Source organism: Neolamprologus multifasciatus, chromosome 7 (assembly GCF_963576455.1).
Source record: "Neolamprologus multifasciatus chromosome 7, fNeoMul1.2, whole genome shotgun sequence".
Lineage (NCBI taxonomy): Eukaryota > Metazoa > Chordata > Actinopteri > Cichliformes > Cichlidae > Neolamprologus > Neolamprologus multifasciatus.
This window is the reverse complement of record NC_140445.1, coordinates 51,876,778-52,020,956: the sequence shown is the minus strand read 5'-3', so window position 1 is coordinate 52,020,956 and position 144,179 is coordinate 51,876,778. Positions and strand designations below refer to the sequence as shown.

Genomic DNA, 144,179 nt, shown 5'->3' with positions numbered 1-144,179 from the left:
AGGCCATGAAAACCAGATAAGGCCCGAGCAGCTTCTTAACAAGAGGAAGAGGGATTGCTGCGGCCTCGTCGATGACAAGCAGTTCAGCCTGGCCCAGCTTCACTGCATCACCTGGGTGGATATACTGTTGGACCACAGTAATGGTGCGATCAGATCAGGTGTAAATTTCACTTTTTATTGTAAAAGAAGACACTTTTTTTTTTTATTAGTCTTGTTTACCTGAATTGTCTGCCGATGCTCTTTGAATATGTTCACCCGCACCACTGCTTTATTGAACTCTGGATTCAAAGACTGAATGATTTCATAGTCGAGATGCTCCTGCGAATTAAAATGGGAGTAAGAAGCAGTACGTGCTCACCATGTGCACATGACATCAGTGGTGCAGAGAAGAGTCAGAGCCTACCTGATACTGCAGGGCATCGAAGCCTTTGAAGATGAATTCAAACATAGTGTGAAGGTTGTCCGGGCTCGGCGAAGTTACAAAGATATTAGAGTAGCTTTAAAAATAAAAAAGTTACAATAACAGGTGACGAGCGAGAAGAATAAAAACAGACAAAACTGATATTTTAAAATGGCATTGATAAAAGTCATATATACCCAAAAGCCACAGCTCCAGCAACAGCCAGCCCCAAAGCTGCAGACTTGCCTCGACCACGGGCAGCAGTCAGAGCCACAGTGCTCCTCAGCGTCTTCTCTGATATTGCTTCAATAAACTTCAACACCGCCTTTGCCTATAGAAAATATTCAAAATAACAACTGGGACACCTGCACATCTGCTACTTACTGTTTAACTATAACATTGCAGTCAACGTAAATTCAGTTATAGGAGGTGAATGTGTCTGTAGCATTTAAAAGGCCCTGACCTGGTCCATAGTCCTGCATGCATCCACCAATACACCGACTGGCTGAGTGTCCTGAAGGGACTCCTTCAGATCCTTTAGCTCCTGTTCTCGAGGAGGCAACCTGTCCTCCTGAAGGGGAACGAGAGAGCCAGTCAGAAGGGAGCATACTGTATGGAGTCTTTTTTTCTCCCTAAATGTGCACTTATTGGCTTTTCAGAGACTTTCAGCACAGTATCCTAAGCAACAGCAGGAAAAACATTATCATTGCTTCTTCTCAGAGCAGCCAGAAATGCCTGTCCTTACAACCCTCCAACTCTTTCTCAAAGAGGCCCAAGTGGTCTTTATAATGTATGAAACATTTTTAAACTTATTTAAAAAGGGACAGAACGCAGTGCAACCTACATATTGTACAGACAATAAATCCTGGGTGCCTGTTTTATGCAAGTTAATAGTCTGAAATCATAAACACACAAAAGCAGAACAACGTCTAAACCATTAATCCTCCCATGTGCAGGATAACCACTATGAAGCTTGCTGTCAGCAAACTATCTGCTGAATAACTAACCGATTAAAAAAACCTTTTATACTATATAATTAAAAAAGGTACCTGAGTCTTTGGTGGGACTGGTTTAATGTTTGCCATGTGGGTGGAAATTGGCAGGATGTTAAGTTGGTCATCAATGACGACACAGTTTTTGCAGGACGCCAAAGATAGAATGAACCTTAAAAAAAAAAACACAAAAATAAAACCACATTTTTAATATGACGGTTCAATTTTCATTCCTCTGAGCAAATACACTTCAAACTCCATGAACTCTTGGCAAAGCGCCTACCTCTCATTAAACCTTCCGACCACATCCTGATGAGCCTCGGTCCTGTATCGAGAGTGCACGTCCTGGAGGAAGAAGAAGGGGTAGAGGGGGGGGGAAAGTCGGTCACAGTGGGTTCCACGTCATCAGAAGAGCAAACCGAATCTAATAATAAATTAAATCCTTACCATAGTCATTGTATACAGCTGTTTCAGAGACTTCATGGTCCTGAGCAGTAGGACCACTATACCGCCGCCTTCTACAGTCTCGATAGTTCTTGCTAAGAGGTTAGGAGTGAGAGCTTCAAAGTCCTGTGTGAAAAGAGAAACAATAGAAATCAAACACCTGATGCACCTTCCCACCCCACCCGTCCTCAAATGTGATCTGATCAAATGCACTTATGTTCTTGTTTGTAAGGAACAGGAACATAAGTTCATCAACAGGAAAAAAAACAAAACAAAAACAAGGTCAAATTTAAAGAGCATTTAGAAAAATGAACAGGGATGTTTAGAAGATGCTCAAAATGATGCTTAATGTCATGCTTGGCCTCTGTTAACCTCTCAGTTCATCCAGTGTGACAAAGAAGGCACCTAGAAGCCCTTCTGTTTAAACCAACCTTTTTCTGATTGGCTGTACTTTCCAAACAGAACGTTCGAACAGCAGGTGGGTGGAGCTTCATTGTCAGAAACGACCATATTAAGCATTTCTAGTCTCACTGACGTTCATTGTACTGATCCATGAGCACACGAAACTGTGTTTAGAGCAGTGTGCAGCTTTTGGCTCAGCTAACTTCATTATTTGAAGCTTTGGCCAAGCTTAGTATGAGCAATATGACAAGTAATAGGTAAGGGCAAATAAAGATTGACTTAAAGTTCATTTCAAACCCTGTAACTATTCATTTGCAGGCAGATGTCACACTATTGTACCAGAAGCCTAGTGGTTTATTTTACTCTAAAATCTTTTTTAAACCAGAGCAGAGACTCACCTGTAAGACGCACATGCCGTAGGTGTTTCCCAGGATCTTGTGTGTCTCGTTGTAGTAACAGTAGCGGATGTTGGTTGCGGCAACAAAGAGTTCAAATGGGTCGTCCTGATTCAGGTTCAACGTGCCCGTTTTAATCTTCTTCTGCAGCTGTTTCATGCGCTTCTTTCTATTGCTGTTTCGCAAATGAGATGATGATGAGAAACACCTTTTTTTAATCCCAGATTTGGGAAACTCTTTAAATATTTGACAGATTACACCCTCTCTCCTGTGAGCTCACACACACCTGCTGAATCCCAGGTCTTTTTTATAGCACCAGAGCACCGAGGGTCGAGCTCTCACAGCAGCTTTAGACAGCATGTGATGTAGGATGACAACCTGGACAACAGAGAGGAGCAACTGTGTTTTAATGCTCAGTTACACACATGTAAATTCACAACCCTGCAGGTAAAATAAGCCCACTGCTCCTAATGCAAGCTAATGTGTCTTGAATGCGCGGGGAGTGATGGGATTACCTGATCTCTGCCACGATCCCCCACCACAACAAACAAGGTCCTGTGCTGCAAAGCGACCCCATTCTCTATCTGGACCCGGATCCGGTTGTCTACCTTCTTACGGACGGTTGCCATCGTCTATTTGCTCCTGAGAGAGAGAATAACTGTCCGATAGCAAAATCACACAGAAGCAGATACTAGTTAAACAGTGTCACAAAAGCGGTGGAACCAGAGCCGCAAAGAGCTGACAACTGAAACAGGAGGAAGAACTCAGTGGAGCAAACTTACAGCTAAAACAAAAATATTTAAGGATCAAACTAGCAAAACACACGAAACACTGTAGGATGGACCCGTTTCCGGTTACCTGATATTACAGATAAACTGTCAGGCCTTTAGCTTTTGTAAAAACACAGCAAGTTGCACGCTAAGCTTACACGCCAGCCATCACGCTGTTGATAAATTCACGTGGAGACTGCGCTTCATGGAGGACCCCTGCGTGACGTCAGAATTGTGCGACTTTGTTGGAAAAGTTTCCTGTGTTGAGCGTACATTTACAACTGGAGCAAGTTCAACAAAGTGTGTGTGTGTGTGTGGGGGGGGGGGGGGGGGGGGGGGGGGGGTAACTCAATATTCATTGCCCCCACACATTTTAGTCTATTCTGAAAGCAATGGTAAAGGCAAGGATATTGGATATTTTCTATTTATTTGTTAATTTTTTTTTTACATTTTTGCTTCTTTTTTTTACCTAGAATAATTTCCGTTACCTTTAACGAAAATTATTTTTTTTTAGCAAAATGCTTTGTGTTATACTTAAAAAGACAAATAAATGTAAATTAAATAAAAACGAAACGATGGCCTCTTATATTTTCTATTGAATAGCCTCGGCTTCTAGTAATAATTTTGGTTAAATCTCTACATGTACTTGCAAGTGAGGCTTTGTTTTTGTTTTTGACATATTTATTGAATACGCAAACAAAAGCATATCATACGGGGGGAGAATCAGTTAAATTAAAAATAAATTAAAAAATTAAAATGAAAGACTTATCTACAACTACTGTTGTAACACGTTAAAGTAAAGTGTTTAGTTTGGGGAGTTTTTCCTTTCAATAGTTTGAGAAAATATTTGACTAACGGCTATCACACAGCGCCTTTTTTCCAAGTCTATTACAAAGTCACCAATTGAATTCAGTGTGGACAAAACGGGTTTTAAAATAGCTTGGAGAGACATTACAGCAGCAATTTATAGTGTAAAATTAGTTTTGCTTTGTCCCGTGTCAGGACGGCACTACAGTGTGTCTACTCTCTGGCCACAGGGTGGTGCTGCATCCCACACTGAGCAACCAGCTAGATGTTTTCAGTTTTTCCTTTTTAGGAGAAACGCTTAGACTGATAACATTACAGTGAAGATATTTTGGTAGCAATAAAAAGTAAAGTTAAGAGTCACGTGAGCCAACGAAACTGAATTTCCCCTACAGTCATCTTTAAAATAAGACGTCTGTACTAAGAAAAAGATGTCTTGACGCATGCTCAATCATCCAGGTAAGTAAATCCCAAAAGGTAGATTCTGTTCATCTCGACGTAGCGTTTTCAATGGGAGAAACGTTTCATCACTCATCCAAGTGACTTATTCAGTTTCAGCGGACTGCAGGTTTCCCCAACCTTATAAACAGTACATGTTTGCACAATAACTGAAATCAGCCCACCGAATGAACAATGGACTGTGAGGTCATTTCTTTGATCATTAATATGCAAATTTTCATGACCATTGATCAACAACCACTGATCAAGGCCCATCGATCAAAGATCATGAGTACCATTCACAGAGAGTTGGGGAATGGCTGCAATCACAGCATTGTAAGATGGCAAAAGATGTAACCTTAGGTCCCCTCCTTGATTCAGAGATGGTCTTTCCCTTTTCACTTAAATGGCCTCCTTGACTCCCCATCCAGGATGTAGACTGCGGAGTCTGGCCCTGACAAGTTAGCTCTTCTGTGTTGTGCCATCCACTTCGACAGAGGTTGTTTGGTTTCCCCAATGTATATATCATTGCAATCCTACACCACAGTTTAATACCAAAAATGTAATCTGAACTTTCAAGCATTGCAATTACTTCAGAGACTGGACAATTTCTTTCTTGTCAGGCAGACCAAGTCATGGGATATCCTCAGTTAAAAACAAAACCCTGTGTGTTGCATACTTGTCACAAGCATTCATACCATCTCAGGGTGGTGCATAAACATTGATGAGACAACCTGTAAGTAGACAAAGCCCGTGTGTGTGTGGAGAAGTAGCCCAGATGTGAAAAAGATTTACTGCTCCCTGAGGAATTTTGCCCCCCCCCCTCACTAATCTGTTATCGTTTCGTTTTCAGATGAGTACAGAGAAACTGTCCCAGTTCAGAACCAGTTGTTAGAAAGTTTAGTTAGCAGGTACCAATGAATGCCAATACACTGAACGGGACTTGCACTTAACAGCATACACTATATTACTCGGTGTTGGGGGACATGTGCAGTGTGTTTTTTGGGTTAAAACAATTTCTACTGAGAAAGATGCCTGCCACTACATTAGTGTTATCTTTGGAGACAACCTCTTTGGAGCAATAACATAAGTAAAATGAGATTTACCCTACAGCAAGAAACTCAAGGCTGAAGCACAGGTATGCAACACAACTTTATTGAAACTCTTGAAGCAACATCCATTTACAAACAAGGAAATGGGAGCTTGTTGAACGTAAATGCCTTTTTTGGAGCCAAAATTACAGAAAAGAACAGGGAAAGAAAACAAAACAAAAAAAACAACAACTCCCAGGGATTGGACCAGTGGCAGGTGTATTTTTAAATACAAAAAAAAAAAAAAAAAAATTTAAAAAAAAACATAACTTATGAAATCGTTCAAGTTTACAGGAAGATTGAGACACAGGGCATATGTAAATCATCGATTTACAGTTTAGCTTGCGTTTGAAACTTTAAATGACTTCCAAATATCAAAGCAGGCATTACTTTGATTTAAGAGATGGACGAGAGGGGAAGAAGAAAAAACAAAAACAATGGGTGTGAGTGAGATGGGGCAAATGCATTCTCGAATTCTGGATTTTCAGTGTGGTGCAAGTTAATCAGTCACAGTCATTATGAAAAGGCCTTTTCAGGATCGCATTGCTTGAGTGCTGCCTCTTGACACTCCTCTGGGTCCCTGACCAGCTCCACGTTTGTAGTTCTGCTGGTAACCGTCCTAACAAAGAAAAAACAAAAAGGAAAGGGATGTTTTAAAAATTGTAACAACAAAACAGCAACAAAGATCACGTACAGTTTGAACACTTCTTTCATACCCTCTGATAATTCCCATTTGAGTAATCCCGAGGTGTGCTGTACTGAGTTTGTCCATATCCCGAGTTTGGAGTGTTGGCGAAAGGAGCACGATAACCATCGTAGCCACCTGGAAACACAAAGACACAAATTAGAATTCATGCATGAGAAACTCATGCTACCAAATACACAAATGTGTAATAAAAGAGAACTAAAAAAAAATTAAATAAAAAAATTAACAAATAAATTACATATTCAGTCTTGTTTCAAAGTGAAACCACTAACTTACAGCTGAGGGTGTTATCATACCTCGGAAACCATTTGATGAGCCTCTGTATCCATTGATCATGCCCCGGGCGTTGCGAGGTCCACCACGAGACATGCCTCTGCTGTTATAGAAGGACTGAGCCTGCCTGCCAAAGCCTGGACCCTGCTGGGAAGGCTGTTGATGGCCTCCTGGTTGGTCTTGGGAATGGAAGGCACCAACTACTAAAAAATAAACCAAGATAGCAAGGGGTCCAAAACACAATAACTCAGTCTGTAGTTGAACAAGAACATGCATTTAAATAAAGTTTAACTGCAGTGAAGCCTCTAGGAAGAACAAAAGACAAACAAAAAGACAGAAAAACTCAAGTTGCAAAAATAAAATTTAAAGTCTGCCCACCAGATTGCAGTTGTTCTGGCTGCATCTCCGTCTGCTCCACTGGATGCTGTGGCTGGCTGCTAAAGGCCTGGTTATTGTAGCTCTGATACTGGCTGGCCTGGTTCAAAGCCTCAGCCTCATTAGCTGGTGGGACTGGAGCATTAAGGTTGAACACCTGAGGGATGAACAAAAGCCCACATTGTTATGAAGCCAAAATCAGAGGAAAGGTCACATGGTTATTAGGAGTAAAGTCCACTGCCACCTATTTCCTGATTCCAACTGTTCTGCTATAAACTTATTTTAAACGCAATGTGATAAGGTCACTTCAGGACTCAAAAAAAAAAAAAAAAAAAAAAAAAAAAAGTCAGTCATTAATGAACTTCTGTTGTGACTCCAGTGGTGAAGAGCACTATGTGCTCCAAACAGCTGGTTTATCCACATGATGCGCTTGATGCTCCAGATTTCAGTAAAATTTTGCTTTAATCACACTCCAAGCATGGAAGGGGAACAGCTGCACGATGCATGAGAACTGTGAATGCTACAACACCACAACTGAGGGTATCCAACCACGTTCCACACATGCATGCTAAAAAGCAGCTTGTTTGTTGTATTTGGCTGAACAGCATAAAACGTTGACAAGTGTGTGAATGTTTAACAAAATTAGAGGACCAAAGATATGGAAAACAGTGCATGTGTGGAATACATGAAACAAAACAGAACCCCGCATGGAGTAAACCCTGAAATTGCCATAAAGAACAACATGGTTTTAACACAGGCTATTTTATGACATGAGAAGCAGTTCATATTTATACCTCCAAAAACAAACAATCAAAAGGAAGCAAAGCCTTACTGTCTGCATGGACTGGAATGGTGCTGCGTTGACATTGATGCCACCGCTGTGAGGAGCTTTGGAAACAGGCTGGAACACCGGCGACTGTGAGGCTGGAGGGAGAACTGTAGAGGGTGGAGGCTGCTCTGACAAAGACATGGAGGGCTGTTGAGGGGGGAAGGCATAATACACATCACATTAAAAACGGTCAGCAAAATTTCACATGACTGCAATGAGCACTTCCCCACCTTTCAATGGAAAAACTACTCCATATATAAAGAGTTTAAAAATTAAAGCTTTACTGAAGTCCCACCACAGTTTACCTGGATGGGGTCAATGGATTCTGCTGAGGGTCGAGGATCTGGTGTGTGTGAGGTCTGATACATAGGTGGTGGTGTTGGAGATATGATTGGAACCTGTAAACAGTAGGAGTAGAAATTACACCCATTCTCCATACAATTTCTTACAGCATGTTTGCTTATATTTAAATACTTACTTGTGTGGGCTCAGGTTGAACAGGAACAGAGTTGGGTTGTGATAGCCGGGTCTCAGGATGAACTAAGACAATTTAAACATTGTCAGACCTGTCATAACTTAAAACAAATAAAATAAAGACTATGTTTCTCTTTGGTACAACATACCTGGAGGACACCCCATCTGTGGCACCTCCATGTTTTGGGCAGGTTTCATGGGCTGCGCCGATACAATGGCTGGGTCAATAGGCTGTCCATCGAACTCCAACATGGAGTCCTGAGAATAGAGGTAATTAGTACCAAGCTACAACATCCAAACACAAACAGCAGTGCTTTTAACTAAATCCACACCTGCATGAAGTTGTACGTCCCCTGCATCTGCGCCATTAAGTCTTGCACCACCTGCTTCCTGGCCATGGGGTCAGTAGGAGGCGCAGGAGACGTCAAGTTCATTGGGTGGGTATCCAGGGCAACAGGGGGCGCTGCAGGCTGCACAGGCTGCTGCTGTGGTTGCTGCTGTTGTAAGGCAGCAACTGCCTGATAGTGGAAGGGGGACAGGACAAGTGAGTGAGAAATGCGCTGAATGAGAACAACTGAAAAGTGGTTTAATGCTCATGAAAAGTTGTATGCATTCATATTCACATCAGGATTAGTAAACCAAGACACCACAGATTAAGACCAAAAATGTAATCTGAGCTTTCCAGCATTGCAATTACTTCACTGACTCGACAACTTCTTTCTTGTCAGGCAGACCGAGTCATGGGATATCCTCAGTTAAAAACAAAACCCTGTGTGATGCACACTTGTCACAAGCATTCATACCATCTCAGGGTGGCGCTCAAACATGGATGTGACAACCTGTAAGTAGACAAAGCCAGAGTATGTATGTATGTATGTATGTATGTATGTACGTACAGTGGGGCAAAAATGTATTTAGTCAGCCACCGATTGTGCAAGTTCCCCCACTTAAAATGATGACAGAGGTCAGTAATTTGCACCAGAGGTACACTTCAACTGTGAGAGACAGAATGTGAAAAAAAAAAATCCATGAATTCACATGGTAGGATTTGTAAAGAATTTATTCGTAAATCAGGGTGGAAAATAAGTATTTGGTCAATAACAAAAATACAACTCAATACTTTGTAACATAACCTTTGTTGGCAATAACAGAGGTCAAACGTTTACTATAGGTCTTTACCAGGTTTGCACACACAGTAGCTGGTATTTTGGCCCATTCCTCCATGCAGATCTTCTCAAGAGCAGTGATGTTTTGGGGCTGTCGCCGAGCAACACGGACTTTCAACTCCCGCCACAGATTTTCTATGGGGTTGAGGTCTGGAGACTGGCTAGGCCACTCCAGGACTTTCAAATGCTTCTTACGGAGCCACTCCTTTGTTGCCTGGGCGGTGTGTTTTGGATCATTGTCATGTTGGAAGACCCAGCCTCGTTTCATCTTCAAAGTTCTCACTGATGGAAGGAGGTTTTGGCTCAAAATCTCACGATACTTGGCCCCATTCATTCTGTCCTTAACACGGATCAGTCGTCCTGTCCCCTTGGCAGAAAAACAGCCCCATAGCATGATGTTTCCACCCCCATGCTTCACAGTAGGTATGGTGTTCTTGGGATGCAACTCAGTATTCTTCTTCCTCCAAACACGACGAGTTGAGTTTATACCAAAAAGTTTTACTTTGGTTTCATCTGACCACATGACATTCTCCCAATCCTCTGCTGTATCATCCATGTGCTCTCTGGCAAACTTCAGACGGGCCTGGACATGCACTGGCTTCAGCAGCGGAACACGTCTGGCACTGCGGGATTTGATTCCCTGCCGTTGTAGTGTGTTACTGATGGTGACCTTTGTTACTTTGGTCCCAGCTCTCTGCAGGTCATTCACCAGGTCCCCCCGTGTGGTTCTGGGATCTTTGCTCACCGTTCTCATGATCATTTTGACCCCACGGGATGAGATCTTGCGTGGAGCCCCAGATCGAGGGAGATTATCAGTGGTCTTGTATGTCTTCCATTTTCTGATGATTGCTCCCACAGTTGATTTTTTCACACCAAGCTGCTTGCCTATTGTAGATTCACTCTTCCCAGTCTGGTGCAGGTCTACAATTCTTTTCCTGGTGTCCTTCGAAAGCTCTTTGGTCTTGGCCATGGCGGAGTTTGGAGTCTGACTGGTTGAGGCTATGGACAGGTGTCTTTTATACAGATGATGAGGTCAAACAGGTGCCATTCATACAGGTAACGAGTGGGGAACAGAAAAGCTTCTTACAGAAGACGTTACAGGTCTGTGAGAGCCAGGGATTTTCCTTGTTTGAGGTGACCAAATACTTATTTTCCACCCTGATTTACGAATAAATTCTTTACAAATCCTACCATGTGAATTCATGGATTTTTTTTTCACATTCTGTCTCTCACAGTTGAAGTGTACCTCTGGTGCAAATTACTGACCTCTGTCATCATTTTAAGTGGGGGAACTTGCACAATCGGTGGCTGACTAAATACTTTTTTGCCCCACTGTATGTATGTATAACCCCGGATGTGAAAAAGATTTACTGCTCCCTGAGGGATTCCCCCCCCACTAATCGTTTCATTTTCAGATGAGTACAGAGAAACTGTCCCAGTTGAGAACCAGTTCTTAGAAAGTTCTGTTAGCAGGTGCCAATGAATGCCAATACACTGAGCAGGACTCACAGGGAAAAAAAGCCTGGAAATGATAACGACTTCTATCCTGAATCATAGTTGGTTAATCAAGTCTTTAATGAAAAATAACTGGCTTCAGGATTAGCACACAAACTCAAATAAGTAAAAAGGAGTTAAACTGTTAGCCATGTACTGCCTAGATCAGAATCAAAAGCTCCACAGAGCTCTATAGGTAACTGCATACTGAACCATTTAGCAAACAGGTTACACCACATTTCTTCAGCTGCACTTAAAGAAAAGTGTGGCTGCTGTCATCACAACCACCACTTCTTGAGTTTAGCAAAACATGTGATAGACTGGATTTTAAAATAATAAAATTAAACTTTAAGTGTTGCCTAAATTTTCTTCAATATTTATCCCCAAATTTTATAGTTTTTGAAATAAATAAAAGTACAGAAAGATTACCCTCTTATGAGAGAATGAAAATGTTAGTTTCTGCAATAGCAGCAGCAGCTAGTTGTTTTTTTCTTCTGTACAAAATTCTGTTTCATGGTCATGTTGCTGATGTTTTGAAACAGCTTCAGAAGCCAGAATTTACAAAAACACTGAATTAATAAAGACTGTACAAAAAAAAAAGTCTAACTCTTGGAGATTTAAGTACAAGCAGAAGATGTATTTTCTTTCGAAACATTTAATTACTACTACTAGCTTTGAGTAAGCTCATTAATTTTCAAATCTACTTCATAATTACATCATACCTCTGTTTCTCGGGTCCACTCGTCTCCCTGTTCCTTCTCACTGCCGCTGTATGTGCCATCTGGAATGAACTGTCTGTTTACAAACTGGAAGTAATAAAGCAAACATCAGCACAAAGATGAAAATATAATAAGCTCCCCAGATTTTGATGGAAGAGAAAAACTTGCTCTCACCTCTGTTGTTTCCACTGCAATGGGCTCTGTGAATTCCTCAATTATTTCAGTGTCTGTAAAGAGGAAAAAATTATTCAGTGAATGCTGTGATGACTTCTTTATTGCTGGATTATGTTAGGACTTTTTAAGTGGCAAGACATCAGAAAGTGGTCAAGACCTGGATCGGCAGTCTGCTCTTCTGCTTCTGACGATTCAGCTGCTGCTGCAGCACCTGCAGCAGCAGCAGCAGCTGGCTCTTCCTCTTCTTCTTCCTCCTCACACACTCCATTTTGGTGAGATGGAATCCGGTCAAAGTACCCACTCAGCAGAACCTGGTCCAAAGTCTCCTTCAATGCCTTGTCTAGCAGAGGGGGGGGGGGGACAAAAAAAATAAATAAAATAAAATTCAGCATTTCAACAGAAACTCAAACCATCAAAGCATGCATTGAGCTGTCACGGGAATAACAAAGTGTCAGTATTAGGACCGTTGGATCAATAGATGACTTAACAGGAAGTGTTTCTGATACACTAAGGAGAGCTTAATAAGCTAAACTCCAAACAGATGTAACAATACTGAGTTTCAATTAAATAAAAACTGAGCAGTGATGCAAGCTTTACATCCCACACTAAACCTGAACTTCCACTTCTTTTTTTTTTTTTCAAGATAAATGTGTAAATTTGAGGAATTTCATCAGTAAAAAGACCACACATTTAGTGACTGTAGCCTCAAAATGTTTTCCCCCTGCATCTTCCACAGGAATCAAAGCCAAAGATCAGTGTTTTTATTATTACTTTAAGAAGTGCCCCTGTATGAGACATTGTTATCTAGCTAAAGGTTAAAATGGCTTTACAAAATAAACAATGTTTTTAATCACGATGTAGATGGTGGTGGATGCATAGTAGGCAAATGCACACATTAACTGAACTGTTCAACAAAGAAAAGAACACAAGCTAATCATTTCTAAATGTGAATCCCTTTAAAAGGTTGATTCATGTAGTAGAAAATGGCATTAGTACTCCAGCTTTCCTCAGTTGGACACAGTAGGGCTCTGGTAATTTTCCAAGTCCAACTTTCAAAACTGTTGAATTCAGTGCTACTCCACCTTTAGTCTCTACAACACCACATACAGACTAAGCCTACAAACATTTGCAATAAAAATAATAATAAAACAAACAAAACAAAAAAAAAAGATGATTCCCTGCAGCTCAGTTTTTAGTACCAAAGCCACATTAATTACCACCACCACGAACCACACTTTGCTGAGCCATATTGTAAACGGGTTTTTATGAAAGTAATAGGTTTTAGACTCCCCCTACCCTACTACTACTACTACTACTACTAATAATAATACACAACCGCATTGGCTTTATACATATATAGTCATATTCTTCAGGTACAACAGCAACAATAGCAGCATAATATTTCCTATAAATATGTATCTATTCATATACATGTTTAACCAATTATCCAATTCTGGGTCATGTGGTGGGCTGGAGCCTCTCCCAGATGTCAGATGAGAAGCAGGGTACACTGTGGCATGGTCACCAGCCCACTGCAGGGCTAACACAGAAAGACAACCATTCATGCTCACAATCACACCTCTGGCCAATTTATAATATACTAATTTATTTAACAGACATGTCTTTGGACTCTGGGAGAATGCCAGAGGACTGAGAACCTAGATAAACTCACAGAGAACAAACAAATACTGCACAGAAAGGCCAATACAAGTATCCCTAGTATTGTAAAACAGCCTCCAAATGGGATTTTTGGCACACATAAACATGAGGGAACTTACAGTCTTAAGTTGCTTTAAATCTATGAACTAAAAAAATATGGCAATGTGAAGACTGATGCAAGTTTTTAAAATAAATAAATAAAACAATCTAAGCCCATACATTGGAAACAATTTTGGTAAGAGCTTACTGATTGGATTATAAATCCAAACATGATTTATAATTTTCTTGAAAATGGTAGAAAACCTTCAAGATGACTCATGCATTTATGCTTTTGGATCTTCAGCCAAAGCAGCCCAGTATCTTTTCTTTCTCTGCCTTATGCTTTAGGTGAAAAAGTCTGCTGTCACTTTGATCAATCTCACCCTGACTCTCTGACTGACAGGAAAGGGTTGAAAGGTGTTACAGTGAACTGGGTCACCAGTATCCTAATGTGGCTCCAAAAATCTGACTAGTGGAACCACAGGCGACAGGGCTGCTGGCACCCTGCCCCACTGCTGAGTCAGGATAAGCCCACAGCTCTCAGCCCCCGAGCTGAATGCAGTAGTGCGAGGCTTCAGGTCAGATCGCTGAGAATGCAGTAATGCCAATAGCCCCAAGCCTTGATTATTCACATTGCTGCATTAACAAAAACGCTACATGCACATGTCATTAATGTATTAAGACTGACTTACAACCGGAGTAACTTTTGACCAGGCGGCATTGATTTGGGATCTCCAGATTCTGACAACTACTCCCAAAGTATGCGACAGATTACTTATAACCAGCTTCAGTGTGATAAAAAGCTTACAGATGACTGTTGTGTCACCATCCATCTGATAAAATGTCCTGCCAACAATTTTCAGTGCCAGCTGGGCATCTAAATAAAGCCAATTTGTCTTGAATAATGACGCCCCTTAATTCTGCAATAAATTTTAGCAAGGCTGCAATTATTTCAAGTATTATTTTACTTGATATTATCTTTGATAAGCTGAACTGCTTGTCTATAAAAAACTAAAAGGAGAAATAAAAAGCTTTAGCTAATTGGCCAAAGCAATAGAGAAACTAAGAAACCGAATAATACACCAGAGTTTATTACTAGGGAAATGAGTTAAAATTTGGCTTACATGTTGTTCCAACCACAGCCTTGTCTTTCCCTTCCAGCAGGTCCCAGAGGTGAACAGATGCATCTTCATACTGATCAGTGAGCCTGCACAGATAAAAATAAGCGCTTAAAATCAGCTTTTTATGGGGAAAAAGAAAACACAAAACCCATAACTAGGCACAAGTTTTCTGTATCATTTCCTTAGACAAACCTGATGTTTTGGTCACGTTCTGGCCCCACTAGCTTGTAGAACTCATCAAAAGCTGCAAGGTCTGCATCTGTCAGCAGTGGTGAGCCACCAACTCCCTGCTTCAGGTCCTGCCGCACAGTTTCATCACCCAGCCGATCAAGGATGAACTGCAGCTCCAGAACCGTCTTCAGCCTCCTTTGCTCAGCTTCCTCCCGCTGCAGCTGCTCCCTCCTTGCAGACTTCTTCACTACTTTCTGGATCTGAGGATAATGCGTATGAGCCACAAAAGATCAAGTTATTACAATCCAGGCTGTACACATCTTTGATGAACATTTCTAGAAAACTAAAACTCAACCTTACATCTTGTCCCAATGTGACAAATGTCTTTTGCAACTCTCGGGCAAATTCCAAGTTATTCATGACTTCCTGGTACTTGGAGAGGGCTTCCTAAACAGATGAAGGAACAGATGTTTCACAAGTTTTACATTCCTTTTAAAAATGATTTTGGTTTCCAAGTACCCACCAGCTGGTCCTGATTAAGACCCTCCCCTTTATTCTTCCTGACTTCATAATCATCCAGTTTGCTCTGTAACAAGATGCAAAAATGCAACAAACAGTTTAAAATTTAACCACAATGTAGACAACTGGTTATTGTCAGAAATTCAGTTTAGTCAAGCAGACCTGGAACAAACCGGTCAATAGTCCTCACCTTTTTCTTCTCCATGTTGCGCACCTTCTTTTCAATAACAACAAGAACTTGCTTCAAAACTTCAGACTGTCCACCAAGTGCAAGATTGCCCATTGACCCTGGAGCGGATCCCACATCTGGGCTGGCAGACTGCACCGTCCTGTTTGCATTCATTGCTGAGGGCATCTAGAAATTGAAAGTATAACAGTTCAGCTTTTGGTGACAAAAATATTTTCATGTACTCAAAAAACAGAAAGAAAAAAAAAAAAAAAAAAAGTATAGTGGAAATTACTCAAAACTATCTGTGGACCACAGGGAACCGTGTCATTGTTTTGCTTCAGCTAAAGATAACTTGTATCAATGATTAACCTGACAATCATCTTAGGTTAAATTATTAATTTCGCTCAAAACCTTCAAAAAGGACACACCAAATAGATCCTCTTAGGCAGGACCACTGCAGATAATTTTCTACATCAATAAGAATTACATAGATTCAGCCACAGCAGGCCCCTGACTCAGCATTTAGTGCCACAGCAGATTTAGGCTTCATGTTACCTTAAAAACAACAACATATAAATGATTCCAATTAATTTCAAGGAGCAAAATGCACAGATTTTAAGTGGTAGATTGTTTTTTACAATATAAACATGATGACTTGACTGGAAGTTGTAATAAGCAGATGTCCAGAGTTAATATATTAATAACTGATAAAACAACAACAACAACAGGGAACAAAGTATCAGAATATGACGAGTAGAGAAGCTGCAGATTTGGATTTATTTTTGCACTGTGCTTCACAATTTCGACTGAATTCTTTGAGAAAACTGTTGCTGTCAGTCCCTATACTACATGAGATACCGTCATGTGCATGCTAAGGTGGGTCTGGATGTACTAATTGCTGGATGGGTATATTTGAGAGGTTAACTGAAAGCTTTATTAAGTTTTCCTTGTGCGTACTCTGGAGAGACAGCGAACTATTCTGCTTAGAATGTAAAGCTCCTGATGTATATTCTTGACACTTAAGTTACGTAAATAAAACAGTCAACTATACTATACACGAAAATAAATATGGTCACTGGTGAATAACATAACTAGAGCAACTGGCCCAAATAACACAGCAGACCTAATATATTTTTTAAACATGATGTATTATAGCTGTAATTTAAGTGACAGTGAAGTTAGCTATAGTTTCGTAACACAGTAAGTGTTCAAGACAAAAACCCTAGGCCTTAAAACTATTCTCTAATAGCACCTGGCTAACTTTAATCCAAACTGCGCAGCCTTGAGAGATATCATTTTTCTAACCCCGCACTTTCTCCCCGTCAATATAGCTTCCTCAGACCTCGGGCTGTAAATCTATACCACTCGCTAGCAAGTCTGAGCCTCCTCGGCAGTACGGCCAGCTTGCAGATCTCATCTCTTCGATTTGGTAAAATGGCCTTGGCCGCACTACCGTTAGCACACACCACTGACTTAGCAACTGATAGCTACAGCAGCGCGTGCTAGCCAACAGCCGGCCGCCGGGAGACCCGTTGCCTCGATACAGCGGCTCCCGAATGACCCACCTTGCTGTTTTATATCCACAGGGGAGCTCGGCAGCGAAAAGTACGAAAAGGCCAAGTTGTTATTATTGTTGTGTTGCTTTATTTTCTCTTGCACTCTTGTGTGGGATCCGCCCCGCCGGCCTCACCGACAACTGAGACGGTTCGAAAGAAGAAGAAACTCTTTATAAAGGCGAAGGTCCGTTTTTAGCTATCTTAGATATGCCTGAATATATATATACGCGAAAAAATCACGAAAATTTTTTTTATTTAACGCAAACAATTAAAAAAGTCAGACTTTACCATTAAGAAATCAATAATTGATCACTTAAATAAATGGAAAGTTATAAGCCAATTAAACGTTTGAAGTTTCTATTTGTGATCAGGCATAATTGTCTCCAGCCTCCAGACAGAAAATCTGCACAATCATTAGCTTTGATTAGGCTATCATATCTTTCCCTGTGCCTCGTACAGTTTATCCACTGCTACTCTGAGCACCACCTCACACCTGCCCTACAATCCTTTATAGCAGCAGTTTAAAGTTATATAGATCATGTAAGTGTACATTTAAATATGTAAGATGGCCTGTAAGACCCCTAAGAGTTAAGAAGTTTCACTTGAGTTTATATATATATATATATATATATATATATATATATATATATATATATATATATATATATATATGTATGTATGTATGTATGTATATGTGTGTGTGTTTATACTTTCTCTCTGTACTCAAGCTTTGCATGTAATTAATTTTGCCAAAAAACAAACAAAACAAACACAAAAGGACACAATATGCAAATTTAAAAGTAACATAATACTTTCCTTAATTGCATGTGTTAAGGTCAGTAGTATACAAAAGTCTTGGACCATCCCTAGGAAAGCTTCAACAACCCTGAGAATCAACATTTGTATATATTGACTTTAAACTGACTGGCTGACTTTATACTGACTGGTCCCTTGGAGGCCAATCCATAACTGATACTCTTTACTTGTGTGTTTTTTCTGTCCAGGTATGCTTTTACTGTATTGGCACGTGTTTGGGATTATTGCCATGCTAAAAACTGAAGCCATTATCAATCACTTACCAGATGGTATTGCATGGTGTCTTAAATTTTGTCTGTACTTTTCTGCTTTGCAAATTTCATCAATTTTGACAGTATCTTCAACTCCACTGGCTGAAGAGCCATGTCATCTACACTGTGTTTTGCAGATGACTGTAGACACTCACTGTTGTACCTCTATCCTGACTTTCTTTTTTACAAACTGATAACAATTTGAGATTCATGACTCCATACGACCTGTTACCACTGATTTTCAGTCCAATTCTTGTGTAATTTGGGATACCTTTTCTTCTTGTTCCCCTTCCTTGGGAATAGCTTCTTGACAGCTACCATTCCAGTGAAATCATTTCTAAGCACATAAGTTTTAAATAATGTTCATATGCTGTGGACAGTTCTTTTGGCCTGCCACTTATTTATCCTCCACTTGTTCAGTTTCCTCAGATTTTTTAAGGGCACACCATACCAAGATATACCAGGTCTCTTTGGGAATCACCTTGATAGTGCAAAAATTCTACGTTATGCCTGTGTGTTATTTTTGGTATTTTTCATAGATTCAACTAAACGGGGAAAAATAATGTGCTAGGTGTCTGTCATATGTATACACAACAATGGTCCTTGAATTAGGTGCCTTTTTATGCTTGAATGATTCATGGTTAAGTAACAAATGGCTTAATAAAAAACTAACAAAAAAAGCCCAAATCAAAACATTACAAAAAATCCTCTGAAAATCGTGAGGTACAAGGACTGGAGATAGTTTTTAGTTACTTATCACCAGGTGGCAGTAAAGGTCAGTATATGATCAACAAATATTGATGCTGGACTGAAGTGAAAGTTTCACTCTTCCCTTACATGGAAATATGTTGACCAGATTTTAATAAATGTAATTACTCAGACTTCAAATCTTTAAAAATGTAGTTTTTATTTATAAATGAGGATAAAGGACTCACGCTAACAAACAAATGGACTTGATTAGCAGAATTTAAAAAAAAAACTGCTTCTGGATTTTATTTTTTTTATTTTACTTTACACAATTTCCAGGTCAGTTACTTACCAGCTTGCCAGTCAAGCATACCAGGAGACTATTGAAAAGAATGTGTAGCCAGCTTTCTGTTGTTTTGCCAAATACAGGAAGCAGTTAACATGTCTGCACAGCTTTTTGATTGCAATGTTCCACTAAAAGTGTTTTCTTTTAGGATAATAGTGATTATGGGAGGTTCCCAAGGGTAAATGAAGCTCCCTTTCAGTGACTCATTTCCGCAGCCTGCTATATTTCAATCGAACAACGACTGACCAGCCGTTTTCTAGTAGAATTCTAGGGTGGGTCCTCATCTGACCTCTGACCTTTACAACAAAACTTTTTAGGTTAAAAGCACAACTCAGTTTGGACCTTTGTGGTGCCAGTAAACAATAAAACATTTCTAGACCTTTTGCTATTTAGGAGGGGTGTGCTAAACCAGAGCTAGCTATCATTTCACTTTAGATTGGACAGGAAGTAGTCGTTTTTACTGATGCTGTTCCAGAGTTTGCACAATCGTAGAGTCAACACCATGTCCATAGTCTTTTACTTCAGGAAATTTGCCTGCAAGCACTTTCAATATTTTGTTTCTTGGGAAATAAATTCCCATTCTTTGCTGAATGACTAGCTTCTGTATGATTTTACTGTTTGCTTAGCAGCAATGTCCCCCCCCCCCCCCCCCCCCCCCCGACATTCCACACTGCTTTCAACTCCATAATGCTCTCAGTACAAAACAGGCAAAACAGGAAGTTGGACATGCACTTCCCTAAAGGTTGTCTACACTCTTAACTGTTTGCTCCCCAACTTGTACCCCAGAGAGGAATAAAAGCTGAAAATAGCAAACCACATTTCACATAAAAGGTCACTATTGCCCTTATTTTAAATGCTATAAAGTTCAAAGCATGAAGTGTGAAAATCCCCCGCCTTTCAGTTTTATTACAGAAGTAGGGTGAAACATGGATGTCAGATCTACAGTAAAGTGCACCTCCTTTCTGGTGGCGTTTAAGAAGCGTTAAAACAGAGATATGGGTTTTACCACCCAGTCACAACAGCCTCGAGTTGTGTATGAGAATACTTTCTCCTATCACCCCGAGCCATCTGGAGTCTAGCAGTCTATCTGGGAAACCATGAGAAGGGTGCCATCGTGCATGTAGAGGAGTAGGAAGTGAATGCAATGTGCACCAACCCTTCAGGAAAGCTTCGTCTCTGCATGCCAGTTTGAACATCCTCTGGGCTCTCTCAGTCAACTCCACAGGAAGTAGTAGATGACTCGTGTCATGTCAGTACTGATTTTGTCTTCTCTCTTGTGTTTCTCATCTGTCATGAATTTGTTCATGTGCTTTGTGTTAATGCAACGTGGCATTCTGGAAGGATTCAAATATTATCACTACACATGTATTCATGGGTAGTATTGATTGTGAGCTTCAAAACCTCCTTTGTTTAATTGTCTCAGAGAGGAGAAAGTTAAAATACCAAAAACTAAAAAGACTATTACAAACCTCCCCTCCTAAATGACACAATGCAAGCACTGACTGAAACTGTTGATCTGTGGCACCGTAAATTGGCACTCAGTCAATAAAACTTTAGCTGTTTAATTCATTATTTGATTATTTTACATCATTGAAAGCTCAAGAATAGTTTCTTGGCTGACTGCATGTAAAGATTGTTTATGACAAGAAAGAATGAACTTTAAATTTTAATATTAAACTATATGGATGGGAACTTTTCAAAGTACCAAAGAAATATTAATTAAACCATATGTGCAAATCATTTTATTACAATACCAAGGGAAAGTTGCATTGTGCTGTTGTTGTTCATATGGATTCAGCAGGGGATACTTACTTGATCCCCTGCTGAATTTGTATGTTTGCTCACTTCCAAAGAAATGATCAGTATCTAATTTTTAAGGTAGCTTTATTTTAATGGAGAGAGACAGAATATCGACCAAACACCCAGAAAGAAAGAAAAAACATGACTTAATACTTGGTGGAGAAATTCTTGTTGCAAACATCACTAAGATATTTCTTGTAGTTAGTCAGGTTTGCACACATCTCAAGAGGATTTTTGGCCCACTAGTCTTTACATAAACTTTTGCAACTTTGTTGCTGCTTAGAAACATTAAACTTCAGGTCTTTCCACAGAAGTCTTATAGGATTGAGGCCTGGAGACTAGCTGGAGCACTCGAAGATGTTAACATGCTTCTTCTTTAGCCACTCCTTCGTTACCTTGGCGATATCTTTGGGTCATTGTCATGCTGGAAGACCCATCCACAGCATATCTTCAGCGTTCTGGCTGAAGAAAGGAAGTTCTTGTCCAAGATTTTATAGTACATGCTCCCATACATTTGCTCCTCAATACAGTGAAGTTGTCTTGTACCCTTAGCATAAAAATAAACCCAATGCATAATGTTTCCACCTCCATGCCTGACTGTAACGATGGTGATCTTTGGGTCATACTCACTTCTCTTCCTACAAACATGGCTGGTTGACTTGATCCCAAAGAGCTTGATTTTGGTTTCATTTGACCACAGCTCTTTCTCCCAAGACTTCTCTTGCGGGTGAAAGTTTTCAATCCATTATAGTGTAGTGTGTTGACAATGGTGTTCTGACTGTGGTCCCGACTTGCTTCAGATCATTAACAAGCTCCTCACATGTAGTTTTTGGCTGATCCACAACCTTTATCATGATCATCCTTACCCCTTGAGGCAAGATCTTGCATGGAGCTCCAGATCGATGCTCATTTTATATTTCTTCCATTTCCGAATAATCACATCAACAGTTGTTATCTACTCACCAAGCTTCTTGCTGATGGTCTTGTGGCTCATTTCAGCCTAATGCAGGTCTAAATGTTTGTCCCTGACATCCTTTGCCAGATTTTTGGTCTTGGAATGGAAAAAAATGATTCAGTGGATAGTTGTGCTTTGTATACATAATAAGTTGAGATCAGGAGTATCTGTAATTGATTGACTGATTGTAGTTTATGTGCCACAAGGCACATGTGGATTTTTGTTCTATATTCTGTCTCTCTATCAAAATGAAACTACCACAAACATTAGAGACTGTTCATTTCTTTGTAAGTGAGCAAACTTACAAAATCTACAGGGGATAAAATAATGATTTCCTGCACTGCATATAAGCAAGAGGGTTTAACTGCATGACATTTTTATTTAGTGAAGATTAAAGTCACTATACTCAAAATGGTCCCTTCATTGTGTTATTGTGTTGTACAAAATCGGAACGTGTTTCTCATCTGAAGGATTTGTAGTTTGAGTTTTATCTCTGTCAAGCTGCTCTGCTTTCTGCGTAGCTGGCACACAACAGCCATGCTCACCTTGCTCCTAGGCTTTCTCAGCTTGGTATCAATCCAGTGAGTCTACTCAGCTCTAAAACTGTGTGGCCCAAGGATGCTTTCAGCCTTCATCTTAGAGTTCGCTTGTGATCTTTTTCTGTTACATTTGGCTGCGGAGCTGATTCTGGGTGCTGGAGTTTAGGTGCTTTATCTTCCCTGTCCAGTCAGACTGCTGTCGGTGTCCCTCCCTCTTACAGGCAGCCCTGAGGCACTGGCAGGAGATAAGAGAAGGGCCCACAGCAGCTCTGGTTTGAAAAGGAAAAGCCATGAGGACACCAACTATGTAGAAATATCAATGCATTCATTCCCCAAAGAGGCAGCTTTCACAAGCTCTTTCTTTTGGATTATTTCTAAGCATAGCTTAATCACATCTTCCTCCAGCTTCACGATTTCTCTGAGCTTTGTGTGAAGAATCAGCAAGTACACATATGAGGGTTTTACCCTCGACATAATCGTTAAAACGTCAGATGGAAATATTAACATTAAAGTAATTACTAGTGAGTTAACTGGTGGATGGACTGCTACTTATATAGTACTTCATACAAGCACTTTTTTGTGCTTTTCCCCACTTTTCGAAAGCAACATTGGGTTCAGGATAATCTGGCACGCAAACCGGAGCAGCCAGGGCTCAAACCAATTAGTAGGTGACCTGCTGTACCTCCTAAACTACAGCCACGCCAATTAACCTTAAAATTATTAGTTTAGAAGACATGTGATGCAAAGTTATTGCTCAAAGTGTCTGAAAATACTCTCGTGCATAATCAGTGATCTAAGATTACATTACAGAGAAGTTATGCAACAAAAATAATAAATAAAAAATAAAATGTAAGGGACTTCCCTGGTTGTCTGAAAAGGCCCTGGCAACTATGTTTACAGCTGTGTGTTTATGTAGGACCTCTAAAATGTAAAATCACAATTTAGGAAGTAAAGTAAGTCCTTGGAATTTGCTTCTAAGTATAATATAATAAATCCACTGAATTCAAGTTCACATTACTTAACGCAGTGATAACCATCATCGTCTGAACCCTTACAGAAAGTGACCGTCAAAACCTTTTAGAACTGGCAACACCTGGGGCATAATTATGAGAGAAAACACAAATACTCCTCCCCAAAGAATTAGAGCGTGCCACTCTTTATCTTTCGTCTTATCTGCACTCTGGCGAAGCAAAGCATAATAATCATTAGCCTCAGTCACGACCCACCCCACGCCTGACAGAGCAAGGCCGTGTTAAGCTGTAGCTTTAAGACCGATTTCCCCCCATTGTCAAACAGTCGTGAGCAGGAAGAGGAAAACGAAAGCACAGCCTGACAAGCGAGAGAGAGGGGGTGTGAGGAGGGGAAGGGCGCGCGGGGGTGTGGGAGGGGGGTGTATTTAAAACACGATGCTGCTGCTACTGCACAATAACGGCGCCCGCTGCTTCATGTGGAGTCGCGCGCCTGTGAAAAGGCACGCACGGACACGGAGAGCCACGCAAGTGACCTTCTGATCGCATCAGACGGCGTGTGCATTTTAATAAAAGAGCGGACAGGCAGCAAAGTCCCTGCGGGGTGAGGAGTCACACTTGGAAAAAAAGACGCGAAGTCTCTCCGCGGGTCACTGCCTCAGGAAAGGATGACAGTGTCCTCCATCACGGCTTAGCCGCTTAAAGCGAACACTTTGCGTCTTGCGGCCATTTCGTCTGGACTCAGCTGCCTTCGATTGAACACGTTTGAAAGCCTGACGCGGGCTGCTGCTGGTGCTGGTGGTGCCTCGGAGGGGGAGCAGGTGCAGCGCCCGCACGCAGCTTCGCTTCGCGGGTCCCCACTGAGCTTGCTGGCCGGAGACTTCAAAATCTAATCTGGTGGACCAGGCTGGACATCATCTTTGAAGAATGACATCCACTATAGAGAGGAAGACGCTGGAGGCCAGCGAGTAAGTAGCAATGAATGATGTTTAAATAATGTCATTTCTGATTCAAGTAAAAGTATTCGTGACGCATCAGCACTCACGGGACAGCCACAACTCTCCGGTGAGACAGCTCCAGAGAGCTGGTAGCATAAGGTCTGAAGTATCCTGTCAAAAATGTCAAAGTTTAAGAACAGAGTGATGTGTTAATGTTAATGTGAATAATAACAAATTGAAGGTCTTGCGAGGAAAATGTGGAGCGCTAAGGCACTCCTAGCGTAAATCGACATATTAAAAAAACAAACAATGTTGTGTGTGACATACTTTTTATTAGTTAGCGGTTTAATATCCAATGGCTCCCTCAGGTGGATGGGAATAAAACACATCTGTGCACACAGCTCCAGCTCAGATATACATGTGGTTGTGTAGCACTTATTAGATACGACACGGTGTGAATATTGATGCAGAACACTAACTGTGACTTTGGATCAGGAAATGTTTGGTTTATTTGCATAATAATAGCAAAATATCAACAGGTTACCAACAAGTATGTGTCAGAGCTAGAACAGTTCTTTTCCAGTATTTGATTCATCAGTTAGCAGAACGTTTGAGAGACCTGCATGTTACATTGACTAACTAACCAATCACACAACTGAGGGAAACCTTTGCAGATTAACTGATGAAGGAAACAAAAATTTGATGCAGCCCTAAATCGTTATTGCTTTCTTTTTTTTTTTTCCAGGGAACCGGTGGATGAGGTCCTCCAGATGCCTCCATCTCTGCTGACATGCGGTGGATGTCAGCAGAGCATTGGTGACAGATTCTTCCTGAAGGCCATCGAGCAGTACTGGCACGAGGACTGCCTGAGCTGCGATCTGTGTGGCTGTCGGTTGGGAGAGGTGGGCCGTCGTCTCTACTACAAGCTGGGAAGAAAACTGTGTCGGAGAGATTACCTCAGGTTGGTTCAGTTGGTAGTGATATCATGAATTAATCAATTAGGTCGTGTAAATGAGGTCTGGTCAACATGTTAAAATGTCCTAGCATGGAGCTTAAAGCCATAAGCATCAACATTAAACCAAAGTAGACTGAGGATATTGAATTCTACATGTAATAGAATATATTGATGTTCACCCTTTTAGTTAGTAGATGCACTTTTTGAGATGCACTAGTATGTATATCTTTTATCACACCTTAAAGGCTCATGGAGAAACACTTTGGGCAAGTATAGAAATTTCTAACCTCTTTCCTGCTGTAACGTTTTTATTGAGGAAAGTGCAGACAAGTTGAAATAGATTCAGGAGAAGAAGGCAGGTCTCTGTTAAAGAACTGATAACATTTGATATCATATGTAGCTGTGTGGTGCACAGCCATATCAGGTAAACACATTTACCTAAGATAAGATCAGGAGGAGATACAAACTCAGGCAGACCCACTGGTGTACTCCTAATACATAATGTGCTGTCAAATATGTAGTATCAATCTCAAATATGTAGTATCAATCTCAAATATGTAGTATCAATCAGTGGCAGAACCTGTATGATTGGACCTGGCTTGTGAATGCTCTGTATCACCACTATAAAGGTATGTGTTGCTTTGATGACGATGCATTTCCACTTTATGGTGAAAAATATGGACCGAAAGTAAAGCAGATCAGTACAACCTATCTGTAAAATAAACAAACAAGAAGCAGGTAATGCAATGCTTCAATACTTCTGCACCATTTCCCAGAAATTCAGCTCTGATCCATTTATTATTGCTAATAATTGCTAAAAATCGTGGGTGTTTGTGTGACATTTTCAGCTTCTGAAGATGAGCAGGATAGAAAAAGTCTGTGAAGCACTGGTGGTTTCTAACAGCTCAATCCCTCAGGCTCAGGGGAAAGATCCAGAGTACCTTAATGGAGATACTGTCAGTCTCTCTTACAGCTTCACATCATTAAGAGCGAGTAAATGTTTTCCATCTTCCTCCCAGTAACATGTTGATGTCCTCTCATCCACTCAGGCTTTTTGGCCAGGACGGTCTCTGCGCCTCCTGTGAAAAGAGGATCCGAGCGTTTGAGATGACGATGCGTGTGCGGGACAAGGTTTACCATCTGGAGTGCTTCAAGTGCGCTGCCTGCCAGAAGCACTTCTGCGTGGGTGATCGTTACCTTCTCATCAACTCAGACATTGTGTGCGAGCAGGACATCTTTGAGTGGACCAAGCTCAACAACAATAATATGGTTTAGGAGGATGTCTTCTTCCCCCTTGATTCAAAGGGAATGGACTACTGATAGACATTTTATATTTAAAATGCAGGCTTTATAATGCATTTGAAATCAATATGGAATCATTAAAAAAAGCAAACGAGGGGCTACGTCTCTGCATGTCTCCCTGATGGGGACTAATGAAGACTGCACCAGCAATAACCGAGAGCTTTTTTATTGAAGGCAAAAAATAAATGCTCCAATACTGACAATGTTTAAAAATGCAATATTGGTCATTTGTTGTACGCTGGAACTTTAGAACAAAAACAAGATGAAAAAAATATTTGTCCAGTTTCTTGTAGTCTTTACACTGAGCAGATCAGCAGCTTGTCTTTTATGGATTTGTAATTTCTTAATACTTTCCCAGCGCTAATTATCTTTGAACTTTGTTAAAAGAATGCGTCTCTCTCTAAATCTAAACATACATTAACTTAATGCTTATTCATTGTAACTGTAATATGTTAAAGCAGTGGTTGTCGGGCTTTATTTTGCATGCCTCCAGTAAGAAGCTGAGAAGAGATCACCCACCGTATCACTTCCACCAACATATATTTCTTCATATTTTTATGAAAAATTAACGAAACAAGCATTGAAGCTGAATTTAAATCAAATTCAAGTCATCATTATAGCGCTCCACTTCATTCATCCAACTTAAGTTGATAATTTTCCACATACAACCAAGGTCCACTTCACAGTTTGTGAAACAATCTCTTAAAGTCATTGTTTGCCTGTGGACAAATTTAAAATGCTCGAACGGCCTGCTGCACTGGCTGATTCACTAGAAATTAGGTGGAATGAATGAAGTGGATGTGTGCCAGGTGAATGCCGTGTCTGTACATCTACGATCGTTTCTGAAGGTTTTCAAGAAAATTTGTGAGAATTTATTAGGAAATTACAGACCTGTAATTAAAGCATTACCTGATTTTCATATTATAAATGAAAAACAACATCCACTTATTTAAAGAAAAGAAAAGAAGTTCTGATCAGAATGATTATGTATTACCGGGTTGAACTGGTGGCGCCCTCTAGTGGTCAAGAAACCCATGCAATTCTTGTTTTACTGACTTTTCAGAGGTTTTGCATGCATCTTTTGCAATTTTACCTATTCTCTGGACATCCATTCAAGACTTTTTGTATATTAACCTTGAATTTATTTAATAAATGACAATTCAGAGCAATACTGATCATCTTTGGGTGTCTTCCTGGCAGTCACAAAGAAAAAGTCAAACAGCTTGTGAGATTGTGATGCAGATACAATTTGTAACACGTTATTTACCAGAATAACAGCAAATAATACGTTAATTATGGTCAAGATAATCTCTTTATGCTCCGAACAGGAATGGCAAATCAGAGTTGGAATATATACTGCACATTGGTCACAGCAACAGTAAAACAAACATGCTAGGAACTTATCTAGAATGTAAACACAAGAAGCAGAGAATTGAAGTACCACTTAGTACCACTTTGACCAACAGAGAACATGAAAACCAGCTTCATCTGTGTTGTTTGCATCCTGATAGGTTAAGCGGAGTCATGACTATAACTTCTTAAAAATAAAACGCAAACATTAAACTATAATCACCTTGAGTAATAGATGTTAAGTTAATGTATTTCTTATTATGATCAATATTTTGTACACAACAGCTCAGAAGCTGAAAGCAGAGTGAAGCTGCAATAAATCTGATTAAAAGCTTGTTTTATCAAATTGTTAGAAGGTGTAAATAGAAGGATTTGGCAACTAAGTAAATAGATACCAATTCTTCAACCCAGTTTTTAGCCACAAGAGGTCACTAAATGATTTATAAATTCAAGCTTAAAATAATGACATTTCAGTTTGTTTAGGGGTTTTTTTTGTTGTTGCCAAGGAGAAGGAGAGCTCCCCAATAAGATCAAACTCTTCTGACATGATCGATGAATCCAAGAGACAGAAACAGAAGAATCTTCTAATGAAGTCATGATGTCTGGGGCTGTAATGCTCAATCCTTTCCTTACTCACACTGTCTGTCTTCAAAGCTGGGACACAGTGTTTTTTCTCTCTCCTCACGACTGCCAGCTGACAACTCACTCTGAACTGGCCACAAAGCATGCTCCTCCAGTGCCATCCAACAACGTCCTGCCATCCCCAGTTATCTTTACTGGCACCCGCCAGTAATTGAATCCACGAACCGCTCTGGAATAAAGGCGCCTGACCACACGATATTAGCTGGTGAGGGAGACCGCTTTAGCTGGCATTAAGAAGTAGTTGAAAGATGTGATTGGGAAACAGTCTGCAACAAAGGAGACATAGGAGAGACTAAAAAGGAGAGAGCTGGGTGAAAAAACCATGTCAGAGCACAGAAGCTAGTGGGAATACACTAGATGGGCACACAGAGGGATATAGGCCCTGTGCTCGGTTGGAGGTCTCCAGAATCATCAGTGTGGCATTAGGCAATGCTTCAGGAATGGTGCCATAGTAAAAAAAAAGAAAAGAAATGAATAACAAAGAAAGCCTAAAAATCTATGCGGTGGTCTCACCAATAAATCAATTCCATACTGAACACCCAGCTTGATATGAGTAGCACACAGCAGAGAATACCATCTACCATCATCATTTTTAAAAATAATAAAAACAATGGGATTGTTTCATTCATTTATTCCTGTTTCGCCATCTGACCACAAATGTTTTGGAAGTATAAAACCTTACCACAAATGGTGCGCAGGTGGCAGGTTACTACAAACTAGCCTTAGCATTTAGCTTAGCATAATGGCACACGGGTCAGTAATTTTTTTGAGCCTCTGTTGTTTGTTGGGCCAAGAAATAATATATCATAACACCTGCAGAGTAATAAATTGTCCTTTTAACTCTCTGGCTTCTGTATGATTTTAACAAATGACACGTAACCAGTTAATACACAGAGCCTGGCCTGTGTTTGTGCTTTCCCATGGTTTTAGATTTGATGAACAGATTGGAGAGAAGCCCAACCTTCTCAACTGCACAGAAACTTCTGACAATTTGAGGGAAACTTTAGTGTAGGGATATTTTCCACAGTTCAAACTACTTGAAATACTCTGTGTGTTTTAGCTGAGGCAGCTGTTCCGATAGAGCGGGCAGGAGACAGTGCACACGATGCCTACTCGCTAGCAATGGATGCACTGGAATATTAGCTGTGCTATGCACACACTGGGCCAATCAGACGAACTTTATACCACAGAACTTGTATGTAAAAGATCAGCTAATGTTTAAGCAGGCTATGTGAAGTGTTAGAAAAAATCAGGATTGAAGTGTAAGTGTGAAAATGCCTTAATTCTCTGAAAAAAAGGAAATGTGGCTCCCTTTCTTCATCTCCTAACTCCCTCATAGTCCCAAGCCTAAGAAACAGAAACTTGTATTTCAGGGTAATTAAACAATGTTTGATTTGTATTTTGAACCATTAAACACCAAACAGAACATTAGGGTTAAATGGAGGTGTTGTACTCTTTAAACTGATGGAGCTGATGGATGGTTATAGCCCATCTCACAACATCCACACACACAACACACTGGCCTACAGAAACTCTCTACATTGGCCAAGCGGCCTGTGTTCCATCCGCTGACTCTCCACTGTTGCCCTGCAGGCTGAGCGTTACCAGAGCACTGCATTGACTGGCACTGCAGCCTCAGCAGGACTCAATAAAGCCCTGTGCCTCTTGTGTCATCCCTACCAGCTGTACACAAGGCCGGGAGTGTAGTGGCGTGTTTGTGTGCCGAGGGAGGCCTGTTTCATCTCCAGTGCCCGTGTCACAGCAGTCCCATATGGGTAAACCTAAAAACATCCAGCTGTGAGTGCATGGAAACCAAGGAAACTTTTTGAGAATTAAACCACAGCGGCTTGCAGCTTGTTTCTATCAAACAGCTGGCCCCACAGAAACAACAACCACTAATAGCGCTCACTCTGGTGCAGTGTGCAGCATGAACATTAGATGGCAGTTCTTCTCCAGGTAGATGCTCTGTGTCTTGGGTGGCGCACGACAGGAAGATTAAGGGAAAGCTGGTTTTCATATGGATGCCAGTTCAGGACCACGATTAGAAGTGAATTGGAAGTGACGACCTACACTCAAAGCGCTGTAGACATGAATGAAAGTTCAGCAACACCTCTAAAGGAAGATGTGGTTGGACAATTATCTTCAGCACCACAGCAATTAATCACAGTGCGGCCTGTCAATGTCAAAGCCATCTAAAAAAAAAAATGAGCAAAGTGCTATTGATCATGCCCGCCTTGGGTTTCACTTGCACTCACACTTTATCAGATGAAGCTAATTGGGAACATATTTAGTCTGAGGTCCTGAGAGATGTGTCTGTCAGGAGTCACATTCCTGCTCCGATTCTCTGATAGCCCGTAGCGCCTGCAGTCTGGCTGCAGGACAGGCTGTGGGAGTTAGGGTTTGGGGGGGTTGGGGTTGTAGGGATTTGGTATGGCAGCAAACTTAGACAGGGATAGGTGAGTAATAAGCGTGCATCCTTTAACTCTCTCTGGGCATGTCCTTCTGAACAGATTAAATATGTGCCGAGGATTTATTAGGTAGGGAATATCTGGGCCCCCAGAAAAACTCCATGACTGAGTTCCATCCACATTGACTTTTCTCCCACTTTATATTTTCTTTCTTTTTTATTACACACAACCTCTTTCACTTATTCTCATCTACCTTCCCATGTGTTGTTACCCCACCATGTCTTTTTGAGTCTTTTAATCTTCCCTCTCTTATTGTCCTTTCAGCCAGACATATGTACAGACGTGTGACATGATGGAGTCTGATTATGATGATGTTTACCACTTTAGCCTGGAGGCCTCATGTCAAGAGGAAGGCTGAAGAAGTACAGCGCAGAAGCATTCAAATCCATTTACTCAATAAAATTCAATAAAGCAACAATATAAAAGCCCTGCACTAAAAATGCTTATCACTAAAAGAATGCTGTAATCAGGCAGCATAACAAATTGAACTATTCAGGCTATAACTAGACTACATAACTCCTTAATTCATAAGCTAATTGTTTTTTGGTTTTCTTAGTTTTTCTCATGTCTTAGGTAGCTTCATTTGTCTCCGTATAATTGAGGTAAGGTGGCACAAAATGAAAATAACAGCATATTCAAGTAATAGTACTAAAATACTAGTTGACATTTTTGCTAATAGTCACATAATAAAAAGTGATAAAAAGAAACTCAAAGCTACATGTTAGCTTAGTTAGCTTAGATCTGGCCCTATGTAACCAAAGTTAGAAAAGAAGTGAAATTCAGTATTTTTCAAGGATTAAACAGGACCTGGAGCATCACTGATTCCCTGCTAGTCCCAGCATGAAAACAAAAATATACAGACTGCTACATCCAAAACCAGGCTAGTTGTTAGCCTTCCTTTTCCTATCCATGTTAAGTAAGCTAGCCAGCTGCCAGCTTTAACTGCAGTTCTACCATATAAGCAGTAAAGTAGTACATATCCTTCAATCTTCTCCTTTATCTCATTGTAAATGAGTGAATTAGGAATTTTCCAAGACATCAGGATATCCAGTTTACATGTCCAAACTCCCTGGGAAATCTGAGAAATCTTCTCTGTGATGCATCAACTTCTGGAAATGTTTGGCATACACTTTGCATCTCAAACACAAACAAATTTGTCTGTTTTATTTTTCAAACTAAATTAGTCTGAGCGGCCTAATATATTTTTATTCGTTTGATATAGATATCCTACAGTTTGTCACGGTCCAAATTCTTTTGATCTATCATGCAGGGATAGTAAATCTGTTTTGAACCAATCTACAGGATGTTTTCTTTTTTCAGCATACAAAATTCTTGGGCCATAAGTCACTTTATGCTCTTAAATGATCCCCATATGTTGAGCAGCGTTAGCTTCTGATAACCCTACTGCACAAGCCCTTCATCAAACATGCTGAGGGGAAAAGTGCCGCCCTACTGGGATGGACAAGCAGCAAAAGTGCAGAACAATAATAAATGCAGCTGCATGCTGTGAGCACATAATACAGATTAGAAACTACAATCGTAGGAATTATGTGCTTTATAACTCCAAAACCACCGACTTATGTTTTCATGGATGAATAGTAGAGAAAATGAGCTAACGTGACACATGAAAAGATTCTTGAGGGTTCAGTATGATCATGAGTAACTGTTAAAGGTCAAAGGTGAACTGTGCCTGTGCTGAAAGCAGAGAGCAGGTCAGTATAAAGAGCAAAGCTGTCAGGCAATATGAAAAATTATGCTTATAATTGAGAGTCTTAATAACCTTTGTGATTTATTCTCTTTTGTTACATGTGAATACTACGGTAATCACACAGTTAGGAACGTTTCAGTGATCGATTGCTGTGGTGTCTTTTCCTTCAGCCAACTACTTCCTGTTTCTTATTAAACACAGCCCGGTCATGCACGTAATATTTTATCGAGGCACTTTATCCCAGCGACATTAGACAACTTCTTGTACCAAACACTGTTGGGATCCCTTACGTGCTCTATTTAGATGAGCATAAAACGGCCTGCCTGGTATAAATCTAAATCTGACACATACCTCCTTCTCATCAGGCATCAGTGAGAAGCCAGACCATTACCAGGAAGCAGACCGTGGCAGTGTATTTCACTTTCAAGCAATCAGCGATGGAAACTCCAATTAAGGTGGTGGAAAAAGGTGGCTACTGCTTTTAAAAAATCGGTACAGATGTGCAGGTAAGTGACCATGCGGCAAACCTTCGCTATACAGCGGCAGCCTCAGTGCAATTTCTGTCTCTAATTGGACTTCCCATGCGATGCCTGCTTCTAATCAGTGCAGGCAGTCACTTTGGCAGGATGGTAGGCCGCATTTGGAGGCATTATGAAGAACGTAAAAACAGAAAACTGGCTGGGCAGAGATTTTAACTTGCATATCTGTATTGGCTTTGAAAGTTTGACTAAAATAAAATATAGACATACTGACAGTAGCATCTCTATGCATAATTTTTATGCTGTACATGACTAAACATGGCAAATTTTCATCTGTAACAATGCATCATAATTCATAAAATGACTCTGAAGTTGATTAATCGATCGCTATTCTTGAAAAGGACTCCCAGTATTTCAGTAATTGACTACTTCATTCATTTTCAAGGAAAAAAAGAAAATATTGGATGCTTTCAGTTCACTTGATTGAAATGTGAGACTAGGTTGCACGCCTTGGTTTTCCATTATGAACTAAGTATTTTGGCGTTGCAGTATATGGTCGGACTTTCACCCTGTTTCTGAAAAAATTGTGGTGCTGTGAAAAATGAAAACAATGCAGGGAATGACAAATAATTTTAGCACAAAGAAAATATATCAATCTTTAAAGTAGGAAACTTAAATGTCTTTTTAAGATGTTCTTACTTTGAATTTGATGCCAATAACAACAACAAAGAAAGCTGGGACAGGGGGTGGATGGGTGTGTTGCCTCTTTTTTTGCAATACTTTGCAAACACTTAGAAAGTTCTAATCTAAAGATCAAATCCTGTAGCTTTGAAAGTGAAATATTTCAGTTTGTTTCTCAGCTCTTCAACAGTTTGTGCTTCCATTTGTCATTTTTTAAATTTCATAATGCAACAAATGTTTTCAGGAGATGAGAGATAGCCGCCTGCATTTCTCCAAAACCTGTGCATACTATTTAGCATTAACGGTGCCTTCACTTACCCATGAGACGTGCACTCCTCCTTACCACCATAGATGCCAGCATTTGAACTGCACTGAGAACAAGCTGAATAGTCCTGCTCATTTTTAGTCGAAAGATTAAACGTAACAGTGTTTCTAGACCTTGTTTATAAATGTTTTTTGTACCTCAAACCCAATGCAATATTTTTCACTATAGAATAGTTTCAGTTATTAACCATCTTTTTAACCCTTTCGGTTTTGGGATTTTTGTCCCTTGCATACAAAGATTTCTATGGCTTTTCTAAATCATTTAATGCTTTTACACTGTATAGATAATGAGTAAGCCCACATATTTACAATCTTATATCTTAAACTGATCCACATATTTGCTTATAAGAGACTTGCTATCTTTTAAATACTTACTTATGTTAGTATTTTACCTAATTAGTTTTGGGATTTTCCACAATTATATGACAATGTATTTAACTAACATTATAATATACCACAAATGTTCCCCTTTGTTTGTTGTGTCTTAAAACATTTGATAGGAATATAGATTTTTAAAAAAAAAAAAAAACCAATATGTATATTTCTTAAGTTTTGGCATAAATATATTGTCTTTGTATGAGTTACAGTTCGGTGAAAATCACTGGACTCTGTTTTTACTGACATACCAACTTTTTGGGAAATGGGGATGTCTGAAAGTTTATTAAATGATTAAGAAAGACACTTTCCACAAACATCTGGAGGGATCCACGCCACCCACTGTAAAAAAAACCCACAGTGTTTGAGCCTCCTCAATTCTCTACACCTGCTGTTCTACATCTTGCCTTTATGTTTAAATCCTGCCAATGCCATCCTTAGTTACGTATTTCTGTCTTCCCTTTGACTTCTTTACTTTCAGAGGAGCCTCACCTGGAACCAATCTGTAACACAATCAAAGTGTCCTAACATGAAAGCTCAGTTCCTTCCTTTGATAGTCCATTTCTCTCCACACTTGGTCTTTTTCTTTTTTTCTCTGGTAGCGCTACAGCATGTCTGGAAAAAATTCAGGTTAAAATGGAGACTCGGTCACTAAGCATTATGCAGATTCTCTTGAAACAATTCACTCATGCTCTGCTTTTTGCTTTTGCAGACAACAGAATGTACCCTTTGTCTAAAAATATGCTGCGCCTAATGACAACTAAGAGCCTCAATTGTTGAGCAATTGAGAACACTGCTGTGAAGGCCTTGGGAAATTTGAGGTAATAAAATCTAACTATGAAAACAAATAACTTGTGCTAGCCATATCATTTACAAGTGTAATCTAGTGGTTTCTAACCCAATTGTTCAAACACCAGGAAAAAGACAATTAAAAAAAAAAAAAGGAAGCGTGAAAAGTGGAAACAAAAGTGTAATGTCATTTCTTTCAAAGCTTTCCCCCCCTTTCCCTCATCACTGGATTGCACTCATCCATCCAAAGCGTTGATTGCAGCTTCTGGATGAGTTGATGCTTATAGTTTGCATGCTGCCTGCTCATCAGTCATCCCTCTCAGCTTCAGAGTGTGTCCAGGATCGCGGGGTGATTAAACTCTAATAACAGTCTTTTGAGAAGTCCGAAGGGATTTACTCCTGAGTCAACATGCCAGACCCCATTTCCTTCACACTCACTGCTGCCTCTCAACACCCGACCTGCTCCAGCCACAGTAGATCTCCACACGGAGCTTGTATAGATTAGGAAAACCTTGGAAGTGACCCCGCATAAGGCCTTAAATACACATGGGTAAATGTGCCAATAAATCTCATGAATAAGTCTCATTTCTTCCTACGATAAAGTAATAAACTTTGCTTTGATTTTAAAATTTAATTAAAAAATGAGACATTAAACACAAGTGATTGGGATTTGATCATGATAATTACCCCCATTAATCTTTTTTTTTTGCTGTTCCCTTTAGGAGCTGGCACAACGGATCATCTACCTCCATCTCACACTGCATTCTCTTCTGTTACACCAACCCACTACATGTCTTCCTTCTCTACATCTGCGAATCTTCTTTTTGTCATTGCCACCATCTCCAAACCATACCTCTTCCCTTTCACTATTGTTGCTATACTTCTGTCATAAACCACCCCTGACACTCATCTCCAGCCACTCCACCCTGGTTGCATGCTCTTCTTTACCTCTCTTGTGCTCTTTCTGATGCTTTGGGTGGTTGACCATAGGTATTTAAACTCTTCTATCTTCAATACCTAGACACCTCGCTTGGTACTGAGGCAGGCTACTGCTGTCTCCTTCTCATTCACACACATACATACCAGTACGTACCTCCCAGTTTTCTTCCACCTGCTCTACTCTCACTGCAGATCACAGTGTCATCTGCAAACATCATAGTCCACAGAGACTCCTGCCTGACCTCACCTGTCAACCTGTTCATCATTATTTCAAACAGGGGGTTTCAGAGGCGATGCCTGATGTAATCCCACCCCCACCTTGGACCAATCTGTACTGTCACACTGTCTTACATGTCCTTCACTATCCTCACATACTTATCTGCCACTCCTGACTTCCTCACACAGTACCGCAGTTCCCCTATTGGCACCCTGGCATATGGTTTCCTCTAGATACACAAGTGGAACTTCTTTTGACCTTCTCTATACTTCTCCATCAACTTTCTCAAAGCAAACATCACATCTTTTTCTGCACAATGCCATAATGCTGCTCATTGATCATCACTTCTCTTCCTAACCTGGCTTCAACAACTTCTACCCAAGGCTTCATGGTACGGCTTATCAACTTTATCCCTTTGTATTTACTACAGCTCTGCACATCAGCCTTGTTCTTGAAATTTGGTACCAGTACACTTGTTCTCCATTTCTCAGACACAGTCTTCCCTCTCTCTGAGACATGGAGGTGCCATCTTTCCAGTCTTCATAGCTGCCCTCCTTTGTCCTCACTAATCCTTTTCACCATCTTTTTTCACTTTATTTTAATTAATCAGATCCTCAAAGATTTTAGACTTTAAAGTGGATTCACATAACATTTTTAAAAAATCCTTAGACCTAATGAAATTGAACTCTTGTGTGGCTAATTTATCACTGAAAAGCCATTATAGCACGGACAGGAATACATTTTTCAGGAATAAACGGAAGAAGCTGAGAATATTAGATTGTGATAATAATAATAATAATAATAATAATAATAATCTACTCTAATAATATTCCTTATGATCTTGATGTTGCAGCAGAAGGAATATTATTTATACATCCACTGGTTACTTGGGGTTGGTATGAATATATGCATTGCTTCATCTGCATCTTGGACGCACATCTTCATCTGCTTTGCTGACAGAACATCTGATCTTCTGCTGCATTAGTCTATTAGACACATCAAAGTGTTACCAAATTGTCTCCTGCACACTTCTGCTGTACAGATGTGGTAATTATTCCATGATCAGAAGAGTTTTTATTCATAGATTAAAAAAAACACTCTAGTCATGTATGTCAGTGTACGCAAGCTTTTGTTTGAATGGGAAAACGGAGGGAAATCGCAGTATTTGATCTAGATTCCCGATGGTGCTTTCCCATGCTGAAGCTGAAGATTGAGACGCCTGTCATAGTGCTAACATTTCAGACATCTTGTTTTGTAACTTCCCACGAAAAACAACACAGTGCCCCTTATCCACCATCCAGTGCCTCGGTTCAGACAATGTATGCTGCTCCTCCATGTGACTTTAATTGAATGATTAGATGTAATTCAATAAGCAATCGAAGGGCAGTGCGCGTGAGTTTGAGGCGTAAAGCAAAAGAGCACTGGTGAGTGGGCTCTTTGTCCGTGACCTTCCATCATTGCTGCTACCTTTCAGGCTAAATCATGCGGCCTGATCAGCCTCTGGCCAGCATCCCTGTGTGGACCACTCCACTCCAATATGCTCGGTCACCAATTTCAGGAACAGTTTACAGGTTTAGGGACTGCCATGTCTTGTGTTTGCCATGTGAGTCACTATCTTTAGACAGGAGTCAACCACACAAAAACATCCAATTATTATTGTCTGAGAGCAGAATTTCCACAAATCCCGTTACTTGGATACATCAAGCTCTGGGAATGTCGGCCTTAGCTAAGTCTGATAGACAGTCCAGAAAGATCCCAAAACACTTGACGGTTTTCAACCAAAGAAAAGCGTAAACATCAGCTAAAGCAAGATTGTGAAATTTTTTTGAATTGTGGCAAAGCTTATCCCAGCTTGAAATATTACCCGTGCATGAAGACCCATTAGCCACACGTTCACACAGCTGTTTACTGTCATTCTGCCCTAGCTCATGCACATTTGGCAGGAAACAGTTGGCATTATAATAAAGAAAAAGAAAAATGTCCCGTTCCAAATCTGTACTATGATGCAGTGAAATAGCTCCATAAATTACCTCAAGTCTGCTAATTCTCAGAGTAAATCAAAGTCCACAGAGGAGCTGCAGTCTGTAAAATATGGCTCATTACTAAACCAAAGAGACGCGAGCCCTCGGCAGGATTAGAAAAGTCAAGGCTGGTTATAAAATATAAAAGACAATGTTAATTTTAAATCCAGGATTGTAGAAATGTCAAAGAATTCTTGCCACCATTTGAGGAGCTGACTTGTGGAAGCAATCTTGGCAAATGTGTGTGGAGACAAGTGTATTATCCCACATGTGTCTTTAATGCTTGATCATTGCACATGCCAACTGTCATATGTTAAAGATAGACAGCACCCTCTTCACTTGTGCCAAGAAGGCCCATAGATTTACAGTAATAACCTGCTGCAATAGTGAGAGCCGAGGTCTGCAGGCCAGCCAGAGGCTCCATTCTCAAGTTAAATGTTGTAAAGCTTTGTTACTAATAATTGTTATAGACTCCTGGATGCTATGATGACTACTGCAGCTGACTGAGATCACATCTGAACCCACAAATCATAGTTGAGTCAGCTTCATCTGCAGCAATGAACAAAAGAAAAATGGGCTTACAGTAACACGCAGATAGAAACATCTATAGGTAAGTAATTTAGTCAACAACCTACAAGGGCACTATGAGAGTGGTCTCCTGACAAGACTATTAGCGAATAGCAAATACTCTGTCTGTCTGCAATCCTGGAAACAGACAGACTGACAAACAGTACCCAAAAATAGCCATGAGTTATAGCAACAGGCAACTGTAATTGTGAAGTATTGACATATGAAATTTTAGTTTTTATATTTTTATCAAAAATCAAAAATCAAAAATGTCTCAAAAACAACTGAAACAACCATATCTCTACCAAAAGTCTGAATACCGGATGAAACGGTGTCTCTTTTATACATCCACAATGACACATGTTAAAAACAAAAGGGCTAAATAGTGTTGAAAATACAATGTAATGCAATTTTATTTTATTTTTTGCCAGCATTTGTTCTTTGTTTTGAAGCAAGGATGCCTTTTATTTGCTTTTTTTTTTTTTTTTGGAAAAGCTATAATTTTTCTTTGAATTTTGCTCAGATCTTCAAACCAAGAGCAAATTGAGTAATCAGAGTAGTACAACAGAAGAAGGTAAGGCTTTGTTAAAAGCAGCAGTGAACGGACATGTGATTAGAGAAAAGGTTAGAGGCTGTGAACTAACATTGTGCTGTGGTGGATGTGCGGAGGGGGGTGAGCGGGACTCCGAGTCGCTTCGGCCGTTTGAAAGAGGACAAGGCAGTTGTTCAACAAGTGTCCTACGAAATTAAGTGCTGGGAGCATGACTCTGATTAGACGCCATGTGAAAGAGCTTCTTTCTCGTCTCAATGAGAACATTCCTGACAATTAGGTGAATGAGTGGAGCTCTGTTTGTCTGTCGGAGGCGACCTTTTCTGTTGGGTCAGAGACTACCTGGGAGTCCATGTGATGCATCTGCATGCAGCTCTTCAGTGCCAGCATTAACACACGGCAGGTGAGGAGCCCCTAATAGTTAGTTAAATTAGGTTACAGCAATTACAGTAAATACTACTACTGTTCACATTAGTTGCAAATAATACATCGCAAAGAAGTAATAAAGAAACAGCAAGATTTTTAGTTTTTTTGTTGTTGCCTCTGATACGACTGGAATCTGAAGCTTTATTCTCAGTTGCAGGGTCGACCAAGAGCATTTATTGGCTGTCACATGGTCAGAATATATTATGACACAGCCACAAAAATTAATCTGGATGTTGCCATCTGGGATGTCGAGCAGTCAGAAACGCCAAACCCTCGCACTAGAGGAGAGACAAAGAATGGGAGTGATTATGTGACAAAGGAAAAAAAGTCAGACATAATAAAAGTGGCAACATTGAAGAAAAGTTTTCTTTTTTGTAACAGATGGTAACAGAAAGGAAAAGAGAAGTCAGATTTGAGCAACAAAGGGAAAATAAAGGAAGTCATGCAACCTTAAAATGCTGTGGGCCAACAAAGGGTTTGCAAAAGGAAACTTCACAAACAATGGAATAATGGAAACTTGGGAAAATTGGACAATTATTTGGGTGGTTCATAATACCAGCCAAAAAGGATCCCAAGTCATTTAATGTTCTCAAGAACTGACTAATGCAACACCACTGAACCAAGAAAATAAATCGTAATCTGACAAGAATGGAAGCTTTTGTCTATCTTTCACTCTTGTCTAAAATGAAATATCTCAACAACTTGGAAGGATTATTTGTACCTATGTTCATCGTCCCCAGAGTAGGAATTGTAAAGGCTATTGTTAGGTAAAAGTCTGACTTCCCCCTTGTACCACAGTGAAGTTCACATTTGTGGTTTGAAGTGAAATGTTTATTGTAGAAGTTCTCAAAGTTTGGTGACTTTCTGCCAGTTTCAGTGGCTGTGACATATCTTCACACCAGCTGTGTTTGGGAATATTAAAAAAGTTTATTAAGCAGTAAAGCCTAAAATAAAACTGCACTGTGGCATGTTAGTGTGAACAAACAGTGCAGTAGTTCCTCTGTTGGATGGATTGCCTTGAAATGCAATAAAATTCTGAGTATGCCTCGTTATGATGAATAATAACAATATTTAAACCTTTTCAAAATAGTGCTATGATCAGAACAAGATATAAATCAATTCTTTAAAAACAAACTGCAAAACCAGACCAAGCGGTACTTTCTGTTAATAACTAAATATGAAATTGCTAACAAGCAAAACAGCAATGATGTTAGCATTTAGCTCACTATTGTGTCTGCACCCTCTGAGAGCTGCTCTAGAGCTGCAGGAATCTGGACTTTGTTGTTGGAACAGATAACAATCGGGTCAAGCTGCACTCGTCTTTGCATCTCCCCTTGAACATATACAAGTTGGTGGGGAAGGAGGAGGAGGAGGCAGCTGGGTTAGTTACCCAGTCACTCACATTGCCTTCCTGTTCAGACTCCTTTAAAGTAAGCCCTCTATTGGATTACCGCTGGCCTGAGGGAGAGAGTGGGTAGAGGTAACCTGAATAGAGAGGAAAGGAGGGTCAGCGAGCTGCTTTAAGTGAAAGTGGAATTTCGAGCATGTGTGTTTGTTTGTAATTGGGTATGTTTGGGACTGAGTTTAACATCCTGAAAAGCCTAAGGGGTAGGGCATAGGTTAGTCATCGTAGCCCCGGCATGCACTCTACATGTGCCACGAAGCTGCCTGGTGACGTTTGCTGTTCCAGAGCATCCTTGGTTTTCAAAGGTATTAGGGTTGAGTTATAAAAAAAAAAAAGAAGGAGGGGGGCACTTTTGAACGTCTGTGAATCTGTATCTCTCCTTCTCTAATCTCTGAATTATGATTCAAAGCTTTTTGGGTGTGAAGATGTCAGCACACCGTCGCTGGCAAAGATGAAAGGAACAGACAGGTTTGTGATGACAGCTCCTCTCCTCAACTCTTCTCTCAGAGATTTAATTTTCTGGAGCTCGCCTCCATTTTGCTGAGACATGCCAGACTGCTTCAGCTACTGGCAAGTAAAATGTGGACATCATGCTGCCTGTGTAATATACTAAAATCACACAACTTTGATTTGAAAGCAGATACATATGATTTACAGACAATATTAAAACCTCAAACCATGAAAGCAGATCCCAAGATTTAGTGAAATATTACTATCCTGCAGACCCTGACATGGGATAGCATAGCACTCCAGGAAGACCCTCTTATGGTCCACCTCTAAAAACTCCTTGGGTGAAAGGTTACTGCTGTGACAGTGCCGGCTCATCTGAGGATCTCTCTTTACCCCAAAAGCAAAACACCCGAGGGCAGAATGGTGGGGTTGTCTGGCCACCCCAACCTGACTCCCCGGGATCCTGGCAGGGAGGCAGAGAGCTCAGGATCAGGGCTCCCCCCTGCACAAATATAGACGGGGTCGTGGGTCATCTGGGGGGCTCACACAAGGCTTTCATCCCATAGAAGCTCATTTCAGGGGAATGTGGCTCTTTCCCTATTGAGATAGGAGTCCTTGCTGAGCTCTGTGTGGCTGCGCTGAACCCAGGATTGACAGACTTGTTCCCGGAGACCCGTTTGTTTTGTTTTGGTCCTGCGTCTCTGTGCACATTGCTTGGCCTGGTCCAGACATTGTTATGGGAAGATCAGGCTGGGTCAGCACACACACGGTGCTCTGTTACAATCCAAACACTTAACTAAAACTGTATCAAACGGGGAGCGAGAGAAGACCTGGGTAAAAAAAATAAAGTTGCAGTATTTTTAGCCGTTACCGCTCACAGTCTTAAGATGCCACCAGTGGCTGATATAGCTATAGTCTCACTCCGAAATTAAAACACGAAGACATTTCTTGAACGATGACTTCCACATAATAAACACTTTTGAGTGAGAGACTAATGCTCAAGTGTAATTCCCTTTGCTTTTATTTTGTTCCTTGCCTCCACAAATTCAAGTCACATGTAAAAAGGAAATGACACTGTACTGACACAATGCAAGCCATTATACATTTAATTGAATGAACTTAGCCATTCTCCTTGCCTAAATGCTGCACTCTTATTAGGCTGCTCTTATCTAAAAGCATGGAACTGAAACTCAGTTTTCCAGCTAATTTGGCGTGTCTTAAAAAACATCACCATGCGTAAGAACATGTATTATAAATCAGAGCAATGGAAACTGTAAAACCTGAGTGCACGGAGCTGCAACAAATGCTATTTTCAGTCTGGAAGCACTTGACTTGCATTAGGCCGGCCTTGAATAGGATCCTCTGTATGAAAGTGCTCAGGAGCAGATATCTTATACTGCTAAATGTGTTTCTAGAAATAGTTTCTAATCATATTTGACTACAATGAAGATAAGGAAAACAATAATTTTAGTGGTAAAGTTATATAATTATGATGTAAGATGCATTCATAGTTTCTTTTCATAAAGAGCTGTTATCAAAGCACATAAGATTTTTGTTATCTATTCAGAATTCTTGGCAGATGGTGCAATTTCTGTCTGCGCTCAAATTGTACAGCGTTATCACAGAGACTCATTATCATTAACATGTGATCTACTGCAAACTCAACTAAAACTAAAGATGCCCGCTAGCTGTTGTCAACTAGTGTTTGATATAATGACATTCAACACAAGCGCAGAGAGGTTTCTTCTTCACCTTTCCCTCAGTGTTTAAGGCAGTTTCTTTAGTGCCGTGGCATCCACAATTATTCACAGTCATGCTCTGAAATCTTCCAAATGTATATACCTGAACTGAAACTGCTTCAGTTTTTCATTAAGGCACCCCTATGAATAAATATATTGCACATTCAAGTTTCCAGATCTGAAGTGTTTGTTCTGTTAGCACAACCCTGTTATAATGGGCATTTCTCCAAGGTCATTATGTTTTACTTAAAATTATTATTTTTTCTTTAAGACTACAAATATTGACAGAATGTCATATTAAAAAAGACCTTATATGTAATAATTTCCATCTCCATATTTTTTTCTTGTACACCACTACAGTAGCTTTGCATTATTCATAATTATAATAGATGTATGCTGATCCTTGGTGCAGCCAATCAGTTATAAGCTATCAATCCCCAGTTCAAGCCACCTTTCTTCTGATTGGCTACTTCTCACAAACAGAAGGTTTGAAAGGTAGTGGTCATTACACTATTAATGATGTGTGCTTTGAGTGACACCATACAGAGCCTGGGGTAACAAAAACAATCTGAAAATCAGGATTGAGAGTGGTCTTAAGTGTGAAAGATTATGTACAGATATACTGAACTTTTAGTCTAACGTGAGCATCCTCTCTGACAGCATGTCTCAAGGAAAGGTTTAATCGGTTTTCTTTAAAGTGCTAAACCTCAGTGAGAGCAATTTAGGCTATCTGTGTGTGTATACAGTCCTTTTAATACAAAGTGCAGTGAAACTGGGGCTAGAAAAAAAATTGACATAATGTTAATAATGTTAGTTTATTAATGCACAAAACAACTTCCTGAAACTTGGAGTTTAAGTTGAAGAGAATTAACAAGAAGCACAGATGTGGCCATGTGAGTGAAGAAAATAATAATGTGGCTTAAAATAAATAAAATCAGAGGTGGTCAAAAAGTTGCAAACCTGGTGGACAAAGAAGCACAAGTCTGTCGGATAACCAGAACAATAATTTCCATGATGAAGAAAAACCTCTTTGTGATCAGTAAGGCTCTCAAGATGCAGATGCACATGAGGCTTAATGAACCTCAGAAGGTTTATCAAATGGTGCACAGCACTGGTAGACCTCAAAGAAAGGAAAAAAGAAAGACAAGATATAGTCTGATAAAGCAGCGGGAGAAACAAAAGTATTCTTTGTGCTCCAATTCAGCCAAATTCACCAGACATTTCATCATTTAGCAAATTGTTTGGCGAAAAACAACAAAACAGCTTTTCATGGTGAAGAGATGGAATATCCTTCATGGGCCAACTCAGTCACCCGATGAAAACCAGACTGATGGCAAAAAAAAGCCTTCATAAGTGAGAGCTGAACTTGGCTGCAAGCTTTTGCTGAAAAAAATATTAAATATTTTGACACTGTTGGACCGAATGTATATGTGTCCAATTACCTTTGAACAATGACAACACTCGGCTCATTATTACAGTACACATATTCTGTTTCAGGTTGAATGGTTGATATTTGCAGTAAGAGTCTAAACACTTGTTTCGTAAGTTTAGACATTTTATCCTTTTAGCTTTTTTGCATCTAAATGCACAAGGACTAATTTGTACATTCATATAATACTGTTAATGGATGCAGATGTAAATGTGGTTATGGAAAAAACAGCAGTGGTAGTCCAGCAAACGATTGATGGATTTATTATTTCCTAAATTCATCCATAGATTATTTTATTTTTTAGAAAATGGAGAAATAAATGCTCATTATAATTTCTCAGACCCCAACATGACACCTTAAAAGTGTTTTGTCTAAAAGGAAGTCCATATCCCCAAAATACTAACATAAATATTATGTTAAAAACAGACAGCAGCATCATTTATGCCACTTGAAAGACTGAATATCTGACATTTTATCTTTTTTTCAATTCTTTTAAATAAAATTATAATTAACCTAAGATATGTGTTAACTTGAGAACAGAATCATGACATTGGAGCTGGTGAATATTTGGGACTTTAATAATGTGATTCATTTGTTGTCAGCAGTTATTCAACATTATTAAAAATGTGCATCATTTGTACAACAATCGAAGTGAAAAACTTTTCAGATCACATTAATTAAACCTAACAGTAAACCTTAAACCTTAGTCCGACACCATTTTTAAAAAAAAATCATTGATTAATAAATTTTGTTTAATAATTGGATCTATAATGCATGATTAAAAACTCATAATAAAATCCTCAAACCTTTGCTTACATTCAGCTAATTGAAGATTTCAAAACTGAGGCAGTAAAAATAAATCCTGACTAATGAATTAACTGTAATGTGACAGATCTGTTAGGATACAGATTGCAAAGAGGATATACATTATTTCCTTAGACGTGTATCTATATTTTCTGTCGACTACGGCAGCGATGGTGAACGGACATTTGCTACTTTGTGTCTCCATTCATGGCTGAAGCAGATATAGAGCTGAGTGATGAAGGCAGCACAGCGTTTACTCTGTCTGCCCCTACTTGGTCCTGTTTATTGAATTACACATCAGTACAACCGCTGCCTCTTTTTTCTTTCCCCTCATCTCTGCTTAATTTGATCAGAGAATCTGCTGATGCAGTGTGTGCCCAGCTCATGTGAAACCAATTTAAAGCTACACATAAAAATCTGCTGTCCCTTTTACTCTCACACACATATACAAAGGGCGTGGTGTGTGCTATTTGTCAGACATGCAGAGACCCATTTCTATTAATACTCTGCCTGTATATATCTAAGCAGGGGACAGCAGGTGAAAGCTGGGCACTACATATAATTATGGGGCAACAACTGTGAGCAGAGTGATGTTTACAGAATGACAGCAGGTTTAGGAGGGCGTTTTCGTGGAAACGTCAGTGAGGTCCATTATCTTGTTGCTTTTGCTACTGTATAAGGTTACTCAAACAACAATGGCAATGCGTTCGGACAGAAGAAATTCAACAATCAGTTACAGTAGTGACACTCTTGTGTGCTGAATTCTTCAAAAGCAGGCCCCTTCTGGACATTATTAAGAAAATTACGCTGCTGTGAATACTGCAGCAATTTGTGTCTGGTATTGTTTTTCCACAGAAAAACAAAGCTTGATTTCCAAGTTTAAAGTTGGAAAAAGTCACACACACACACATGCACACACTGCTTCTCCTTTACTGAAAAACACAGAAAATTTACAGTAACTTCTGGACACAAGATGTTTCCTACTTGAAATGAAATTATATTTAGTCTGTGTGGAGAGTGATTAATTTACACACCAGTTCTCGTGTCAAAAAACAAATCTATCTTTCTCAGTCACAGAAAACAGTGTTCCTGCACTAACTCTGCAAGTTTTTAAGCACCAACATGTGAATGAAGTAACAATAAGCAAAAACATTGAGGGGTAGAGAATTTCAATAAGTACTGTGCTGTAGCAGGGGGTGAATGCTGGTACTCCATACAGCAATGTCATCCCTAAATTAGACTGTGTCACAAAGGCAGAGGGAGATTTGATCTGAAGCTGTGATGTGACAGGCTCGTCTGAGGAGTCTCAGCCGGTTTATGAATTTCCAACATTACTTTCTATAAGGCAACTGGACATCACAGGAAATACTTCAGTTTCAGTAACTTGCTGCTATGACATGTATCTGCTAAATGAACCAGTGATCCATGTGCACGACAACATTAAAATCACAGTCATCATTCCATATATATATATATATATATATATATATATATATATATATATATATATATATATATATATATATATATATATATATATTCCCAGCAAGCATAGAAACTCTCTGCGGGGTGTATATTTCCTGTCCCTCATGTCTATAGCTTTCCCTCTTTCAAACAGAGCATGGCAACGCTGGGACTAAGTAATCTAACCTAAAGCCCTCTCTCTAGCCCATTACCGCTTCGCCACACCTCTCATACAAGAAACTGATAGCCGGAGGATTCTGCTGCTGATGCACACGAGGCCTGTGCCAACACAAACCCCAGAGGCAGAGAGCTGCTGCATCAGTGCAGAGCCCGGCCGCTCAGTGGTGAATACCTGAACATGGTTCCTGCTGGAAATTAAACAGGCAGGTCACCGTTAAGTGGAAACCTTTCACGGAGAATGCCATGCATTGGTGATGTATATCTGTGACAGCTGAGGCTTTAGCCTGTAGCAGTAGAATGGTTTGTATTAACGGAGGCTTGCATATACACTGTAGTGAAGGGAAACTCTGTTATTCCGGTTTGGAGAGCTGTGTGACAACCTTTAACTTCTTGTTCCTTAATTGTGACACGGTTACCTTAAAAGATTTGTATTTTCTTCTTTTTTTTTGTAGGATCTTACTCTGAAAATAATAATAAAAAAATATAGAAATATAAATGCACAGCAAAACATTTCAAATTCATACCACTTATATTGATTTCCTATAAATGAGGTAAAATCATGCATGTAGAAATTCTCTCTTTTTTTAAGTCGTGCACACACACCAGCTAAACACTCTCCAAACAAACCTCTTTATTTGCAAAGAAAAGCCTGGTAAAATTATAAAATGTGCTAACTTTAATACTCAAAAATCCAAATAACAGAAAAAGTTTTTTTTGTCTTAGAACTCAAAGGCAACAGGAACTTTCGGTTTTAGCGCATAAAAAAGATCTAAAAATTATTTATCTCTCTTGTCATTAGAAAACAGTGCGAAATGAATAATTACAGACTGCATTAAAAACCCGTATGTTTGTCTTGTCTTCTGTCTCACATACGATCATAATGTTGATAACGTAAACAAACGCTGATCATTCTGTGGGAGCCAAGCTTTCTGCTGCTCGTTTATATTCGTGTGCTTCGTGCTCTCGTCGAGACACGAAGACATAAAACAGCTGAAATAAACTGCAGGGATCTGAAGTATAAAAGCCGAACAGGTTTAATCGCCCCTCACATTACCAGCCGCAACACAGGCTCAAAATAAAAAAAGAAAAGAAAATGACTAAAGAAAAGTTGGGGTCGGTGTGGTGTGCAGCCAGAGTCATACTCATTATATCTGAAATGTCTCTTTGCGGGAGACTTTTACTAACAATCAGTCAAAAGTCTCGTTAAGGACAGCCGGAGAGAAGCCGGCGGTGGACAGGACATCGCCGACAGACTGCACGTGCACCGGGCCTCGACCGGTCACTTAGCTCTTTTCTTATTTTACAAGTGAACACATTTAAAATGTGAAAAAAAAGGACCTCCTCAGAGAAAGAAACATGATGCATACTAAAAGATTACTGCTTCGGGCAAAAAAGCAACAAAAACAAACCGCTAACAGCTTAAAAATAGAGCTAATTCGCTTATTGGTGTCTCATTTTATCTTATGTTTTAAGAAATTCAATCCTCCTGCTGGCAGAGTACACGGCTGCAGATGTGGACTGCATCATGTTGCTAAACAAGAGCCACAATTAAAGTTATAAAATTAATTAAACCTGAAAGAAAGAAAGAGAAGAGGACTCGAGAATTTAGATTAATAAAAATAAATGCAGAAACAAATAATAATAATAATAATAATAATAATAATAATAATAATAATAATAATAATAATAATAATAATGTTTGGCCAAATATTAAGGGACTATTACCATGTATATTACCATGTCACCATGTGATATTAATGCGAATCAGACACGCTCGGTTGCTCCAGTTTGTAAAAGATTTGGGATTTATTTTTCTCATTTTCGCTGTCTCTCAAACTCTTAGGTAATCTTGACAATATCCTAAAAATTAAGGACGTGATTTGAGCCAGCTTAACCAATTTTACTACTGACAGACATAAAGGCCCATCTTGTTTCCTTAACCGCTTCATTCCAGCGTTTTATAGTCTAGAAAAGGCAAATTGCTTCGTTGTACCAGATCTTTGCGCACGAAGCCAAGTAACCTATTTCAGCGAGCATGATGGGCTTAACGATTCATAATTAGGCCAATTCGATATTTACAAGTGCTCATTTTCAAATGGCAAAGCTGCTTAATGATGCTCTGATTCTCCTCCACTGTGAATGGACGTGTGCGCAGTAACGGACCCCCCTGATAATGCGCTTCGTGCGGGCCTCCACAACATAAACACAAACAAAATATTTATGCAACACTGAAGTCTAACGACGACTGAATTTAGGAGCTGTTGTTGCTCGAATTTCCGGCTTGATACATTTACACTTGTGCTGTTTTCTCTCTTTTTCCCCCACATATTTGGAACACAAATGTTTCCACAAATGTCATTTAATAAGCATCTGGCTTCCTCGGAAAGGAAGGGAAGAGTCAGTTTATTAAAGGTTAATAAAAAGATATAATTTTTTTCTCTAAGTAGGAGGTTAAGGTCCTACGCCATGCAACAACAGGAATCAAAGCGGTCATATTCATCCCCTAATTACATTAATGTCATGTGTTGTATCTCCCGCGTGTTTACAAAAAAAGCTGTCCCCCTTCTGAGCTTGACCTCCCATTTCTACTGGCTGCATAATAGCGGAGGTTGAAGCTCGGTGTGGGCCCTACTTCAGACGTGCGTCGAGCCTGAAGGTCGGAGTGCTGCGTGTGCGTGTGTCTGATCCACTGTAGGCTACTGAGGCGGCATCAGCTTGAGGAAGGCATTTCTCTTTACCCCGACAAACCTTCAGGGGGCTTTTAGCATTTGTTCAGTCTGCAGTCTCTGGAAAACATCTGATTCATTTTTTAACCAGTCCCAGATGCGCCAGTGTGAGAGTGTGTGTGCATGAGCGCGGCAGTGTGAGCCTGTCAGTACCAGAGAAATTTGGGAGAATATCTGCTGTCTGTAGAAGGGGAGGGAAACAAGAACCGTGTGGATTTTTTTAAATATATCTTTTTAGGTATGAACGCAGATACGTGCGTCTCATACTGCGATATGACATCGATGGATTCATATTATAGTACATCTACTGCGCAAAGTAGAGATCACCAAGCGAACCCTTTCAGGACTTTCCCAACCACTGAAACAAAATACAGTCCCACGTTCATTCCGGGTAAAGGGCAGGCTTACGGAGAGAAGTCCAGGAGTCCTTTCCAGCCGGACTGCCAGTCACTGGATGGCGCTGAGGAGGGCACCTTCAACAAATACCAGCTCTTCATGCAACGACCGACCTGCAAAACTCCCCCGGAAGGCAGCAAGCTGCACCCGGACAGCGCACACAACGGGACGCTCATCTCCTGCTATGGTGAGTGCGCACAAGACAAAGTGCGATTTCTACAGGGAATATATGTGTTGGCCAGAAATTTAACGGAAATGCGAGGCAGGACCGGACATTTGCAAGCAATAAGTGCAATTTATAGTACTGTCTAACACACGGTGTGAAAATAAGCTGTCAAAGTAGAGCAGAGAGGAGGAGAAAGTGTTGCGCATTAGTGTGCCATAAGTTCGTTTGTTGAACCATCAGCCTGACTGGAGAAGCCGAGGTATGAAAAGAAAACACATTTTGAAAAACAGACCTATTTTCTTTGAGCAGAACTGGTTCTGACTCAGGAACATAACCTTCACATTAAAGCCCTTAAATCCGGATAATTGCAGAAAAAGTAAATATTAGAAGTAGGCTGATTTTTTTTTTTTTTTTTACAAGTCTAATGAGATTAAAGGATTTTAGGTACTTGTACACCTGCAAGGTGAGTTATAATTAATGCATCAAACCTCTGGGTTTTATTTTGATTTAATGAGGCGCCTTGACCAAAGGCAGTTTGGTATTTTTGTGCCTTTAAATCGACTTTTTGTCCGTTTTTTGCGCACTGGCGCTACAAAATAAAAGCACTAACGCAGACTGCATTAGTGCAGTCTGCAGTTTATTGTTGACGAAAACTGCTGCATGTTATCGTCAACAATAAATTATCTTGATCGCTGACAAATAAACTCAACTCGTGGAATATTGCTGTTATTATTATTATTTGGGACACTTTGAGACCTGTCTGCGTTACGCGGAACCCTCAGCCTTACAGCCTATGAAACATAAGGCCTAATTTTTGGAGAATTTTTTGGATGTGCAGGAAATGGGCCTATAATTTTCTTTCCAGCACGTCCTGCTTATTCTGTGAGAGTAAACACAAAAGGGCAAATTCTTCTTTTTTCAGGTGTCTTTGTTAATATTAATTAATCCATTTGATGGAGATTTATAAGCCAAAACCAATGCTTAGTTTATGTCCCTTAATTGGCCGTGTAGTCAACTTCGTACCAAATGCATTTAAATAGCGTTTATAATGAAAGCTTTACAGTTTTGCGACAATCACGACAATTCTGGAGCCACGCTTAAGGTCGGCAAAAGAAAAGGTTCTGCTTTTATTAAAATCAAAACAGACAACTTTATTAAGCCGATGGATCCGATTCAAATTATTCCGAGTGACAAAAGGTCAAAAGGGCAATAGAGTGAACAAAGTAACAGACAGGAATCTTAAATATTTTTATGTCATATCTCTATAATATTCTACATCAAAAATCTGATTTTGGTGAACACTGAGGCAGACCGGTTGGCGTCAATTCCAGATGTTTACCACAGTGATATAGACGAAAACATCTGTTGGGATCACAGCTAAAACAAAGTGAATCGAGTTCTTTGCAGCAATCCATCCTAAATGCATCTAATGCAGTTGTCACTGAAGTTCAGAAAAGTTCCAAAATTTGAGATCTAAAAACTGCTCATTACACATAATGAATAAAAGTGCTTTGGTCTAATTCTGCTCTGCGTGATCTGTGAAGAGGAGACCGGCAGTATGTACATTTTTGTATAACCACCATCACACAGCCACAGAGTGCAAAGTGTTCTTTTTTGTTCTGAGAAAAAAATGGTGTCACTCTTCACTTTAGTCTGAACTGTCACCTTTTCTGCCTCCAACATTTTCAGCACCCCTGCACTGAACTAAATCGACTTGGCAAGTGCATTGACAGAATCATTTAAACACCATCATTAAATGCAACATTGCCTCCCTTGAGGAGAGCTGTGCAATGTTAATATTGAAAATGTTGCAGCCAGATGAAGGCATCGTGGCTCTGGGGAGGATACTTTGGGGACTTGCCAAAGCCTCAGGCGTCAACAGGGTTGTGCTGTTATGTGTGGTCCTCAATGGGAGATATATTGCTCAATGCTGATGCTTTATCTCCATCATGATGACAAAACGAACTTGTCCCCAAAGGGAATTTTGAATGTGGTAACTTCAGCTACGGCTCTAAAGCTGTTTATGGCAAATCTCTATGTCATTCTGAAGATTTTACATGAAATTGTTTTCATACATCAAAACACCCAAAAGAGAGGCAACCAGCTAGGCCATCTCTTTTAGATATGTATTAGAACTGCCATTTTTAAAATATACATAAAGTGCAAAGAACTGGAATTTTGTATTATCGTGGAATGTATTTAATAACTGCTCCATAATATCCACAGTTCTTCTTTTAAATTTACACCTTTGATTTAGGAGCTCCAAAACCCCTGAAACACCTTTACATTCACATGATTTCAGTGCAGCTCAGTACAATTCATCTGAGAAAATTGTAAAGTTATAGAAATCTAAGAAATATTTTAAAATCTAATTTAAATATTAATCAAAATATTTCAAGCTTTTTTTCTTTTTTTAAATTTTACTTTATTAAAAAAACATCTGGGTTCAGGTGGTGTGGATATACTCTTACATCTTGTTTATTAATAATACAACATTGTCTCATAAACCACGTCTGTAGAAAAAGCAGAAAACAACCCTGACTCAGGAAGCATGAATCAACATGCAGCCGTGCACAGTAGTGGCTCCGATCGGTGGGACTGTTCATTCTAAGCCTACGTTAATCAGGTAGACTGTCCTGCAGTGAAGACAGGGATGGAGCCGCCTACCTGCTCACATGGCGATGAATGAAATAAAAATCCCTGGAGCTGATCGAGAGCTGAGGAATGCAGGTCAGCGCCGCAGGAGAGGGCCGCATTAATGCAAGGCAGATGTGCATTACTGGATCCTATAGTTATTATTCATACTCCCCAAACATCAGATCTCCAAAGCTACAGAGAGTCCCCAAGATGACAAAGTGGGACTGGTTTACATAACCCTGTCTCAACAATACCTTGTACAAATAAGCAAGGAGTCAGAAACGGACATGGAGATTGGGTAATGATTTGAGAGACTCGAGAGAAATGAGAGGGTTTCCAGGAAAGCGGCACATGTGTGGGAACGACTGTTTACGTGCACAGCACTTTATTGAACTCACTGTTTAATTTTAATTAATTTCAGTTTTTTGCCTTTGATAGGGGCTGCTCGCTTCAGAGAGGAGATCATATTGTTTCATGAACATAAACCAATCATTAGATTATTCTCACTCAGTATTTATAAAATAAAAGTAAGGCTTAAAGGTGGCAATCAGAGAGACACTAGTATTGTGGTAATACTAGTACAACTCGGGCTAAACGCTCATATCCTTTTCGCCTCTTCACAAAATAACCAAAGCAAATTATACACTCCGAAAGTACAACAATTGTCAATCTTCTTACTTTCAAACAACCCCTCCTCCTCCTCAGCGGGACATTGAGCATCCTGTGATATGTAAAACATTTTCTCAGCATATGAAAACCAAAACACAAGCTCAAAAAGTCCTGGCAGCTCTTTAAAAGCGTCCTGTCAAAATACAGTATTCTAAGTACGCATTAAAAGGCTTGGGGAAGTGATGTCACAGGATACACATGTGCTGATGACTAACACATTGTGTTGATTTTAGCAAAAACGCGAGCGCCAGAGTGACACCTGTGATCATACCAGCATGCTTCTGCGAACCAGAATAAATTCGAATACGTAATGAGTGAATGCTTGGAAGCAGTGGCTCATATAAATGTGTGACTTGGGACGCAAAGGAGCAGTAACTGGCCCGCCATGAAAAGAAATATACATTCATATAGCTTTGGCAACCCGAGATCTTGTTCTGTGGGGTGTTGTTTTTCTCAATGTCAAGTTCCTGCTTGTATCTGTTCCCGCACTCACTCTTGCTGCTGTGTTTTGCTGCTTTTTTGCTTAAACATTCAGTCATCCCTCTTGCAGGCGAAGGTAACACACATACCAAAAATAAAGCGACTGACTCGGGCCAGCTGGCACACACCGTGGGGCCTGTTGTGCTGAGTCTGGCTCTGTGGCTTCACCTTTACTACTTTCATCAGTTAAATCTGACTCTAATCTAACCTCTGCAGGGTTGTTGAACAATGCGAACATATGGCGGCCGCACAGGACTGTAGTGTGATCAAAAAGAGACATGGGAATGGCAAGAATTTGCTTGCCATTGTGATCTACTAGAAGAGAGGGATTTTGTAAAAACCAACCTAATTGTAATGTTGCAGCATTGCCACATTACATTGCCAATAAATTACATTTGCCAAGAGTGGCAAATGTTATTTATCTTAATGCTTAATATGCAGTTTATATACAGTTCAAACACATGAATGTTTTTCTCAAGATTCTCCACATTTAAGAAAGACACTTGTGTTCTTCGTCCACTAGTTTCCCCTCAAACGACCTTAACCCCACAACTATTTTTTGCGCATTTTGATATGAGACAGTGAGCGACCCAGCCCAAGGTAATATGACAGCAGTGAGGTTTAACAGAAAGACTTTTTCTGTTTCCCAGGGAATCTGCATTCTTGCATGAGCCGCTGGCATCGATCTCTCCTCAGGAACATCTGGGAGCCTCCCTTCCACTGAGGAAACAACAGTCAACATCAGGTCTTAGTGGTGTACAGAAAAAAAATAATCCGGGCCGAAGCGTGTCTGCGAGCCGACATTAACTGTAAATTAATAGTCACTTGTTGACAACCAAACCTGAAGGAATATTTGACTTTATTTGGTGGAGTGCTGCTGTCAGCTCCGAATGCTTTGAGAGAACATTTCAGAGCACTTTGTTTAAAAGCATTCCCTTCCCTATTTAGTGTTTGGTCATTAACCCATCCCCAGGTTACTAATTTATAGTGTTTCTTTTATTTGGCTTCACTTGACCCTCCCTGTCCCGTTCCATAAAAACCGAGAGGGTGCCCTGTTGCTTTACAACCAGTTAAATTACACTTTGATGTTTTCTCTCTGTTTTCAGCAGTGATTAAATTGCTGACCCTAGTAAACATCTGACCTCGGCTAAATGAAGAGGTCTGCAGCTTGTCACAGAGAAACTGGCACATTGCGCAGATGGTGCATTCACATATACGTTGCTGAATGCTCAAACTAGAACAACTGTCAAAAACACATTCCTGTGAATGCCAAAAAAATTCGGAGCCAACGCAGTGGAATCTTGGCTCCCAAAAGAAAGCAGTGTGTGATGGCTGTGTTCTCCGGAGCAGCGTGCAGAAGAGACAGCTCAGCATGCGGGAAAACTGAAAGATGCTTGTGGGAAAGGATTCTGTGTGGTTAGCGTGACAGAGAGAAAAGGGATGAGTTTGGCATACTAGACAGACAAAAGATGTTGATTATTGCAGATTCCAGTGTAAAATATGGCGGTAAAAGACTGGGTTAAGCTCAGAGACTTAAAGGGAGAGTTCAGCGTGGGAAAATCCCTGATTAAGTCTCTTCTTGGATCTGATGGATGAGACAGTTATTAACACTTATAGGGATGTATGCTGTAGCCAGTTAACTAACTGTGTAGACTAGTAACTAGCTAAGCCCAAAATACATCTATAAATAGATTTCAGGAAGAGCAAAATACAGCCAGGTGATCAAATCTGACTCGTAACAGTCTCAATTTCTCCTGCAAAATCGCCAAAGAACAACGAAAGAACAACAAAGTTAAGGAATCTTGAGGCAAATGATTGCAAATAGTCAATACTGCTTTATGGGATTTCCAATGCAATCCAATGTTGTTATACTGCAGTATAACAACATCAAGTCCCAACCTAAATGAATGGAGAGAGACTCATAACCGCAGTTTAAACAGTGTAAGAGGCATAAAAACACACTGGTGGTATAGACTCACCACTCAGATCTGATGAAATCTGTTTAGATGAGTGACTTTGCCTCAAAAAAAGGTTCCCCTTTAACGTTATACCTCCACCACGCTTGAGCAAAGTTTTACCACATTATGAAGTGCTGACACAATCACTGTCACTGGGTTGTCCCATCAGAGTGCTGAAAATGGGATATAAGATACAGCATGCCACCACACAACTGAAAGTGTCACGAAAGTTAAATGTGTGTGTGCATCAGTGCAATAAAACTGGATTGAAATATATGTTTCTGGGTTCAGCTGATATAAAGCACATAGCTCAGAATGGCTCTTTGGATGCAAGGGCAGGACAAAGATGTTAGATGTTAAAGTTCAAGGCAGTACAATTAGAAAAAGACCGAACAAGTATGGCTTGTTTGGAAAGTTACTCTTCTCTCTAAAATAAAATTAAAAAAAGTACGGCTTAGGTTTGCACAGTTGTATCTAAACAAACCACGAGAACTCTGACTTTGAGCAGAGGAGGCCAAAGTGGAGATGTCTGGCCATAACGCACAGTGCCACGTTTGGTGAAAAGAAAATGCAGCAGATCCACACAAACACCTCATACCAATTGTCAAGCATGGTGGTGGGGGGTTGATGATTTGGGCTTGTTTGGCAGCTACAGGACCTGGGCACCTAGGATCACTGAGTCGACCAGTGAACCCCTTTGTATACAAAAGTATTCTAGAATCAAATGTGAGACCATCTGTCCAAAAGCTATAAGTTGGGCAAAACTGGGGTATGCAAACAGACAATGATCCTAAGCACAGCAGCAGATCTACAGCAAAATGAGTAAAAAAGAAAAGAATAAAGGTGTTACAATAACCCAGTATAAGCCCGACCTCAACGTAATTGAAATGCTCCAGAAACCAAAGAGACCTTAAGTTCTTGCTACAAACCTCAAGGCCAGCAAACCTGAAGCAACCGTATAAAGAAGAGTGGGCCAAGATTCCTCCACAATGATGTGAGACATTTGGTAAAGTCATACAGAACACAATTATTTCAGGTTATTGCTGGTGAAGGTGGTTCTACAAGCTACTGAATCATGGGGTGTACTTAGTTTTCCTCTTTTACATGACTATATGTTATATATATGTTACTTCCTGGTGGAATTTTTCAGTGACAGGCAAGCAATTTACCTCATCTTTCCAGTCCTTATGCCTTTAGCAGGCTGCTCACGGTAGCCTCACATTTAGTTACGGTAATGGGATTGGCATTGATCAGCGGATTCAATGTCTGGATAAGAAAAGAAATATGTGTATTTAAAAAAAATGTTAAATCATTTTTTTTAATTGCACTGACAAATTGGAGTACCTCCCACACTCCATCCTACCCTTTTCCCATCTCCTCATCTGTGTGCAGCTGCAGTCTCACAGGATATGTGCCCCTTGCTCAGGGGCATAACTGGATTTTCTCTCACAGATGCAAATGCCAGACAGGAACCTGGAGTTGACCCGTCTTACTTTACTAACACTAGAGCCATGCTCCTGCCCAGAGGCAGAATAAAATGACTGTACGTAGCTCGAGGATACGAGGCCAGCTCAGGGGTTGGTGATGTCAGAATATCTGCCTGCATGGAGACTGTAAAAAGGTCTGACAGGTAGGCCACTGCTGTATGAGGACATGAACTCCAGTTGGGCAACGCTGTGTTGTTCCATTAGTGTTTCAGCCCATGTAGGTCTGAGCCAGAAAGCAGGGAAGGGCTGCAGCAGTTCTGAGGGGATGACTATTGACATCTCATTGTGGGACACACAAGCCCAAAGCGTACTAATCCATGAAAACAAACATGCTTGTTGCAGACAACCACCGCCTAACTCCATCACCCTAAAACTATTCAGTCATCTTGTTAACCACTAAAAAACAAGACTCTGTGACTCACTGTGTGTCAAAAGGTGTCAACTCTTTCAGTGAGGTAACTTTCTAAGAATGACACACAGCAATTACTGACGTTACTCAGGACAAAAGCAAATGCATGCATACAAGCCCATAACTTTCAATCATTTGGCACTTCCTAACTCTGAGAAAAAGTCTGTTGGATTAAAGTAATGGTGGTGTTGCGCAACACTCACAAGTCTGTTTATATGGAGGAGACCATTATGCGCTGGTTTCAGACCAATACAGTTAGGACAGGGCACTCTCCATGCCCATTTGCAGGAAAGGCAAACAGAGGCTGACCGAGCACACTGTTCTCACTGGCCTGCAACCAGAGCCCTTCTGCTTATTTATTCACACGGCTGTTTGTTTATTGAAGGAGAAGGGACAGCTTTCTTCATCTCTTAAAAGGAAACAAAAAGCCAGCATGTGCTGACAGGAACAGAGCAAGGTCTGTAACAAAATGGATGCACTGAAAATTGAAGGTGACAAACACAATGTTGTTTACATCTCAGGGGGAAGGCTGTGGGGTAAGCGTGGTTGCCCCCATACACAAGGCCCGCCATACACACGGCCCGAGACGCACAGGATTTTGTGTGGCTCGGATTTCAGGTGGCGTGATTGAGAGATGTGAGGGGAGAAGGGCTCGAGGGTTGTGTCGCAGGTCACACCAATGCGTCGTGACATATCTTTCAAACTTTCTTTCCTGCTGCACACAGACGAGGCCTTTGAACCTTAAAATAAAACATCACAGAGATTATGTGTGCTTAAAGTAAATGTCATTTGGTGGGGATGCTGTAATATGACGATGAGCAGACACTCTTGGTGGCTTGAATGTGATCATTCAGCCACATTTTAAAGACACGTTGCTCTAATGAATGTTCTAACTGTAAACGTGGGACTATTACTGAGAACACATGGCGCTTTTTATTCATCTGTAAGATGGTCAGAAAGATAACTGTCTGTTTATTATTACACAAATGAACTGATTTCACAGTAAAGCCACACTTTAGTCAATTTTGAGGATGTTTTCTAAGTTGGTAACATAATTTTGTATTATTTAATTGTCCTTCTCTTGTAATTAAAAGGCATGCATTATGCACTACGTAATTCTACTTATAGTATAATTACTTCTTTATTTCATGCAAAAACCTTATTTGTTAGCTCCTTATTCTAGTGTACCTACCTTTAAGTATTTATATATAAATATAATGACACTGTAGTTTAAATAAAAATACATTGAGATTCCATTTAATTACAGGGGAATTACACCTTTAGTTGTGGGTATAGTTATAAAGTATTACCTTCATCTTTTAATGCTTCACCCAAACGCTTGTATTTTCACATTTTAAATTCCACATTAAAGTTTTGAGCAGTAACAGGAAGCCACAGAAGGAGAACTTGAGAGATTTAGTGCTTGAGAGCATTTTGAACTAAAAAAGAACGTATAAAATTTGTGTGGTGCCCCTTTAAAAGACCAAACTGTTAAAAATAAACGTTTTGACCTCTTCTTTACTTTTCTTATCTCCAAAATACAGGAAAGGACAGCAGCAGCCTGACAGAGTCTGAGTTGCCCCAGAGCGTCGACCCTCCTGGGATGGAAAGCAGCTACCTGAACCTAAAGGAAACTGGAGTGAAGGGGCAGAGCGAGCGCCCGGGGTCGGACCTTTCTAGCCCACTGGAAAAAAGCGAGGCCGAGAGCAACAAAGGCAAGAAGAGGCGCAATCGCACTACGTTCACCAGCTACCAGCTGGAGGAGCTGGAGAAGGTTTTCCAGAAGACACACTACCCTGATGTATATGCCCGTGAGCAGCTGGCACTCAGGACAGACCTGACAGAGGCCCGTGTACAGGTGAGGATGAAGTCAAAACAGAGGGTTACGCTTGAAAAGCACCTTTCTGCATTGACATAAGCTAAGAAGTCCGTTATTTATAAGAGAAAATGAATCTAATCAAAATATCACCAGATTTTATTTATGTCATCGAAACAAATTACTGTAATACACAATTAATCTATTTTATGACATATCCCCGTGTTGCTGTTGTTCCTATATCAATCACAAAAATGTTGATCCAGGATCAAGATTGCAACTGACCAAACCTATCACTAGCAACTTGAAAATATATTTATTATATTGTATACATTAATTAATAAAAACAGTTGTAATGCTTGTCCCAGAAGAGACTTTTATATGAACATAATCATTTCTTTTCGTTTTCCTCGACAGTCCAAAGCAACATCACAACAGTGTGATTGGTCAGTTGCACTTGTGGACAAACATAATTATGATAAGAACAACACCAGCATAGAGATATCAAACAGACCAGGTCACATGCTTTCCCCCCACCCACTCAGAGTCATGGTTCAGGGAAAAACAAACAAACAAAAAAACATTAGGTGTTTTGATTCTATTGGCACTGTAATAAAACATATAGCTTAGGAATGAGCATGATCGTGTTAAAGACAATGTTGCATTGTGAGTGGGAAATTAACAACTGTTTGTCCACTGGAGAACTTTGAGACTTTAATACAAACATATGTCATTTTCGTGCACTTGCTGAAGCAGCTGATGGTGTCCTTCTGTCTTGTTAAGATAGTTTCCATGAGTACAGTTGTTTGCACGCTGATAATCATTGGGGGAACCGACAGGGAAGGCTGAGAGTTACAAAGACTGTTCCTAGCATTAGACAGCAAGGCCTATTGTTCTCCATCTGTCTTTGTGCCTGCCAGTTTTAGATCAGAGTGGGATGGAGGAGACTTAGGGAATACGCTGCTCTTAGCACTTACATGGTGTAGACTCTGGAAAGGGTCAGAGGCCAAGGGTTTCTCCCCACACCGCCATGTTTAAACTACTTCGCTGCACAGCTCTGGAGGCAACGAGGGAAAACACATGGAACACCATCAAAGCTATTTTGGCATGGATATAAAAAACACTTTGAGATGCCAGTTTCAATTTCCACACATAGTCCGAGACATAGTCCGGGACAGAGAACCGGGCCTGGTCCTTGTGGTGGTACAGTAAAATAAGTACATTCATGTTGCATTCACACAGACCCATCTATGCCCCAGATGAATATAATTAACGTCTTCATCTGACAGGCACACTGCAGACTCTGTTGAGTCACTGTGAGGTTTGACCCATACGTCTAAAATCAAACCCTAAATATGCACGCAATCAAGACTAAACCCCACAATTTCAACTGAAGGTACATTGAGACAAAGTCCAGGGATATCCAATTGTTGAATACCAAGGGGCACTCGATGCTCGGAAAGCAATCGAGAATCCTTTTCATCTGCAAAACAACAGCAATTGAAATCCAGAATACAGATGTTTTCTGCCAAATTGCTAGTGTCAAGGTCCTACGGTTTCATCCTCAGTTTTGATGTTGAATGTCTTCATAAAATCAGGCTGCAGCTTTCCAATAACACAATCTGTGACTTCTGGTGCCATTACTTTCTTTAGAAGCAATTAGCTCAGAGCCTCGTGACTTGAACTTCACCATACGGCCTACTTTTTATTGAGGAGGAGGAGGCTGTATGTGATTGACTGCTGAGGCAGTCTATCAATTGCAGTGGTCCTAGATGACAGAGATGAGGTGAGACGGCTGGACTTCAAAGCTGCTTTTGGAGTTGTGGACTCTGCCCTCCCTTTCTCCCTCTTCCTTTCTCTCTGCCTGCTGGCTCTGGAGCATAAATAAAGCTCTTTAATGGCTCTGTAAGCTGCATTTTGCTGTCAGCGTCTTTAGCAATTACTGTATCAGCGCCAAGCTATTTGAGCTCCAAGACCACTGAGCCACCTTCCTTGCAGATGTCTGCTAAAATAAAATAAACAGGAGTCGTGAGTGTGCGTAGTTGGTAAATAGCATCATTTTGGGTTTTATATATTATTAACCACCGGTGTTCATCATGACAAACAATTAAAACAATTTATGTTAATTGGAAAACTGCTTGCACAAAGACAGCAGTGACCTTCAGTTTCTCAAGAACTACATGAATTTATAAGTCAGGGACTATGAGAGATGGAGCAGCAAGGGACACATCTGACTCCACAATGTTCCCCGAATTATCTCTCTGCCAAACTATTTGGCAGGGGTCTTGTTCCTACTGCCGTTCAAAGGAAAAGCTACGTAGAGCAAACTCTCTGTGAAACCTTACACACTCAGAAACCAAGACAAGGGAAATATATGTGCTCAGAAACTGTTTATGAAAAAGCTTCCAGTAAGTGCTTGAGAGGGTCCAGGTTAAAATACTGCATTTTTTGGAGAGCAACTTTGAAATGTGAATATAACATGGTATGCAAATGTGTGTGATCCTGTGTGTATGTGTGTGCACGCCTGGTCCACTGCTCTTGTCTGCACGCCTCTCAAAGGTCAGAGGGGTTAGCTGCGGAAAGCCGAGGGCTTAGGCATCAGGAAATTAAACATGAAATGAAAACAAGCTCCAGTTTGAACATTCTCCCATCTCACTTTCCAATATCCCCACTTCCCCTCACTGACTTAAAACGGAGGGAGGAGAGAGACATGGAGAGAGGGGTCGGAGTTGGGGGCGGGGTGGCGAGGGACAGAAGAGCCTGAGCTTCAACACAGGAGTGGGAGTACAATAACGGCGCTGGGTGACTGACAGCAGAGCTTTGAAATATGTGATTTTTTTATATTTTTGATAACAATCTAAGACCAGAATCAAGAAGGTCATTCATCAGGCTCTGTTGCTATTCTGACAGCATTTCCTCAAAGAGTTTTATAAATATTTAAATGAAATGTGACTATTTTCATAATACAGGTAATCAAAAATTAAGACTAGTTTACAAAGACGGAGGGAAGTGCAGTACGACTCTGATGGTTGATCCAGCAGATGCTCTTGTCCTGCATGTATATATATATATTATAAAAACCCAGGAAGTCTAGCTACATATCATGTGGAGCCAGCACAGTATGAAAACTGAATGAGGCATCTCTATTTGTCAAAATCACAATTAAAACGAAAAACTTAGGTTTTCTGAGAAAGAAAAACTTATTTTCCATACAGGGCACTGAAAAATTCTTGAAGAGTCTGAAATGGCTTTAGAATATAAGTAAGTTTACATTGTGATTGACTGTTTACAATGTACCTGGCTTGTACCAATCACTGTTGTATCAATAGACTGTTACATTTACTATAAAACTAAAGGAGGGTACCGTGGACATCATAAAGACCTTGTGGTTTACCTGTGGCGAGTTAGTAAATGGACAAACTTACACGCCATCTTTCAAACTTTTCCAGAATTGCATATATTTGGAGGGAAATTGAGTCCTTGAGCTGGTAATACATTAATCACATTAGTAACATATCTTTGTGGAACTGAAGCTGTAATGAAACTTAATGTTGGTGTTTTCATGTTGGGGCTTATATTTGAAAACTTGTGATATTATGAGCTTGTGTAACCAAAGAGCCACCAAAAGAAAGGCATGACAAATCTTAAACAATAATAGATCCCAAATCCTCAGGAGGAGTATAAAATAGACCCACAAACCTACTTCCAAACATATGAGATAATTCAAAGGGCTCCAACCCCTCACCTTGACACTGGGGTTCAGTCACAACCTCGCATATCAGCTTACCACTCAGTAAGGGTGAGCTGTTCTGTAATCTCACCAGCTGACCCAAAGAATGTCGGAGTCAGACGAGACTTCTTTACGTCAGTTTCTTGCAAAAATACAGACATATGGATATGTTATTCACTTTGACTTTGCTAGGAGGTCAATGCATCTAAAAAAATGAGACGATGAGTTTGCAGGTTAGGGTGCTTATAGGTGGTCTTATCTCATATGTTTAAAGTCAACTACTTACTATAAGAAAATCAGCATTTTGCAAATATGCATTTGTACGATAGTGCTCAATTCTGCCACCAAACTTTATTGTTGACTGAGAGAAATGGCCAGAGACAAGAGTGGGGATTTGAAGGGGATGACTGAAGGGAAATTGCATGTCAGGGACTGTGAAAACCACAAGCTGATTGGGCTGGGAATCAGCCCAACAATCCAAGTCCTAACCCCTGTGTCAAACCGAGGCTGCCCTCTCTTTTCTCTTTGAAGAAGTTTCCCCCTTCTCTCCAGGGAGGATAAGATTCAAACAACCAACAAATAGATACAGATAAACATGTGGAGACTCCCAGCAACCCCCTCTGCTTTTTCTATTCTCTTGCAAGGAGATGTGAGAAAATTCTACAGAAAAAAACGTTTAACGAAAGATGCAGTTGCTGTGATAATCTGTATGGTTTAATCTGTATCTGTTGACTATTTTGAAACATACAGTACTGTATAAAAGTCTTGGTCTACCCTTTATTTCCTTATATTTTGCTTCCAAGGCGCCAGACTTTCTCAGAAGTTTTTAAAATGGTCTAAGGTTTTGTTTGGACATTGGCTCTTTTTTTTTTCTCTCATTTTCAGTCCAATCTTTCTAACTGACCATTTTTAGATGAATGTTTTTTCTTGTTTGTTAACCCAGCTAACATTGACTTATGCATCACTCAAATATAAAAAGCATCTAACTCAAGGGATGGGGACTCAAGGGAACTCAAGGGAACCAGTGATGTACGTAAAACGCATCTTAGTAAAGAATCACTTTTAAATTGTATCTTTAGGCACTTTTTTACTAGCCAACTGTTACAAAAGCGCATCATTTGTTCATATTTATTTTATTGAATCTACAAAAAATGTCAAAGATAACACACCGTGACAGAAGTGACAGGCCTATCAAAAGGTCAGGTCCTTAAAAAAATAGGGGGAAAAATCCAGCAAATACCTGACACAGGACATGTGAGATCCGTCCATCTACTGTTTTACTGGGACCACATCAGAAATTGCCTGAGTGGAGGGGTGGCTGTCAAGAAGTCATTCTGAAGGTAGAGAAACAGGGAGAAAAGGCCACATTACACAAGGACTGGACTGAAAATCAGTGACAACAGCTCTTCTGGAGTGATGAAGGTAGATTTTATATTTCTGGTTGTCGATATGTACGGAGAAAGTGAAGAGAGGAACTGCAGTGAGCGTCTACAGCAGGGGTGGGCAATCTCAGTCCACGAGGGCCGGTGTCCCTGCAGGTTTTAGATGTGTCCTCGAACCAACACAGCTGATTTAAATGGCTAAATTAGCTCCTCAACATGTCTCCTGTAAAATACAATGGAGGCTCTGTCATGGCTTGGAGCTGCATTTCAGTCCATGGCGTCGAGAATCCGGTCAATATCTTCTGCAACATCAGCTGGAAAGCATTTGATTGTCAACAGCTTCAACATCACAATGATCACAAACATACTGACAATGCAGTAAAAGTATACCTGGATAGAAAAACATACACTGTAGAACACTACTGCTTATGTAATGGCTTCCCCAGAGCCCAGACCTCAAAATCTTCACAGAGAATAGAACAAAAGACCGCTAACACCCAAAAAAGACCTTTAAATGTCCTTCAAGAAGCCTGAAGAACTATTCCCACAGTTTGCCTGAGAGAGTTCAGGTTGTGTTGAAGAATAAATGTGTTCATGCCTATGCCAAATAATACCGTACTTTTGCAAAGTACGGTATTATTTGCTGATCATCTTCTTTTCATTTTAGTTCCCAAAACAATAGGACACACAACTGGGCTACATAAAACAGAATAGTACTAAGTTTGCAACTGAATATTATTTTCATTGTTTGTTATTAGAACAAATGAATTCTTCATTTATTAAAACATTAATTATTTTACCAGGTAGTTGTATGTGTGTAATCAATATCTAGTATCTATTTTTCCTTATTTTTATCCACACTCATCAATATCGTGTAACCCTAGATAAGGAAGAAACCTTTGGAAGAGCAAAAGTGATGAGATTTGTCTTCCAGTATGTAGAACATCATGAATTTCTACAGTGTATTAGGCATCATATCAATTAAGACTAAGATTTTAGGGGGGAAAAGTGTTCTTGGGGAGTTCTTTTAGGCTTCAGCCTTTACTTCTTCTAGAAATCGGTCCTTCATAGCCATCTTCTACTTTGCAGTCATGGAGAAGTGGACTAAGCAGCCTGCACTTGGTCTGTCAGCAGGTTCCTGTAAGCTCAACCCTCTGAGAAGTAGCAAGTCTACAAATCTGAAGAGCAGTAGTCATTTCATGTGCTACAAACAATGCTTAGTAAAGCTAAAGATGAATATACACACATACATATACTATATGCTCATATATACAGTATATATGTCCTGGTCAAAAGTTCAACATTTGTTCCATGGATTATACAGAGGGATTCCCCACTGGATCCCACTGTGCTGACATGTGGGAGAGAGCACACCTTTCTCAGAGTGATTTATGAACGGCTACAGGCCCAGATGTGGATCTGTCGACGCGGGCAGCCTGAAGGGAGGCAGACGTCTGTGTATCAAAGGGAGGAGCTGAAACACGCAGCACCAGGGGAGACTCACCATTTTCACATCAATAGCTCAGTGTGGACGGCACTTTAAAGACACGTCAAGTCTTAAAATCGGGGCTCGGACTTTCATGTGCGGCAGAATTTATTTGCTTCACTGTCCTCATTTTATGTGGTCTTTTACTTTGTCTTTCTTAGCAGGAAGATGGCCCAGTTTTCTGTGGGAAAAACTAAAGCACTCGGTGTACTTTTTAGGAGCTTTAATGGCCTTGTTTAAGAAGGATATTCACATTTCTGTTTGATAGTGTTTGGTCTCTATTTGGTTAGAGGTATTGTCCTGATAGTCTGTTTTCTTCGCAGGTGTGGTTCCAGAACCGCAGAGCCAAGTGGAGGAAGAGAGAGCGTTTTGGCCAGATGCAACAGGTCCGCACGCACTTCTCCACAGCTTACGAGCTGCCGTTGCTCACTCGACCTGAGAACTATGCACAGGTAAATGTTCAGTCCTCAGTGGTGTGCACATTACAGATACACCTGATGGCAGATATCAGAATTGCAGTTAGGAAGTGTGAAATTAAACCTGTAATAGCTATTATTATGGGGCAGAGAGAAACCTCTGAACACAGCGTTAACATACCACAGCAGTAAAATTGTAGTTGGAATGATTTAGATCTAATATTTCTCTCTCTTAACGTTTCTTCAGTCTAAGTGTTAAATTTGAGGTGTTCTACTATTAACAGCAGCTGATGTGGCAAAAAAAAAAAAAAATCAAAAACAATTCTGTGCAGGTGACTATTACTACAGCAGGACTAATATTTTTGATGGGTTCATTTGAAAAAACAGTTATTATGAAAATATCTCCTCCTCTTCTTCTCCAGATCCAGAACCCTTCATGGATAGGGAGCAGCAGCGGGGCATCTCCGGTGCCCGGTTGTGTCGTGCCTTGTGACTCTATGCCCTCCTGCATGCCCCCTCACCCTCACGGTCCTGGAGGCGTCTCTGACTTCCTGGGCGTACCAAGTCCAGGAAGCAGCCACATGGGACAGACTCATATGGGCAGTCTGTTTGGGGGCGCTGGGATCGGTGGGGGAATCAATGGCTATGATCTCAATGTTGATCCAGATCGAAAGTCCTCCAGCATAGCTGCGCTGCGTATGAAGGCCAAGGAACACAGTGCAGCCATCTCCTGGGCTACATGATGTTCCAGCCCGATCCCAACCTGCCCCCATAAGGCCCCTGCCCTGGAGCAGCCGTCAGCAAGCACTATGGGGGGAGGAGGCGAGCACTAATGATAACACAGGTCAAATGAACAGGGAGAGACTGTGGAGATAACAGAGGCCACCGCAGCTGATGATGCAACCAAGAGAACTGTGTCTATGATAATCAGCAGATGCTGAAAGTGAGAGAAAAGCAGAGGTGTGACTTAGATGAGAATATCACCTAGATGTTCATTCTTGATTCCTTGATCTCTCAGGTCTCATGCAACTATGGTGTTTACACCCCAAAAAACCGATTAACATGATGCTGTTTTCAGTAAAATTCAGCAAACCCAAACCTGGTTTTATTAATGTTCTCATAGCCTTATAGCCTATAATGCCAAGTATGGTTTAGTCATTTAAAGAGCAGATCTTGATTCACATCATTTGCTTTCTTTATCCTATCTTTTATACCGACCATCCCACCACACACCATTCTGTTCCACTGTATAAACCAGTTCATTTCTGTACATTTCACTAGTATGTTGTTGGGAGTTTATTTCCCTGCAGAGAAGGGCAGAGTAAGTGAACAGAGTCTAACTGAGCGAGAGCAGACATGGCCTGCCAATTGAGTCTGGGTGGAGGGTAGGGCTTGGATTGGCAGCAATTTCAAATGAAATTGTCATTTCCCTCCCAGGGTTCCCTCCACAGGTTCAACTAATAGGCTCAGGCTTCAGGTTGCAGGAAATGGTGTCTCCATTGGCAGACAAGGCACAGGAATGCACAGCAGCAACCTTCAACACCAGCTTACCACGCCAGCTCTAATCAGCAACCAGCAGGAATAGACACAGTTAATTAGCATCAAAGTGAGCCTTTCTGCCCTGTGAAAGCTGCAGTACATCACAGTCTACACGGTGGGGACATACTGCACACACACAGAAGTGATCGCTTCATCGCTAGACGTGGTTTCAGCAGGGATGAAGGTTCAATTCATAGCTTGGTAACAGAATCTTATACATGCCAGAGACTGCAGGCCAAATCAGTGGGCCTAATCGTCCCGAAGAGCATTTGGTAATGTTTGGTCAATGTGATGACATTAGAGCTGGACTACAGGAATGTGGTGAGCATGTCCAGTGATTGTAGGGGTATCTGTGTGTGTGTTACCCCGCCGGAATAAGCTTGTCACCAGAGCTGGGCTCCAGGCCGAGGCTAGAGACAGGCTTCATTAGCCTTTTGGCTGATCTCTCTATGACGCATGCTGGGCTACATATCGGTTTTCTTTTCTCCTGCGTGGATGATGGCAAGAAACCCAGTGTGACGTCTTAAAATGTCTCGCTGCCCAAAACCCAAAGATATTCAGTTTATGGTAACATAAGATAAAGTTAAACATCAATTCAACAGTTTGTTTGGTGCTTTTGCTTGACAAATGACTTCATTGATCAAGTGTATATGATTATAGTTGTTGAGTTACTGTGACCCACTGCTGCAGTCACATCTGAGATTTCAGCAATATATAAAAAACCCTCTTTTAATGGTGATACTTGTCTATTCAACTACTAAATGTTGCGTCAGCATCTCAAACCAAAACAAAAGGGCCCGCTGGCCACTGCTCCCGTCCCTCATTTCATATTTCCGTTACAGTTAGGAAGGTATTTTACATGACAGCCAAAAACACCAAAATCCAGTCATGATAATTGGCTGACGTCTGCATTGTGAAACTTATTGCATGGTAGCCATGTGCTTTAAGTCAGCTGATCATGAGCCCACCGTGGTGATGAAAGTTTGCGTTGCCGTTCTCCTTTTCTGTTCTGCTGCGGCTGAGGTAGTAGAATAATTTGACAATGAAGTGGAGGGTTAGCAGTTTGATTCTCCTTTCTGGGCAAGACAGCAAACCCAGTTTAATCTCAGTGACAGGCCCACACCTTGCATGGCCCTGTCCTCTTAGTGGTTGCTTACTGGTCTTAATCGTCAAGGTTTAGTTTCCTGGACTTGGAATAATTCTAGTCCTGGACTAAAACTTTTTTCAGCGGGGATCCTTGTCAATGTTTTCTTTTAGTCTTGAGCTAGGCTTAATACAAGCCTAGGACTGATACAAGCAAACGTGCTACATAAGAACTGTCCGTTTACTACTCCTCTCCTCTCTGTCTCACTGTGTGCACAGTGCGATGGAAACAAGCACAAGCAAAAGAGAGCAAAACAACAGGATTCAGATAATCTGAAATGATGTGACTGCACAGAAAAAGGTGGATAAAATACTTATTTGCTTCTTGGGACAAATGCTGATTGCTCAGCCTCTACATTGTCTTTTCATTTTTAGTGTCATTCTGGTCTCTTTATGAAGATATCCCAAAGAGAGGGACTCACATGCACTGGCATGTACAACCATGTTTTCTGTTCAGAACATCAAAAATGTTAACGTTTACCTTTGTGTGTGCAAGGAAAGACCATTTAAGGAGGACCAGATGATGTATTCTCTTTATATATTCCCTGCAGAGAGTACTCAAACCTCAGCAAAGTAAAAGACAAGGACCTCTAAGATTAGAAATGTGTGGCTCAATCCTTACTTTGTCAAGTTGACCTTGCGTTGCCGGTACTCCCTCAGTGCTCCACTCCTCTGCAGCTCCGTCCGTGTTGATACTACTGAAATAAAGCAATTGAAATCCATGGTTGTAATGTCATATTGTGTGAATATGAACAATATAAATAATATTGTTCGTTTGCTTGTACATTTGTTTTGCTTATTTGTCAAATAATGGACCACAAGAGATAAGCCAATGAAGTATTACCTTAATATTGCCGAGAAATGTAAAATTATGTTCTTTGTTATTTTGAAAAGTAGCCATGGAAGAAAGGCTGAAATTTTGTTCACATTTTTTTATGGCTTTAAGCGTTTTTTGTATATTAATCAAGTATTTCCATGTATGATTGTGCCAGTGCAATAAGTTATTGCACTTAGATTGTCCGAGTTTTTTTTTTAATCATTATTTTTGCCTATTCCATTGGGACGCTTCCTTTAATAAAGCCGGAGACTACATGGTTTTGGTTTTGTTCCAAGAGAAACTAAGAAAAACTAAGAAAAGAGAAAAAAAAAACAAAGCCCGTCCATATTTAGCGCTGCTCATGTGCTGTATTTTTGTACAGAAGTAACTTGCTGTGTTTGTTAATGATGGTTTCTAAATGATTTTGAAATAAATTGATCTCCAGTGGCAGAATGAGTGAAAATACTTTTGTTTTTCTTTCTTTGAAAGGTTAAGAAATTTAACTCATGTCCACCACAATCATTTTCTGAAAGAGAAGAAGTTTGGTGTATTTGGGCCTTTTCTTTGGGTGAGTGAATGCTGGCAGTAGGATTGTGTTTAATGGATAGATGGACAGCGAGTTGTAAACAATTATTAAACCGACACATTGAAAAACCAAAAGTAGTGGCTCTATTAGTTATAACTTTTGGAGCTACTTGGTGTTTTTGTCCCTTGTGAATTTGGGAGCAGCTGAAAATATTTCTCGAATAAACAATAAAAAATAATGTTGCGCAATGTTTTATGTTTTCAGCAGTAGCACAATAAAGAGAAAAGTGAACATTTCAGACTCTAAAAATACTCAGCAGTGTACGGTATGATCACAACAGTGACCTATGAACTTTTCATACAGTATATGCAAAACAAGCACTGACAGTAGAAACTATTGTTTAACTGTTTATCTATGGTCAGCTAGTCAAGAGTAGATCATATTTCTTCCATACAGAGAGAAATCATCTTTGTTGGTTTCTTGTTAAATTCAGAATCCGTTTAAAATGTGTCTCCTTACATAAAAAGTTCTGAACGATCAGACCTCATAATAGTTACCTCAAATCTCAAAAACATCAGAGCACCAATGGAGCACTTCACTCTCAGACTGCGGACACACTATATGTTTTTAAGATTAGACTTAACACTTTCCTTTTTGATAAAGGTTAACATTGGATCAGGTGACCCTGAACCCCCCTTAGTTGTACTGCTATAGGCTCAGGCTGCTGGAGGATTTCCCATGATGCCCCCTCGCCCATATATTTACATATTTCCATTTGAATGCATAAACATTCTGTCTTCTGTCTCTCTTCTCTTTCTCCTCATTCCCAAACCAGTCACGACACATAGCTGCTCCTCCCTGAGCAGGGTTCTGCCGGAGGTCTCTTCCTGTTAAAAGAGAGTTCTTCCTCCCCACTATTAGTAAATTGTTGTTCACATGGGATCATGTAATTGTTGTGGGTCTCTCACTAAAATTGTAGGGTTGCTTCTTTATCTTGCAACATAAATAGCTCTTATGTTGATACAGGAAAAAAATGTAACTGAACTGAACACAAAATGACACACATTATTGACATAAATAGAAAAATACAATAGGTGTCTCTAAAAATGAAATAATTAACATTTTTAGTGATGTGTGTGTGCGAGTGTGTGGATGTGTATCTTTCTGTCTTTCTGTGTTCTTGGGGTTGATATCCGATCCCATCCTTTTTCTCGCATCAACAGCGTCCAGATGGGATGCTCTGCCTAAGCCATTAGACTGAAAGTTAAGCCTAATAGTTTGAATGTGCTTTAAATACCTACAGGTGGTCAATCCAGCTGTAGCCAGAGCTAGAATAAACTGAGATGTAAGAAAATATAGAACCTCTTTTCACACAGATGTTCTTTGTTTTTGTTTTACAAGTCATGAGACAGGACAGTGTTCAGGAAATCTTTTCTTATAAATGCTCCAAAATATCTTTCCTACACTGCAAAATCTCTGTGTGTAATCAATCCCCCCGTTATTACCCTTTGTTCTGAAAATCCTTCAGAGAAGGAGCAACCGCTTAGAACAACTCTCATGTAAGAGGAAGAGAAAGCATGGCCAGGAAAAAAGAATAAAAACAATTATAGAAAACCTGTGGCAATTTACATCATGCCACTGCTTTGGTCTTTGGCCTGGAAAAAAAGAAAGAAAGAAACATTGCACTGAGGCACATCCATTTCTGCTTGCTCCCAGAAACAAATTCTAACTTTTCCACTGCGCCGCAACAGTTTACTGGAGCACTTCGATCACGTTACAATGGCAGAACTCATGAGACGCCTGCTGTCACCCAATAAAGCTTCCATGTCTAGCAGAGGAAATGGCAATTGTGAATACGAGAAAAACCGCTTCATTGCAGGCTTGCGCATTTCAGACAAAGCACACAGATTTTTCAGAATAACATAATAAGTAAAGTTTACTTAGACTAAAAAGTGCTCTTTAAAATTCTAAATGGTCAACACTTATGAGGCACCTCTTAACCTTAGCAGTTTTACAAAGTGCTTTACAATGTGCTTCTCATTCACCCATTCACTCACACACTATTGGTGGCAGAGCTGCCATCCAAGCCTCTGGCCTGCCATCCGGTGTTTTCCAAAGTCACTTGGTCAAGTTGGAAATGCCTGGGATGGACCCTAAGATTAGAAGACAACCTGATCAAACAACAAACAGCATTAGGAAGCCTCATAGTGTTCTTACAATAGCACTACACAAAAGGACAGCAAACTCTAGTGTTACCATGCTTTTCAGTACCTTTTTACCTTCTTATCTTGTCTTTGACACCCAGCTCCAAAGTAAATCTTAAAGCCAATCACAAACTTTCTCTAATTAACTTGGTAGTTGTGTGATTCTGATGTTTTAATACTTTTTAAACAAAGTAAGTCTGTAGATCAGAGGTAAACAGAACAATTTCAGTGTTTTTCCACTGCAAGAATATGGAAAATACAACACAATTCATCCTTGTTAACTGACCATTAATCACACAGCCCTATTAAAAAGAGAAAGACCCACAGAATAAAATGGACTGTGAGCGTAAGAGACATTGCCGCTGCCTTTGCACTTTGCTTCAGTCCAAAACACAGCTAGACGAGATAAATAAACACTTACAGAGAGGAAGAAGAGCAGCCCACTGTACCCTTAGCAGCACTCATTAAACCTAATAGGTCACGCTGCTCCAGCCAGGCTCCACTGACACCCCTAATAGAAGCCTGCATGGTTAAAGGACCATGAAGACCATTAGGGCACTTCAAAGTTCACCCCACTACATTAGGGCCCCGCTGATGTGGCAAAGAGGGGACAGATCCAATTCCTCATTCAGTATTTTATTTTCCCATCAGTTGACCTGTCAGTCAGTCTGCCCTAATAAACAAGTAGATGCCTGAGCTGCTCATTAAGGGCCGTCGTTAGCCAGGCTAAGGCTGTAAATGAGTGCTTATATCAGCTTTCAGCGAAAATTTCTTATAGGTCATATTTTAGAGCTGGCACTTGCAGTGTTAAATGATCCCTTAGTTTGAAAAGAAAGCTGCTGCTTGCACTGTAAATCAAATTTCTGCACACATTTTTGGGCCAATGAAGAGACCCGCAAACTGTAAAGGACTGTAACCGAAGCAAAGAGACGTGCAAGCTGGCCAGTAAAAGGCCTCACTCCTAACAGGCTTAGACATGCGAATTCACACCAGTCATGTTCACTGCTCTGAAACCAAAGGATACCTCGCTCAAATAAGGAGTTGTCATTGTTAATCAAAAGAAGCTGATTTGTTGATTCTGCCCTATGGGAAGTATAAGCAGCAGCAGTCCCCTGTTGCGGCTGTACATCAGTGCGGGGGAGTAGGCAGCAGAAGATGAATGTCCAGCAAAACATCCCAGTAAATAACTCAGATTTATAATTTTTGACACACATAAGAAACGAATCCTCAAGAGGATAAATAATGAATGATCTAAGAGAACTGACATCTGTTTTTAAGTAGGCTCTACAACTAAAGAAGGAAAACTGACAAAGAGCGTGATCGAGAAATGTGATGATACTGCCTAGAATACATTTTGTGACTTGCTGTAGTATCCAATGAAAATTTTTCCTCACAAAAACAGAAATCACTGGGGCCCAAAATGTGTTGTGTCTGCACAAGAGCATGACATGTCACAGGTTATTGTGTTTGCAGTAGGAGACAAATGTTGCAGGAAGATATGGCTCACAGCTGAGATTAGAGAGGCGCATGAGCGGGTGAAGCATATATACCTGCCTTCCCTGGGCTCCTTCTAATGGGGTCTTTGGCTATGATCCAGCCTTTGCTATTACCTTTAACTGAACTATCATTGAGATCAGTTTCATGTCTTTTCATGCTCATACAGAACATCTGCAGTGTTGTAAATTTGCATTTACAGCAGTTATACCCGACGGGCACATGTGTTTTAGTGTTACTGTCTGCAAGAAAGAAAAAGTGTTGAACTTTTTCAAAGGATCTAAACCAAGTATTATTCTCCTTGTTGACTTAATTAATTTCAATTAAATTATCTATCTATCTATCTCTACATATGTATATGTACAAATCAAAACAACGGTGCCTCAAGGTGCTTTATCCTACAATAATTGAGAGAAAACTCCAACAATCAGACAACTCCCTATGAGCAAGCTCTTGGCAAGAGTGGTAAGGAAAAACATCCTTTTAACAGGAAGAGACCTCTGGCAAATACAGCGTAAGGGAGGCAAAGGTTAGGGGAGGGACACAGGACAAACTCAGCACTTAGTACTCAAGTGGGATTATTGTCAAAAATGGAGATTACCAACTAATGGGCCACAATTAGTCCTGCTAACAGTCACTGCCAGGCTACAAAGAAACAATATAATTTGACAAAAAGACCCTCAGATGATACAGAAAAGGCTCTCCTGTGAACTTAACCTTGGCGGAGTCTCTCTTTGCCAACTTCCATCCATCTTCTTCCGCTTATCCAATTCAGGGTCATGGCTGGAGGCTGTCACAGGTGAGAGGCGGGGTACACCCTGGATAAGTTGCCAGTCTGTCGCAGGGCTACTTTGCCAACTCGAAAAAACAAAACTCCCGATTGAAAGCCTAAACAAAGGCCCAGGTGAGAGCAAGCATACTTTGATGTCAAGGAAAGCACAGTACACATGCGCTGGGTTGTCTTCAGCCATCAGCTGATGGTGGCCACGAAACACGCCACGGTCAGAAGCTGCTTGACAGCCATCTCTGTGGTCTGTAACCATGGAGACGGCCTGGTTGCAGTTCCCATCCTTCACTGGCTCTCACTAATAAAATCTAGTTTACTACAGTGTGGAAATGTCTAGTGTGGCTTTTTGACATGCTAACATAAATATAGAGGCAAAGGATTTAAAGTGGTACTGGCACGTGGGTGTAGGTTTGGGCAGGCTAAAAAAGAGATGAACAGCATCCATGTAAAAAAAACTGGGTTAGTGGGTTAAACCAGCACTCATGTACTGTTATAGGGACTGTTAAGACACAAGAATAAAAGTGCATATTTGCAGAAGCATTACATTGGAAGAACAGCCTGGTTGGGTTTATAACAGCAGCTTTTTGCATTTACTAGACACGTGTGGTAGAACATGAATAATACGACGGATAAAACATGCTTCGACTGTGAGCTGGCATGCTGTAGCCATGAATGACTCACTGTGTTGATTGCTGTAGTTTTTTACTCTGCCTGAGTCAACATACTGAAAGCCTGACTGCAAGTTCCACCCCAACACCCTTCAAGTTTGCTATCAGCCTGTGTTTTTAACCCCTCTATGTCTTCGCTCTGGAGCAGCCTTTTGTCTCTCCGCTCAGCAATATGCTTCCAATTATGAATCCTGTGTATATGGGGATGGTAAAGCGTTCTTCTGATTTATTACGCGCTCAAGCCCAGTTTTGTTCAGTGCATTTGCACATGGATCCCTCCTGCTGCAGGGCTCAAAGGTCAGACATACACAACAATTGACCCCTCGAGGACTCATGTGCGCCGTGTCACTCTGGATGTGATTGACAGGCAGCGATGATGGCTCAGCAGCGAAAGCCAAGGGGCCGACGCAAAAGCTGCCAAGCGCTGCATTAGCCTCACGTTGTGTGGAAACTTTGGAACGCAGAAACACAAGACAAACAGTGAAACAAAAATAAAACACCCCCCCCCCCGACAATGATACGAATCCCAAGGAGTCTCCAGCACTCACTATCACCAGATTCATGGCCGGCCACTAAACTTTATTTTTCTCATTTGTAACCATAGAACACTCCTCTCACATGGGTTTGCTGGGGCCATCTATTTGTAGTCATCTGTCCCGCGGACTGAAAACACATGCTCCACAAGTGAGTCACAGATCTCTCAAGCCAGTGGTGATGCTTGGCCTGAGAAGCAACTCATCCCCGTAGACTAATTTCCCGGCCTTTCTCGCTTACTTCCTGTTTCATGTTGGGCCGTAGGCACCGCATTGTGCGTCACAAGTGCGGCCTGGTCAAGTCCAAAACTGCTGTTTCTGTGGGACAGTTCTGATGTACTATACCACAACACTGCACAGGGACCTTGAGCATTACTGAAGCTATTATGCTATCATATGCATTTCCTAGATCCTTACATTTCTATGAGGGGTTTTGTGGATAGATGTGAATCATCTCCCGTGGTATAGTTTCTGCTAAACTGTCCTCAAGGGCTTCTTGGTGAGCACTTCAGCTCCGCACCGGATGTAACACCTTTCACACTGGATCAGCAAAACACAAAAGAGAAACCCAAGTTTTATGTTAAAGAGTGGGTTATTACATGCAGGAAAACGACTCTCTGATTCCCCTGGGAAGCTAACCACCCATAAATCACCAAGCAATGAAAGTTTCCTCTCCAAACAGAGGGCTAAAACAAACTGAACATGGAACCCCTCGGCCTCACCTCACCCCCATCCTTCACTCCTTCGCTCTCCTTCCTGGTAGGAATTTTTATGAGGAAAGAAGATATGCGGCGGTGCAAACATACACTCGAGCAAAGAGGTAACTGCTACGACATCAATCCTTTGAGTTGGCCCTTTACTATAACAAACCGAATAAATAAATAAACAAATAATAATAAATAACTCTAACAATATTTTAAGACCTTCTAGGTCCTTAATCAGTAGTGAATGGACTTCAAATCCAACCCCAGTAACTCATAACTGGAGAACAAAGGAGTATTCTCAAATAATGCCTTACAGGGTTTTGTTCTTCTATTAGAAAATCCAAAAGTTCTGGCAGCACCAATTAATATGGAAAATAATCACACACTGAAAGCAGTTTTTTTCTTAAAACCACAAACTGTCAATTCATTTCACTAACTCAAAGCAAAAATGTTTCTTTTGGTGTTCTTCCCTTGTATGAAAGAACTGTTAAATGGAGATCGAAGATGCCAGATTTTGAATTTCAGCTGGTTTTAGTTTGATTTCATGGGTCCAAATGTGTGTCGAGCTATGATATCCCAGAGGCAGAACAGCAGAAGGACAACACAATAAATGTCACAGTACACTGTCTCCCGCGACTTTGTGGAGTGCTTTTTGGAGCCTCATTAACATATAACGAGGTGAGCCGAGCGTGCTGCAGAGAGTAAACACCCACGATGGTGAAGCGCTGTGCTGAACACCAGTAAGGCTTCACTGCTGAGATCCTGAGCAGATCCGAACATTTCAAATGACAGCAAAGGGAGTGGAGGGGGCACGAGTACACACAAACTGCTACTGGTGCTTAAGTCATTAACAGAAGGTCAAATGCAAAACGTGCTTAAAGCACCACATTGTTTAAATTTGCTTCACAGTCATGTCATGTTTGCAGGATTAAAACAATCAGGTCTCTTGAGAGGTTTTTCACTGTTTACAGATCTGTTACACTTTAACACATGCACTGGCGATGCTGCGTTTTGTGGCGATCCTTTATGCCATTTTAAAATACAAAACAACCTAATCTATAGACATTAAAGATAACAGATTTACACTCTGGGATCGACGTTAAACACCCGTTACACAAAAGACCCTTCTTGTTCATGCTTAAAGAAGAAAACGTAGCCTCAAGAGAAGTGCATGGAGGAGGAGGAGGAATGCTACTGCCCTCATGTGGTGAATTAAGTCACTGCTGCCTTAAAATAACCACAATTTTAAATAAATTGGCGTTATTCACAACTAATTTAACATCTACAGTGATGTGTAAAAGTGAATTTATTGGAACATGTGCAAAAATAGACGGACATAAGACACAAATGGAGTTGGATCAATTATTAATTAAAAGCTCCTTTTCTCTCAGCACAACCTGCTGACACTTGTGAGGTAATCACCCTTTCAGCTAAATACATTTGGCATTTTTGTAACAAGTGGTAAGTAAAAAAAAGTGCCCCAAAGTGCAAATAAAAATTGGTTTTTTGTTAATTTTTAAAAAAGTATCTATTCCTTGGGTTTTGTTCCCTTTTGCTTGAATAATTCATCAGTCATTTCTCTGATAATGTTCAGTTACAAGAAATGGACTGAAAATGAGTGAAAAAGCAGCCAATGCCCTAAGAAACTTTCAGAAAGCTCAGAGAACTATTGATCAAGAGTACTTTCAAAATGACAAGAAAGTCTGGCTTGAAAGCAACATATTGAGAAATGTGTAGTATAGTAGGGGGATGATTATACTCTGTATTAAAAAACTTTAAATTTTGAAATAAGACAATTAAGACTCTTCTTGTCCTCATAGAACAGATGATACACATTAAATTCCTTAAATACTGCAGAGTGAATAATAATGCTGCGGTTTCCAAAGCCTCCAAAATAACATCCCGGTGAGCTCTAATAATGGAACTTGGACTGATTCAGTTTGGCAACAATTCACTTAACACCGGTGGTTACTGTTTGGGACCATTTTTTAATGCCTTTGGCATTTCTGGAACAAGAAACAAAGCTGTACATTCTTCTTTTATTTGAGGTGGCAATAATGAGCTCCAGTATATGGTAATGAGGCAGCGAAACTAAAAGAAGTCAGCTGGTCATTGTTTGGTACACCTTGAGCTTAACAATTATTCATGCATGTGTAAAAGTGCACTCTTAATAGGGTCGTTAGGAAAATTGTGATCATATGTTGGGTTGGGTTGAGTTTTTGAGAGACTGTGAACAGTGTAAATGGTTTATGAAGAAAGGATGAACACAAATTATAGATACAATTAGAAATGATAGATTGTATAATAAGACCGAATAACAAACCAGGTTAAAAAATTAGAGTGATGTTCAACATGCTCTGATTGGCATGTAAAAATGATACGATGCCTCATTTAGAACTGAAGTAAGTGAGTGCTGCAGTAACCCACTGTGCCATTAACATGACTATAATATTATGAAGTGCTATATATTAATTTTTGCTGTAAAACTAGCCAAATGACAAAGATGAATGACAAACCTAATGTCGGTCATCCATTTTTTCTTAAAACAAAAAAAGCAAAAAAAAAACCCAAAAACCTCACATCATCCAGATAATCATAATCACACTGGATATACAGTCTGTGTGTGGCATTTCCATGTTGCCCTGGGGAATCCCAAGCACAGATTAGTGAGGATGATTTAAAGTATTAAAGTATGGATGAGATAACCTACATCAGTTCATTTTGCTTTAGTTGCTAAATCCAGTTATAAAGTATGCTATATTGTCACATATATACTGTAGGATGCCTGCAGTAGATGACTGTAGGCAGCTGTGTTATGTTGAGGATAATCCAATCGTTTAAAGTGAAGCAAATACTGATTTTATTCATGTTTGGCAAATCTAACCTTTTATTAAGAAAATCAGTCTCAGTTAAACAACAACATATGACATATTATACTGTCATGATTTATTTAGCAAAACCTACACCGACATTCAAAAGCAGCATGTAATAACTACAATCCTGCTGCTTCTATAGGAATTAAGAGGGTGAGTAGCAGCTGGGTTCTGCTAATTGTATGCATCATCACCAGGAAGTGTGAACATCTCTGTAAAAGCTGAAATTTGGGCCATTTGCTGATCTGCAGCATTCAGGTGTGGTGGTAATAAAATCCCAAAAAGGAAATAAATCATATCTTAGTTGTTGCTGACTGTCAATATGAGAAGGTTTGTAAGGCCGTTTACAAGCACAAGTGGAAAATATTCATGACAAATACCAGTATTCACAGGAGTGGATAACCCACTAAATTCAGCCAGATCAGGGTCACCTTGGACAGACGAGACCAAAGTGGAGATGTTTGACCAAGATGCACAGTGCCACGTTTGATAAAAATCAAAAGCAAATCGGCACAAACACTTTGTGCCAACTGTCAAGCACGATGGTGCAGGGTGGTTGATTTGTAGTCTCTGAACTCCTCTGTGAACCAAAGAACGGGATAATGATCCCAACCACATCAGACAATCTACAGCAGAATGGCTTCAAAACACCAGAGTTATGTTTAAATAACTATATGACATGATGTGATGTGTCATGTGTTTCATCTAAAGTTGTATTTACCTAATTTTAAGACCTGCTAAGGACTTTTTCACTATCTACAAACAGAATAGAATAGTTTGCAAAGAAAAGCGTCTGGACTTCTTTAAGTTACTTGAAGACGTTTCACCTCTTATCCGAGAAGCTTCTTCAGTTCTAAGGTCAAACGGTGGAGACTCCCATCACCCTCTGGAACACAAACTTGGAGTAATTAGGACCCTACACCACCGGGCAGAACATGTTCCCTCTAAGCCTGAAGGAAAAAAGAAGGAACACACACATGTAAAGGAAGCACTCAAAACGTGCGGCTATCCTAAATGGGCGTTCTTAAAGTCAGCAAAGAGGCACAGAAAAGAAGATCAGACACCAGCGAGGGAGGATAAGAAGGACAGATGCAACAACATTGTCATCCCCTATGTAGCCGGTGTATCAGAAAAACTCAGGAGGGTTTTCTCCAAGCATAACATCCCGGTGCATTTCAGACCTAGCAACACGCTCAGACAAAAACTGGTTCACCCGAAAGACAAAACGCCAAAACACAGACTTAACAATGTGGTGTATGCCGTACAGTGCAGCGAGGAATGCCCAGACCTCTACATCGGAGAGACCAAACAGTCACTTCACAAGTGCATGGCACAACACAGAAGAGCCACCTCCACAGGACAAGACTCAGCTGTCCATCTGCATCTTAAGGATAAAGGACACTCTTTCGAGGATGCCAATGTTCACATTTTGGACAGAGAGGACAGATGGTTTGAAAGAGGAATGAAAGAAGCCATTTACGTCCACTGTGAGCGACCATCTCTGAACAGAGGTGGTGGTTTACGACACCAACTCTCTGCCATCTATAATCCAGTTTTGAGATCCCTTCCCAGACGCCTTAACGCCCACTCACATCCTGGGCCATCTGACCTCAGGAATTCGCATGATAAGGTGGGGCCAGGTTTCACAATGAACTCACCCGAAACTCTGGCTGATTGGGACCCACACCCAGTTCCACACCTTGGCTCAGGCGATTAGAGGATCATCAGGGGGTCCTTTTGTCCCTCTGTGGGGGGATACTCCCACTAGGTTTATATCTGGGACTCTCCACCATTTGACCTTAGAACTGAAGAAGCTTCGCGGATGAGAGGTGAAACGTCTTCAAGTAACTTAAAGAAGTCCAGACGCTTTTCTTTGCAAGCTCCTTTGACTACGATGACCTGGATGACTGAGAACCTTCACAGACAGAATAGAATAGTCATTTTTTTTAAGTGCAACAAATTTTAGACTGGCATCTCTCCTATGATCATCAGTGTTATCAGTTCAAGTTATTCTAGTGTATGAGTGGGGGGTTAAAGAGGTCTAAAAAGAAAAGCGGTTCCTCCCTGGCCTTCTTCCTAAGATAGTTAGCTCTATTGCTACCACACGTTGTGTACTCTTGTCTCCTGATATGTAAAACCTGAGAATCGACAGAGGGTGTCATTTCTTTGTACCTCCTTATTTTGTTTCTTGGTTTGGTTTCAGTAAACAGTTTTCTGCTGTCATCATGAGAACCGAGGAGCTGAAGCCTGGTTATTTTTTTTATTTTAGATGGAGAAGAATTCTAAGTGACATCAACAGAGCCAAGAACCACAAAAGGTTTGTGCAACTGTTGAGTTGAAGCTTGAAATTCGACTACTTGTTAGACAAAAGACAGATTCAGTGTGGGCATTTAAGAAGACAGACAGATTTAAACATGCAAAGAACTCTTTACCTTTTTTCACAGTGGAGGTAAAGAACAAGGGGTGAATCTGAGAGACACTGTACATTCGTGCTGTAGCAGCTTGTTAGGAGATAAAGGCTGCCTGAAAACAAAACCTGCTTTTTGACCTTTTTAAGTCTAGGGGAGGCGTGGGGGCCAATTCATAAACTAAACATTCTGCTGTAGTCAATAAAACATGAAGCTAACCATAAAGTAATCAGGAACGCGTTTACTGAGATCATCAATCAAAGGAGCCAAAGGGCTGTTTTCCCAGAGATTTCTTGTTGTAACCAGAGGCGTCGCCCTCTGCTGGCTTTAAAAGAGACTGAAGACTTTACAGGCATCACCTCGCCTTTCAAACGATTAAGTTATGTCCACCTCAGAAATATTCTACAATGTGAACCCTATCAAGTTGACTTCAATATTAAATTGCTGTTACAGAATTCTTCCATAAATTCAGGATTCTCTCAGCACCATCTGTCTTCTGCACAAAGTCTGTGGGAACCGGCATTTACATGCCACAAAATACAGCCTATGTACTTTGCACAATCGGTTTGCTTGCATATGCAAATAGAAAGATTAACTGTTAGTAGCACAACCCTCAAACACTATAGCAAGCTAACAAGCAACACACAGCAGGACTGAGGTTGCAAGCACTACTCTAAAAACAATATTTATGTTACAGAATAAGCATTTTTGCTTCTCTTTGGATATCACTTACCAGTTGCTATGATCCTGGCTACATTTTGCTGAAAATGTGGATTTGTTACTGGAACAGGCTGCCTGCTCACTAAATGTCAAACAAAGCCATACTTGGGTTTTTAGTAGGCTTTGTCATGCACGCTGTTTGGAGGAGTATGGAAAAAGATATGCAGGAAAAAAAAAAAAAAAAGGAAAAAAAAAGACATTAAAAAAATTAGGATGGCAAAACAAGTGAAGATTCATGTATGTAGGAACTAACCTTCATTTTTACCCGTGTTAAACAGTTTTGTGTCTTTTCAATTTCCATCGGTTTCTTTGCTCTGAAAGTGATACTAATGCAAATTCCACAAATGATGGGTTTCATTTTCATCCCTACCATGCTTTTTTGTTGCATTGCATGCCTCCCTTTTCCCCCCTTTGATGTATTCTTCTGCCATTTTCTGAGGCTGCTGCAATAGATCAATGTCCACAGGCATTTCTAATCAATACCTTTACTTTTTTTTTTTTGCAAATAAAATCAATGCACTCCAGCAATATGGTTGAGATTGATTTCATTACAAAAGCTACACCAGGAGTCATATAAATATATATAGACACTAAAGGCTAATGGCATTTTCTTATGGGTTGGCTATTCAGCAAATAAAACCCCTTCTTTGTTTCCAGACTTCAGTAGCACAGAAGAATAATTTCATGTGGGAAATGTGTAACAGTCACATGTATCCTATAAATGATCATAAATGTGACATAAGCTCTTAAAAGTTATCTAGACTTGATAAACAATAATCTTTTAACAAACACTTGTTTTTAATTATCCTGTGATGCAATATCATTACTTACCAGTGTCTTTATAAACGGGGTCAACCTTTCATTTAAAAAAAAAGAAAATGAAAATGGTGTGAAACTGTGCAACCAGCTTGAGAAAACACACGGGAAGGGTCAGGTAAAATGCCATTTATGTAACTTACTTTTCAAGAATCTAATACAAAGGCATACACATTTCACCACCAAGAACCACATATAACCACTAATGCAATAAAACATCACCATACAAACAGGAAAAAAAGAATTAGAGTAGTTGGCTTTGAAGCTTGGGAGAGATCACGGAGAGCCACAAGCTCACATGCATACAAATAGGCTCATACACATTCATAAAGAGCATCCAGTATATACACGCACACGCACACACACACACACACACACACACACACACACACACACACACACACACACACAAATAAACAGAGCTTATATAATACAGCATTGAAGAAGTGTGGCTGTAAAAAAGGCATGTGGAGGAAGGGAGGTTATTACATTATACAGTATGAAAGGGGAAAGGATAACAGCCAGAGTTTACAAGAAACACATTTTTCATTTTTACAGTCAAGCCAACTTTACTTAATATAAATATTCTTCATCCAAAAGTCAGTGCAGTGCCTTCTGCTCAGGCTTCACCTGGTCCTCATCCCCGGTCCACTTTACACCCAATCTGCTCAAGACCTGGTCCACAAATTACCATTTCTATTTTGCACACAAATCTTTTTTTTTTTTTTAAACATCAGTTTTCTCTCTAGTCTAGTCTCAATGCAATGTGTGTGGCTCTATGTCTGTGTGTGTTTGTATATTTTTTTAATCACCCAGTACCTCAAAAGTCCAGCTGTGAAGTACAAGAGTTTGTTTTTCTACCAATTAGCCAATAGAAAAAGAGATCCACAAAATTTACAAATGTCCATTTTTTTTTCTTCTTTTCTCCTGAATTCCCTTTTTCTTTTTTAGAGAAAAAAAAAAGAAGTTCGTGGATGGAGCAGCTCTACTGGATTCCCCTGAAGAGACACATTGCAAAAACCATGGCAAAAAGCTGAGGAAAGAGGGAAAGAAAAAGAAATAATGAGCACACATACAGAAAATCCCTCCCTCCCAAATTGTTAATAGAAATAAATACACTGTACTGTCCAATATTCACCTCATTTTAAAAACCAGTATGTTCTGTGATACTGAATTTTAGCACAAGGTGGCGATGTTGCTATTCAAAAAGCATAACACTGGCGTATTCAGGCAAATAGCCTTGGGTTAAAGCAGCCTTGCAAATTTTCTAAAATGAATATTCAGAATACACTGGAGGCAAAAAAAAAAAAAAAGGTTGCATATTTTAAAACTTGCTCGTACCTCAATGGTTAGCACCACAATGGCCAGGGCTCCAGCCACATAGATGTACAATTCGAAGTAGTCAACTACTGCAGAGTAACAACCCTGTGGACACAAAGACGTGACACTCAGCAGAGAATCAATAGGCTATAAACTTGCAGAATTACAGGGACAATTAAAGTAACATCACAGCTTCAACTGAGTGAGAGTCTGAACAAAGGCCTGGCTGAATGAGTGGGAAGAAGGGCCTCCAGCCTCACTGGCTTTTAATGAGAGCTCTTTGTGTGAATGAACAGAGCGAGGCACAAACGGTGGATATCTCTCATTGTTCTAATGGGCTGAAAAACAACAGGTGGAGACTGCAGTAAAAAAGCTCTTCCTATCAGCTTTCACTGTAATTACACTCAAGGCTTCCTTTGTGCACATAGAAGCCATGTGAGCAGGGATGTGGGCATGCACGTGTGTGTGTGTATATATCTCACACAAAACACACGCACACATCCAGACACATACATAGCGCTGTTGTCTCTGTGCTCTACCACACAGTAAGATGGTCTTCTGTGACACCCAAAACACAGAAAAGCACTAATCAGCCATGGAGGAGTCAGCTAGTCCCTGGATGTCACCCCTCAACCGTCTTCAGCTCTAATTAAGCCTTGAGGAGGTAGAAGAAGGAAGTGAAAGTGAGAGAGAGAGAGAGAGAGAGAGAGAGAGAGAGAGAGAGAGAGAGTGAGAGTGAGCGAGAGAGAGAGAGAGAGAGAGAGAGAGAGAGAGAGAGAGAGAGAGAGAGAGAGAGAGAGAGAGGTCTTGACATGGTGGATGTGAAAAGTTACCTTATTATTACGGAACATCATATTGCCCGATAAGCACTGCTCCTGGCTGGTATAGGCTGACTCGGCAGTCTGAGCGGCACGCTGGCAGCAGGCTTCTGGCACCACATGATTTTGGTTCATCATCCTGAACATGCTTTCCTTAAAATCCTCTGGGCTGTTGACCCCACAGCAGTCAAACTGAGAGGAAGGAGAAGAAGAAGAAGCCCTTATTGTTAAGCGCCCATTTGCGCACTGGCCTGTGGTCCACAGTGTGCGTGCGGCAATCCAGCATGAATATTGACCTAAATGTCTCGGATTTATCTATAAAATATAGCCCTGGCTGTTAACCTTAACGTTTCCACAGACTGTTTGGTGGAAAGGGTGAGTCGGTAAAAGCTGCATTACGTCAGCTCTCTGCCATGTGTGTGGTGGTCTTACTGTAGTCATGATGGCGTTCCATGTGGAGGTGAAGACGTCGCTGTTATTGTAGCCCTGATAATGTTTCTTCAGCTCTTTGGTGAAGTACTCTCTGGTCAGCTAAAGCGAAGGCGCACATGTTAGCGTCACACAGATAACATCGGTTACTTCGGATGATTTCACTGAATTCTGGGTTGGGCTGAGTGTCATTTATATTAGGGAACTGCGCTAACTTAACACATTAAAGTCTTCTCAGGGAAATCTGGTGGTGCTACGGCAAAATCTAGTGGTGTGGAGTTACAAAAAAGTGAGCTCACCACCAATCTGCTCCTCATATGTGTTTGGGGCTACAGACTCGAGGCTAGATTAGGCTAAATCTTTGTGGTCACACGCATAATGAGTAAGGTACCAAACAGGTTTTGACATGGGGAGTGCATCTGTGGTTGCTGAATAGAATTTGATCCCAATTTTTAACTGTGCATCACAAGCACAACATTGTTATAGGAATGCAATGGTATAAATACAAACAGTTATGCAATACCTGAACACAGTCAAAAGAAATTTTCAGAATCATGATTTAAATTAGCAGCTGTCAGGTCTGGAAGTACAAAAAGTAAGAATCTGAGCCCTTGCGTTTTGACACTCAGCCCAACTGCAGATTTGTGATCAAAGGGGGGGTGAACTTTTTAAGAAACTTACATGCTCCCGGAATATGAAGGCTAGGATGGCAGCAGCCAGTTCTGCTAAGAAGATCAGGAGGATGAGCATGAAGAACTGCAATAAGACAAAAGGAAAGGGTGAGAAAGAGTATGACAAGGTAGATGAGAGTGAAGACAAAAAAAAGTGCATGTTCATGTGTTTAAAAAAAGAAAAAGAAAGAAAAGGAAAGTGAAAAATCACATTTTGGTGGTGCTCACTTCACTCAGCACAAAGACAACATACAAAGGCATTTTGCTCTTTTGGCTTTTTGTTTCAAGACTGACAAAGAGAATAATCAACACACACACACCCGCACACACACACGAGCGGTAACACAGCTATGTTTCGACTTTGTCAGCCAACTCACAAAGAGGAGCAGACACTTGTTTTCACGGATGGCTCCACAGCAGCCCAGGAAGCCGAGGAGAAAGAGCATGCCTCCCATACCAAGGATGATGTAGACACCGGTGAATAGCAGGGGGTTGGTTGCTACGATTTCCCTGAACCCTGTGGGGTCCACCAGTACCCACACTCCCACTCCGAGGAGGAAAGAGCCCCCCAGCTGATAACGACAAAAGAGAAAGAGTACATTACTTAGACAAAATAGAAATCGACAGTTCAGAAGATATAGTAGCTTTGTATCCCCAGCAACTCAAAAGATTCAACCAGAGGTCATACAGTGACTTTTTTTCTCCACTGTTAGCTATGCAAATACCACGGAGGTTGGAGGTAAAGCTAAAATAAAAGGCTGGGTATCTGCAGAGCCACAGTACCTCAGTGGGGGTAAGGGTGGATAAATCTACCCCCTTGAACTACTCCTCCCAGCCTCCCCACCTGCTAAAGAAATGCAATGAGCTTCCATCCTTTCCCATCCTCCCTTTAATAAAATCCTCTCCGCAGCCACTGTGGGGTGACTCATGTGATTAAGAAAAGAAGATATTGAGTCAGGGGGAATAGATCTGAGCTTTAAACATTTTTACCCCAATCCCCTTCTTCCTGTCACCTGGGGTTTGTGCAAATGATAGCCACTCTGTGGTACGAGGAGAAGAAGCAGCCATTTTCAAGGCACTGGGCTTTAAAAGAAATGCTGCCGAGTTACACGAGTGTGAAACGGCCTTAGACACAGTTAAAAAAAAAAAAAAAAAAAGCTGTGAAAAGTAGTTGTTACAGTGATGCCGACAGTCAAGTTCATTCTTTGCTCTGCTGGTTGCATTATTACCTCAGCCTTGAGCAACCTCATCTAAACAGAGACTCTAAATGGTTTGGTTGTGCTTAATAAAGCAGGAAAAGAGACAAACCTTCTTACTCTGACCCTCCCCCACTTTACGGCTTCAGACTAACAGGATTACCCTTGATTGTCTGATCAAGACCGATAAACTCAGGTGCCAGTCACAAACTCCACATGGCACAATGTCCCTCAGATGTGTGTCAGCACACTAAAATTTAATCAAAAGAGAATTTGATAGAATCAAGATTGCCTCATCTAATGAAATGCAAATGTGGCTCCATTAGTCAGTCAGGCGGGGAGCACGCAGAAGCCCTTCTTAAATCATTAGATTGACACAAACTTCAGAGATGGCCAGATTAAGTGTCTTTGAGAAAGAGATGAAAAAAAAAAAATACTCACAAAGATGAGGAAATTGAAGACAAACATGAGGTACTTGATGCAGCTGAGACAGTCCCCCTCCATGGTTGTCCCCCGTGCTGAAGCCTCTCCCTGCCCCTGAAAGAAAAAACATTAAACACAACATAAAACGTGCCACTTAATGACTCCTGCCAAATGCTCACAGTATTCCCCACTTTCCTGCACCCTGGATAAGCATTACGTTGAAACTGCCAAGAAAAGGATGCTCTGCCAGAACCTGCTCACATTCTTAATGAGTTCTGTCAGTCAAACACACAGCACACACACGCACGGCTGTCAGCTGATTTGGTCCAATTTCAGATGAAAATCCTCATATTATCCCTTTAGGTGCATTGTCCCCAGCTATAGTCCTGGAAATCCCCAAGCAACTACGAGATTAGGCAGCACAATGTCAACCTATCTGACACATCTCATTTTAGCGTGCTCTCAAACTTAGCCGCCTGTCAGCTCCTCCTGTCTCCGGAAAAATGGCAACCCTATGTTAGTGCGACTGGAGGGGACGTCCATCTCTGAAGCATTTTAAGGAAATGAGTCCTGACTGGGGTTCCATGTTCATTAACCGACAAGAGATGGCCTTTGCTATGGAACTTCTTCTTCTTCTTAATGTAATGAGAGGCCTTGTGCTCCCATCAGCCACCCTCCATCTGACACAAACACACTTTGCTTGATGAAGACCCATCCTAGAAGCACTCCTGGTTAATGAAGAACACCTCTCCTGCATTAGCAGACAACACTGGGGCGGCAGTGTGTGTGTGGGGTGGGGTGTCTAAGAATCCATGGCCCAGTACACCTAAAAATGCAGCGTGCCCTCGCTGAAGCAAATGTTTAACCTTTCAAGCTGCAGATGAAAAGATTTCTCCCTCAGCCTTTGTGAGCTGGGGACTAGGGCTGTGCGATATGACCAAAATCTCATATATCGATACAAGACATTTATCATCTGATAACGATATAAATCACAAAACTTTAACATTTTCTGTAAATTCTGTGAATCTCGGGCAGCTCGACTTGCGTGAAGTGTTTCCAGCTGGGCGTCGTGTACCTGGAGGCCAGTGTTTTAACCGATGCATGAAACGATACATTTTTAGACATAAGTTGTAACAGCCGCCGTTTTCTTTGTGAGTATTTATTACACAGGGTGCTACAGGTCAAAGCCTGTTCTAACGTTTGAGTCTAAGGTTTATTTTTTAGCACCTGACGGCGCTTTTTTGCTTCTCAACAGTAAGCACTCCACATAGTCTTTCACGTGGGTAAGTTTATTTAAGTCTCAACAGGATCTTGAGCTTTATTGTGAAAGGTTTATGCGGAAAATAAACAAGCGGACATGCGATGGTTTTACCGTCGTTGTTGCTAACGACAACGCATAAAAACAGGAGCTTGTCCGTCCGTAGTGTGGTTATATTAAATATAAGAGAAAGAAAGAACTTTAAGAAATTAATATAACCACTACAGTGACCATCAAAATGATGAAAAAATATTGCCGTAAACTGTTTATTTTGCGACACCACGAAACAAACGATAGTGTAAAATGAAATGATAGACGTTTTTATATCGTCATCCGATATATATTGTTATATCGAACAGCCCTACTGGGGACTGTGTAAGGATTCATATCTACACATTCTGCACAAACTGAAATGAAAACAATCTGTGGGGCAGCTGTAATTGCAGTCTCAGTGAAGGAAGAAAATTAATTATTTGGCAGAAATGAATAGGCACTCTTTGCTTTGTACTTTCTGATTATTAATTTGCTCTCCCATAGTGATAGCCAGGATTGAGGCTGGCTAACAAGCGGATTAAAAAACGATTTCTCAGAGGAATTGTAAATAGGTTTACACAGCTACACACTGCACCTGCAAATTGAAAAAAAGAAAATGTTTAAATGCCTTCTTCGCACTTCTTTTATCCGTACTTGCAGAACATCTATCAGCTGTAATTTCATAACGTGTAGGCAGGCTTTCCTTTGCTTGATGTGATGTCAAAGGACTCCTCTGGGTGATCTCTCTCTGCTTCTCCGAGGCAGGAGTGAAACCTCTGTTGTGATCAACACCGGGCTTGATTCCCGTCCATCTTTGAAGACCCTCTGCTGTCGCTCAAATCTCATTCCGCCTTGACCCTTTCATCCCTGTGCTGCACACAGCAGACTCACGAATGTTGGCTTTCAGGTATGATAAACCATAGCCCAGCACAAAGCCCTGCCTAGGCACAAGCAGTTTTGAGCTGCTGGAGCAATTATTTCCCACAGAAGAAAAGCATGTGAATAATTAAGGCAGAACTGATATCTTTTTCTAATCTGTTTTTCTATTATTACAGCGCACTAACACTGGTTTGTTTTTCATTCTGCGAGCCTCATGAAAAGCTTTTTTTTTCTTCCCCCGAATTGCATTGTTAACTCGCATAAGTTGCCGTGACAATAAAATTAAACAGTACTAAAGATATGACGGCATTCTTTGTCTGCTGTGAGAAGAAGCTACCCTATAAAGAGAACTTTTCCTCTCCTCACCAGCCAGAGGGCTTATGCTTCTGTTTGTTCCCCTTTACCGCTTTCCTCTTTGGACCCAGGAAATTGATTTAGACCTATGGTTAAACACTTTCTGTAAATCATAATAATATGCTTAGGTATTGATTACCCTTCTAGTGGTACTCTGAGAGCAACCAACAGATTCATTGTCTGAGATGGGTTTTAATTAACCCCTCCCTTTCCTAAGCCCCAGAAAGGTCTAATGAGGGCACAGGAGGTCTTAACTGAGATTTGCATACATTACAGTCTCATAGAAAAGCATCAGAAAAGGTCCATTCCTATCCCTCCAGCTCTAGCCTGTCAATTCTGGGCCCTTATGAAGGGTGCAAACTGTATTTATTGAGGCAGGGGATGAAGAGGTTGAATGAATAGGAGGGGAGGAGGAGGAGGAGGAGGAGGAGGAGGAGGAGGAGGAGGAGGAGGAGGAGGAGGAGGAGGAGGAAAGGGCCGGCTGGAAAACCTCTCAGGGCACAGCTCACTTCTTATTCTCTAAACAAAATGTCCGATTTCTTTTCCAGCTTCACCCTTTTGCTCTTTGCTCCCATTTCAGGGTCAAGCTGACTTTCAGATCTGGAGCCAATTTTCTTCTGTGCATTAAAATGCATTGAATATTTAAGAATAAAATGGGTTATAGTGTAAGGGCCCAGACAGGCTCCAAATAACAAGCCTATGGTTGAAAAGCAGCATGGTATAAATCAAAGTGCCACTGAGACCCCGGAGAAAGTGCAAAGTAAACAAACCGGTCTTTCCCATGACTCCTGTGGGATCGCAGGTCCTCATCGATCACTGGCCAGTCGCAGAGATCAGACCACTAAGGCTTTCTCTGAATATTCTGCAGTGTATATGATGTAGACAAGGAAAAACATGGTTCACACCCCAGGAGCTGCAGGCTTATATCACTTTTGAAAAATTGCTACTAGGTTAAAGGCTGGTCCTCCTCAGGTGGGCCGCTGAGCAATGCTAGCGATGTGTTAAGATAACACGCTGTACTGGCTAAAATCTATTATAAATAAACATGCCACACATGCACACACAAAAACAGTGAGGAGTACTGCACTGCTACAACTACACAATGTGCTGGATTTTTTCTTTAAACATGCAGGAAATACTGTATGTCCTCAATCTGACAAGCTACAGCGACAGTCTTCGCCCCAAGGCATCCAGCAAATGCCAAATCTGTCTCCATCTCCTGTAACTGACATCATAAAATGTCATGCGGCGCTAAGAACCCATTGTTTACTCCTGGTGAAAACTGATCTACAGTCAGCTTAGGCTGTGGAAATTGGCACAGATGAGTTTGATGGTGAATTGATGTGGACTGATCCTAAAAACATCAACCTCACACTACCAAAAGAAGCAAGAGCTCTCTAATGAGGACAAACTGATCCGACCTATATTCGTCTCAATGGAAGCGTGAGGAATAGATCTTTTCTTTTTCTTTTTTTTTTTCCCATTCCTAACTCATAAAACCAGAAGTCTGTTCAGTCGGCACCTACACGATCAACCATTATGGTGGTGTCAACCCGCTGTAATTAAAAGATAAGGAAGACACAGACTAGATTGAAAGTACTCCACATATAAATAGCACACCCGTGGGTGATTCTCCTTGAAGATGTCACTTTCAGCAGGATTAATGAAACCAGTCCATATTCCCTTGCTCCCCCAGCCGCTGCCCTGGACAAAAGGATCAGAATTACAAGGACACTCTGTGTCTGCTCCTCGTCAAACTGTCGCCATCCTCCACCCTCACATAAGCAGCAAGTTCACTTCATCTTGAGCATGATCCTGCATTAAAAACAATCATTAATACTGAAATCCTCTCGAGATTTTATGGGTTGTATCTTGACCCCTTTAAATATCATTGACCCTCTAAGTGATCACCTGTAATTGAACCCTGGGGAGGACACATTCGTTCCCAGGCTCCCCACTGCAGCTGGAGCAGGTGTGTTTTGTCATCAACTGCATGCCAGTCTAAGCTCTCCGTGCATGCGCTAATACCCTCCGACAATGACACTAGGGGACCACACACATGCCACATCAGCCTTTATCTCAATTAAAAACCCATTTTCATATTTCTCCATGACTTCCTAGATCAGCCACAGCAAGTAAACACCCCCAAATCCGAATAAAGACAGGCTCCTCTGGCAATGAAATGGGTTCCCGTGAGGCGCACCAAGTCCTTAATGAACCTCCAATTAGGAGAGAATGAGCCCTGGGCTCTGCTGTCACACGGAGGAGCTTTGAAGTGCACTGAATGCTAAACAGCAATAGCACTGTATACTTTAGAGGGCATACAGTTTTCAGACAACAGCAAACAACCACACGGAGAAAGTGTACAAAAGTAGCTCAAAGGCAGCTCGCAGTGTGTGCGTGTGTGGGTGTAGCTCTAACACAGAGAGGAGTGCAGACACTGAGCCGGGCAAGCTAAAGCAAAGGTCCTAATGCTGGTTAGATGCTCAGGTAGATATTTTAACTTGTCTTTCCTCAGGCAAGTTTAGCTTAATGAGTTTTCAGAGTACACACAAAATATCATCAGCTCCTGCACGTTACAGGGAATGCTAGTTTACTCCCCTCCAAAAGTGGACAGTTTATGATGAATTGGTTCAGTCGTGCAAAACCCTTTATAATTTCATTCAATTCGTGCTGGGACTACAAAAGAGTTATACTCCAGCACTGTAACTGGTGCAGACAGGCTACTTTGGTATTTTTCACGTTTTTTTTGTTCATTTTTTTATTTTTGGTTTTCAGTTCACTTTAATTCCATTATGTTTCCAGAGTAAGGTTCTCTCATGTTGGTTTAGTTTTTATGCAAAACCCCCCAAAAACCTACTCAAAAATCTTTTCACAACATGCCTCATTCACCCATATTTAAACAAGCCCCTATCTAACATTCACGCACACTCAAACTCTGATTAACGCATCAGAGAGCAACTCTGGGTTCAGCATCTTGCCCAAGGATAATTTGGCATGCAGGCTGTAGTAGCCAAGGATTGAACCGCCAATCTTTCAATTAGTAGGTGACCTGCTCTACCTCCTGAGCTACAGCCACTCAGAGGCATAAAAGTTCAGAATAGGTACAAACTCACTATTAAGGCAATGAACTAAAAGACTACATACACACACAATAGGCATTTCAATCAGTTAATTTTCATCTAAAGTCAAATTCTTCTATTTTTCCAGTTCAGATTTCAGTTCCTAGCCTACTCAGTTTGAAATGACACTATGTGAACCCCAGAAGGAAGCAGTCCTCTGACCAGGCAGCTGACACACTCCTGAAAGCCAGGCTGATTAACAAGAGGAAAACTCCCAGAATGAACACTAAGAAACAGACTGACCATGTGTTGTCAACACTGCTGCAGGCTACATTCCTGACATCCCAACTGGGCACACATCCAGCTGTTAGTTCAGTAGTAACAGTTGCTCCGAGTCCTACAGCGAAATCGACTCTCCAGCTCCTTAGATTAGAACTACTGGACGGGGGAGGGGGAAGAGCGCTAATAACTTCTCGATAGTTATCTTAAGCAGAGGACGTGATTGAGTGATGAGCAGATTTTGACTTCTATTGAACCCTGCTGTGTGTGAGATCCTCCTTCGCTCATAGCAGAGGCTTTCACGTAATCGTCTCGGCACCTCTATCTGGCTGAGCGAAGATACAAACTGGCTGCGTGAGGATGGATCGATACCAGGCCCGGGCACATGGTCAATGATGCATTGATCCCCTAGAGCTCCAATGCTTAGTCCACTGGTTGTCTGGTAGTGAGGGCATGTGGTAACAGCACACAATGAACACATAAACACTCCGGCGCTGCCGGCTGTTAGGACTCGGCTAAGGCTTTTCCCACGTTTTTAGAGAATGACACATTGCCTTTGGGGCTTTCCACAAAAATGAGTTATAACTCAATTCAAAACTAAATGGTCTAAAATTACTGAGCGAACAACCGAGGGAATTATATCACTGCACTGTCTACTTCTGTGGGTTATTCCACAAGTTTCTCAGTCTCCTTCTTATATATATCGGAGTCACAGGGAGAAGAATCGATATCAGTTCCGCGCTTTACAAAAACTTGGAAAAATCCAGTCAATAATTTCACCAGCACATCCCTGACCACCATTTGACCCTCAGGCAAGAAACAATTAAACAATTATTTTCTTAACACTGAATATTGTTTTAAACGCCACTGAATACGAGGTTGTTGTCTCTGTCGGATGTCCATATCATCACAGATGGCCTTTGCAGAAGTAAACAATGGACTATTTCAGGAAAGACAACACTTTTAGCCTCAGGGCACTAAACAAGAACAGGACACTGGGGAAAAAAAGACAAAGGAACACAAACTACACGCAAGTCACCAAACATCACTAAATCCAGGCTGAAAACCCCCAAAAAACAAAACTACGAAAAATTAAAAATCTTATTTCTTAAGCAAACGATACACATCTTTCAAAACAGAAGGATTTCCTAAATCACGTGCTGGAATATTTCCAAAAAAAGACTCTGGTCTCTACGGCAACCCGGATATGGGGTGAGAGTGGCCTTTGTCTGCAGAGGACTGTTTGGCATCTCCACTTAGCTCGAGTTCCTGTTCGAAAACAAAGGGGAGCAGAGCAGAGCACTTTACAACAGGGGGGACAGCTTGGCCAGCCATTTGTCTAATGAGCAATCACTCACACCCTGTTGCAAGGCCATATGCTAGTTTGAATACAGCTAGTTCCCCCGTGTGGAAAGCCTAAAAGCTGTTTTATCACTTACTGATGATTCTTGTGTGTGGCGTGCACACACACATATCACGCACTTGGCGAAAGTTCAACAAAATGAAAAAGAAAAATAGCAAAAAAACCAAACCAAAAAACAACAGTGTAACCTACTTTGTGTTACAGGCTGGGGTTTCAGTGCAATGCAAAGATCAAAACAAAGCCTTGAGGATAAAGCATGTGAACGTTTGTGTTTTTGTGGAAGCCGCAGATAAAAGAGATAACGGCATACTGTATATTTGAGGCCCCACTGCAAAACAAGTTGATGTAAGTAAACCAAAAGCGTGTTAGCAATACTTAATGTATCAGAGAAATTAAAAGATTATTCCAGTTTGTTTGGTTCTCGGTGGATGGCGGTTTTTTCTTTAAATACTGAACTGTAAAGGAGGAGCTAAAGCTCGCCTTTCATTCCAGGGTGGATAAGAACTAGATTAATGTTTGTGGTGAGATTGTTGAAAATGAGCTTTTAATTCCACCACATTTCCTTATTTAAAGAAAAAAAAAAAATCCTCAAGTGAAAGCTCAAATCAGACCTCAGATGGCATCACATAATAACTATAAGGACCAAGCAAACATCACAGAGAGATTATTGGAAGCAGAAACTCAACTAGAAAATTAAACTAGCTTTAAACACACCTTACATTTTGATTAAACTAACTGAAAGTTTAAAAAACAGACTTCAGAGAAAGAAACCCCAAAATAATAGAGAAGCAGAAGAAGACTATTTCATTTTAGATCATTGTGCATGTATCCATCATTAAAGGTTTATACATTAAATGTCTTTAGATGTCGTCAGTTTTATCAGATTTGTTAAGACAATTATGAGGTGGTACTAGTTTAGGTCCAGGGTGTCTATATGCCTGTGAGTCAGCAAGTGTTTTTCTGCAGTTATTAAATCTTAAGACTGAGATGAGCAAAACCACTAAGGAAACTAATAGAGTTTAAACTTAGATAAGTCAGCTTAACTGTATGTGCATGGGTTGGTATATTGGTTTATACATGCATACTTTACAGCATACAGGAAGATAGGGATTGTTGTTATTGCTGAAATTATTGTTACCATTAGCATTTATTTTGTCCCATCTTTTATTTGATCACTGGGGGAACATGATTGAACCCACTCAAACAGCAGATCTTCGCACAATTTGCATTACACTCATTTTTATATCCCCACAATCCCCCTTTTCCATTAATTGTTTTCCTATTTGCGCTGTTCTTTTGATTCTTCTATATCCTTGTCCTGGATTTGTCTCATTCAATTGCTGTCCTGTGGTAAAAGTAAAAGTAAAGTAAAAAAAAAAAAAAACAGAAAAGAAAAGAAACTCAAATATAAAGCTGGTTCAAGGTAAAACTGAAAGTGACCCCACCCAACAATGTTGAAATAAAAAAAAAGAAATAAAAGAAACCACTGATTGCACGGGAAGACATGTTTATAAATGAAACCAGGAAGACAGTCTAGACTGGATGTTTAAATCTTATATCCTGGCTTATATTTTTTCCTCCTTTAAGTTTATTTATTAATGTGAATGTTTGTTTCTTAGATCAATCAAACCAGCAGTTCCTCCACTATAAGGGAGTGACTCGAATGAGTGACAAAACGTTACTCCCACTGCAAACAACGCCCAGATGAACAAAATCCACTTTCCTGAATTTCCTTAGCTGAACAACTGAGCATGCATCAAGGTGTGACTCCTCATATATAAAAGCTGAACTCTTCATATATGATTCTAAATCAAATTTAGGTCTTAAAGCTTTGCAAATGAACCTCAGCTGTAACGGTGAATCAAAATTCACATGACTCACCAGAGCAGAGTGCAGCAGAGCATCTCGTGGGCTAAAGCGGTCCTTTATATGCTCAATTTTACATAACATAATTTCCATGAAGCAGATTCACCATCCCACCCCTCTTTGCTGCAACTCCATATCCACATAAAGCTCTGTATACAGGTAGCAGCTACTGTGCCACAAAAAAGCCGATGTTAAGATCCTCTTCCTCACGAAAATCAAATTAGAGAACATATTTTCTGGCACCTACAGCACAGAAGACTTACAAATGAAACCATGACGGCTGGTTTCTATGGTCCTCTTGTTTACATCTATAAAATAACATTTGAATAGTTTTCGCTGCACATACAGGTCAGTTTAGAGTTCACTCTGAAATCTGTTTCTCGTACTTTCCAGATTGGGCTGGAGTCAAACCTAAACTTTTGCTTGTGTTAAGTGAATGCGTTAACCACTACACTACAGAGCCACTATCACTCAAACCATTTTATACTATTAGTTTAAAAAAAAGCACCAGATTTGCTGTAGTCATCTCCTGAATAACACATCCTTGCCACTTACAAAAAACCTCTGCATCAGTGTTGGTATAACAGCAGAAGAAGTCGAAAGAGGAAGCAAAGCGATCAGAGATTTCTTCAACGTTTTCTCCCAAGTGTTTGATCTCTTCAAGCTACTGCATGGCGGTAAAGACCAATACAATCATACCCTTCCATCTTCAACCCAACCATGCCGGCTGCACATCAGCTCACAGAAAAAAAAAATCAAACAGCTATGGTGCCACTTTTGGCACATGCCGCCATCCGCAAGGGCAATAATACAAAAACCATAAAAGGACCGTTAGATTTGCAGTCCTATCATAGCCATAGAGAAGTTCAAAGGTGGTAATGATCTTGCAACCAAAGATAGCTTGGGAAAATTCCAAGATGGTCATAGCATGGAAAGAAAGAAAGAGCAGGGGTTGCAACTGTGCGTGTCATAGCCTCCAGTTCAGCAGCCATTATCACTGCACAGTCTACATCCAACAAACCTGATGTCATTGCCAGGTTTATTAGATTCATGCACAGTGTGGCTTGACCGTAAGGCGCCTGAAGGGCACCCAACAAGTGACTGCTTGAGCATTAACACACACGTTGCATTAAACTAAAATGAAAAGTTTAAAATCAATACTTATGTAACTGAAAACAGCTCGACTTTGCTCATAATCTTACATGTCACTTGCACATCTAGCACATATTATTTGCTTCACTGGATGCTTTTTATGCTTCCATGTATGACTGACTGCAGCTGATGTGTCTGGGTCTAACATCCCCTTTAACCTTTCAATCCATACGTGTCTGCTGCTCTGCTGTGTCTAGAATACTAATGCTACAAATGCCAATGCAAATCAGGGACTAACAAAGACCAGTGCAAGACTGCTATGATAGCAAAGGGACAAAAGCACGTCTGCCTCTTTGCAGGACCGGCTTCACACACACACACACACACACACACACACACACTGGTTCTTGCTCTAGCACTGTGCCTCCTGTCGGCGATAACAATGGTTTTGCGCCCGTGCTGTCAGCATCTTACTGAAAAGAGTCTGTCAACAACCTCTTTATGCAGCGCCTCTCAAACAATTTTAAGTGTGCTGAAGTGGAATTATTGTTGGATTTGCTAGAAATTATTCATGGAAACACCCCCATGTTCCAGACATATACTGAGGAAAATGTAAAGGAAATGTGTTTAACACATAAATATAAGGTGAAAATGAAAAACTGCGCGTGTGCCGCTTTAGCAGATAAAACACTACCGTACCATGTGTATCTGCTTGTTCCTCGTCTTCGTTCAGGTGAAGCTGATGACTTCTCTCGCTTTTCTCTCCTCTCCTGTTTTCATGGGCTGTTGGAGAGAAGCACAGCAGAAGGAGCACAGGTCAAGACTGAGGTAATGAGATGAATGAACAGTGAAGCAGCGGCGAAGAGAAAGAAAAGTGGTACATTTGTCTTGGTGCACGTAAGTCATCTGAGCAGAGTAAGAGCGAGAGCTTGGAAAAAACCCCAGAAAAAAACCAGAAAATAAAATTCTAGGACACTTAAAATGACCGAGTTTGCATTTATTATGTATGAAGCGCTCGCTCCCCGTAGTGCTCCAATCTAGGACTGTAACAGTGTTTTCTCTGTGTGAATTTTTCCACTTCTCTGCTGGAAGGCAAAATTAAACAGGGACAGAACAGGAAAATGCACTGCCTTTAGTCGCAGCAACCCAGACCAAAGTTCTGGGCAGGTAAAATTTTAATATCTGCCTCGAGGTATTAGAAACAGTGTATCTTCTCACTAATTAACTATCCTTTATTAGAAAACCCAACACACCACAATCTCCTCATGCATTTTGCGACTTGACCTTGATGAGCATCTGAACTCATGCATTATTCACTGGAAGTAGAATACCTTACTTTCTTACCGCACGTTACTGGCTTTAACTGTCAGTGTAAGATACGTCTCCAGCCGAGTGTGTCTAATGAGCATAAATGCTTTAAACTTTTTCCTGTTTCTAAACTGCTTTGCCACAACTGTCTCCCAGCTGAAAATAACGATATCGCAATGAGAGGCAATTAAATTGCTGGTATTTCAGCCTCCATGTGCAAAAATAGTCAGCAGCACAGTTTTGACTGACAATACTTTGGAGCCAGTTTCAAAGCACTGGCACTGACAACTACCGCATCAAATATGGAGAGAGCTGCCTACGAAGACATGAACGGCAAGCGGCTGTTGCCACATTAGATGGTGAAATACAGGCAGGGTATTCTCATTCTGACAGAGGCTCGGGGATGGAGAATATCCCAAGAGTATTCTGGCTGATAGAGCCAGCCACATCATCCCGCAGACACACCATATTGCCAGCAGACATCAGATTCACCAGGACACAAAACCCAACTGACGTTGCCAGCCCCATATAGAATAGAAGGCGCTGATTACATCTGGAAAAGGCAATCAAAGGCTGACTGAGGAGAGTGGACAAATCTGAGAAGTGGGGAGATGCACTGGAATGATACACTCCCTTATCTAAGCACCCTGAGCTCAGACAATACAAGGTACACATGCTCGGGAAATCATTAACATCCTTATAGTGGATACGCATGCATGGGCAGCCTTGTTGAGTGAGTCTTATAGAAAATATTCCCCATATGGTTTAGCTCAGATATGCCCAGGTAATGCAACACTGTAATCCTTTTCAGTTTTGCAGCAGTTTATCCCAAACAGCAGCATATATGTAAGTAACTCTCGTCATTATGGTTTGTAATCAGGTACAGAGTGGTCAGATTTTACCATGAAGCCCGTTGCAGTGGCAGTCTCTTTTGAACCCCTGTTTAGAGAGCTATTAGCCGGTGAAGAGCAACAGTGTTGAGGGTCTGCATTATTTTTTGGTTTCCATGGAAACCCTTCCATGGGAAAGTGGAGCACCAATAGGATCGCAGAGCCTCGATGAATCGCTTATGGGGGGGTGCGAAGAGAGATCAGCGCAGGCGGCTGAGAAAGCACAACAATAGGACGAAACCTCGAGGGGAGGACTAGAAAGGCCAGGCCACTGAGGGTCCAACAAAGAGAACGAGTCAACACTAGAGAAAAGGTTTCATCTACATCCGCTCGATGACTTTCCTTTTAAAGGAAATCTCCCTTGCCAATTTGTCACTGACATTTAAGCGCCGAAGCACCGTGGGCAGTTTAAACATCAAGGCAGCCACTAATTGATTAGTCTGTGCTGTTATTTCAGGCTCTGACAATATTATTGCATCATCAACATCTATCTTGTGTGCAAGCCATCAGCACATGATAAATCACGTGCTTCAATACCACTCACAATAGAGATAGCAGAGGAAACTGTAGTATCATAATGCAGTAAGAATATACTCCTTATATAAACACTGCCCTCACCTTTCCAATGCAGGCATTTCTCATTCTTGAATAATACAGTCTAATATCCATGGCCATTCTGAGTGTCAGTGCTTACACAGATAACTGCTGAAAGGGCTGAAAGGGAATTAGAACAAATTCATTTTGGTTGAAGCACCAGTACTTAGTGAGTGCTTATGAACTATGGATGTCAAGCTTCTATTCCCTCCTTTTTTTTTTTTTTTTTTAAACAAAATTGATGATTTTTGTGTGCATAAGAACAAATGCCTTCAGTCTAAGGACCTTGGAAAGAAAAGAAGCTTCTAAGGGTCCCCACCAATTGGACCCTTAGAACTGAAGAAGCTTCTCGGATGAGAGGTGAAACGTCTTCAAGCAGCTCAAGAGGTCCAGACGCTTTTCTTTCCAAGCTCCTTAGACTACGATGACCTGGATGACTGAGAACCTTCACAGACAACAAATGCCTTCAATAAAAATGCTTAAAAGCCTCCGTATGTTACTGCCATTTGTCAGCTTCTCTGTCTCTTGCATCATCTGTGATGCCAGATTGATTTTTTTAAACATGCAGAAACCTCAAGAACTGAGCAATGAACCCACCACAAAGTGCCAAAATCTGCAGTTCCTCTAATCGGCACTTGAGGCCAAGTGAGTCAAACCAGATGGAGTCCGCTGTTAAAATGCATCACTTTATAGAAGAAAAAGACACGTCTATAGCTTTGTACAACGAAGCTTTTGGTCTCTATAACTAATACCCACCTTCATAAGAACTGTAAGGTGAGTTCATTTTTTCAATAACTCATCAAGTTGAAGCACAGCTCCCCCAGAAACTGCTGCTGCTGAATGAAACTCTCTTTGAAAGCATCCTCACAAACAGCATCAAGGTGCGGTGCAGAAGCTCCACAGCTGCTGAGCAGAAGGACCTACACTGTTGGTGAACACTGCCTAGCATGTGGTAGGGTTGGAGCTATGACACCACAGAGATGTCTACACCAACCGTCTGAAGAAGGCCAACAGCCTCAATTCAGACACTTCCCTCTCCGGTCAGCCTCGATTTGAACTTCTGCCATCAGGCAAACAGATAGACAAACAAATTAATACAGTCCCACACAAGCTGAGCTTCCCCCCGAGCTATGGCCTTCATCACCCCCACCCAACCCCCCCATACACTAGAACAACATGCACTGACAATAACTTTCAGGACTATCTTTGCACCCCCTATATAACCACTCCATCTTGAATAATAATCTATTTATGTTCATTTTTCCTGGTGAACATAGGAGAGATGGCAGTCTAAACATCGGTATACTTGTATAACAACAATAAAGTATTTTCGATTCCATTCAAACTTCACTAATGCTAAATGTTTGAATTATTAGGGCCTGTCAGCTTTGAGTGGCACTGACAGCTGTAGCTGCTAGCTGCCTGCGAGGCTTCACCACAGCTGAGTCACTGAACACAATCGACCACATTGATTTTAATAATCTAACATTACACGCATGACTTTCTGTGCTCATCCAAGACACGTTGATTTAATAACATTTTTTTAAGCACAGGCCAATTTGCATGTTAGGCAGGAAACCTTTTGTGACATGTCAGAAGTCAGAGCACAGCACCCAGTTTGAGCTGTGGCACTTCCTCTGAGGAAAGGAAGTGGAAAGGACAACAGTACAGGAATAGACAGTATTTCCATCTACACATTATAATTGGGTTTAACCTCAACTTCTCACTAGTGATGACAAAAAGCAAACCCCTGAACTTTACGAGGAACTCCAAATTTGGAGATAATAACCTAAGGGGCGGTTTACGGCTTAAATCCAACTTTCATGAAGACACTTAATCAAAGGAAAAATCTACAGCTCTGGATGTCATTCCTCCCTGGTGATCTTTCGCCATATACATCAAGCTCTAATATTACAGAAATGAGAAGGAGGCCACTTGCCGGCAGCTATATATCTCCTGAGCGTCCTCTTTAATGAGGGCAATGCTGAGGCAGAATTAATGCCTTACTCCATCTGGATTTATTGATCTAACAGTGCGAGTCAACTACCAGAGACAAAGATAAACCAGCACGATGGAGAAACAATCCCTGCACTGATCAGAGGGCATCCAACACCTAATCACTCACCCTTTCCTCTCTGGCCACAGCAAACCCAATTCTTCTTTGTTCCTCACGCTACAGTAGGTGCTCCGTGGAGGTTACACGCAGGGCAAGAGCGTATTCATGCATTTGGGGTGCACTATTTTTCCAGCTAAAAGATACAGACTGAACTCATTAAGCAAGACTTGTGTTTTCTCAGTGTTAATCGCTTTGAGCTAAATGGGAACCTGATGAGAATGCAGCTCTTGGAAGTGTGTTTGGAGGGTGCTATTTTGATGTGGATGAAAGATGACACTGTGTCCAACCTCTGTGGCAAACATTAGCCAGGGCTCGTCTCTATTCGCCAGGTTTTTTCCAGCAGGAGCTTGTACCTCTCACCTCTGCAAAGAACAGCAAGACGTGTCTTACACAGAGCCTTTCAGGTGTGCGACTTGCTTCTCTAAAAACACAACAGCAATTTCTCTCTTGTGACAAAGTGATGAAAAAAAGCAGTTGAACTACTTGTTATTTTCTTTAACCCATGCCTGTCTAACTTAACCAGCTGCCTTATGCACCACCACACTTTCACCCTACTTCCCAGGCCCCCAAGTCTAGCCCTCTCCTTCTCTCCGAGGAGCCAGGGGCCTGGGGAGGGGGCATCAAAATACCGCTTTGAAGTCAAGCGATTAAAGAGGAAACCTGTCGAATTGGGATGATGGGGCTAAGGTTAGGAGAGGAGGAGGATCAGTAAGAGGGACAGAAAAGGCTGTGAATACTGAGAGCTCGGGACCCATGGGACACAATTAAGAGGAAGGTTTTTTTAGTGAGGGTTACAAAAACACAGAAAGGATAGCAGCAGTGCACCCTTCCAAGCCAAGGTAAGAGTTCATTACTAGATACACAAAGGGGGAGGGGGCTGAGGCTGCTAAATCCAGTTTGTTCGCCGGCTCCTCCACTCGCCGGAGGTGCGAGCTGTCGAACAGCCACAGGATAATCATTTTCCAACCTACAGAAATCCCTCAGTCAGTAAGTCTTGAGAACTGTGCAGGAGTGAGCTCAGGGAGCTTCAAATCTAAGAGGAATTTGGAAGAAAGTCCAAGCTGCATGCGCAGAGAGGAAGTTAGCACAGTTTTCATAAAGTGTTTCGTGTACACAAAAAGAAACAATGCCAGATCTGCGCTCAGTTCAAACTATTAGATCAGACTATTGTAGACATTTTTTTTTCATTAGTAGAGCTGTAACATGGGATGTATACTGACACAACTGATACCAATCCCATTATTGATTGTTTACTTGTTAGTTCTTGATTACTGTCCCCTTTTGATCTGTGTGATCTCCAAGTCTATATACAGCATACAAAAAGTGCTTGTTTGAGGTTTGTAAAAGTTTCATATCATTGTTTTGCTGCATGTAAGTCTTACAACAGCATGCCAGTACTGATGAAAGGAATTGATTAGCTGGAAGGCCAATGATTCTGATAGATTAGATCATTTGGAAACCATTCTCAGCTGGTTCCCATCACTAATTGTTGTTTTATTTATCAATCCTAGTTAAAGGTCCTAAAGCTCAATGCAGTGTCTGCATATTGATATTTTGAATCTTTGTAACAAAATCCAAAGCTTCTGGAAACATAAAATAAACACCATTTACTAACAATTTAAAATATGGAACTTTTGGCAGCGTCTCCTGAATAACTGACAGCCTATTTTTTGTTGGTCACTTACAGCTATAGCAATGACAGCTTGTCAGTCAGCCTGCACATACAGATCAGGCTCGATGCTGCAAACAGAAGACCGTTTTACAAAATGATGCATTATGCATGTAAAGAACAAATACAGATATCTGTTGCACCTCAGAGACTGAAATATATTATGAATCAGCTACATTTTGTACAACAGCATATGATATCCTGACTCCCCCGAAGCACACTGTAGAAATATTGGCCCACTGTTGTCCTATACACCCAACAAGCTGCTTAAACAAACATCTGGTAACCATTTCTAGGCTTCACTTAAATGTTTCTGCAATACCGTGAGGTAATAGTGTTTTTTTGTATAGCTGTGAAGATCTGATTCCCTACATCTCTGAGAAGAGATGTAGAAATGGCAGAGAGAAACATCCTGTACCTGTGAGATTAGCTGTCATGGGATATGATCTTTCTCACCTTGACCTTTCTGTCAACTGAAGCTCATGACTCTATTTAGTGGGTCATGAGCGGTAAACATAATTCAAAAGATACACAAGAAGTGGAAGCAAGAATATGTGCGCAATGGGACCAGATGAAACTTATTTTCATGATTAAAACCAGGAGGAGGAGGAGGAGTGACTTGGACTCCTTCCTCTTCTGAAACGTCCATACGCTTGACAGGCTGTGCCAAGCCGGTGATGTTTTGCTTTTGTTAATCTGAATTTGCTCCATGGCCACTTTGTAACAGTTTGTACATCGCACTGCCGCATGAATGAAAACAAAAACTTTTGGCACAACTAACATATAAATCCCAAAAAGGAGCAATGTCTGGATCACTGCCTGGTACTTACAGCATCAGATCTGGTTCCAACTCTTAATGGTTTTCACTACATACCTTGGTGAACACACCCCAGTGAAGCTTCCTACTTCAGAAACAAGATGATGATGATGATGCACCGACTGACAAAAACTATTTTGTCGGCGTATTTTAAGTTATAAAACCGCTGTTTGTAAGTTGTTGTTGTGTTCAAACAAGGGGAACAATGCTGTAAAGGCTGGGCTATAACAACACATGTTGGGCTTATTAGTGTGCAAACATGTGGGTCGCATTACTAAAGAAAAAGTACAAACACACACAGAGAAAGACTGCAGGACATCCTGATATATATCCAGGATCTGATGTCATTTTGATTTCATACCTCAAAGAGATGCTTAATGTGAACAAAAATAATCCAGATAACATAAATATACATACATTTTTGGCTCTCCTTTAGGTTTGTAAACACAGCAAAAACACCATGTTTACTATATTTATTTAAAAAAAAAAAAAAGAAATATGCTTGAAGTTTATATTTTTTACATTTGCCTGCAATTAAAACTGTGACATGTTGGTTTCATCTTGCAGTAAATTATGTGAATGTCAAAACCTTTTGAGCCCAATTTATTGAGAAATAAAGAAAAACATTAGCCATTTCAGCATAAGCTAGTTAATCACAGCGTGGTTTGGCAGTTTCCTGCGGCTGACAAACATTGAGGCATTTATTTGGGTTGTTCAGCAGCTTTTTCCATCTATCAGACGCATGTTGGGAAAATTAAACATGGCTTTTGTTATAAATGTGAGTTTCAAAATAATCACAACCGGCAAAACCAGTTCAACATTTAATCTGTTAAGAGTTTTCATTTAGGTGAATTCAACAACGACTTTAAATTGAAACTCCTAAACCAGAGACATGCAATACAAGCAACACAAATACTCCACATGCCTGATATGCAGCAGCACGTTATGACTCCTCCTCCTTCCAAGGAAAGATGGTAGCCTTCGTTTTTGTGGACTTTGCAGAGGGCTGCACGGGAGCAGCAAGGCAGGTGTCCCACTGGGTTATGAGAGCCAGAAGCTTTGCATCTGGATCATTTCCTCGGCACACAGGCTCCACACTGGGAACTCCTCATAAAGCTGCACATATGCCAAAGAACCCTGTATCCCTCAGAATTCCTCATCCATGTCGGCCTGTATGTGGCAGCTGCGGTAACAAGCAGCAGGTAACAAGCTGTGACAAACTCACAACTGAGAGCGACACATGCGTTTTGTCTCTCACATTGTCAAATATGCCTGCGCTAATAGCCAAATACCGTGGAAGTGTGTTTCAGCGTGAGCCAGAAAAAAAAATCATTTTATCACCATGGGAGCAGGGTGCGATTCATGGCGGGAGGATTACTGGAGCAGCGGACGAATGATGAAACCTGGATAAAGTATAAGTACAAAGTGTGTGAGTAAGACTCCTGCTCACTGCAAAACCTTTCCACACCGGTTCACTCTACGCTCGATTCTCCTCGGACAAAGCTGAGAGATATCTGAATGAAAGAGGAAGCCAGGAAGGCAATGAAATGTGGAAAAAGAGGGGGAATGGAAGCTGGACTATTGCCATGGTCCAATCTCGTGAAAATGCAGAAGTGCTTTGAGAAACATTCCTTCAATAGGCCGAGGGAGCCTAGTGAGACTCCTGACGGTGAGGAGACGTCAGGAGAAATCATGCTTGGCTCAACACAAAAAGCACTCAGAGAAATGAGATTTAATCTGCTGAGCTTAGAGTAAATTAGCCAGATGTAAACAGCCAGTGCCATTTGTGAGAAAGTTCACTTCCACAGTCCTGCTGCTTGGAAAAACGGAACACCAAATATCACCAATGAAATAAACTCTGCAAACACTGCTTTTTTTTCCTTTTTTTTTTTTTTTTTTATTAAAAGGTCAACATGAAACTTTCACAAGATACGGACATCACAAGTGTGGGAAGCTGAGAGTTAAGGTTAACAGGCCACACTGAAACACTTTCTCTCTGCCTCCAGTCCTGAGATGTGGGAAAGGGAGTTTATGCAATTACATCACATTGATTTATGGGAGAGGGAGGAAAGATAGGGAGAGGATGGAAACTGAGCTGCTTGGAGAGGCTCCAAGATTAAGTCCCAGAAGAAACACAAGTCAATAGATTTACACCACAGAACATGATGGATCTGAGACAATCGTACGGGGAGGACTGCGGTCGTAGAAGCACGGGCAACACGGTGAGGTCAAACCCATCTAAAATTATTGGCTTTGATTTAAAACTTTAAAAAAACAAACAAAAAAACAAACAACCAAAATACTAAACTATGAAAACAGACATAATTGGAATGCAGACTCTTCTCTGCGAACCTGCTCATGGTTGCACACGCCGATAACACGTTCAGAATAGCAATCACACCACTGCTGATATACTTTTAATTCTCTCAACTCAACTGAACTCAAGCAGAGGGACTGATGCAGATGCTGCTGATGCTGTCTTGAGTATTAATTGGGGTGGTGACGAAATTGTGAGTAATGCGCTCAAGCCTGCACTGCAGCTTTTGTGGGGTAGCACAGGCTAACAGTTATAAATAAACAGTCCACTTAGTGCTCCCACAGTCCTGAAACAGGACCACAGGAGTGACCACCGCTGGGATATTTATGGCGAAACACATTACAGATTGTGTGTTTATTTAAACGTCTGATTTTAAAATGGAAAAAAAAAAAAGACGGTGATGCACATTCAGCAATCCTGCGAGCTGAAGCAGAGGAGTACTGCAGATCAAAGGTATCCAAGGGGTCTGTTATATAGTCTTAACAACAACAAAAATAGATCTACAAACAGCTGCAAACAAAATTTAAGCCTAGAGAACAAATATAAGATGCAACTCATTACTTTTCATGGCATGGGACTTGTGTTTATGTGAGCCACCAAATGGTGAAGAGATGAACAAAGCAGAGGGAGATTACAGATGATATCCCGTATAATGAGCTGTGGTGATGCAGGAGGAGATATGGAACGCTTTCTTTTCTTTCCTTTTTTTTTTTTTAAAGTTGCTGTCTGCAAAGTCTTGAGCTTCTTGGAAGCACAACACACACTTGGTTCAAGCCAAAAGCAACGGGATAAATATATAGACACACGGAGCTGGCCAAATATTTGAAGGGGGGTGTTTTGAAAGCTCACAGTGTATAGACTCCACGGCCGCACCCGATATGGCAAATAGCTCACCCTGAGATGTTTTGAGTGAGGAAAGGGTAGACATCTGTTCCTTATTAAAAAAAAAAGGGGGGGCTTGTCCATTTCCAAAGTGCCTGCAAAGATAAGCAAAAGTGGTTTTGATAACTGCTCGCTTTCCTCTGCCTCATTGTTTCTTTTGTGAGACCAAATTTTAAGCATTAAAAGGAATTCATCTAAAAGCTGTTTTATCTTTGTTAAATCCTGTTTTGTCATCTGTCCAATTAAAGCAGCAGTCTGGAGCCAGCAGCAGAACCACCATTTTTTTTTAAGCCAAAAAGAACCTTTACACGTCCAGGGGTTTTCACAGACACCCACAAAATTACTTTGGCTTCATCGTCGGTGCCGAGATATTTCATATGGGATCTGCCTCCTGCCAAGCATTATCGGGAAAGACGATCTGGCAAGCGATCCTCCGGGGTGCAAACTCTTGGAAAATTGCCTGAGCTGTCTGTTTTGTCCTCAAACACTTCACACTTGTGAGCGTCACAACCAGGTGGTCAAGAGTACATTGGACCACTGTGCGAGCAGCCTGTCATCCTGACGTGAGACGAGTGACAAAACGAGCGGGAAGCCAGCCAAGCTCACCTGATGTTCCACTGAGGGGGAAAAAAAAATCTCCAAGTGTGTCTGATCCGGGGGGGGGGGGTTCTCGCTTTTTGAACATTTAAATCGATGAGCACTGCAGCCAATTTGATTTCACATACTGGAGCCACCTGTCCTGTCTGTGCTATCTTTGACAAACACATGTGAAGGTGATCCCTGGATGCTGGTGTCAGAAATGTTGGAATCAAACACATTTTCATAAAAATATCAAATGCTTTAATATTACTTTAAATGATTAAACAGTGGCCAGCTTTTTCAATTCCACAGACTCTCTTCTCAAGCTTCAAAGCAAAGAAGCAACGGAGAGTTACGGATTAAGGAAAAGGGAATTATGCTTCATGGTTTGCCTGTGTTTACCCTAATAACTATTAGTGAATAAAAACTATTTTACCATGAAGAACTACAAAAGAAAAAAAAGAGATCTATTTTCTTCTTAGAAAACGCATGACTTCTTATGAATTCCTCTTGGAAGTTGCAAAGCCACAGAGAATATTAAATGCGGCACATTTCCTTCATACTAATGGCGTGGTTTGCTTGTGGCTGCAACACATCAGCTGGGGTTGACGTACTGTTTGCCCAGAGGACAGAGGCCGGGTTTTAGTGCACTGACCCATGAATGCTGTCTCGAGAACACCGCACTTTTAAAGAGGCAGCAGGTTAAAAATTTCATAAAGCGCCATGAAAAAGTCATGAGGCAGCAGTGCGTACCGTCTTTGCCGTCTAATTGTTTTCGCCTTTGAGGAGTAAAAATAACAGTCTACACCGTGTACATCTGATCTGCTGTTAAAAGGCAATTATTCAGTCAGACATGAAGGGGGCAGACATTCAGCACGCAGGGAGGCTGTCCAAGAACCATCACTACGATCTTCACACAGGCCTACTCTGGATTGCTGGAGGATGCTGGTTCACTTGGACAACCTCAGTTGGCTTTGAGGGATACACTGCGAGCAACAGTTCCGCTTCAGTTTTCACCCACATGTAGTCCAACAGCGCGACTGTGTGCAATAAACAAGGACGACGCCGAAGGGAAGCTAAATCCGGCAATGAGCACACCTGTGTCACACTCGTAAGACGCCCCATAACCTCAGGCGACAAAACATTATTGCACGAGTAAAGCGAATCACAAGCAAGCCTACAAAATGTAAACAGAAAACAGCGGAGGCAGACGCCCGCCACATAAACTGCCACGACTTTTAAAGATTTTCACTTTCCTGTTAACAAGCTCGAGGTAAATGCAGTCGTCTCTCTCAGAGGCTTGTGATCATGGTGGGAGAGAGACCGTTATTTGCCCCCCAGCCCCCCCAACAACTTTCCCCAGGTCCAGCTTCTAACCTGCTGCGAGCTTCTTCTTTTTTTCTTTAATTAGAAGCTTCCAGGCCTTGATGCCCTGGAAGCTAACAGGGAGCCCGTATGTCTAATAGACCTGTGGCAAGTCTGACCCTGTGGGAGGGCCTGTAACATTGCTGTTATTCCACAGGAGCTACAGGGGGGAGCAGCACTGTGGACGAGGTGTGTGGGCTATAAAGACAGCAAAGCCAGCCAGCTGGCAGGAAAAGGGACTTATACATGAATATAAACGCACATAATCAGTTTGCAGTGAAAGAATCACATTAGCCTACTTACGTCTCTTGAAGTTTACAACGTTTTCTTCCAGGTTAAAATAAAGAAATCTCTGCTTAGCTAAGGTTTTTTTTCCCCCCTGTGCAATTCAAAACATTTCACCTACATTCAAGCAGATATGAAAGACATATGCAGTAAATATGAAGCAACCCAATTTTCCACTATAGTTGTAGCAGCAGCACCCAGGCTGCAGGGGTGTGTGTGTGTGTGTTTGTGTGTGGGAGAGCTTCATGTGCACTTGTGGTTTTGTATTTGAGGTTTGTATGGGTATCACTGACTGGAACAGCAAAGTGTTATTAACAGACTGGGATGCAAACCCATATCACGCTGAATATAAATCTCCAAGAAGCACTCTATAATTCAGCCACTTTGGAAAAGCAACAGACAGCAAACAAGACGACGTCACACACCAACCAAGCGTCCGCTCTGTATCATTAAACCTGATGCGACTCCACCCTCGCCGCTTCGTTTCCCCGACTTCCAATCAGAATGTAAATGTTTGAAAAAGTGAGTTAATGAGGTATCATCCAGCACCAACATGCCTTTAATTTGTTTACAGTGATAATGACCTAATTATCTGGGTCATCATTAACAACCTGCTGTCCATCCCTACGATAATTTGTACGCTCTAAATTGCCAAATCAATTTCTGACAAGAGCAAGTGTGTTTGTATTTGCAAGCAACAATTATCATATCACATTATACTGTGTAGCCCGTCGTCAGTGATTAAAAATAAACAGGGATATTTACAGGCGCTCAGATCCCCTGTAGGCAGAGGAAATAAAAAGCACCATGCTGAATATGGAATAAAATAGGGCACATTTTAAAAGCCTGCGATGACTAATAGGGATACTCTTGTAATGCTATGGCCTTTTTATCAAAAAAAAACCTTGGATGCACAGAGTGCGAGCACTCGAGGAAAAGAACCTACAGAAAGAGGAGATTTGGGACGCAGTTGTGGTTGAAGCAACAGAAAAAAAGAGGTGAAAAAAAAAAGACCAGAAGCTGGGAGAGAGTCCCATTTCATCAGAAAAAATGCCTGAGTCAGGAGCAGAGAACCATTAGGCCCAGTGAGTCACAGGGAGAGGCTGTGAAAACAGATCTGGACTGAGTGCAGCTCCCAGTACCATCCTCAAAAAGCAGCCAGAGAAGAGTACAACAGTGGCCTTAAATAAAGTGCGATGGGTTTTCATGTCCAGTGGTGTCTCCTTATCGGTACATCTACTCAGATAATGCGCTCATGCTAGCCACAGACTGCTAATGCGCTTCAAGGATGCTCAATTAAATGCATAAGGGACTGCAATAAGTTTGCAATTAGAAATAAAACAGCTGGTACAGTGGTTGGTAAGAGGTTTTATTTGACTCAAAATAAAACACATATATATTGGCTGGGAAAGTATTGTTTTTTGTTCAATTTTCTGTTGCTACCTACAGATGAGTAAATATAACTTTAGCTGCTCCGTCTGATATCCTTTCTACTCACAGCAGTGATGCTCATTCTTCAGTTTGCCTTGTTGCTTGGATGCAGATGTAGTGACTTTGTATCCGATTTAACGGCTTTAAAAGCCTCACAAAAAATGGATGACCAGGATTGCATTTTGCAAGCAAGTCTTGCTCTCCTGGCACAGCAATGTTTTCCTTGCCTTCTCTCTGGATGGTGAGCATTGGTGCACCGAGTCAGAGAAGAATAAAAAAAAGTATGAAATATATTCTTCTTCTTCTTCTGTGTGTTTGAGTGAAAAATCTACATGCATGTTGAAATTGCAGATGTGATCTTAACTCCTGTACACCAGCAGATACTTATTATTATTTTTCGCTATCGATTACCATTGAAGCTCAAAAGGCCAAAACATGGCATTTAGACAGCGACAGCCCTAAAAAACACAAACAGTTGATCAGAAAAACTTACTGAATAACTGACTGATGACTGGCATTGATGACTCACTTCAGCTCTATAATTGCACAATTTCCAATTCTCACATCACCGCTGAGAGTCAAACACACAGTGAAGAATGCTTGAAACACAACACTGGAGCTGAAGTGGACAATCAGAGTGACGCCTTTGCACATTGTGCAAACAGAGAAACATGGTGGAGTCTTACAATGGAGTCTTTTCACATTGTTGTAGAAAATGGGTTATTCTTCCTGTAACACACTTCTTTCCTTCCTCATTGATTCGTAAGCAGTGTATAATCCCCCCCATTTGAGTTGCCTAATGAATCATGTGAGCACAGGGGCTTTATCACAATGTACAACAGCAAGTGAGTTGTTTCTGCAAGAGAAGACAAGAAGCAGTTTAAAAAGGGAGGCCAAAAGTCATCTATAGTGAGAAAGAGCCAGCGTTAGGCAGTGAGCGTGGAGAACAATCGCATCCGTAAAACGAACTCTTCCTCTCTGGCACTATTTGATTATCAGCCCAGTGAACCGGCACTGAACCCAATGTGAGCGAGCCCAGCCGCAAACACAAAACAAATGCCTCCCTTTTACACACCTAAAGCAAAGAAAACTTGTGAGGCACTCTGCTATACCTTTGCTACAATGCTTTCTGCATCAGCGACGCGCTTAAACGTAAACATCATTCAGTACAACCAAGTTGCTCCACTCGCTGAAGCCAGGCAGATAATCTCACCGTGTCACATACCTAGACTCCCGGTCTGCCTAAGCCCCTCTCTCAGCTTTAACTACATCTGGGGTTGGGGGGAATGAAAAGACCACAAGGTGATGAAGAAACCTCCCGGCTAAAGCACAGGGGATTTAGTAAGTATGCTCGCTCTGTGTAATAACTCGCGGTTCCTCACCAGTAGCCTTTAATGGCCACCTGAGTGAAATGGTTTATTAATTCTGAAAAACATTATGCAGAAGGAAAGATGGCTTGAGGGCGGGGTTGGTGAGGGGAAGCAGGGGGGAGACTTTGAGATATTTGAACAATCTGAAACGTGGCTGAGAGTGCCCTCAACTAAGAGCCATAAGCCTATTGGAGAGCCTGCTATCTGCTGAGGCCAGCTTGCCACATACATACCTTTTACCTCATTACCTGCTCTGCACAGCCATTATTGAGGGAAATAGGGTGAACGCTAGATAAGCACAAAGAATTCTTGGGCTGAGCACAAACAGACGTTCTGCTTCCTCCTGATAAAAACGGAAGAGGCCCCTTCAACTTCCTGCTCTCAGCGAAGTGTGGAGCTGCCAACTGCCCCATGTTTAGGTCACTCTCTGCTTCCTGGTGCACATGGAGACACACCGGGGACACGGGAGTGCGCGATTGTGTGTTCATGCAGAAACACGACTCGACAGCAAGCTAAGACTGAATTTATATTCACTTTGATTGGTACTCATCTCAAATAAACAGTTTATATGCACTATGATGTAGCAAAACCTTTTAGGTGTGTTGTGTTTCCAACACACCTTTGTTCTAACAAGCAACTGCACTCGTGAGGTATCCAGAATTAGCATATAAACACATACAATCATCAAATATAAAATTATAAAGTCCCCTTAGAAGGATATGCAAGCGTTTAAAATACTTGCTTAACCATACTAATGCTTAACAATTTCCATGTCTCTTTTTCACAATTTACTGTGTCTACTTGCTGCTACAGCTTTGACACAACACTTTCTCACTCCTGACCAAAATTTGTTGATACCTGATGCGAACTCTTTCCTAGATCCAGATGGATGTTGTTAATCAAAGAGTTTGAATGCCAAGATGATTATTTTTACACTTTCCTTTTCCATTTTTCCTCTAGTTGTTTGGTCAGGATCACGGTTCAGGTTAAAACACCCAATTATGACACACTTCACCAGACAAAGTTTTCTGATTTGCAACGAGCTTCTCTCCAAGCAACGACAGCAGCACAGCAAATTTGAGCCTCAAAGCATCTACTCCAGAGGTTTAGGGACTGAGTCAATCCCACTGGAGAATCTTGCACATTGAAAAATGATTTAAAAGGGATATGCCTTAGACTGCTTCCCCAGCGACTAATACCCAAGAACAAAACAGAAAATGGAAGCGTGAACGGATGAAGGTTGAAGATGATGGGGAGGGTAGCTAAACCCTAGAAAACCCAAGAATGTGCAATACCGCTGGTCAATACTGCAAAAAAGATTTGGCTTTTTAAAGATGGTACATATTAGCTGTTCACTTCCTTATGAAAGCTAAGTATAGTTCAATCAAGAATGTAAATAACCTGGTAAGAACAAGGTTAAATGTTGCTGTGCCTGGCACATTTAAAGAGAATAACATTTTTCCTATTCTAATTAAGTGCAGCCTCATCTGAGGAGGTTATTGTGTAAATTCATATTGAAGTGTGGATGAAAGTACCATTTATCGTGCATCATCGCCGGACAAGATAAGAGCTGTTGTTTGTGCTTGCTTCTTCACTCTCCACAATGTCTCATCAGACACTTGTGATCTCAACATGCTTGTTTTGGCCTGCCACAGTTTCAGGCGTCCTCGGCGAGAGGAAGTTCGGGCTTCACTGACCTCGTACGCTCATTTTTCTACCGAGCTTTGCTGCGCTTTGCTTTCACGGAGGAGCAAAGTTTTCCACCTCGGCTTTATATTTTAGCAGAGCTGTGTTATGATCAAACTTCCAGCGGAAAAACTGCCCTCAGCAGACAACATCAAAACACGCCGGTTTGGACATTCAGCGCAGACGTGGCCCGTACACCAACACGCACCTTCGCTGCTTTTAAACAGCTGATGAAAAATACACCTTTCAGAAAGTAAATTATTTCTGCCAGCTGAAAAGCAAATTTCATTTTCTCCTGTCTCTCGACAACAAAGATGCCGAACCCATTACAGGCCGGGGCCTCTGCATCACACACATTAAATGAAGGGTCCTCTAGCAATCGAAAAAAAGCAATTTTCTCATTGAGCCAATAGATACTCCATTTAGTTCCGGGATCTCTACGGACCACTGCTGCTGTAGTGAGGCTGATACAGGGGAAAGCGAGTGTAGAGTGATGACCCAGCCTCATTTTCCCTGTGCCTCCGCTGCTCTGAACTCATCAATATACAGACGTGTACTGCAAACTGTATAAGGGCAGAACGAAGAAAGGTAAGATGAGAAAGGATGGGAACGAGATGAAGAAGGAAAAATAGATTAGATGCAACAGACGGAGAGAAAAAGAGAAGATGGAAGGAGGTTATGGTGAGGCATAGTGAATCAGGAATGTAAACTCAGGGTCGGTGATCAGCCTCCCCACCCCGTCATTTGCATGCACATCAGCTGATATTACAGAAAGAGAGAAAGAGTGAAACAGGAGGGGACGGAGAGAAATCAGAGGCACCCAACCATGTGGAACCGCAGACTGATTAATTTCAGGCCTTTAATGAGCGATGCACTGCCAGGCCAGGCGGCATCAAGTCAGTCACCCCGTCTTCACAGCGGGAGCTGCCATACACTACAATTCACACTTCCCCATCTCTGCCAAGGACTGAATGACACAGGAGCAGTGAACTCACCACACTTCCTCTCCCTCTTTCCATCTCGCCTTCTCTCTCCTATTAATGTGTTTTTGCTGTTCACTTCAGCGCCGGCGCATAAACGTGTGATTAAGAGCAACACATTATCAGAGGCACTATTAAAACGAGCGCACTGATCACCGGTGGCAAGTCTCACACCAGGTGTTCTCTGTCTGTAGGTGGAATAAATATCAGCCGGGCACGCCGGAGACTTGAGTCTACTCAAACATGTTCCCATTTAATTGCTGTCCTCCGGAGTCTGCATTGTTGCCGCTAACCTTTATTCCCCGTATAAATTACACTGTAGGTTTACAAAGCCCATTGCTGACATTTGTACTTGTATTGGAAACATCGCTGAGCAAAAAAAACAATTTCTATTTTCCAACACTCATGTGAAGCAAGCTGAGGAGAGAAAGGCTTCAGGCGGAGTTTAGTCATCCGTGTTGGCTGCTGCTCCAAAAGCATCAATACTACTGTTTCTTTTCCCCCCCTTCCTCCTCCTCCTCCTCTTTTTTTCTGTCTTTTTTTTTGACAAGGCAAATGTTCATCCGCAACATGGTGAACAAACACGCCTCTGTTCCCAGTTTCTGTGCTTCTTCTCCAGCCACCAGCTCACATTCATCTGATTTGTAGGGGGGAGAAAATGACAATAAAGAAAATAAATAAGGTGGAACAAAGAGCAGGCAGCAGAAAGAGAGACGGAGAGAGAGAAATCTTCACATGAGGCAGCGGTATAGTGGAGCTCAGCTCATTTATCAAGACAGAAGCTGATTTGTCAGTCTGTCCAAGCTGCTGGGGCGTGATATGATTCTGCTTTCTCCTGACACACTGTACCAGCCTCGGGGAGACGTGGGCCCGGCAGTGACTTTAACTTGAGGCGAGAGAGCCCAGCAGACCACGCTCACCTGGACACACCGGTGAGCGTGTTAATGGGTCCCTTGGAGCCAACCTCCTTGGGCAAAATCTGATTATAACCCGATTCCCAGCTGTTACACTCAGTGACAGATGTTTTGAGTTTCTCACTGGCTTACTGAGTGAGTTAGAACGTCAACTTTTCACTCTACCCAATTTATCAGTTTAAAAACAAAAACAGCCCAAGTTTACTAGGAAAAGCCACAAGCACGGGACTTTCTTAAGAGTGCTGTCTTTGCCCTTTCAGCCTCTGAGTATTTCATGTCTGGTCCAGAGGAGCTCTGACAGACAGAGACATGGAGGAGGTGGTTTTGGATGATGCATCCCTCTGATTAACGCGAACTGACAGTGAACTCCTGCCCTACAACGAAGGTAGCGCCATGAGAGACATCCATTTGGTGGCTCCATACGTCTCTGCAGACAGCCTGCCCGGTTTTTAGCTGGACCCCCGTGGGAAGTAAGCCAGCTTGGAGACTGACAGACGTCGCTCTGGACTGCCCCTGCTGTCAGGTTTCTCACACTCTAACCCACAATTAAATGAAAAGATTAAACTACTTTCAAAGAATGTAGATATGCATCGATGCAATTTTTTTTGCATCTCTAAAAGACGAAAGAGAGATCTGACCCGTGGATAAAGAGGTTTTAACAACCCAATAAACGACTTAAACAATTAACAAGCGCACTCCTGCTCGTGTCACTTCTTGCGAGGCATTTCGTTTCTGCTCCTTGTTTGATGTGAAAATTAAACTCTCCGCAACAAAGTAGCTTCTGCAGAAATCAAACAGTGCGCACACAACAACACCCCTCACACCACCACCCATTAGACAATTAGACACGCTGTTGAAAATAATGACTCGGTTCAACGAGGCAGTCACGAAATTCTCTTTGAAATCTTTTGCCTCGGTGCGTAACATTTGAGTTGGAGACACTTCTGAAGAGCAGTTTCTTACCTCAGTGCCGAAACCTCTGGCTGTGACACGCTGTTTTCGCTGCTACTCACAGCCTATTTCTGAGAGCTGCTACTACTGATTGCAACCTACGTATTCAGGTGAAACAAAACCAAAAAGAAAAGAAAAGAAAAAAAGGAAAGGCGGAATCAGCTGGGATGTCCACTGGAGTGAAACGTGCCCAACGGCGTCCAACTGTGAAAAAAGATCCACCACTACGAGATCGGCGATCCCAATTTAGACCCGCACGCAGTGTTTGGGGGAAGATTGGTATGCAAACAGTTTTCTGAACTCACTGAAAGCTGAGCGGCTCATACAGCTGCCTGCTCTGCTCCGGAGGGCGGAGACTCCGGACCACATACACGCCTCGAGTTTACGCTCACCGTGTTGTTTGTGCGTGTGTGGCAAAACGCAGCAGAAACGTGCGTTTACCAGCTTAATGGAAAGCATCAATCTGTCAAAATTAGATGTAAGAACAGGTGGGTGGTGTAATATATATCGCCAAATATGCCCTCCCCCCAAGTATTTTAATAATAATAATAATAATTAATATTTAATAATAATTAATAATAAGTTCATTAGTCACACATTCATTCAAATACCACCAAACACAAGTGTAATCAACTGTAATAACGGCCCCAGACTCCGACCCCCTGCTTAGATTTTGTCTCCACTAAGTTGTTTCTACCTGGTTTCCAAACTTTGGGAACTCTGGATCTCTTTTAAATCGTATTCAACCTTTATTGAACTCAGAATTGGAGCTGCTGAGTTCAATAACTGATTAGGCCTAGTCAATCTAAAGAAAATCATAATTTTTAATGGGTAATTAATTGTTAAAGTCTTTAAATAGGAGGGGGAAATGCAAGGAATCTTCTCTGTGTCTCATAGTTTAAAAATAAATAAAATATAAATGCAAACTGGGTGTGGGAAAGATAATTTACACACTTATCTGTATTGAAAATAAGTTGCAGCACTAGGCATGATTCAAATGATAATTTCTGCAGCTTCTGGTTAGCAGAGAAATGGCTTATAAAGTTGCCGGGTTGCTGGATAAAATGATCATAATGTTTGCAATAATCTCTTGTAAAGGAAAACCATCCGCTCAGTGTCTTGTTTGCACAGATGAGGGACTCTGTGGTTCCCTATCTAACATTACAGGGTTTTTATCTTTTTTATCTTATACTATATAGCATCTTGAGATTGCTGCTGTTGTGATCTGGTGCTATATAAATAAAACTGAATTGAATGCCATCAACACTTTGGGGGAAACTAACAAAATTCCATAGCACAGAACAATGTACTGCTTCTAGTGAATACCCCAAGGCATACAGAAATATTATCTTTATGAGACTAACGAGTATGGGTTCCTTGGAAGCACTGTTGATGACAGTCACAGATAAGCAACAACTTACAGATAGGCAGCTGATAGTTATTGTTTGTCCCTTGTTAATTATTCATGCTGTGTGACTCTCTCACCAGCCAGAAAACAAGACGAGTGCTTTTGTTCCAGGTTTGGGGGCGTGGGGGGGTGAGCTTGAAGTGTTTTCTATCCCTCTGTGCTCCTCGTGTCACCAAATCTACTACAGATGGAGAGCAAGATAAGCGCTCCGGAGACTGATCTTTTTTGCCCACTCCTCTAAGGTCATGACACTGACATTCCCACTGGCATATGTGATACCTCCAACCCCCAGTCTCCTGACTCTTTGCTCATTGGCTCTCGGGACACGTCTATTATTTTAAGTGTATTTCTAATGTTAAAAACAACAACAGCAACAAAAAAAAAAAGAAAAGAAAAGACATCCAGCGACTTAATGTGAAGTTTGGAGGAGGGCAAAGATTAGCTTATGGAAAGGCTGGATTCAATAGCTCGTCGGGGTTCAGGCATAGGGCGAGTAAAGAGAGGTATATCTGGAATGATTTGGCTGCAGAGAGAACAGCTGTGAGGTATTTTCCTTTTGGCTCCTTGGGTATTTTCAGAGGGCTCAGAGTAAAGAAAAGCTGAAGTGAATCACTGACTAAACAGCCCCACTCCCATCTGAGCGCTCACATGGTTCACTAGCGATGGGAGATGTGCACTCTTTAAGCTCTGACACGGTTCAGTTGAGTGATTATTTGTTCTTTTCTTAGCTAATCAGTGATTGATCAACGAATGTACTGATCTGTTGTCCACATGATGCAGCACGTCAGTCACAGTCAATACACAGCCACAAAATTGGATTACAGTCTCGGGTTTTGACCTTTATTTGATGGCCTAAGTCGTATTGTAATGGCTTAGAGTGACATTTTATCCCCCAATACAAAAGAAAATCCAGGAAGTTATTTGTTCTCGAAACTCCAAGTCATATTTAAGGTGCTTCAGATGGAAACTGGTGCAATTAACCATTTATTTGTTTATCATTGCTGAGAGTTTCCAGCTAAGTCATGTGCATGTTAAACTGTTTAGAATTTGGATTGAAAGCAGACTTCATTACTCTGTTTCTCCTCCATCCATGCAGCTGAAAGTAAAATTTATTTGTGTGTCCATGTTAATCACATAAGATACACATGCTGACACTCGCAGGCAGAACTATCTCAGCCTATAGGCAGCTCCTCACATGCACTTCCTTATCGCACACATACCCGTTTAATTCAATTTACACTGCCGGCACTTCAATTTCACACACATAGCATCATAACACATGCTATCTCATTAAACAGGCCATGTCCATGCTTCACAAGCTCACACAAAGTGGGGCTCATTGTTATGTACACACAGAGACATGCATAAGCACACACGGGGGATGGAGTCTGAAGGAATTTCCCCAGCAACGGCATAGGAGTAATTTAATTTACCGCATTTTGTGTTAATGCAATGCTGTCTTGTTTTCTCTTTAAATGTTTTGCAGCATGCAAATTTCAAGTCCTTATGAGCAAAGGATGAAATATCACCAGTGTGTAGCCACTGGAGGGAGAAAATAATGCTCCTACACTTCAGCAGCACATTTTAAAGCCGGAAAATCTGTGAATGTTTCTGCTTGAACAATCATTTCAGCCATTAATCAATACATAGAGAGTGACAATTTGTTTATATCGATCAGCTAATCAATAGGGTAATTGTTTGTGTTTTAGAGGTTGGCTAAATATGTAGCTAGAGTCAAGGGGCCAATAACTTGGAGGGGTAGGATCACATAGGTTTGTACTTCTTCCTACTCCTTTTAGGAGTTACTTATATGCAGATGCATGGTTAATATATTCCGTATGTTTGAAATAAACAAATCTATCTATCCAACTTATCTTAAAGACTGAAAGCAGATGGAAACAGCTGGCTAAAAACTACTACCAACATCCATGGAGCTTTCATGCTAACACCGTAAGTTTACATTTAAAACACAGAGGAGCCTGGCCACACCTTCTGGAGCAGAACGCATTTAGCCCCATTATATGCATCGGTCAGCTGAAGTGCTACTGGCTAGAGCTCTGTGTCTACTTAGTTGTAAGAAAGCTAATGTCAGTTATGCGTTAGCAAGGCACTATTTAGCCCTGAATTAACAAACATAATTAGCATTACTTATAGCTTTTAGAGTATTTTACATTGCAGTGTAACACTGTTCAGTGAGCTAAAGGTGATATTTGGATTTTTACCTTATTAGTGACATAATGCTTGCTCCAAAGTTAGATATACTGATAACTGTCTGATTCTTTCAGTGTTACCTCATATCTTATATCTGTGTTACTTTGGTCCCTGAAACACACAGGATTGACTTTCTTGCAGTGCAAATTAAATGAAGCAGAATTAAATTGTATAAAAGATGGACACAGCGTGTGGGTCTGAAAACTAAGGGCAACCATAAAGAATCTTTAAACCTGCATTGTTTTTTGGCTAGCACGACATGACGCCTCTAGGTGCAAAAACAGTTAAGATTGTATAAATGTCTATGCCAAAGGTATGCCAAATTATGCAAGAACTGGACTTTCAGTGGCAACAGATCTTATGGGTAGAATGTGAAATTGTATGGAGGTGGTCAGCAGAGAGGTACAACAGTGAGTGTCTAGACCCATCTGTAAAACACGGTCGAGGCTCTGTCATGGTTCGGGACTGCATTTCTAACAGTGATGTTGGGGATCTTGTCAAAATTGATGGAATTATGAACACAGAAAACTATAATGAGATTCTGATCCGTTAGCTAATACCATCTGGAAAGCATCTGACTGCCAACAGCTTCATTTTTCAACATGGCAGTGATGCCAAACACACTGCCAATGCAGTAAAAGCATACCTAGATAGCACACGTTTCAGTAAATCACTGCACCTATTTTTCATTTCCCTTGCAAAATATAATGAAATCAAGGGTGACTCTTGCACATTACTGTAAACAGAGCAGTCCAGCCATAGATTTTTATGACAGATCAATTTTTTTACATGTTATTTACTTGAACAAACAGAGCTTTACTTGTCCCAAACTGCGCAGTTTGTCAATCAATTCTGATTAATGTAAGACCCTTAAGCGCACACAGTACACAAATGTGAACACATCTTTGCAGCCTCAATCTGTCAGGGGGCATCAGCCAATGCCCAGGGGGGACGTGGCATGTGTCCCAGCTTTTCTGCCCCCTCTAAGACTCCAGGACGGGGCTCAAGCTGTGAGGCAGAGAGTAGACTCATCTTTTGGATCAGGGCTGTGTAACACACATTCAAGTTGCAATGCCACTGCACTGAATGAGCTTGCTGTCTTTAATTTTCCATTGTATTGTTTGAGTCATAATTTGGTTTTCCAGATTGAATTTAGGCATGCATTTGCCCAGAGAGGAAAAATGATCATATATATGTGAAATATATGGGATTTAAGCTGAAGCAGTACTTGTGAAGAGAGTGGCAAACAAATTTCCCCTCTATGACTTTGTCTGCGACACCATTTAAAATCAGTGTGCTTTCACATGAAATCATGTGTGAATTCATGCGGCTCCATCTGGCTTAGTGAGCCTGTCTACATCTGTCACGTTCACCAAGCTGATGGAGAAGGGTTAGAGGAAGGTGACAGTAGACGTGTCGGTTTCACTCTTAAGCCAGAAGCTAAGGAATCATCTTTATTTGGAAACACCTTCATCTTAACAACTCTGTGGTGACTGCGTGTGTGTTACCTGGTGGTAACCTAGCAACAAGCCCCCAGCGCTGTTTAGAGGAGTAATTGGACAAATCCGTGGGAAGAGGAATAAAGAAGGAAATCAGAGCATTAGCAGGGTAAATCTGGAATTAGAAAGCTTTGAAAGTATCTTTAAGGCTCACTGTATTGAGACTGCTCTGGATTATGTTTCTCCCTCTGCGTGTGCATTCCTTAGCATTAAAAACACCTGTAGGCAATCTAGCGCGATGCCTTCCTCCACCTTAATAATTATGGATGTCTACCTGCTGTATCCCAGTCTGTGACAGGAGCCCGAGGATATGAGGGGGTGTGAGGGGGAATACCATAGAGTTATATGCCAGTCTAACCAGATACTTTATACACCTCTTCATTCAGGAATGCACACAGCAGAAACATCTGGAGGGCCTGAACTTAACCAAGCGGAAAGGGGAAAAAAAGAAGCCACACACGAGGCTTATAGGGCCACGGGGTGAGTGCAAATGGAGAGTGTAAAGATGGAAAAGAGGAGCGAGCGGTCCATTTTTTACCTTTACCCATCCCCTCTTGCTTGATGAGTGCAGCCATTTCTTTGCTGTCTCGTGGTGGCAGGCCAAGCGTGGCTGAACTCCCTTCATATACCGTACCTCCAGTCTTCCCAGGAGGATGAACTGGCTGATGAATGGAGGAAAGTAGGCCAGGCAAGCCACCGCTGCATCCCCTCCTCCAGAAATCTGATTCACTGGCAGGGAAAGATCCATTTGTCTGTCACACTGAATTTCTCTCCTTCTTCGTTTGACATGGGCTGTTTGTTCTAGCTTAGATACAACATGCACTTTCTACTCTGTAGTCCTGTGCGTGTGCCACACAGTCTGCGTATGTTTTGACATACTTAATTCAAACAGGTTTACAATGAAGCCGCTGAAGCCAGTCAGATCCCCATGATGCTTTGCAGAAGTATGGAGCTCTGTGGTTACTGGTTGAGCCAGACACATTTTCTGGTCTGGGAGTCTTGGAAAATGGAACCATGGGACATAGAAGGGTTTTAAAAATTAATGATGATTTGTGGACTTAGGTGTTGTGGCCTGTACAAAAGTAGAACAGTTAGTCCTAACCTTTACAATCTTATGTTACCCCCCTCCACCCCAAACACATTCACTTTGTGCATAAGACAATCAGACTCAAGCATCACTACATCAGTACCATCACTCATATTCAAATGAGTTCATTTGAACCAACATTAAAGTAGAGACATTACAAGTAAGAGACTAAAAGGATCCTGTAAGAAGTCTCCAAAGATATGCTACCCCTGCCCTCAAAGAGCCAATCATCTGAAAGAGAAATGAGCCAATCAAACTGTTGCACTGATGCGCTATACAACAGTTCAGCTAATATCTGGTGGGAATTATATCCACTTGCTATTGGAGTAAAGATGTAGGTGAACGTTAAGCTGTTAATAAAGCTGTAATAATATAATGTTGGGGGAAAAGCTTCTTAAAACTTACATACTGGGGCAGAGCCAGCAGAAATTTTAATCGTTGGCAGTTCTATAAACAATTATACTGTAAAATTGCTCCAATTTTAATTCCGATTACACCTAATATCACTATAATTAAAAAAAGATAAACAAAATAAAAACTATTATTGTGCTGGATTCTGATTTGTAATAATGCTCTTTCAGCTTTCAGCTTTCATTTTCCTTTTTCCCTTTCTCAAAATGTCCAAATTCACTCCACGGAAAGGGAGGCAAAGGGATACAAGATACCTGCCAGAGAGCCCTCATGCACTTGACAATTTGAAAGCCCTTGGCCCTCATGGACTTAACAGAAAGTCTGTGAGTGTGAATTTGAATGTCTTTGCTGCTTTTATGTCACATATTGGGCCAGGATAGGCATCGAGTTTTTGAGAAAATGCATGACCCTCTTACCGTAGCAGCATTTTGCACCCATGAGTCGCTGTTCTGCTTCTACTGCGCCTCTCAATTCCTTGATTAAATAGTAATTTAATGTCTGGGATACAATCACTTGCTGCAGAAGATCTGTGGATCTGCTGTGATACATTTAGAATGAAGAACTGCTTTAAATTGCTCTCTGATGTTTTACAGTGTACTTTGGTGGCTTGTCAGCTATAGCCTGCTTGACTGGTTTTGAGTGGAGAGCAGCAGTCAGGTGTGGAAACAACATCACGGTGGTCACTGTTTTTTTTTTGCTTTGCGTCTTCTCTCTCTTCGGCCAGTTTGGGACCTCGTTGACCAAGTTTGATGTGAAAACCTGTTTATAACATTTGAATACGGGGCCATAAGTCTAACGACTGTCATATCCAACCACTCTGGTTGTTGTTTTAATGTCCTGTGTGCCAATAATGACGTTCGCAGAGTTTCTTTTGGATCTGATACACTTTACATTGCAGCCTTCCTACAGATGTCCAGGTAATTTTCCTCCTTTGGCTTCAGAGAAGTCGTATACATAAATGAAATATGGATGTAGCTTGAAATCATCTCCAGCGGCATCCAATCTCTTGAATCAACTTTGGGGATGTTTCCCTGCCAACTTCTGCTTGGATACCAGCACTTCCTTAGCAACTGCATGGCCAGAGGCTATATATGTGCATTTAATGCTGACAGGAGCTGCAGGGCTCAGCTGTTGATGGAACACAGTTATCCTTTTTCTCATTACTGTCTGCTCTATGTGAGATTCAGCAGGCCTGAGGGAAACCATCAGAGACTTACGCGTTTGTGTGCACAGTGTGGCCAATAAGGAGAACAGGCCGGCTCCTTGGAAAAAAAAACCACCTGTTCAATACCCCGAACAGAAATCTGAGCACACAAATGAAGGATTTCTTCCTCATCACACTCCAGATGTCATCAGATATGATGTCAGCAGAAGAAAAATTGCTCAGACATGTTCAAAGCGCCAGAACTTGCATGCGTGATTTTCGCTGAGCTCCCGAAACACAAATCACAGGCTTTTCCTGTGACCCTGTTTGTACATGCACTGGAACTGCAGGGTGGGCGGGTACTCTAAATCCACTCTGCAAAACAAAATGTACCATACTGGATGGACCTCTATTTTGGGCCTAATTCTAATGATAGATAAAAACCCCAGGGCAGAGAGACGTAATCTAATTTTTTTTAATGAGACATCTTGACATTTCATGCTTTACAGCTGGCATCGCCAGACAAGTTGCGATGCTTGTTAAACCAAGTAGCTGCAAAAGGAAAAATGTCACAGAAACCTATAATGTCATTGGAGGAGAAAGCAATATAAACACTGTATTCCTCTTTATTGATTCCTCTCCTTCCACCCACAGAACTTATTGTGCGTGGGCAGCTCCTAATGGTCGTGCAAGGTCAACAGCACAGGCTTTCCACTGCCACAACAATGCATTTATAATTAAAGTTCAATATTGTGGAGCCGTATAGTCTTCAAATGAAATCTGCAGAATCTCCAAAGATATACAGTTAACTGAAAAACTGTCTAGATTGTGTAGTTTATTGTTTAAAGCTTATTATTACAATTAGTCTATGCTCACTTTTTGGCTCCAAGCAAGCTTAAGATTTTGAATTGATTCATTTTTTTTTCACCCATTAAATTAGTAAGCACCTCCTAAACTCTGTGATCTTGTTACTTTGCACACTCTCATGAAATCAGTGAGGTCTGCTGACCAGATGCTCCCGGCTGTCACGAGGTCCAGATAAAACCACTGACAAGTAGTTACTTCTAAGTTGTTGAACTGTCTGCTGCTTCACACGAGGATCTCACTGAAATCAGACGTCATTAAAAACCCAACTGAAAACACTTTTTAAAAACTCATCAGCTTTTAAACCAAACTGAGTTAAGCCACGTTGTGTTACTTTAAACTACAATGACTCGATTTGAAAGGTAATAATATGTCTGTGTTGTGCTTACAACCAGACTGCTAGGTTTTCTGCTGCCTCCAAGAGCCCAGAAACTCAGTTAACGCAGGGCTTTGTGAGGGCATACAGTACTAAAGATACATATAAAGTAAAGGGAACTTGTGTCTGATTAGATGATAAAGTTAGCTCAAGTATGACTGTATTAATATGTGTTGAATCCAGTTTTTACTCACAAAAATGTCATATATACAACATGTGTGTATATGACATATATGTGTATATAAAAATAGTATTAATAATAAATAATAACAAAAAAGAAAGATTCTTTGGTTTTCTTTAGTTTTAATTTAAGGTTTAGGGCTACCTCTCATTGTTGATGAGTCAGAGTTAAGGAAATTTGGAGATAAAAAGCTATCTCGACAAATGCACTGCACTTATAAATAGCGTTGTGTTCTTTTTTCATTTTAATTTTTATTAGTAGTAGTATTAGGAATAATTATTTAGACATAACATGTAGACGCAGAGTAACCTTTTAAGCAAAGCTATTAATTTGTACTCCACACCTCCCATCTGTGCTTTTAGTGATTATTGCCTCGCTGCCTTGCTGTCAGATTCACAAGCTACTGTGTTCAATATCAGTATAATTATAGGGACCAGGTGGTAATTATTAAAGGGTACAAGCAATCATAAACATCTATCACAAAAATTGGCATCTACTAATTTTTTTGTTTTGCAGAAAATATAAAGTCCTGAATAGTTCAGGACTAAACCTTGTTAGTCCCAGGTATTCGTTCATCATCGACCTATGATGAGTTTAAATCTGAATATATTTCTTAGTTTGCTCAGACTTGAAAGGAACAAACAAGGGTTTGTAGATACACGGCCCTATTAGTTAAAGAAAGTCTTAATGCTTCATTGCATCGCTGAATTTTTTCAACAATGCTGCAATTCAAGCACTGGAGTAAAATGCACACTTAGACGACATACTGTTTACCTGTAGATCATCTAATTACTTGGCTCGTGGCAGCTGTCATGCTAAGGGCATCCTCTTTTGTACTTTCTCTACAAGGGAGACACGGATATGTAAGTAACAGCAGCAAGCAGGTTCTGGGCTGGTGGAGTCAAGTGTGCATGTGACTATGAGTGCATGGCTTCTAGGTTGGGGTTGGAGGAACTCTTCCTACCCCAGTCCAAAGATATGCTTGTTGGGTTAATTAGTCAAAGTTTGTCTGTCTCTTTGTTTCACAGCCCCTGACTAGCCCTGTTATAGACTGTCCAGGTTGGACCCCACCCTTTGTACTATGACACACCTGCCCTCACTCGCAGTGGTTAAGAAAACACATGGATAGATCTCATTTTCCATCTTAAACACTTTTGTGCTGATATGAATTAAAAAAAAAAAAAACCCTCACACATTCTCAGCTGTTTAATCTCTTAATGAGCAAAAGATTAGAAATTATAGACAGCTATAAACATTGATGGACTGTAATTAAGTAGCTGCCATGAAGACAGCAATTACAGCTTGTCCACTTGTTCTTGCTGGGACAGTCACGACACCATCAAGTCTGTCAAAGAACGTGAAAGGTTGAACAAGAAATAGACATTTATTTGTTCACCGATAAAAGGCAAAGATGATACCCATTTTGTCACAATGATGTGACACTTTCATTTACCGATGAATCCCCATCTCATTATTTGAAGATGTCCTAGGTGTCGCAGAGACAATCCGGGTGATTGATTAGAACAGTCTATCGTGACAAACTGAGAGTCCATGGTACAAATCTTTGTAGAAAGGACGAGGTTGAGGGGCTGGTGGGGGCTGATATAATGTTTAACCTTGAAATCACATCAATGGCAATGAGTCAAAGCTCAGGCTGTGGTTACAGAGTGCAAAGCTGAACTATTGCTTTATCAAAGTCCAGCTTCAAGATCCAATGTAGCAGCTGTTCCAAGAATAAAACATGTATAAAACCGAAAGGTTAACGAAAAAGGAAAATAACAGGAAAGTTGAAAAAGAAAAGAAGGGGAAAACAACAAAGCACAGGTTAGTTCTCATTTTCCTCATCCTGTCAAAACTCAGCAGGTAGTTTCAGGGGAAACACCTGACTGCTGAGTTTCATATAAAATCACATTTTTAAATCAAAAATCCACCCTGGCTCGGGTCTATCAGGGGAGAATTGATGCCTTTGTCAGCTGGCAGTGTACATATTCTTAATAAAAAGGATCTGATTCTTTGATGTGATATTTATATTCCCCCTGGGATGAATGTTCAATTTGCTCAGATTCTGAAACTGACAGTAACATGCAACTATATACACTGCATCAGTTTATCTTGTTTGAGCTTTACAGGAAGACTTGTTATGAATTTGTTCCCGGCAGTCAGAGCGCGCTTCAAACTCGACTGCTTTCTGTTTCTTTATTAAACTGTTGTCCTAAAGGTAGCTGCCTTGTTAATTACTGCTAACAATAGTGACGTTTGATTGCCGCAGGGTCGTGTTTAATAATGAATGCATTTTCCTCTCCTGGAAGTGGGGTGTGATAAACTGCATAATACTGGTAAATTGGAACAAATGACTGAATTCTTTTAAGACAGCGCTGCTTTAAATACACGATCCACGTGTCAAACTCAAGACTGAAGAAAGATTTCCTTTTTTTAATCTCGTATTAATTGATTGTCACATCATATGCCCATGGTTTTAGGTGCTTGTATTGTTCAGTCTGCTGTATAGTGTGTTGATCTTTTAGAGTGTTGTTGTTGTCTTCTCTTGGCATTAGGCACGTCATTGGCCTCATTAATATGCAGACTCCACTGTATCTTTCTTTGTGCCTTTTGTCTGCTATTTACACAGGCTTAGACTGCACATAAAGAGAAAAAAAACAAACTAGGAGCTGCATTGTCTTTGAGCGGAACAATGCTGGCACAGTCATGTGAGAAAAAAATTACACCCTCTGTCAGATCTAAGGTTTTATGTATCAGGATATAATAATAATAAATAATAATTTCCATCCATCCATCCATCTTCCTCCGCTTTATCCGAGGCCGGGTCGCGGGGGCAGCAGCCTAAGCAAAGAGGCCCAGACCTCCCTCTCCCCAGCCACCTCCTCCAGCTTATCCGGGGGAATACCAAGGCGTTCCCAGGCCAGCCGAGAGATATAATCTCTCCAGCGTGTCCTGGGTCTGCCCCGGGGCCTCCTCCCGGTGGGACATGCCTGGAACACCTCACCCAGGAGGCGCCCCGGGGGCATCCTTGTCAGATGCCCGAACCACCTCAGCTGGCTCCTTTCGATGTGGAGCAGCAGCGGCTCTACTCTGAGCCCCTCCCGGATGGCCAAACTTCTCACCCTATCTCTAAGGGAGAGGCCAGCCACCCTTCGGAGGAAGCTCATTTCCGCCGCTTGTATCCGCGATCTCGTTCTTTCGGTCACTACCCACAGCTCGTGGCCATAGGTGAGGGTAGGGACGTAGATCGACCGGTAAATTGAGAGCCTCGCTTTTACACTCAGCTCCCTCTTCACCACGACGGACCGGTGCAGCGTCCACATTACTGCAGCTGCAGCCCCAATCCGTCTGTCGATCTCCGGCTCCCTTCTCCAATCACTCGCGAACAAGACCCCGAGATACTTGAACTCCTCCACTTGGGGCAGGAACTCATCCCCGACCCGGAGTGGGCACTCCACCCTTTTCCGGCTGAGAACCATGGCCTCAGATTTGGAGGTGCTGATCCTCATTCCTGCTGCTTCACACTCGGCTGCGAACCGCTCCAGTGCGAGCTGGAGGCCCTCACCCGATGAAGCCAACAGAACCACATCATCCGCAAAAATCAGAGATGAGATTCTGAGGCCACCAAAGCGAAAGCCCTCCGCCACTTGGCTGCGCCTAGAAATCCTGTCCATAAAAATTATGAACAGAACCGGTGACAAAGGGCAGCCCTGGCGGAGCCCATCACCCACCAGGAACGAGTCCGACTTATTGCCGGCAATGCGAACCAAGCTCTTGCAACGGTTGTATAGGGATCGAATGGCCCGTAGCAATGGGCCAGACACCCCATACTGCCGCAACACCTCCCACAGGACACCCCGAGGGACACGGTCGAATGCCTTCTCCAAGTCCACAAAACACATGTAGACTGGTTGGGCAAACTCCCATGCACCCTCAAGTATCCTCGAGAGGATGAAGAGCTGGTCCAGTGTTCCGCGACCAGGACGAAAACCGCATTGTTCCTCCTGTATCCGAGGTTCGACTAGCGAACGAACTCTCCTTTCCAGCACCCTGGCATAGACTTTCCCGGGGAGGCTGAGGAGTGTGATGCCCCTGTAGTTGGAACACACCCTCCGGTCCCCCTTCTTAAAGATGGGGACCACCACCCCGGTCTGCCAGGCCAGGGGTACTGCCCCTGATCTCCACGCAACATTGCAGAGGCGTGTCAACCAAGACAACCCTACAACGTCCAGAGCCTTCAGGAACTCGGGGCGGACCTCATCAACACCAGGGGCTCTGCCACCAAGGAGTTGTTTAACTGCCTCAGTGACCTCGCCCCCGGAAATTGGCGGGTCATTCCCCTCATCCCCAGACTTTGCTTCCTCCTCGGAAGACGCGTCAGTGGGATTAAGGAGGTCCTCGAAGTATTCCTTCCACCGCCTGACAATTTTCTCAGTCGACGTCAGCAGCGCTCCGCCAGCACTATACACAGTGCAGGCAGAGCACCGCTTTCCCCTCCTGAGACGCCTGACGGTTTGCCAGAATCTCTTCGAGGCAGTCCGAAAGTCTTTTTCCATGGCCTCTCCGAACTCCTCCCACACCCGAGTTTTTGCTTCAGCCACTGCCCGAGCCGCATTCCGCTTGGCCTGTCGATACCTGTCGGCTGCCTCTGGAGTCCCACAGGCTAACCAAGCCCGATAGGACTCCTTCTTCAGCCTGGCGACTCCCTTCACCTCTGGTGTCCACCATTTGGTTCGGGGATTACCACCACGGCAGGCACCAACCACCTTGCGGCCGCAGCTCAATGCAGCAGCTTCGGCAATGGCGACGCTGAACATGGTCCATTCGGACTCAATGTCCCCCGCCTCCCTCGGAATGCTGTTGAAGCTCTGCCGGAGGTGGGCGTTGAAGATCTCGTGGACTGGGGCCTCTGCTAGTCGTTCCCAGCACACCCTCACTACGCGTTTAGGTGCACCAGGTCTGTCCAGCGTCCTCCCCCGCCACCTGATCCAACTCACCACCAGGTGGTGATCAGTTGACAGCTCAGCCCCTCTCTTTACCCGAGTGTCCAGAACATATGGTCGCAGGTCTGGTGATACGATTACAAAATCGATCATCGACCTACGGCCTAGAGCGTCCTGGTGCCACGTGCACTTATGGACACTCTTATGTTCGAACAAGGTGTTCGTTATGGCCAAACTGTGATTAGCACAGAAGTCCAATAACAAAGCACCACTCGGGTTCAGATCAGGGAGGCCGTTCCTCCCAATCACGCCCCTCCAGGTCTCGCTGTCGTTACCCACGTGAGCATTGAAGTCCCCCAGCAGGACAACAGAGTCTCCAGGTGGAGCACCTTCCAGCACCCCCCCCCCCCCCCCCCCCCCCCCCCCCAGGGACTCTAAGAAGGCTGGGTACTCTGAACTAGAGATGGACCGATCCGATATTACGTATCGGTATCGGTCCGATACTGACCCAAATTACTGGATCGGATATCGGCGAGAAATAAAAAATGTAATCCGATCCATTAAATATCAAAAAAGCACCTCACAAAACTTGCTACGCGGCGTAACTCGGCTCATAACCGCAGCACGTAGCAGCAGTATGCATCACGTGATAGAGCGGCTGTGTGTATTTGTAGCCTTGCTAGCAAACCAGCATTTCATCTATGAGGAAGTTTTCCCAGAGAGAAGTAAAGCAAGTGTGTAAGTTCATCTCTGAATGTCTGTAAAGCGTTCCCACGTTAAGCTTAACAACCATACCTGGAGCGACTGCCTCTCTCTCTCTCTCTCTCTCTCTCCTGCTGCTTCAATCGTGAAACAGCTTAATGATCAGCTGATCGGCTTTTCTGTCGCGAGTCCGTCTCTCTTCTTAGTTTTTGGCCCACTTCTCACCAGAAAGAGGAAACCAGCGGCTGAACAACAGCAGCACGTTTAAGCTTGATAAGCTGTTGTTAGAATTTATTTAATATTACTTTCTACACCAGGATCTTTTTCTACGTAGCTGACGGCTGGTAATTGTGCAGGGGCGGATCTAGCAAAGTTTAGCCAGGGGGGCCGATAGGGCATGAACAGGGAAAAGGGGGCACAAAGACATACTTTTCTTTCTTATTCTCATTTAAAATGTCAAGTTTTTAATAAATAATTATCTGACTCTTACACCCAAAGTTTTAATCTTGTGTAAAATATATAGAAGTCCATTACTGTATATAGTAACTGTTAAGTCTAATATACCCTAGTAAGCTATAGTACTTTTTCCTTTGGGAAGATACCATCTGTGCAGTCTGCAATTCTGTTGAAGAAAAATGTTGAATCTATTTAATTATTCTTGAAAAATAATTTATTTTTGTGCATTTTCCCCCTGCATCAAATTAAATTTGATTACATCGATTAAGCATCATGAGGTGGAGGGTGGTTCCCTATTTTTTTTTTTTTTTGCTGGGAGTTTGCAACCCTATTAGTTAGGTTGCTTAAAATTTCTTCTAAGTACTCTTTAAAATACCAGAATAGGGAGGATGGAGCAGGTTTAACTTTATTAGATTGATCAGTGTTGCTGAACTATGACATATTTTGGACGCAGTGTATTTTTTACATACAGGTATAACAGAGTAGCTTTAGTGTTGTTATTTATTTAAACTTGAGTATAAACTTATACAAAATGCAGCAAGATATTAAAAAAAACGTTTTGTTGATTAAAAAACACACTATATCGGATTCATATCGGTATCGGCAGCTATCCAAATTTATGATATCGGTATCGGTATCGGACATAAAAAAGTGGTATCGTGCCATCTCTACTCTGAACTGCCACTCAGCGCATAAGCGCAGATGACAGTCAGGACCCGTTCCCCGACCCTAAGGCGCAGGGAACAAACCCTCTCGTCCACCGGGAAAAACCCCAACGTACCGGCAGCAAGCCGAGGGGATATTAGAATACCCACCCCAGCTCGCCGCCTCTCACCAGGGGCAACTCCAGACTGAGACAGAGTCCAGCCCCTCTCCAGGAGACTGGTTCCAGAGCCCAAGCCATGCGTAGAGGTGAGCCCGACTATATCTAGCCGGTACCTCTCAACCTCACGCACTAACTCAGGCTCCTTCCCCACCAGAGAGGTGACATTCCATGTCCCTATTGCCAGTCTTGGCAGCCGGGGGTCAGTCCGCCAGGGCCTCCGCTCCTGGCTGCCACCCGGCACACAATGCACCCGACCCCTATGGCGCCTCCTGCGGGTGGTGGGCCTGCGGGAGGATTGGCCCATGTCTCCTCTTCGGGCTGTGCCCGGCCGGGCCCCATGGACTAAGGCCCGGCCACCAGACGCTCGCCCTCGGGCACCCTCCCCGGGCCTGGCTCCAGGGCGGGGCCCCGGTAACCCTATCCCGGGCAGGGTAAACTGTTCCCTCGGTGTTCTTTTCATAAGGGTCTTCTGAATCGCTCTTTGTCTGGTCCCTCACCCAGGACCAATTTGCCATGGGAGACCCTACCAGGGGGCAAAAGCCCCCAGACAACATAGCCCCTGGGATCCCTGGGACACACAAACCCCTCCACCACGATAAGGTTGCGATTCACGGAGGAGATTATAAATAATAATTTAAAAAAGCATTTTGTCCTTAGCAGGTTATAAGGTAAATGGTAATTTGGTAAATGAACAGCAACACATGATATATTACACCCTGCCATTAATTATTATCATTTACAGCAACTAAGCCAAAATGCAGAAGTGGGAAAAACCAAGTACATCCCATGATTTAGTAGCTTGTAGAACCACCATAGTAATCGTTTTCTGTATGACTTTATTAGTCTCTCACATCACTGTGGGGGAATCTTGGCCCACTCTTCTTTACAGAGTTGTTTTAGTTCATTGAGGTTTGTGGATATTCATTTATGCACAGCTCTCTTAAGTTCCAGGCCACAACATTTCAATCTGGTTGAGGTCTGGACTTTGCTGTGCCATTGCAACACTTTAATTTTTTTCTTCTTTTTCAGACGTTCTGTTTTAGATCTGCTGCTGTGCTTGGGATCGTTGTCCTGTTGTATTACCCGGTTTGTCCTAAGCTTTAGCTGTTGGAGAGATATACCTCATATTTGACTCTAAAATTGTTTTGGTATGTAGAGGAGTTTCTTTCTCTTGGCAGCCTTTCCAAACAAGCCTTACATATTCAGTCTTCTAATTGTCCTGTCATGAACTTTAATATTTAGCATGCTAACTGAGACCTGTAGAGTTTGAGATGTAGCTCTTGCCTTTTTTGCAGTTCTCTGAGCATTGCATGGTCTGACCTTGAGGGTGAATTTGCTGGGACATCCACTCCTGGGAAGATTGGCAACTGTCTTGTGAATAAATTTTCTCCCTGTAGAATGATGGACTTTAAATTGTTTGTAAAAAGCCTTACAACCCCTCCCAGACTGAAGGGCAGCAACAGCTGTTTCTCTGAGATCTTTACTCATGTCTTTCCTGCTTGGCACTGTGTTAACAAATACCTGACTGCTCCAGACTGGCAAACCGGAAAAACCTCTGTGAAAACAGAGGTCCTCACATGTGCTGATGATCAGTTAACCACGTGCATTTGATTATCAACTCTATTATTTACCCTGTTATTTCCTATAGAAGCAGTTAGGCTATACTTAGTTTTTTCACAATGCTTCTGTATTTTGGCTTCGTTTTTATTAAATAAATAGTGACTAATATGTTGTGTGTTCTTGTTCATATTAGTTTGTATTTTTGAATTTGAAATGTTTATTTCAGTCAACAACAACAGATTATAATTTTACATAAAAGTACTCAAACAGTAACAGAAAAAGGAATAGGCTGAAGCTTTATGGCTTATACTTATCCTATCCCTTACCCCCATAGAAATAATCAAATCCTTAACCAAGAAAATAAATAGCATTGATAAATAAGTTGTATAACAGTTTGAAAAGAAATCAATGATAAATCAAGAAATTAAGAAATTAAATCAACACAAACCTTTTTTAACAAACCAAATTTCTATAACCTTGTATAATACTAATTTTTAAAATCTTCCTGAAGAATGACAAAGAAAAACACATCTTCAGTTCATCATTAAGTCCATTCCATAATTTCACTCCCAAAACTGACACACATCTATACTTAACATTGGTTCTCACTTTAGGCATTTCAAACTTATAAGACCCCCTCAAATCATATTTTCCATCTCTTAGTTGAAACATACTTAAAATACAAATTGGAACATTCTTTTTAATCACACGATATATAATTTCTAAAGTTTTAGAATATATAATGTCCATGAATTTTAACATAGATGATCCTACAAAAAACTGATTGGTTGACTCCCTATATCCAACTTTATTTATTATTCTAATAGCTCTTTTTTGCAATTTAAATATTGAATCCATATATGTTTTGTATGTGTTCCCCCAAATTTCTGCACAGTAGGTCATATAAGGCAAACAAAGGGAAGTATACAATAAATAAAGGCAGTTTTTATTCAAAAAATCTCTTGTTTTATAAAGAATAGAAATAGACTTGGATAATTTCCGTTTCACATGTTCTATGTGGGGCTTCCAACAAAGTTTATCATCAATAATTACTCCTAAAAATTTTGTCTCACATACTCTTTCAATTTCCACATTATTTAAATTCAATTTTACTTTAATATTACTTTTACTACCTCCAAATAACATAAATTTTGTTTTACTTTCATTCAATGATAGTTTATTAAATACAAACCATCTATTTAACTTCATGAGTTCTGTTTCCACTGTTTTCAGTAATTTCTTTATGTCTTTTCCAGAGCAAAATAAGTTTGTATCATCAGCAAACATCACATATTTTAAAGTATCACTGGCTGTACAAATATCATTTATATAAAGTAAAAATAATTTAGGTCCCAAAACAGATCCTTGCGGAACTCCACAAGTTACTTTTCTAAGTTTAGATTTCATGTTATTAATACTCACATATTGGAACCGATTATTCAAGTAACTATTTAACCAAAATTGTACAACACCTCTTAAACCATACCTTTCACACTTCTGTAAAAGTAAAGAATGATCTATCGTATCAAAGGCTTTACGTAAATCAATAAACACACCTATTCCAAACTGTTTTTCATCCACAGCTGTTGTAATATTTTCAATAAATTCCATCACAGCTAGAGATGTTGAGCGATTTCTTCTAAACCCATACTGATGATCATTCAATAAATCATATTTATCAATAAAAGAATCTAGTTTGTTTGCAAATAGTTTTTCAAGAATCTTTGAAAACTGAGGCAGTAAAGATACCGGTCTATAGTTTGACACAATCTGTTTATCACCAGTTTTATATAGTGGGATCACTTTGGCAATTTTCATTTTATCTGGAAAAATTCCAGTTTGAAATGATTTGTTACAAATATATGTTAACGGTTGAAGGACACTATGAAGAACTTCTTTAATTAGCGACATGTCAAGGTCGTCACAATCCATGGATTTTTTACTCTTGAATTTACTCACCACTTCTACAATGTCACTCTCACAGACTCCACCAAGAAACATTGAGCTACATTTAGAAGAAGTAGAATCTACTTCATCATTTTCTCCTGGTACAGAAATCTCTTTTGCCAAGTTGGGACCTACATTAACAAAGTAATCATTAAATTCATTAACAATGCTCTCAGTATTCTCAATCACTACATTACCTCTTGTTACAATACGTGTTGGAGAACATATATTAGGTTGATTTTTTATTATCCTATTTAATACACTCCAGGTAGCCTTAATATTACTTTTATGTTTTTGAAGCAGCTGTTCATAATATCTTTTCTTTTCATATCGCATAATAGATGTTAATTTATTTCGATATTTCTTATATTTGTCTTCATTTTCCTTTGTTCTATTTGTCAAAAAAATCCTGTATAACCTATTTTTCTTTTTACAGGCTCTTTCCAGGCCTTGTGTAAACCATGGTTTTTTCTTTTTATAATTTCCAGAAAACTTTTTAATTGGACAATGGCTGTCATAGATTGACAAAAATATATCCAAAAATGCATTGTATGCATCATTAGTGTCTTCCACATAAACTTTTTGCCAGTCATAATTTTCTAAGTCTGTTTTAAAAGCTGCAATTTGTTCTGGTGTTTTTATTCTACCACTGTAATCAATTTTCTTTTCCTCTTGAAAATGAAGTTGATTGTTCATTTCAAACACTGAAAAGACAGGCAAGTGATCACTTACATCTGTGACTAACAGTCCACTATGTATCTTGCCGTCTATCTTATTGACAAAAATATTGTCGATCAAAGTGGCACTATCCATCGTTATTCTGCTTTAGAATCAACGGATGGAATCCAAAACTAAACATTGTATCAATAAATTCTGAAGTCTTATTATGGTCGTTTACCTTCAATAGATCAATGTTAAAATCACCACAAAAAAAAGTCACCTTCTCCTTGTGTTTTTCTAATATTACAGAAATTTCTTTAGTAAACTGATCTATACAGGATGCAGGTGTACGATAAATGCAGCTAACTAATATGTTTTTCGATCTTTCAACCTGAATTTCAATGGTTAAACATTCCATCAAGTTATCAATCACAGCAGTCATATTGTTAACAACTTTACATTTAAGATATGAAAAAACAAACATAGCAACACCTCCTCCTCTTCTATTCTTCCTATTTTGCCAAAACATTTCATAGCCCTCTAGTCCATCTTGCAATTCTTTGTCGTCATTCAACCATGTTTCTGAAATTGCTACCACTGCAAACTTATTTTGGAATTGATCAAGATACGCTTTGATTTTAGAAAAATTACTGTAAAGACTCCGACTGTTAAAGTGGATTAATGAAAAACCTTTTAACTTGGGATCCAACTCTTCCCCATTATAATATTCACATGTCATATCAACATTCTGATAGAGGTGGATATCTGGATCAATACTATTGTCCAACTCATAAAATTTATAATCATAAGATCCAAAATATTCCATTTTTTGCCTTTTTTTTTTTTTTGTTCACACATTCACATGCATAGTTATTTTTCTCACACTTATCAAATATTGTTCATATCACAGTCAGCAGCACAATTCTTTTCTACACTGAACTCTATTTCTTTTGTTTAAATCTCTCAAGATCTGCAATGTCTCTGACAACAATTACTTTAGCTTGTTCTGGTGTCCCATTAAGTCTTATGAATACCTTACAGTTCCTGGTCCAGGTATCTTGGATGTGCCTTTCCTTCTTCAATAGTCTTGCCTGTCGTGCAATTTCAGCATTTCTCTTGGTGAGATGCTCATTCACATATACACCGGTTCCCTTTAACTTCTTTCCCATCTTTAACAGTTCAACTTTATATTTCCTGTTCACAAATCGTAGTATGATAGTTGGCATCTTGGTATGTTTTTGTGGAATAGTATGACATGCAGCTATGTTTTTGCTATCCAAAAGAATGTCTTTGTCTTTGAAAAACTGAATAACTTGCTGCTCAAGCAAATCCTTTTCAGCTCTTGGTGCATCTTCCCCCTCCTTGTCACCTGCTGTACTCCGTGCATAGGTGTAGTGATTTGTCTTTAGTCCAGAAATAATCACATCTTCCATTCTTGTATACTGCTCCAAATCTTCAACTCTTTTTTCCAGCTCTTCAATCTTCTTGTCTTTTTCCTTAATCACAATCTTCAGTTGTCTTACTTCTTCAATTAAGTCCAGTAGTCCTGCTTGCTGTTTCACCACCTTACTCAATTCCTCTGACATGAAGTTAAGAGACTTCTTAACTTCTTCAATATCTTCTGTTAGCCTCTTAGTTGTCATGTTTCTTGATCACCAATTTAAATTCTTAGAAGACAGAAATGAATTCCAGGCTCCAGGTAATCCAATAAGCCAGGTGTTACTTGTGGAGCACATGTGATGAAAAAAGGGACCCTAAACCTCAAAGTTTGTGGAAATACTCACACAAAATGAAGCAGAACTTCTTTGTGAAGATACAAGTCTTAACCAATCTTTTAGATGTTAAGTTCTTTTCGTGATGTTTGTTGGATTGCTAAGAGTAACAAACACAGTTTTCCCAATAAGCAGTTTTCCCAATAAGTAAATACAAATATTTACCTAATTGTAAGACATATTAAGGACCAGGGGATTTTGTTTTCTTATGTCCTCATATATAAAACCTTAGAAGTGAAAGAGCATGTGCTTTCTTTTTCACATGTAGCTGGTAAGAATGTCTGTCCTATAATGCAGGATAGTGCTTTTAGAGATCAGCTTAAAAAAGGAATCTTGATTATAATTGACTGGCTATTTGACAGAAGTAATTTCATGTCTTTTCTAAGCTCCAGAACCAGTGTGCATTGTGGTAGCCTCCCCGCATGAGACAGAAAGCAAGCAGCAAACTCTAAAGTCGAAAACTGAAGCCAAGCACAAAGTGCTAAAAAACTGCAGTTCCTCTAATGGCCACTTGAGGCTGTCTCAAAAAGTGAGTCAATACACATAGACTCCCATGTTAAAAATCTGCGTGTTTACACTCTAGTGCAAGAGTTTTTTCTATTCTATATAAATATAATTATAATATATCATAGTTTTTCTCACCATCACAACTGTACAGTTAGCTGAATATTTGTACTTCAGTTTTGATGAAATTCTAGCATTAGCCTGACACTTAGCATAATTACCTGTGAAGTGTCAGACCTGAGCAGTTTATGGATGCAGACTGCTAAAAAAGCAACATAGGAGATTGAAAATAACCCCACACCTGGCTGAAAAACAACGACGTAGCATTCCCCTAAATGCTAATGTCGACACTTCACAGTGCAGTGTGCAGAAAACAGTGAGTATCATCGCCTTAAAGATGTACATCTTTTATAAACAGGCTGTGGTCAAAGGTCAAGAAGCCCGACAGATACTGAACAGTTGAGTTCCAACAACTTTATTATTGTTACTTTTAGCCTGAGACATTAAAAACTCAGATACTAGGAAGGATGTCAGACAGATGTGTGACACATTAAATTTTAGACTGATTAGGCTGAATCAGATGACTCTGAACCCTCCCTTAGTTATTGTGTTGTAGGCTTAGGTGTTACTGAGGCTTCCCATGGCGCACTGAATGTTTCTTCTTCACTCACCTCTTTTCTACGATGGCCCTGAGAGTTCAAACACACTACAACTTAAGTAAATGCCACAAATACAAAAAAAAAAATCTTTGAAAACAACACGGAAGTGTTTTCAGAGAGACAATAACTTGAGGGAAGGCTGCAGAAAAGACAGAAACCAAAAATGTCTCCTTGTAGTAATAACTGGATTCAAAAAAGGAGTGATTTTAAGAGACAAAAGCTGAGGAGAAAGCTTTGGGGAAAAAAAGCTGCAGGAGGAAAATTCTCCAAATGTTTACCGACATTGAGGTTAATGATCTGTGTGAAGTCTTATATTCATAAACAATACAACAGTTCAAATGGAATATAACCGAAAAGCTGTTAGTAGGTGTTCATGCAAAGACTTGGACTGAAACCTGAACATAAGAGTTTGAGGCAATATGTAAAAAGTGTTCCAGGTCAGTTTTTGTATTGACAAAACATTAAAATATGTTCAGAGGTTATATTTTTACAACAAATATGGAAAATAATAAAAAATAATCAGTTTCATTCAATATTCTCTTTAATCGGTAAATATCTAAAAATGTTAGAGAGATATCGTTTGCACATATTGCTAAGAAAAACATTTATAATACTAAAACAATACTTTTAAAAGACAAACCTATAGCTACAGCTGCTCTGAAGAGTAATAAACTTATTAATTTATTTAATTTATTTAAAAATTAAAGACATCCAAAGACCAGCTTTGAATGATAAGAGAAACTGAATGTTTTAAATAATAAATAAAAAAGACTTTTCTGCAGAGTGAGAGGTGAGATAGGGAGGAGGACTGGACCATCCTCTATTCACATCATTCCCTGTGAACCCTCTTCTAATGGCTGTTTAATTCATTGTACTAACGGATTATCAAAGCCTTTTAAATTAGTCATTATGGAGAGGATGGATTGTGAGACAGCCATGGGAGGTTGGTCACGTTAACCAAAAGGCCTGGAGGAAAGATGGGGAAAGCATGCAAATGAAATATAAAAAGGACCATTTTTCTTCCCTCCCTTTAGATTC

General features: G+C 41.0%; 5 protein-coding genes and 1 long non-coding RNA gene across 10 annotated transcripts in view; 2 read left to right on the top strand and 4 right to left on the bottom strand.

The window, feature by feature from the left end:
• nat10 (N-acetyltransferase 10) overlaps positions 1–3,654 on the bottom strand; it is a 12,907-nt gene extending 9,253 nt beyond the window's left edge. Inside the window, exons 1-12 of one of the 3 annotated variants that reach the window (XM_085167340.1) lie at positions 3,562–3,654; positions 3,149–3,275; positions 2,920–3,011; positions 2,637–2,808; positions 1,840–1,962; positions 1,676–1,737; positions 1,450–1,564; positions 864–971; positions 598–731; positions 404–497; positions 220–318; positions 1–124 (exon numbers count right to left, since the gene is read on the bottom strand). The exon at positions 1–124 is cut by the window's left edge and continues 13 nt beyond it. In XM_085167340.1, coding sequence (XP_085023466.1) covers positions 1–124; positions 220–318; positions 404–497; positions 598–731; positions 864–971; positions 1,450–1,564; positions 1,676–1,737; positions 1,840–1,962; positions 2,637–2,808; positions 2,920–3,011; positions 3,149–3,262 — 1,237 coding nt within the window. In that variant the 5' untranslated portion in view covers positions 3,263–3,275; positions 3,562–3,654. Of the gene's footprint in view, positions 125–219; positions 319–403; positions 498–597; positions 732–863; positions 972–1,449; positions 1,565–1,675; positions 1,738–1,839; positions 1,963–2,636; positions 2,809–2,919; positions 3,012–3,148; positions 3,292–3,491 lie in introns of all 3 variants that reach the window. The other 2 variants (XM_085167338.1, XM_085167339.1) reach the window with 2 other exon arrangements.
• A 2,124-nt stretch (positions 3,655–5,778) lies between these two features.
• Positions 5,779–17,347, bottom strand: caprin1b (cell cycle associated protein 1b). 3 transcript variants are annotated; one of them, XM_085167478.1, is made up of 18 exons: positions 17,190–17,347; positions 15,646–15,810; positions 15,460–15,522; positions 15,297–15,383; positions 14,958–15,196; positions 14,769–14,851; positions 12,104–12,286; positions 11,947–11,999; positions 11,776–11,859; positions 8,726–8,911; positions 8,543–8,651; positions 8,398–8,459; positions 8,225–8,317; positions 7,923–8,066; positions 7,094–7,247; positions 6,739–6,918; positions 6,453–6,559; positions 5,779–6,355 (listed from the first exon to the last, which is right to left on the bottom strand). In XM_085167478.1, the coding sequence occupies exons 2-18, from the start codon at positions 15,808–15,810 to the stop codon at positions 6,269–6,271; spliced, it is 2,079 nt and encodes a 692-aa protein (XP_085023604.1). In that variant the 5' UTR covers positions 17,190–17,347; the 3' UTR covers positions 5,779–6,268. The 3 variants fall into 3 exon arrangements, with proteins under 3 accessions (XP_085023604.1, XP_085023607.1, XP_085023605.1); XM_085167481.1 differs by having other exon boundaries at positions 6,739–6,915; XM_085167479.1 differs by lacking the exon at positions 17,190–17,347 and adding an exon at positions 16,877–16,899.
• A 6,610-nt stretch (positions 17,348–23,957) lies between these two features.
• Positions 23,958–27,906, top strand: lmo2 (LIM domain only 2 (rhombotin-like 1)). Its single transcript, XM_085167482.1, has 3 exons — positions 23,958–24,510; positions 25,226–25,441; positions 26,485–27,906. Exons 1-3 carry the CDS (start codon positions 24,470–24,472, stop codon positions 26,708–26,710), a joined length of 483 nt encoding a protein of 160 aa, XP_085023608.1. The 5' UTR covers positions 23,958–24,469; the 3' UTR covers positions 26,711–27,906.
• A 21,613-nt stretch (positions 27,907–49,519) lies between these two features.
• On the top strand, positions 49,520–72,521 carry LOC146515316 (homeobox protein aristaless-like 4). Its single transcript, XM_085166774.1, has 4 exons — positions 49,520–51,053; positions 60,217–60,530; positions 67,410–67,538; positions 67,925–72,521. Exons 1-4 carry the CDS (start codon positions 50,711–50,713, stop codon positions 68,243–68,245), a joined length of 1,107 nt encoding a protein of 368 aa, XP_085022900.1. The 5' UTR covers positions 49,520–50,710; the 3' UTR covers positions 68,246–72,521.
• A 12,327-nt stretch (positions 72,522–84,848) lies between these two features.
• Positions 84,849–120,277, bottom strand: tspan18b (tetraspanin 18b). The gene is made up of 9 exons (XM_085166775.1): positions 119,944–120,277; positions 100,477–100,560; positions 89,610–89,705; positions 88,350–88,544; positions 87,983–88,057; positions 87,305–87,403; positions 86,888–87,064; positions 86,076–86,159; positions 84,849–85,767 (listed from the first exon to the last, which is right to left on the bottom strand). Exons 2-9 carry the CDS (start codon positions 100,477–100,479, stop codon positions 85,720–85,722), a joined length of 777 nt encoding a protein of 258 aa, XP_085022901.1. The 5' UTR covers positions 100,480–100,560; positions 119,944–120,277; the 3' UTR covers positions 84,849–85,719.
• Positions 95,023–100,470, bottom strand: LOC146515315 (uncharacterized). Its single transcript, XR_014875133.1, has 2 exons — positions 99,097–100,470; positions 95,023–99,051 (listed from the first exon to the last, which is right to left on the bottom strand). It is a non-coding gene; the product is annotated as an uncharacterized LOC146515315 (long non-coding RNA).
• Positions 120,278–144,179: the final 23,902 nt, after the last annotated feature.

Bases quoted from the DNA above. Each gene is read 5' to 3' on its own strand.
- caprin1b (XM_085167478.1), bottom strand. From the start codon at position 15,810: ATGCCCTCAGCAATGAATGCAAACAGGACGGTGCAGTCTGCCAGCCCA. The intron at 15,523-15,645 runs GTGAGGACTATT...ATCTTGTTACAG, and splicing joins GCAACATGGAGAAGAAAAAG to AGCAAACTGGATGATTATGA. The intron at 6,356-6,452 runs GTATGAAAGAAG...TTTCTTTGTTAG, and splicing joins CAAATGGGAATTATCAGAGG to GACGGTTACCAGCAGAACTA.
- lmo2 (XM_085167482.1), top strand. From the start codon at position 24,470: ATGACATCCACTATAGAGAGGAAGACGCTGGAGGCCAGCGA. The intron at 24,511-25,225 runs GTAAGTAGCAAT...TTTTTTTTCCAG, and splicing joins AAGACGCTGGAGGCCAGCGA to GGAACCGGTGGATGAGGTCC. The intron at 25,442-26,484 runs GTTGGTTCAGTT...TCATCCACTCAG, and splicing joins TGTCGGAGAGATTACCTCAG to GCTTTTTGGCCAGGACGGTC.
- LOC146515316 (XM_085166774.1), top strand. From the start codon at position 50,711: ATGAACGCAGATACGTGCGTCTCATACTGCGATATGACATCGATGGAT. The intron at 51,054-60,216 runs GTGAGTGCGCAC...TCCAAAATACAG, and splicing joins GACGCTCATCTCCTGCTATG to GAAAGGACAGCAGCAGCCTG. The intron at 60,531-67,409 runs GTGAGGATGAAG...TTTTCTTCGCAG, and splicing joins TGACAGAGGCCCGTGTACAG to GTGTGGTTCCAGAACCGCAG.
- tspan18b (XM_085166775.1), bottom strand. The intron at 88,058-88,349 runs GTGAGTTGGCTG...GTCTTATTGCAG, and splicing joins ACAAGTGTCTGCTCCTCTTT to TTCTTCATGCTCATCCTCCT. The intron at 85,768-86,075 runs GTACGAGCAAGT...CTCTTTCCTCAG, and splicing joins TTGTGGTGCTAACCATTGAG to CTTTTTGCCATGGTTTTTGC.